Source organism: Myodes glareolus, chromosome 4 (assembly GCF_982192425.1).
Source record: "Myodes glareolus chromosome 4, mMyoGla1.1, whole genome shotgun sequence".
In the NCBI taxonomy this organism is placed as follows: domain Eukaryota; kingdom Metazoa; phylum Chordata; class Mammalia; order Rodentia; family Cricetidae; genus Myodes; species Myodes glareolus.
This window is the reverse complement of record NC_142029.1, coordinates 68,156,017-68,300,195: the sequence shown is the minus strand read 5'-3', so window position 1 is coordinate 68,300,195 and position 144,179 is coordinate 68,156,017. Positions and strand designations below refer to the sequence as shown.

Sequence of the window (144,179 nt, the reverse complement as noted above, 5' to 3'; positions counted from 1 at the left end):
TATGTTGTGTCTTTATTTTCATTAAATTCAAGGAAGACTTTAATTTCTTTCTTTATTTCTTCCTTGACCCAGGGATGATTCAGTAGCTGACTGTTCAACTTCCACGTGTTTGTAGGCTTTCTGGTGTTGGAATTGTTATTGAATTCTAACTTTATTCCATGGTGATCCGACAAGACACAGGTCGTTATTAATATTTTTTTTGTATCTGTGGAAGTTTGCTTTGTTACCGAGTATGTGGTCAATTTTTGAGAAGGTTCCATGAGCTGCCGAGAAGAAGGTATATTCTTTCCTATTTGGGTGGAATGTTCTACAGATGTCTGTTAAGTCCATTTGATTCAACACCTCCAATAATTCTCATATTTCTCTGTTAGGTTTCTGTCTGATTGACCTGTCCATTGGTGAGAGAGGTGTGTTAAAGTCTCCTATCGGCGAATCAATCCCACACCAGTTATGTTTTAAGGGGTTATTTATTTTGGGGGGTAAAACTTACATACACCATAAACCGTCAGGAAGGGAGCCTAGTCGCAGGAGCCAGAAGCAGGAGCCAGGAGCAAGCACCGGAACCAAGAGCCAGAACCCAGAGGGCCTGATCCGGATATGTTTCTCTTTTTAAAAGAGAAATATACCATGCCCCAGTGGGCTGGTATTTCAGCAGCTATTGGCTGACGGAGCGGAAGTCGCTCCCTGCTGTACTGTGGGCTCGTATTTCAGCGACTATTGGTTGAGGCAGCGGAAGTTACTCCCACAACACCTCCCCCTTTTGTTTAAGTAAGAGAGTTCTAAGCCTACTACGAGATTATATACAGTAAGTACAAACCTACACAATTATATCCAATAAATACAAATATCCTATTCTAACTAGCTTAAGTCTTGTATAAGAAATAACTTGGCCACGTCATGAAAAGAAAGTAACTACGTTTATATAATCTTCAATCCCATCAAAGATCTGAGAAGGGAAATAATGTTACCTGAGTAATTAGGAAGTGCAATCAAACTTCCAGAACATGTAACATATCACATAGACAACTGGCTACCTGGGCAAACACCCAAAATCATGTTTGTAGCGTTGAAGCAACCAACTTTGGCTAAGGCCTAACGTAACTGACATACCATTTTCAAAGGCAAGGAACTTTTTAAAACTATCTTATCCTGTCTTGGCAGGATATGACAGTCCTGTTTTATCCATTTACGGATACTCTGTAATTCTGTCAGTAGTTGAGGTATGGGCATTTTTTTACCCAAAGGCCAGTTCTGCCAAGAAGAAAGGCTCCAGGTGGAGTGTCTTTGGTGCTCAACATTCTCTCGGGAATAGATCAGTGTTGCAGGAGCGATTGTGTCTCCCTACCACAGAACTCTGAGTTAGATTAAAGATCATTTTCTACAGCTCTTTGAAGAGGTTGAAGATTATCTGTCTATACTGAATATAATGTCTATGTATCTAAAGAACCTGATTAGTCTAATTATAAATGACAAACTTAGATGACTATTGATCTATATTATTCTCAATATCTATCTAACTTAAAGACTGAAATAGTAAACAACTGTGCAATAAATGGGGACAATATGACCTCCAAGTATAAACAATGTGCAAGTATACATTGTAATATGGTAAATATATATATCAATACATAAACAATATATAAGTATCTTAATCAGAGGTAGAAGTGTACAATGCAATATCGTAAAATATATATATATCAATACAATATATATATATATGTCAATACATAAAAATGTTTTAAACAGAGGTAGAAGCATGCATGCCTAAAATAGTCAACATAATTTAAGTTTGTATCCATATATAAGAATCAATACCAATATATTTGTCTAAAAACAATAACTCACAAGTACAAAGCTATTATCCCATAATCCAGTGTGGTTTGATGACTGCCTTGAATTCTAAGAGTTTTTCTTTTACATAAGTGGGTGCTTTTATATTAGGGGCATAGATATTCAGGATTAAGACTTCCTCCTGATGAATTGTTCCTGTTATGAGTATGAAATGTCCATCTCTATCTCTTCTGATTGATTTTAGTTTGAAGTCAATTTTGTTAGATATTAGAATGGCCACACCTGCTTGTTTCTTAGGTCCATTTTCTTGGAAAACCTTTTCCCAACCCTTTACTCTGAGTAGATGTCTATCTTTGTGGTTGAGGTGTGTTTCTTGTAAACAGCAGAATGTTGGATCCTGTTTTTGTATGCAATCTCTTAGTCTGTGCCTTTTTATAGGTGAGTTGAGTCCATTGATATTAAGTGATACTAATGACCAGTGGTTGTTGATTCCGGTTATTATTATTTTGTGTGTGTGTGTGTGTGTAGTAGAATTTGTGTGTTTCTCTTCTTTGATTTGCAGTTGTGAAGGGTCACTAGATGTCTGGGTTATTGTAGGCAGTGTTGGCAATGTTGGATTCCTTGGATTTCGATTTTCCTTCTATTACTTTCTGTAAGGCTGGATTTGTGGCTACGAATTGTTTAAATTTATTTTTATCCTGGAATATTTTGTTTTCTCCGTTGATAGTGAACGATAGCTTGGCTGGGTATAGTAGTCTGGGTTTGCATCCATGGTCTCTTAGTTTCTGCAGTACCTCTATCCAGGATCTTCTGGCTTTCATGGTTTCCATAGAGAAGTCCGGTATAAGCCTGATAGGTTTACCTTCATAAGTTACTTGCTCTTTTTCCTTTGCAGCTCTTAATATTCTTTCTTTAATCTGTGTTTTGCGTTTTGATTACTATATGGCGGGGGGATATTTTTTTTTTGATCCAGTCTATTTGGTGTTCTGTATGCTTCTTGAACCTTCATAGGAATATCATTCTTTAGGTTGGGAAAGTTTTCTTCTATAATTTTGTTGAATATATTTTCTGGGCCTTTGATCTGCAATTCTTCTCCTTCTTCAATCCCTATTATTCTTAGATTTAGTATTTTTATTGTGTCCCAGATTTCTTGAATGTTTTGTGAAGAGAATTTGTTGGATTTGCCGTTTTCTTTGATTAGAGCATTTATTTTCTCTATGGTATCTTCGGAATCTGAGATTCATTCTTCTATCTCTTGTATTCTATTGGTTATGCTTGATTCTGTAGTATCTGTTCGTTTACCTAGGTTTTTCATAACCAGCCGGTTCTCGATTTGTGTTTTCTTCATTGCCTCCATTTCAGTTTTCAATTCTTGAACTGTTTCCTTTACCTGTTTGATTGTTTTTTTGGTTTCCCAGGGTATCATTCACGGATTTACTCATTTCTTCATACTTTTTGTTATACTTCTCCTCCAATTCTTTTTTTTTCAAAGTTTATTAAATTATAAAAGTTTCCATTTCCGACCCTCCTCCCAACACCCTCCCACTCCCCCCACTCCCTCTCCTACTCCATCTCCATCCCTAAGAGCAGTCAGGGTTTCCTGCCCTGTGGGAAGTTCAAGTTCCTCCCCCCTCCCTCCAGGTCCAGGAAGGTGAGCATCCAAACAGACTGGATCCCAAAAATCCAGTATATGCAGAGGAAACAAGTCCCAGTGTCATTGTCAATGGCTTTTTAGAAAGACTCTGGGCCAGCCACATTCAGAGAATCCGGCCACATTCAGAGAATCTGGTTGGATCATGTGCTCGTTCAATCCCAGTCCAACTGGCCTTGGTGAACTCTCATTAGATCAGTCCCCTTGTATCAGTGGGTGATTGCACCCCTTGCGGTCCTGATTTCCTTTTTCATGTTCTTCCTCCTTCTGCTCCTCATTTGGACCTTAGGGCGCTCAACTCCTCCAATTCTTTAAGGGAGTTATTCATATTCTATTTAAGGGACTCTAATGCTTTCATAATGGCACTTTTTCCCCTTCTTCTGGATTAAGGTGTTCAAGTCCTTCTATTGTAGGGTCGTTGGGATCTGATGTTTTCGTGTTGTTTTTCAGATTGTTGGAGGAGGTCTTGCCTTGGCGTCTGCCCATCTCTTCCTTCAAATGCTCTCTATTCGATCTTCTGGTACCGGGTCAGGTTCCCTTGTTGGGCAGGGACTTCACTGACAGAAGGCCTACCTTTCCTCAGGCAGGCTATTGAACACAGGCACTCCCTCCTTCCGGGTTGTGCCTACAGCCCAGGCCCAGCAAGGTAGCTGAGCTGGGGAAATTTTATGGCCCCAGGGGGAAGGGAGAAATTTAGGAAGGTGTGCCTGGATGGAAGCTGGGATGGCAGGCAGGAGAGCTTAGCAGGGTGGAGCCACCACTGCAGGATGCCCTGAGATTCTAGGGGGTCGGGAAAGCCTGAACTCTTCCTAGCCCGACTCCTGCTGCGGGTCAGAAGCAAACTCACTTCTCCGATGGCTGTCTGCTAGAAGTCGGTGCCCCTTGCTGGTCAGGAATGTCGCTGAGCTGACACCTATGTTAGAAACTTAATCATTAGTATAATAGTGTGTAGGTTGGGGGGGTCTCCTAGTTAGAATGGATTATAAGGGCACTGATTCAGTGCTGCCACATATGAATTCCTAAAACAAGGATGAGGTCAGACATTTGTATACTCTGGTGTTTACTAGGCTTCCTCCACAGCCTGGTACAGGATGAAGGTACATACTAGATGTGGTCCTGACATTGGACATCCCTCCACCTCAACTGATCTAAACAAGTTCCTGACAATTCTATGTTAACTAAAATATGATACTCTGTTCCAGCTGCATAAAAGACATAAAGATACACATTCTCCTGTAGTTTTGAGCATTTTCAAAAGTCAGCTGGCTGGATTTTCTGTCTTTATTGCCTATTACAAGATTTAGGAAACTGACTCCAACATAGAAGTTCCATTCTCTCTTGCAGTCTTTTACCTGTGGTGTTCTGACCTAATTTAGGTAACCAACTTATTCCAAACCACATTCTCTATAAGCAGATGCTTCCTGGTTTCTGCTAACTGCCTATGTGTTTGCATGATTTTGGCATGATAGGGAATTTCAAGAATTGTCTCTTATACATTAATCACTGATACCTCTTAGAGATGGAGTCTCATCAGCAAAATGCCAAATAAAAATGGAATCAACTTTTATTTGTTGACCTCTTAATATGGTTATTAAACTAAAAATGCTATGAAGTGGGTGGTAAATATTTACTATCTACAATATGATCAATTCATATATAATCAAATTATCATGTCATGATAACAATCAAAATAATTAATTTACTCATCATATTCCAAAACTTTTTCATGTCACTGTATGTTTTCTATTTACTTGCCTTAATTTCTGTATTCTGAATGTTTAATATGAGAACTGTCTCTTTAAGTTTTGAGTAAAATTTAACCCATTTTTAACTACAAAAATTGTATTATACAGAGTATCTTTATGAGTTAATCATTCAACACTATGACATAGTTCTGCCCAATGGGACACTGCTTCGTGAGTCTATCCCTCTCTTCATATGGTAAACATTATTTTCTTCTCTTCTTTCATGAATTTGCCTGTTTTAGTTGCTCTATGCAAGTAAGGCTCATTCAATTTCTCCTTTCATTGATTTACATTTCACCTGGCACAGTGACATGCCTTCATGTTAATGCAGGTTGTTTCAAATAAAATTTTCGTTGAAGGAAAAAAACAAAAAAATACTAATGACTCAAAACAATGACAGGATTTGTGTAGCTTATGTAGATTTTTGTTTCATTATGATCTTACTAAGTTCATATAATAAAATATTGGGATAGTTTCGTATTATCTTATAGGACCTTTACCAAATCTCTACAGTTACATAGGTTCTTTGTGCCTTAATGTGTGAAGCAATCTCACATCAGTTTGGATTCAAAGTTTTATTTATTTGAGGGGAAAAACTTACAGAATACTCTCCTACAGGACAGCCAGGAAAGAAGTCTAGTCGCTGGAGCAAGGGAGCAAGCAAAGGGCTTCCACTGCTTTCTAGAGAGCATGACTATGCCCCAGTGGGCTGATATCTCAGCAGCTATTGGCTGAAGGAGTGAAAGGAGCTCCCGCAGCACCTCCCCATTTTGTATAAGTAAGAGAGTTCTAAACCTACTACAAAATTATATACAATAAGAACAAATATCCTATTCTAACTAGCTTAAGTCTTGTATAAAAAATAACTTGGCCAAGTCATGAGAGGAAAGTAGCTACATTTATCTAGTCTTCAATTCCATTGAAGATCTGAGAAGGGAAATAATGTTACCTGAGTAATTAGGAAATGCAATCAAACAACTTACAAAAAATGCAACAAATGAAACAAAACAACTGGCTACCTGGGCAATCACCCAAAGTCATGTTTGCAGCATTGAAGCAACCAACTTTGGCTAAGACCTAGAATAACTGACAGATTATTTTTAAAGGCAAGAATCTTTTCAAAACTGTCTTACCCTGTCTTGGCAAGATTTGACAGTTCTGCTTATCCATTTCCAGATACTAAGTACTTTGTCAGTAGTTGAGGTATGAGCAGTTCTTTGTCCAGAGGCCGGTTTTGCCAAGAAGACAAGCTCCAAGCAGAATGTCTTTGGTGCTTAACAATCTCTCGGGAATAGATCGGTGTTGCCAGGAGTGATTCTGTCTCACCACCACAGAACCCTAAGATTAAATTAAATGCCATTTTCTACAGCTCTTTGAAGAGGTTGAAGATTATTTATACAGAATATAATCTCTATGTATCTAAACAACCTAATTAGTCTAACTATAAATAATTCAAACATAGATGACTATTGATCTACAATTCCTAATACCTATCTAACTTAAAGACAAAGAAAGTAAACAACTGTGCAATAAATGAGGACAATGACCTCCAAATATAAATAATTACAAGTATACATTACAATATGGTAAATATATATCAATACTTAAACAATATATAAGTATCTAAATCAGAGGTAGAAATGTACATAAAAATGTTTTGTTTTTTTTTATTTTTTTATTAAATTATAAAAGTTTCCATTTCAGCCCCTCCTCACGGCACCCCCCCACCCCCCCTACTCCCTCTCTTCCTCCCTCTCCATCCCCCAGAGCAGTCAGGGTTTCCTGCCCTGTGGGAAGCCCAAGCGCCTCCCCCATCCCTCCAGGTCCAGGGAAGGTGAGAGTCCAAACAGACTGGAGCGCCAAAATCCAGTATATGCAGAGGAAGCAAGTCCCAGTGTCATTGTCAACGGCCCTTCAAAAAGGCTCCGGGCCAGCCACATTTAGAGAATCTGACTGGATCACGTCCTCGCTCAGTCCCAGTCCAACAGGCCTTGGTGAACTCCCATTATATCAGTCCCCCTGTATCAGTGGGTGCTCGCATCCCTCGCAGTCCTGATTACTTTTTTTATTTTCTTCATCATTCTGTTCCCCATTTGGACTGTGGAGTGCTCAGTTCAGTGTTCCAATATGGGTCTCCATCCGTATCGCCATCCAACGTCGGATGAAGGTTTCCTGTGCCCTTGCCTTCTTTGCTCACGATCTCCTTCCCTCTGGCTCTCATTTGGACCTAGGGAGCTAGGTCCAGTGTTCCAACGTGGTTCTCCGCCTCCATCTCCATCCATCGCCAGATGAGGGTTCTATGGTGACATGCAAAATATTCATCAGTATGGTTGTGGGCCAAGGCCGGTTCAGGCACCCTCTCCTCTGTCCAGAGAACCATCTGGGGATCTCTTCTCGGACCGGGGATCCCCTTTATAATCAAGTCTCTTGTAAACCCTAAAATGATTCCCTTAGTTGAGGTATATACTTGCCTGATCCCATATCCATCCTTCCTCCCTCCCCCCATCCCAGTCCCCTGATCTTTCCCCAATCCTCCCCTACTCCCTTCTCTCTAACCCTCTCCGACAACCCTCCCAGCCCCCCATGCACCCGAGGTTACCTGGGACTCTTGTCTATTTCCTACCTCCTGGCGGATAGCTAAATAATCTTCATCAGGTTCATCTTCTTATTTAGCTTCTCTAGAATCACGAATAATAGGCTCAAAGACCTTTAATTATGGTTAGAATCCACTTATGAGTGAATACATACCGTGTTCCTCTTTTTGGGTCTGGCTTACCTCACTCAGTAAAGCGTTTTCTATGTCCATCCATTTGCATGCAAAATTCAAGATGTCATTGTTTTTTACCGCTGAGTAAAACTCTAATGTGTATATGTTCCACACCTTTTTTAACCATTCTTCTATTGAGGGGCACCTAGGTTATTTCTAGGTTCTGGCTATTACAAATAGTGCTGCTATGAACATAGTAGAACAAATGCTTTTGTAGTATGTTAGGGAATCTCTAGGGTATATTCTCAAGAGTGGAATTGCTGGGTCCTGAGGTAGGTTGACTCCCAGTTTCCTGAGAAACCGCCACACTGATTTCCACAGTGGCTGCACAAGTTTGCACTCCCACCAACAATGGATGAGTGTTCCCCTCATTCCACATCCTCTCCAGCATAGGCTATCATTGGTGTCTTTGAGTTTGGCTATTCTGACAGGTGTAAGATGATATCTCAAAGTTGTTTTGATTTGCATTTCCCTGATCGCTAAGGAGGTTGAGCATGACCTTAGGTGCTTTTTAGCCATTCGAAGTTCATCTGTTGTGAATTCTCTGTTAAGTTCAGTACCCCATTTTTTAATTGGGTTAATTAGAGTTTTAGTGTCTAGTTTCTTGAGTTCTTTGTATATTTTGGAGATCAGACCTTTATCTGTTGAAGGGTTTGTGAACATCTTTTCCCAGTCAGAAGGTAGCCTTTTTGTCTTACTGACAGTGTCCTTTGCTTTACAGAAGCTTCTCAGTTTCAGTAGGTCCCATTTATTTATTGTTTCTCTTATTGTCTGCGCTCCTGGGGTTCTGCTTAGGAAGTGGTCTCCTGTGCCTATATCTTGTAGACTACTTCCCACTTTCTCTTCTATCAGGTTCAAAGTGGTCGGATTAATGTTGATGTCTTTTATCCATTTGGACCTGAGTTTTGTGCATGGTGATAGATATGGATCTATTTTCATTCTTCTACAGGTTGACATCCAGTTATGCCAGCACCATTTGTTAAAGATGCTATCTTTCTTCCATTGTATAGCTTTAGCTCCCTTGTCAAAAATCAGGTGTTCATAAGTTTGTGGGTTAATACCCGGGTCTTCTATTCGATTCCATAGGTCGACTTCTCTGTTGTTATGCCAATACCAAGCTGTTTTCAATACTGTTGCTCTGTAATAGAGTTTGAAGTCAGGGATGGTAATGCCTCCAGAGGTTCCTTTATTGTATAAGATTGTTTTGGCTATCCTGGGATTTTTGTTTTGCCATATAAACTTGATTATTGTTCTCTCAAGGTCTGTGAAGAAGTTTGATGGGATTTTGATGGGAATTGCATTGAATCTATAGATTGCTTTTGGTAGAATTGCCATTTTTACTATGTTGATTCTCCCAATCCAAGAGCAGGGAAGGTCTTTCCATTTTCTGGTATCCTCCTCAATTTCTTTCTTCAAGGACTTAAAGTTCTTGTCAAATAGGTCTTTCACTTCCTTGGTTAGAGTTACCCCAAGATATTTTATGCTGTTTGTGGCTATCATGAAAGGTGATGTTTCTCTGATTTCCCTCTCTGCTTCTTTATCCTTTGTGTAAAGGAGGGCTACTGATTTTTTGGAGTTGATCTTGTATCCTGCCACATTACTAAAGGTGTTTATCAACTGTAGGAGTTCTTTGGTAGAGTTTTTGGGGTCGCTGATGTACACTATCATATCGTCTGCAAATAACAAAAGTTTAACTTCATCTTTTCCAATTCGAATCCCCTTGATCCCCTTATGTTGTCTTATTGCTATTGCTAGAACTTCAAGCACTATATTGAAGAGGAATGGTAAGAGTGGACAGCCTTGACATGTTTCTGATTTTAGTGGAAAGGCTTTGAGTTTCTCTCCATTCAATTTGATGTTAGCTGATAGCTTGCTGTATATTGCTTTTATTATATTTAGGTATAATCCTTGTATCCCTAGTCTCTCCAACACCTTTATCATAAATGGGTGTTGAATTTTGTCAAATGCTTTTTCAGCATCCAATGAAATGATCATATGGTTTTTATCTTTCAGTTTATTTATATGATGGATTACATTGATAGATTTGCGTATGTTGAACCAACCCTGCATCTCTGGGATGAAGCCCACTTGATCATAATGGATAATTTTTCTAATGTATTCTTGGATTTGGTTTGCCAGTATTTTATTGAGAATTTTTGGGTCAATGTTCATGAGTGATATTGGTCTGTAATTCTCTTTCCTGGTTGTGTCTTTTTGTGGTTTTGGTATCAGGGTAACTGTAGCTTCATAAAAAGAGTTTGGCAGTGATACTTCTGTTTCTATATTGTGAAATACATTAAGGAGTATAGGTATTAGCTCTTCCTTGAAGTTCCGGTAGAATTCTACATTGAAACCATCTGGTCCTGGGCTTTTTTTGGTAGGGAGATTTTTAATAACAGCTTCTAATTCTTCATGACTGACAGGTCTATTTAGATTGCTTACCTGTTCTTGGTTCAACTTTGGTATATGGTACTTATCTAAAAAAATGTCCATTTCTTTTACATTTTCCAACTTTGTGGCATATAAATTTTCGTAGTAAGATCTAATGATTCTCTGGATTTCCTCTGTGTCTGTGGTTATGTTCCCCTTTTCATTTCTGATCTTATTAATTTGCATGTTCTCTCTCTGCCGCTTGATTAATTTGGATAGGGGTTTGTGGATCTTGTTGATTTTCTCCAAGAACCAGCTTTTTGATTCATTGATTCTTTGGATTGTTTTCTCTGTTTCTATTTTGTTGATTTCAGCCCTCAGTTTGATTATTTCCAGGCTTCTACTCCTCCTGGGTGAATCAGCTTCTTTTTTTTCGAGAGCTTTCAAGTGTGCTGTTAAGTCTCCAATGTGTGCTTTCTCCGTTTTCTTTAATTGGGCACTTAGTGCTATGAACTTTCCTCTTAGCACTGCTTTCATAGTGTCCCATAGGTTTGAGTATGTTGTGTCTTTGTTTTCATTAAATTCAAGGAAGACTTTAATTTCTTTCTTTATTTCTTCCTTGACCCAGGGGTGATTCAGTAGTTGACTGTTCAACTTCCATGAATTTGATGGCTTCCTGGGGGTAGCACTGTTCTTGAATTCTAACTTTAATCCATGGTGGTCTGACAAGACACAGCTGGTTACTAATATTTTTTTGTATCTGTGGAAGTTTGCTTTGTTACCCAGTATGTGGTCAATTTTCGAGAAGGTTCCATGAGCTGCAGAGAAGAAGGTATATTCTTTCCTATTTGGGTGGAATGTTCTATAGATGTCTGTTAAGTCCATTTGATTCAATACCTCCAATAATTCTCTTATTTCTCTGTTAGGTTTCTGTCTGATTGACCTGTCCATTGGTGAGAGAGGAGTGTTGAAGTCTCCTACTATTAGTGTGTGTGGTTTGATGACTGCCTTGAGTTCTAGAAGTGTTTCTTTTACATAAGTAGGAGGCTTTATATTAGGGGCGTAGATATTCAGGATTGAGACTTTCTCCTGATGAATTGTTCCTGTTATGAGTATAAAATGTCCATCTCCATCTCTTCTGATTGATTTTAGTTTGAAGTCAATTTCGTTGGAGATTAGAATGGCCACACCTGCTTGTTTCTTAGGTCCGTTTGCTTGAAAAACCTTTTCCCATCCCTTTACTCTGAGTAGGTGTCTGTCTTTGTGGTTGAGGTGTGTTTCTTGTAAACAGCAGAATGTTGGATCCTGTTTTCGTATCCAGTCTCTTAGTCTGTGCCTTTTTATAGGTGAATTGAGTCCATTAATATTAAGTGATATTAATGACCAGTGGTTGTTGACTCCGGTTATTATTACTTTTTGTTTGTTTGATTAATAGAGTTTGTATGTGTCCCTTCTTTGAGTTAAGCTCGTGAAGGGTCGCTAGATGTCTGAGTTATTGTAAGCATTGCTGGCAATGTTGGACTCCTTGGGTTGCGATTTTCCTTCTATTACTTTCTGTAAGGCTGGGTTTGTGGCTGCGAATTGTTTAAATTTGTTCTTATCCTGGAATATTTTGTTTTCTCCATTGATAGTGAATGATAGCTTGGCTGGGTATATTAGTCTGGGCTTGCATCCATGGTCTCTTAGTTTCTGCAGTACCTCTATCCAGGACCTTCTGGCTTTCATGGTTTCCATAGAGAAGTCCGGTGTAAGTCTGATAGGTTTACCTTTATAAGTTACTTGCCCTTTTTCCCATAAAAATGTTTTAAACAGAGGTAGAAGCATGCATGCATACAATATTCAACATAAATTAACTCTGTATCCATATACAAAAATCTATGCCAATGTAATTATCTATAAACAATAACTCACCAATCTATTATCCCATCATCCAATTTCCTCCCTTTTTTTTCAAAAAGAGCCGTGAGCTTATAAAATTCCTGCCCCAACCCTCAACCATATACTAATTATAATCAACCCCTAATTGAGGTCCCTAAACCGAGGACAAACTTTTCTGGGAGAGGAGATGTTGTCCTCTAGAATTACTTCCAATTGTCATGGGGGCAATTTTCTTTCTGGGGGATCCTGTGAAAGTAAAATGATGGTTAAATTTCAAGATCAATGTCTTTTAAAATTGCAAATTGTCTCTGAGTATTTTGTGGAGGTCTGGCCAGAATGTTGTACAAGATGTGTACCATTTCAGCTAACCAAGTTGGAACTGTCTGTGTAGGTTATACCCCAAACAGGACTTGTAGTAGCGCTATCAGTATTATGACATCTTATCAACTGGGTGGAGATGTTGTTATGGGGCCCCGTCTTCTTCCTGGAAACTTCAAATATGACTGCAGGAAAAACTCATTGTTAAATGTGGATAACTTAAACATCAATTATATAGACATATACAGACAGATGTATATATTCAATGAAAGTCATGATAAAGACAAAAATAGATATGAAGAAAAAGATGTTTTCTAAATTCATTTTTTATTCTGTCCCATATCATGGCTCTTGACATGAGACAGAAACTCTGGGTTTTTCACTTAACAACAGGCTTGGAATAAGAGAGGGACTGAGCCAGAGTCCAACTGCAAAACCATCTCTATAAATTTAGATATATGATTTAGTATATTGTAGATTTTTTTATAGTTACAGAACCTATTCAGTTTTCTTGATAGTCCCTATTTGGTAGTTATTTTTCCATCTGTCATTGTTCAAACATCCAGGGTCCCTAGAATTTTTCAAAAATGAGTGCTTTCCCGCAGAGATAAGAGCAGAATCCTGCCCCCAATTCTATATGTTTTTCTTACCACCTGTATGTATGATGATGTATAATTATCATCATTGTGGATATGCTGTCATTTCTCTTTTCCAAGAGGTTTCTCCTCTTCAAATTGAGCCTTTATTAATTCTGATGGTATCCACAATTTTTCTTCTCTTGTGGAAACAAGAGCAAAACCCCTTCCCCAATGTAGCTCATCTCCTGACTTCCAATGAGAGGTCAGCATATCCTAGAAATAAACCGGTTGATTTAGTTCAGCAGACTTTTCCATATCCAATGTATTTCTGCCACTGTTGTTAAGAAAATTCAAGGTTAATAAGGGATTATGTAATATATTTATGGGGGCATTTTCTACCCCTTTCTGTTTATTTAGCACATCCTTTATAGTTCAATTTGATCTTTCTATGACTGCTTGACCTGTAGGATTGTATGGTATACCTGTAACATGCTTCATATTTTAATAAGCAAAAAACCATTTAATTTTCCTAGAAACATAAGCTGGATCGAATTAATATCTGTCTTTATTTGTGCAGGTATACCCATAGTGGTCACTAACTTCTAAGAAATGTGTGATTACTGAGTCAGCTTTTTCTGAGCTTAAGGCAGTTGCTCACTGAAAGTCTGAATGAGTGTCAATGGTGTGATGTATATATTTTAACTTTCCAAATTCTGCAAAGTGAAACACATTCATCTGCCAGATTTCATTCCATTGAGTACCATTCGGGTGAGTCCCTGCAGGTAGCAGTGTTTGGTTATATAAAGAGCAAATAGGGTATCTCTTTACAATCTCATTAGTTTGTTGCCAACCTTTTATTAAACCTTTGCTATGATGTGATGTTTTTTGTGAAATTCTAAGACCTGCAACATGCTTCCAATCAATAATTGATCAATTTCTGCTTTACCTTGTGCTAGAGGACCTAGCAGACCAGTGTGGGACCAGATGTGTATTATCTACATCAGACAAAGCCTATTCCCGATTATGTATTATACCTGGGTAAACAATGAAGTCAACTCTGCATCATCTGCTATAAATTCAGCAGTTTGAATATGCAAGATAACTCTTTCTGCATATTGTGAATTCGTAACTGTATTAAGAGGTTCTTTAAAATCCCTTAGCACCATTAGAATGGTATATAATTCTGCCTTCTGGACAGAATTATAAGGGCTTTGTTCCACCTTACTCAATTCATCCGATTTATAACCTGCCTTCCCTGATTTATTAGCATCAGTATAAAATGTACTGGCTCCAATTATTGGAGCATCATGTACAATTCGAGGAAGAATCCAAGAAGTTCTCTTTATAAGGTTAAATCCTCCACTTTGGGGATAGTTGCTATTAATTTCTCCCCCCAAAATTAGCACAAGCCCTTTGCCATGGTTCATTGTCTTCCCATAACAATTTTATTTCATCAGTAGTGAAAGGCACTATAATTTCTGCTGGGTCTATGCCTGCTAGTTGACGAAGTCTCAGTGTACCTTTTGTAATTAATTCAGAGACCTTTTCTATATAAGTTTTTAATTTTTTACTTGGTTTGTGTGGTAAAAAGATCTATTCTAAAATAGTATCTTCCCTCTGCATTAAAATTCCCATAAGAGAAATTCTGGAAGGCAATATGATTAGAATACAACTAAGATATGGATTCACCCTATCCACATGTGCCTCCTGTAATTTTTCCTCAACCATCATCAGTTCCTTTTCTGCTTTAGCTGTTAAGTCTCTGGGACTATTCAAATCTTTGTCACCATCGAAGGTTTTGTTTAAAAGAATTATTAGATCAGGTGTTATCCAAACAGCTGGTAGTAGACTGGAAATGTCTCCAAGCAGTCTTTGAAAGTCATTAAGAGTCCGTAACTGGTCTCTCCTAATTTGTGCCTTTTGTGTCCTAATTTTCTGTAAACCTTTCTGTAATCTAGGTAATTAACAGAATCTCCTCTTTGAATCTTTTCAGGAGCAATTTTTAATCCCCATTAAGGCAACACTATCTTTATTGTCTCAAACATTCTTTCCAAAGTATATATGTTTGAATCGGATAGCAAAATGTCATCCATGTAATGGCAAATTATAGACCTAGGGAATTGCTTATGTATTATTTCCAATGACTGATTTACAAAGTATTGACACAGGCTGGGGCTATTGAGCATTCCGGGTGGGAGAATAGTCCACTAGTATCTCCTAGTGGGCAAAGAGTTATTATAAGTAGACACCGTGAAGGCAAATTGTTCTCTATCCTTTTCTTGTAAAGGTATAGTGAAGAAGCAATCCTTCAAATTGATAATTATAAGAGGCCATCCTTTGGGTAACAGAGAAGGCAGAGGAATTCCAGTCTGTAAAGGGCCCATAGATTGCATTAACTTGTTGACAGCCCTTAGATCTGTCACCATTCTCCATTTCCCAGATTTATTTTTTACAATAAACACAGGAGAATTCCAAGGGCTAGTTGACTCTTCAATATGTTGAGCTTCTAACTGCTCCTGTACCAATTGTTCTAAAGTCTGCAATTTATCTTCAGCTAGAGACCATTGCTTAACCCATATTACCTTCTTAGTTAGCCATTTTAAAGGTAGGGTTGTTGGTACCTCTAAAGGTTTGTAAGTTGCTTTATGCTCTTGTACAGCCTGAATGACTGGTGACCTTCGTGCATAGTACCTTATTACTTCTTTTCCAGAATTATAAGTTCCTGGGACTGCAGGAATGTAAATCTGTGTATTCCATTGCTGTAGCAGGTCACAGCCCCCAAAATTTATTGCAATATCAGCTCCAAATGGCCTTAGCTCTCCTCTTTGACCCTGGCCCAATACAGTCAACCCATCTCATGCTTTGTTTAAGTCAAGATATGGTTCCTGAAGGGTCTGAAAACAAGAATAAAAATATAGAAATAGAAATATAGACACTAAAGATTAGAAGGTAGAAGTTTAGGATATAGGAAGAAGGACACATAAAGCTGTAAACCTAAGTAAACTACCAACAACTTTCTCAGCAGATTACAGATCAATCTTCACAGGGATTACTTTCTCGGATGCCTGGGAAATCTCCATCATGTTAGCTATTTACAACTGACTGTTTTATTACAAGGCCAGAGCAACTCCCTGTAAACTGAGGGTAGTGTCTTGACTGTCCTTAACAAACAGTAGGTGTGAACTGAGTTTAACCCTTAGGAGACAGAGATATGTGACCTCTGAATCAGACACTGTCTCTGTTATGGGAAACTGGCACCACCAGAGGAGAGGCTAGTGTTTTGACTATCCTTGATAAGCAGTAGATGTGAACTGAGTATAACCTTTAGGAGACAGAGATATGTGACCTCTGGGTCAGACACTGTCTCTGTCATGGGAAACTGGCACTACCAGAGGAGAGGCATGACCTCAGTTTGTACTCGGAGATACCAGGAGACAGTGGATAAATAAAAAAGGTTTAATTAATGAGCTCTGATAATGAAGGTTGTAAAGTATGGCAATCAATATCTGAAAATTTACCTAAAAATAATGTGAAAGGCTTTTCTTCTAAATTCTCAGCCCAAGAATCCTAATTTATTAACCTTCTAGTGTTACAAGCAGCCCCTTTTCTGACAATTGCTAAAGGTATCTGTTTTCTCGAAATTAGTGACTTTCGTTGTAGTCTCTCCTAAACATAGTTCATGATGGCTGCCTAATTACTCATGGACACTAGCACTCACTCCCCTCTTTAGGGTCTCCGCTGACCAACCCAAGGGTCAAGGCAAGGCTGTAAAATTCTTTTGTTCAGGGATAATGTCTGGTGCCCCTGCTATAAAAAGTAGGTTCGAAAACCAGACATTTGTCACAGTGTCAGAAGCCTGAACTCTGCCTGTGGTCTCAGCTAGCTGATAAGTTTCTGCATCCCGCGGTGTTTTACTTTTTGCTTTTTATTTTTTGAGTTGCTTTCGGTTTTCCTGGGAACTGGTTTCTGGAATAAAGTTTGCTTCTGGTTTATTAGACTTGGTGGTGCTCTCATCTTTGCGCGACCCCCCTGGACCCAACAGTTCCAATTTTTAGTAATTGAACATCTGCCTCTTGAAGAGGCCAACTTGGATGTCAAGATTCTGGAGTGATGATAATCACATCCACTCCTGTGTCTATCAAGCCAACAATCACAATTTTATTTATACATACTCTCAGCTTTGATCTCTGATCATTTATAGAGGTTTGCCAAGATAAACGCTTCTTATTTCCTAATTGAATTTCTGACTTATCCTCCAAATTTGAACCATCATTTAGAACCTTATGATCTTGCTCAGAAGGTTCTAGAGTTTTTGATTCTCCTGGTGTGACAAGTCCTCCACGGTTACTGGGAATGACTTGGCCACTTTTGGCTTAGGGGCCTGCAAGAGGCCCCTTAGGGAGTTTTCTGATGGTATCAGGTTGCCTTGTTTGTCTGTTGTTGATCTGCATTCATCAATCCAATGACGTAGTGTTATTACTAGAAATTCCTTGCCTGCAATCCCTATTTAGGTGTCCTAATTTACCACAATTAAGACATTTGGCATGTTGATGTCCCCTCATTGCTTTGGAAATCGCTTTTCCTCCCCCAAGATTTGTCATCATAATTAAAGGTCTGAAAATTCATGGTATGCTGGATCCATTCATTCATAGGTGGTGATCTAGACCCTAAAGGCCCAATTATCTTTTTACAGTCTAAGTTTGCATTTTCAAAAGCCAGCAATTCAAGAATTAGTCATCTAGCTTCTGGGTCTGTTACTCTTGTGTTCAGAGTCTTAATTAATCATTGCAAAAAGTCAGTATAGAGTTCCCCCTGTCCCAGCCTAACCCCGGTATATGATTCTACCTTCATCTGTGGTTCTGGTAATCTATTCCAGGCATTCAAGGCTGCTTTGTGGCATAGGGACAATACTTCTTCATCATAAAGATCTTGGACCTGTGGGTCAGCGTACACTCCTACACCAAGAATTTTATCCTGTGAAACCTCCACACATTTTGCTCTTCCTTACTGTTCCATATGTTTGGATTCTTCTCTGAAATAAACTCCAAACATCAAGGAAAGTCCATCTTCTAACAGCACTGATGCTAACTCAGAGAAATCATGGGGTATTGCCCCGAATGATAAGAAGCCCAACTTCTTATCATTTCCTTAACTAATTTAGAGTGCAAGCCATAATTAACGACAGCTTGCTTAATTTCCTTTAAGTCATTCATTCCTACTGGCATACATCTAGCTTCTTTGGTTCTCTTTGAGACTTTAGAAATTGATGCTTTGTCAGAGTAAATTACAGGGTCTGTCACTTAAACCCTGGGTAAACCAGTTCTGACAGCTGGTGGTGGCATTGTATCTTTCCCTTGTTTCTTCTCATCTGGTTCATCAGCTCCAATAATTTCTTCAGTCATTTCAAATCTCTTAACCATTATCTCAAGTAAGGCCTGAATCTTCTGACTTGCAAAGGTTTCTAGTGATTTCCCTATGGCATTAATTTTCTGGTCCCCATTCTGCACCTGTGATTCTGTTGCAAAAAGAGCGGTGGACTGCATTCCCACTGAAATCCGGGCTTCCCGGCTAGTTTACACCCAAAATAATTACATGGAAACTGTATTCATTTAAACACTGACTGGCCTCTTATTGGCTAATTCTCACATCTGGACTAACCCATATCTAATAATTTGTATGCCACCACGAGGTCGTGGCTTACAGGCATGAGTCTAGCCAGTATTTGTCTCAGGAAGGGGAATCATGGCGTCTGCCTGACTCTGCTTTCTTTCTCCTAGCATTCTTTTCAGTCCACTCCACCTATCTGAATTCTACCCTATCAAAAAGTCAAGGCAGTTTCTTTATTAACCAATGAAAGTAACACATAGACAGATGACCCAGCTACATCATGATTCCTAGGTCTTAATGTTGCCTTTCAAAGATAAAATCTCCTCCTTGAACTGCCCCCGGATATCATGTAAGTTGCCATCCTGGAGGTATGTTCTGTCTGTTACCTTATCAAAACTCTGTGATAACTTCTGAAAGTCAAATTCAACAGCCTGGACACTTTCAGGTAAGTTCCTAGTACCTTTAGATAAGGACTCAATTTTGCCTATCATGATATTAATCCTATCAATTAATGCCATATACTTCCATAATCATATAATATGAAGAAGGAAACTGAAACCTAATAACCATAGGCATATAGGCCTCTTGTGATTTCTTCCAAAGTGGCAGCAAAAGCCACGGCTAGAGTCCCATTAAAAACAAAACCTGCCATTTTAACCTGTTAACCAGCAGGTTAAGTACTGTTTCCGAGTTGCAACCAAAATCAATGGAAAGGTGTCAGGATAGATCCTGCAGTAATCGAGAAGTTAGATGTACAAAAATCCAGTGGCTGATAAACAGCATGGCTCACCCTGGGCTCCCACCCTGCTCTGACCTGATACAGGGGACAGCCTCTGTGAGAATGACTGACTTCCCACCCAGCGTCCCTATACTGTTCTGCTGGGACAAAGGTCACAGTGCAAATGTAAACTCTGTGGCAGGTTTTTCAAATAGCCCTTCCACTGGATGTGGCAACAGCTTGCAGCTCTGTCTTCCGGTGCCCAAGTGTTGTGCTTAAAACCCGCTCAGATTGTCCGAGGCCATGGATCCCAGGAGGTGTAGCGTTTCCACGGCTGAGGGAGGGCTCGTGCCAAGCCAAGCTGGCCATACCAAGCTGGTGGCAGACAGCCAAGCCAGAGGTCCCACACCAGTTTGGGTTCAAAGGGTTATTTATTTGAGGAGAAAAACTTACAGAATACCATCTACATGACAACCTGGAAAGAAGTCTAGTCGCTGGAGCAAGAGAGCAAACAGAGGGCTGTCGCTGATTTTTAAAGAGAGAGAGACCACACCCCAGTGGGTTGGTATCTCAATAGCTATTGGCTGAAGCAGCGGAAGGAGCTCCTGCAGCAGTGCCTAAAACATTGACTAATATTTCTTATCTCTAGGAACCCAAGGAACATCTAAAATTAGTTCTAGAATTATAAATATTGGTGTGAGACTTTTTATTTCATTTTGTCTTGATAAAATTTTATCAATAGCTTGACATATAGAAAATTATTATAAAAATATATAGAAAATAAAAACAAATACTTGCATGATGATAATGCTTTAAGATATTATTTAGATGTGGATGTTAATTGGCACTAAAAATACTTTTTAGTGTTAAGCAGAAATGCATTGTAGGTATTCACAACAGACTGATACATGATGTAGATTCCCTGTTCTTCAAAATGGTAAAATCTAGAAGGAGACAGCAGGATAGACCATAGAATAAATGGCATGACTGGCAGGTCCATAAGAGCACAGTTATTATGGAGCCATCTGAGGACTATCAAGGAAGAGTTCTAAGGGTCTGTTAGGATAAATAGGACAAGTCTTCACAATACTCAAATTTAGAATCTTTTCAACTAAAAATACATTGATTTACAAAAATCACTAAAGCATACAAATGAGTTTAAGTGGTTTATTAAAACAAACAGGGTATCTGAAATGAGAAAGACAATAGGAAAACAAGAAAAATAACACCTGGTAAATGTGTTACTTTGAGGGTGTATTTTATAACAGAGGTTTATAAACAAAATTATTTATAAAAATGAATGTTTACATGAAGGTCATTTATACACAGAATCTACTTGCCTATTAATGTAAATCAAGTATACATTCTTTCTATCCTACAAGAGAGGAGACAGACATAGCTATTAAGATTCATTTTTATGTTAAGATCAAAATAAGAGTATCATTAAGCATGACTAGAAAAAGTACAGCTTGAAATGTGAAAAGGACAATTTTCTGTCTCCTGAATTATCACTGTAGAATATTAGTGATGGTTTTCAGCTACTGTGAGGATCTTCTTACAATTTTTAGAGATTAGAGTTCATAATGGTCTGAAACATACTTAGACGAAATGGAGCTAGGAGTTATGGAATTTGTATACTCATACTTTTGAACTTGAAAATTTATGTCCCTCTTAAGTTCTCTTCAGTTATCAAAATTTTTCACTATATGTATTATTTCGACTGATATGTGGTAAGTAACCCATATGTCATGTAACATAAATAAACAAGTATAATATGAATACAAGTAGAGTTTGGTGGGATAACAGAAAGGACAAGCTGAATAGAAGACAAGGGTTAGAGGAAACCAAGGGCCTTTGTTCTGATTTTCAAAAAGAATGCTCTCTTGTTTCTAGTTTTGGTGTTATGCTATGAGGAAACATGATAGAGTGTGTCTTGTCCTATGTTTGAAGGAAATATGAAGACAAACCCACTAGTGTTCAGTGTCTACTACAAAATTTGACTGAAATAATAGATGCAAGACAACGGGTTTAAAAGTAAATTCTGGTAAAAAGAATAAAAGCTCCAGTGATGTGCTTCTGGACACAGATTAGTACAGTGAGCAGGGTACCATGTGCTATTTGGAGATCTCCATGCTTGTCTTTGTAATACAACGTGTTTAAAGGCTTTGGCACTCCTGGAAATCACAAAGTGTAGAAGTTTCTAAATCAATGAGGAAGTGTCTTATTCTATGGGAATCTATTCTAGGCATACAGAAAAGCCTTGATATTGCTGCTGCTTTCACATCCAGGAGAAGATGTGAAAGATGAACGTAACCAGGAGATACTAAGACTTTCTGATGTGGATATTACAGAAGCAAAGTTTCTTGTTTGTGTCTTAATTGGATAATGGTTGGAAAATAAAACTTCTTGGTTAAAAGTCTCTTTCATGCAGGTCAGGACCTGAGAAGGGATAGTTAGTTGGGGGGGGGGGTATGAGAATACTATATGTTATTAGATAGAAAGGTTTCAAATTTTATTTTTCCTATATGAAAAATAGCACAACAATGCACTTGTTAGAGACTATCACTTCTGAAATGAATATTCTATAATGCAGTCCTAGGAAAATACAGTAGTGATTTCAGTTAGAAAAAAAGTACATTAAAATTTCAGAAAAAAAAAACAATGCTGGCAAAGTCCTCAAACTGGATCAATAACTACTTCAAGAGTATTTGAACAAATGCACAGTTTTATTCAATGTTTTCAGTATTATTTCACAGACGGTTAGAGCAATATTATTTTCAATATGATTTATGGTTCACAATATACTTCTACATGCTTGGAAGATTTAGAAGTGATAGTTTGAGTCATTCTTGCTAAGTTCACTTATTTTAGAAATCATTCAGATATAGTTGGTAATACACTTAATTGAGAAGGGTTTGATATATAAAAACCAAATAATAGAAGCCTTTCTATTATATATTGTATCACTTTAAGCAAGACAAATAAATATCAAGCCAAAAGAGCCATGTTCCACACACATAAAGCATAATGAACAATAAGAAGATTTTGGAAGTGTTTTGAAAAATATTTAGAGGTGTGGCTAGTTAACTACATGTTGATAGGATCCAGGGAATTCCAGAATGCTTCCTTCACTTATCTAAAACATTTGGGTTCAATTCTTCCTGATGTATTTTTTCTCAAAAGTTCAGTTGAAGAGGGAGAGGGGTGAGAATAAAAGCAAAGAGGTCAAGACCGTGATGGAGATACCTGCTGAAATAGCTAACCTGAGCTAATGGAACCCTTCCAATGCCAGGCTGACAGAGAAGAAACCAGCATAGGAGCGAACTAGGCCCTCTGAACGTGGATGACAATTGTATGGCTGGGGACGACTGCGGGACCATTGAGAGTGAGACCAGGATTTGTCCCTGCTGCTTGTTCTGGCTATTTGGAACCCATTCCTTCAGGAGGGCTACCTTGCTCAGTCTAGATATAGTAGGGAGGGCCTTGGTACTTCCTCAAAGAAACATGTTAGACTTTGTTGACTCCCCATGGAAAGTCTTATCCTTTCTGAGGACTGTATGGGGGGGGGAGTAGGAGAAGGCTAGGTGAAGGGAGGGAGTGGAATGTGAATTTGACATTTTGACATGTGAAATCAGGAAAGATATTTTTATAAAATAAATTAAAATAAGAAGAAAGAAAAAATAAAAGAGATGGAATGAAGAAAAAGAAAATAACCAACGTACTAACCAACATTTCAAGATTTGACATGCATTGTTGTCTCAAGGCATTTTTCTTGTCAAAACCATAGATATAAGGACTTTCTGCTAATGCAAATAATATTTTACATCTGAAGTGACTTCTTTCGAAGCAACTTATTTAAAGCAAGTTTGACATCCTTATTCCTCAGGCTATAGATTAGCGGGTTCAGCATGGGCACAACAGTAGTATAAAATACGGATGACACTTTCCCTTGATCTTTGGAGCTGACTGATGATGGCTGAAAATACATGAATCCCAGAGAGCCAAAGAAGACAGCAACAGCAGAGAAGTGGGAGCTGCAGGTGCTGAAGGCTTTGAACCTGCCCTCAGTGGATTTGATGCGGATGATTCGGGCAATGATAAAACTGTAAGAGCTCAAGATGGTCAGAGTTGGAACACAGAAATTGAACGTACTGAGGCACAGGATTACTACCTCGTTGACAAATGTACTGGAGCAGGAAAGTTGCAGCAATGGAAGAAGATCACGGAAGAAGTGGTTTACTACATTAGCCTTGCAGAAAAGCAATCGCAGCGTGCAAACAGTGTGAATTGTGGCTTCAATGACGCCTATACCATACACCCCAACTATTATCCAGGAACAGACTTGGTAAGACATGGTAAGGTTATACATCAAGGGCTTACAGATGGCAACGTAGCGGTCATATGCCATAGCAGACAACATGTAACACTCAGAAATAACAAAGGTTACGAAGAAGGAGACTTGAATCATGCATTCAGGGTAGGAAATGAGATTTCTCACTGTCACAAAGTTCACCAGCATTTTGGGGGTGATGACAGTGGAGTAACAGAGGTCAATGAAGGACAGACTGCTGAGGAAGAAGTACATGGGGGTGTGCAGGTGGGAGCTGAGCAGGATCAGGATGATCATTCCCAGGTTCCCCAGCACTGTAAACAGGTAGATTCCAAGGAAGAGGAGGAACAGGGGCAGCTGCAGCTCTGGTTGATTTGTTAACCCCTCCAGAATGAACTCAGCCACTCTGGAGTGATTGCCTTCAGACATTTCTTCTTGGAACTTCTTTGTAAGAAGTGAGAAAAAGATTGTTTATCACTGTGCACTTGAGTGTGACATTTAATTCAATTCTTTTTGCTGTTGTGTCTCACATTTCTAACAGCTCTTCATGCATGTTTTTATTTAAAGACTTTAATATGAAATGTACAAATAAATTTCTCATGTATTCATATATACCTGTATTCCATGAATACTCCCAAAATAGATATAACAAATTCTATGTAGTTGTCTAACAATTTCTCATATTTATCTTGTAAGTATTATTTATTTATTCTTATTTTATGTGCAATGGTGTTTTGCTATGACTGTCGAGTCCCCTAGAACTGGAGTTACAGACAGTTGTGAGCTACCATGTAGATTCTGGGAATTGAATCTGGGCTCACTGGAAAACTATTCAGTGCTCTTAACCACCGAGTCATTGGTCCAGCCCATAAATACTGTTTTATATTAAACTATCAGCATCATCCTGGAAAACTCTCAAACAATACCTCTGAAAAACTTTTACCATAAGTTAATAAATGAAATGAATCTTAAAATATTTAATATTGTAGCATAGATTCTAGTTATAATAAGTTAAACAAGACACTAAATATAGTGCACCTCTAATTATAAAGAAAGAAATGAGACTATCTCTACTGGTTAATAACATCGCCAGATGAAGGTTCTATGGTGATATGCAAAATATTCATCAGTATGGTTATGGGACGAGACCAGTTCAGGCACCCTCTCCTCTGCTGCCCAGGGAACAATCTGGGGATCTCTCCTTGCACCTGGGAACCCCCTCTAGAATCAAGTCTCTTACAAATCCTAAAATGGCTCCCTTAGTTGAGATATTTACTTCCCTGCTCCCATATCCATCCTTCCTCCATCCCACCCATCCCAATCCCCCAAACTATCCTGAATCCTCCCCTTCTCCCTTCTCTCTACCCAAATCCCCTTATATCCACTCCCCAATCATCCACCCCCCACCCCCTGTGCTCCCAAGTTTGCCTGGCAATATTGTCTACTTCCAGTATCCAGGAGGATAACTATATGATTTTTTTCAGGTTCACTTTCTTATTTAGCTTCTCTAGGATCACGAATTATAGGCTCAAAGACCTTTAATTATGGCTAGAATCCACTTATGAGTGAGTACATACCATATTCCTCTTTTTGGGACTGAGTTACGTCACTCAGTAAAGCGTTTTCTATTTTCATCCATTTGCATGCAAAATTCAAGATGCCATTGTTTTTTTTACCGCTGAGTAAAACTCTAATGTGTATATGTTCCACACCTTTTTTAACCACTCTTCTATTGAGGGGCACCTAGGTTGTTTCCAGGTTCTGGCTATTACAAATAGTGCTGCTATGAACATAGTTGAAAAAATGCTTTTGTAGTATGATAGGGCATCTCTTGGGAATATTCCCAAGAGGGGAATTGCAGGGTCCTGAGGTAGGTTGACTCCCAGTTTCCTGAGAAACCGCCACATTGATTTCCACAGTGGCTGCACAAGTTTGCATTCCCACCAACAATGAATGAGTGTTCCCCTCATTCCACATCCTCTCCAGCATAGGCTATCATTGGTGTTTTTGAGTTTAGCTATTCTGACAGGTGTAAGATGGTATCTCAAAGTTGTTTTGATTTGCATTTTCCTGATTGCTAATGCTCTGTATAGAAATCCTAGTTAATATGTGAAGAAATTTCAAAAAGTATTTAAATGATCAGCAAAAAGCAGAATAGCGGATGTAAAGGAAACAACCACTAAACTCATTAGTAATTTAATAAATATTATGATTTACTAATATATACATTAAATGAAAGAAATATAAAATATTTCACTGAGAATTGTAATGTGTGGAAAGGAATTTACAGACATACAGAAAAAGTATTTATTTTTCATGAGTCAATTCATGAGTCAATGAAAATAGCCTTGTGACAGTAGATACATTTTCCAGAATTAAACTCAATGATGTCCTTATCAACTTCATGATTTTAATTTAATTTACTTGCGGAGGTATCATTATACTTCCATGAAAATTATGTGACTAAAAATAATTACAACAAACATAAAACAAGAGAAAGAAGCCCTAAACCTCCCCCCACTGTCTTGAATCTCACTATAATATTGTTATATTTTGCTTCATGTAGTACTTAGTATAGACAGATGTGGCAATTAATGGAATGAGTTTGACATTCCAGAAACAAGCTTATAGGTATAAGCTGTGGATATAAGTGTTTGTGACCAATCAAATGAAAATACTTTTTAATCATATGGTACTAGGATAGTTAGATAGACACTTGTAATTAATACTGAGATAGATACTTTTACATACTATTCATACAGACTAATTCAAAATGGACTATTGCAACTAAATATAGCAGGTAAAGTTATATCAATATTGATGAAAAACACAACCACATTTTTACAAATTTAGAATTAGTAATGTTTCTTAGGTAAGAACCCAAATCAAGAGATATCATACAAAATTAGTAAACTTAACATTATGAAAAGTCTGAAAAAGAGACACATAGTATGGGAAAAATTCAAATAATGTATTCAAGGAACAGATTTGAGCCAAATAAACTTCTGGGGCCTATGCACTAACTAGTATACGATGTGGTTCTGTCATTGCAGCATGAAGCACATTAAGGCATGCCCTAAAACAAATGACTCTGAGACTGTTTTCATTGGCCATCTGACTAGTCTTCCTCTGTCCCCTGCCTCTGGCAGTGATGTGCCAGAAAGGAAAGGTTGTTATCACACAAGCTCCATTATGCCTTAACTGCGTCATTGTAGACTTGATACTAGTCATCAATGTCTGGTCCATTCCAACTGACTAATTGCCCTGAAGTCTACTATGTTCCCATAAATTCAGCTGCTTCCTGATCCTCTAACACTACCTTTATGTTTTAATAGCTTTGACCTTGGTGGAGGATCATAAACACTGTCCCCTGTATCAGTTGTCTTAGCCTCCCTTTATCTAATACATCTTAGCAATGAGTGAGTCACCAGCTTTGCTTGCATCTTAGTGTTACTAAAACAGAAATGACATGCAGCAAACTTTATGTATTTAATTTGTTCATATTGTACACATTTAAACACTCATGACACTATAATAAACAAGGTAATGAATATATGCAACATTTTCAAATGGTGCCTTGTATGCTTTTGTAGTTTGTGAGTTTAGAAGGCTTAATCTGAGACCTACACACTCAAGTTTTGATTGGGCGCATGCCAATTTATTAAGGGCAGGCATTGCATTAAACAGAATGAATTTATAATTTACCTTCCCAACTTTAGTAAGATTTTTACATTGATTAATTTTCCTGTCTCTCTGCCATCCATCCTATAGTAGATTTTTTGTATGCTTTCCTATGGATTTTACTGTAATCCTTACTGTATTTAAGTAGAATAATTTAATGCTTTTCCTTTTGCACCTGGCTTAGTTCAGTTTGTACAGTATCTTCGTCATTTGTTCATGTTGATTCCAATGTAAGAATTCTTTTGGAGAATAAAACAAAATTTTCTTATTTAAAACTATTTAATAATGCTGTACAACAATAAAATCACTAAATTATACCTGCACTTTAAATTTTTACTATATTTCAACAAGTTCTTCTAGGAAAAAGCTGTTTTCATGGTTCTGTATTAACTTGACAAAATCTGTATAATTTCTGTAGTCATCTTGTCTGCACTAACCAGTTATGTTTTGTGTCTGAAAACAGAGGAGAACACACCAGAGTTGTAGGGACCCAGGGAACTTCTAGAATTTGACCTAGAGTTGGAAGCTTGACTTGAACAAAAGCATTTTATCACAAAGGGAGATGATAACCCATGGGAATTATTATAAAAATTTATAGAAAAGTATGTGAATACAATGAGGATGCTGCTGCTTCAAGAAGGTATTGTTACATTCAAAAGTGACAATCAGAAATGATGTTTCCAGTACTAAGTACAGAGAAAATCATAACACAGAGCCCTGTTCCTCCTCAGACTACTACAGTCTAGAAGAGGAGAGGGAGGTAGTCAGTCTGATTGCTTAATATTCAAGTGTTAAAATTACACTTTTCATGTTCAAAATATGTGGTTCTATTGAGTTGGGCAGGAGTGGCTAATGCCTTTAATCCCAACACTTGGGAAGCAGAGACAGATTGTTCTCTAAGTTTAAGGCCAGCCTGCTCTACAGGAGCTAGTTCCAGGAGAGGCTCCAAAGGTACAGAGAAACCCTGTCTCGAAAAACAAAAAAAAAAAAATGAAAAGGTGTTTCTATAAAAACCATCAAAGTGTAAAAAGAATTTATGTGTTTGATTGATGAAAACAAGGTGTGTTAATGAGGAAAGAGCTAGGGATATAAAATATAGGTCTTCTTGGTGCCTTGTGCTAATTTGCAAGGGTGTTTTAGAGCATTATATGCTAAACCTATCCAGGAAAATAGAATATTTATCTTAAAGTTATTTATACCTAGTATCTACCTGACCATTAGCACAAAGGGGGTTGCATTTATTATGTTCCCTACGAGGATATAGTACAGCCATTTAGATACACTTTGTGTTAACATTAAAACCAATTCAACCATTAATCACAGCTGAAAACATTTTAGGCTTAAATGTCTTGGTTTTGCTGCCTTCTAAAATGTCTCATCAAAATATGGGTGGCCATTTCCCGCTACTTCCTATAGTGTCTAGAGATTGAATTTCAGAAAAATCTGTCTTGTTCCGATGTGAAACAGTGCTAGGAAACTCTAAATTCAAGTACTTACCTTTTTCCTATGTGGAAGCTTCTGTCCCAGTCTGTGTTAGAGCCAGTGACCTTCACATGAAATAGCTCTGTAGTAGGCGACGATAAATCAAAATACCCCCCCCTCCCGTTTTTGCAGGGCATCAGGACATGGCATTCAAGTTCTAAACAATTCACAAATTATAAGCCAAGTGCCATTATTCATGTCCTATCTTCCCAAACCTCTGATTCAAATGAAGTTAAGGTAGGTTTGACATATAATAGGTGACAGATAAGTAAATACAAATATCGTATTTACACACAGAAATACACACACACAAATCCATAAACACAAAGAAACTCTCTCAAGACTTTCTATCATTAGGATGAGCTGCGTAGGTGATGGGGGGGGGGGTAAGAGCAATTAAAATTTCCTATTCTATTCCCCATGTGACACTCTTATTATCTCCCTGGTGTACCATTCTCTCTGCTGTGAAATAGTAGCAATATTTTGGTTATGTTAGTAACTAAGCCCTAGTGGACATGTTTGTTAAAGCACACATATCACTGACTTATCCAAATTTACTGTATGAAATAGTAAAGGGAATACATAAAAAATGCTTTAAAATGTACATTAACCTCTTGAATAATACAGGCTATTGCCATTCCTCTTAGTTGCATACCAATGATTGATAGTAAGACGTTATTTCTGAAGACATCACACACTTTGGTCCAATACCGTGGAGAAATAAAGTCAATACTGAACAGAAAACTTACTTCCTACAGGTTAGTTTTCATACTAATAGAATATACTGTGTTGATTGATTGTGGAGTGTTTCTATTGCTGTGCTAAATGTCATAACTTATAGCTTACTTCATTTTACAGCTTTTAAGTCTACCATCTAGGGAAGTAAGAGAAGGGAATAGATATGACATCTATGAAAAGATGTCATAGAGAAATGCTATTTGCTGGCTTTTCCCATGTAGCCTCTGAGCAGCTTTATATATATATATATATATATTTCCTAGGACCATTGGGCCATAGGTAACATAAACTACAGTGAGCTTTGCCCTCCCATATCTATCATCAGTCTAGAAAATGGATAACAGATTTGCCCCAAAAGTCAATTTGATGAGGAAATTTTCTCAGTTGACTCTAGTTTATGTCAAGTTCACATAAAACTAGCTAGCACAGGTAGAATGGCCATCAGTAGTCTGAACTATAATAATAACTGCCATGGAAAGATGTGTCCATAGGTTTCATAGTTCCATGGGTGCTATGGGAGTAATCAAGTACTTATTTATTGATTTAAACCCTGTTCTCTAGTAGAAAACACATTCCTGGTACTGTGATCTGCCTCAGTAGTAAGCCTCCTACAATCATTTTGCTAAAAAAAATGAAAATATCAAACTGCCACATAATTTCCTAACTCTATACATGTAGATTATATGCAATTCTCAGTTCTCATTAGAGATGTTTCCTTGTGTAGCAGAAGGTGGTTAACACAGAAACTCACAACTGTTTAAATGTAGAGAGAGCAAGTCTGTGGAGTGCTCAGGCACAAATAGAACTTCTATGTCACAAATCCTCTCCCAAAGCTCAGGAACCATCATGGAAGAAGTTGCAAAAAGATTAGAGGAGGCAGTCATCAGTAAAGATTGGGGCAAAATGTTTTTCTAGATATCACAAGACCTCAGTGCTCAGGAACTCAGAGCAATTGTGGTTGCCTGCACAGTGTCTGCAGGAGGTCAAATCAGTGAATATTTCAGAAGGATGTGGGAGTGGATCATGAGACCTGACTCATAACTGAGGAACTATAAACAGTTAAGAGCTTCTAGTAAAGACAGAGTTAGTTTTCTTTAAGGGTATAGACATTGGAAAGTTGATCAAGTTCCAGTGTATTACCACACACCCATGGGTTTATTGTCAACACAAATTAAACTCAGTGGGTCATACAAAACATTATAAAGTGGACACTAAGTTGAAAGGAGTAAAAAAGTAGGTAGGAAGTTGATTTGGACAGAAGTAGAGGGAGTCTTCGGAGCTGAATATAATTAATAAACTGGTTTCATAGATAAAATTCTTAGAAATTATTTTAAATATTACAGTAAAACTATACTTTAAGAGACAACATCCATAAATTGAAAAGACACTTAAGTTAGGTACAGACTTCCTGACTGACATCTGTTTTCTTCTAACTCTCCAGTTGGCAATGACCTACTGAGGACAACTATCCTTAATCCTCGGTCAGTTACAAACCTTTCTAGAAAAGCTTAAAGAATGTCTAGGTATTGATAAGCAGATTGAAGCAGAAGTTTCTGGCCTCAAAACTGACAATTTTACTAATTATTTATATAGAAAACCTTCCTTATTTTCTGAATGTACATCCTTCTTTTACTCCATTTAACAAAACAGATCTTCCATATGGCTGTGGATAAGATACATCCCAAAAATTTCATGTGTTGGAAATCATTAACCCAACATCTTTAACACAAGATGTGATTTAACACAAAGGTATGAACTCTTTGAAGCACAATGATCATGAGACCAGTAGAATGATGTAGTCATGACACTAGTTATTATTTGTGTATTCCAAGACTAAGGATAAATTTTGTTCCCTTCCATCTCCAGTATGTGAACAATTTTCCCATCAAATTCTATTATGGTAAAAGGCTCAGATTATATGTGAACTTTTTTATCTTATATGTTCCTGCCTTCAAAGACTTAGCCAAATAATGTCTGATCCTTATACATTTTTAGTTGTTGATGCTTTTATGGAAATACAATAGCTATAAGGTAAGTTCCACATATTTAATGAAATGCAATATGAGCAGTTTGGAAATATATATACACTCATGACAATACCACCAAGATTAAGGTAGTTAGTACATGTATCACTTCTCAAGTTTTTCTTATGTCCCTTTGTTTTCTTTTTTTATTAATTTATAAAAGTTTCCACTTCTGCCCCTCCTCCCAATACCCTCCCACTCCTCCCACTCCCTCTTCTCTTCCTTCTCCAGCCCTAAGAGCAGTCAGGGTTTCTCCCTCCTTCTGCTTCTCATTTGGACCTAGGGAGTTAAGTCCAGTGTTCCAATGTGGATCTCTGTCTTTATCTCCATCCATCGCCAGATGAAGGTTCTATGGTGATATGCAAAATATTCATCAGTATGGTTATGGGCCAAGGCCAGTTCAGGCACCCTCTCCTCTGCTGTCCAGGGAACAATCTTGGGATCTCTCCTTGGACCTGGATACCCCTCTAGAATCAAGTAAACTTCCGCAGATACAAAAAAAATTAGTAACCACCTGTGTCCCTTTGTTTTCTTAACAGAATGTTTAACATGAGATTTGCCTTCTGAAGCTTTTAGTGAACAGTGTCATATCTTTCCTTATTATATATCCCTTGCTTACCAATCAACATTGCTAAAGATGTGTACCAGTTGAAGAACTCTATTTTGTCCCTGTTAACTTCCCTCTTTGGTAACCATTGCTGTTTTTTCCTTTTTTCTTTGCTTCCATGGATTTAACTCTTTTAAATACCTTCCATAAGTAGACTCATTTAGAATTTGTACATTTGGTACTGCCTTTTTTTAAAGTCAAGATTCACTCAGTTTCATTCACGTTGTTTGAAATTAGAAGATTTTCTTTATATAAAAGAAAATTATGCCAGTTATTAAAGATGTGGTGACAATTTGAAATTGACATGGGAATGATAATCTTAATTAAGAACATTTGCTTCATCACGTTTATACTAGAGTATTAAACAAATGGACAGTCCCACATTATCTTGAAAAAAATTTCCTAAGTCTTTTGCAGATGCATGATACAGTATTTCATTATATTTGAAAATAGAAAATAATGCCTCAGAGATATGTGAACTTTGGAAGAATCTTAACTAGCCAGTCACAGCTTTAGAAATCCATAGTAATTTGTGTTTCTTCTTGCCTTGAATCAAAACATTCTGTGAGTAACCTGGGCTAGACAATTCATGAGGTTATTCTGAAAGATATGAAAAGTAACAATGAATATGCATATGATGGTGAAAAAGAAGGTATTAATTGTCATAAATGTGAACTAATACTAAAATATTTAATGCTGATTTCAGTAAAAATGTTGCTGTGGGAATTAATAATAATATAGAATCATCAGTCTTCAGAAAATTACAAATGTAGGCAACAGTAAGATCAACTAGACAATGAAATATGCACCTTGATTGGGCAGGTCTTCAGGAATACAACTGTAACAATGCTAGTTCTGAGTTGTGTCAATTAAAGCTTTCTAACAGAAACTTAAGACTTGAACAATGAGTAAAAAGCTCTACAACATCATTAACAAGGCTCAGTGTAGCTGTTTTCATGTTCAAAATATATATGTTTATCAAAAACCGATATCTATGAACTAATGATTTTTAAAAACTGAAGATTTATCACCCATAAAATAATTATTCAAAAAGTGAAGATTTATGTAAAATTAATTTGCCCCTAGTACCTACATGACTAATACCATAAATGAGTACTACATATAGCATGTGTTCCCTCTGAGGAGAGAGCTACAGCCAGAGATCCACTGCATTTCCATTGAGAAATTACTCTAACTATGAAGCATGACTAGAAGAAGAAATATTTTTAATGAGAAAAAGATTATCCGACACTGGCTTCATTCCCCTTGTGTTACTAGGTTTCTTGATTACACCAAGAGCTGAAGTAAAGTGGTTGATGTAGTGTATACCATCTGCTTCTGTGCAAATAATTACTGCTTCTTGGAAGAGGTCCATGGTTAAGAAACCAAGAGCATGTTCTTTTCTATTCAGTCTCACTGCCAAATACATTGCCAAAAAATGAGCTACATGTTTCTCCACAAAACCCTTCATTATTTATTGTATCAAGTACTTTATAGGAAAAGAGAAAACTTTGTTTTCACAATAAACACCATAAATAAAATCAACACAAATAACACATGAATAAAATTTGTTTATGCTTTAGTAAATGTAAGTTTTCATAATTTCATATATACTTTTATTTTATGTGATTATCCTTAACTAGAATCCTAGATGTGCTCCCTCATTCACTGCATTCCTAGAAAACCTTCACATCTGCTCTGCAGCCAACTTCAAGTTCTAAACTTTGATTCCACCAAACCAGAGTTTGAGCTCTGCCATCCTTGCTAGCATCTGACTTTAGTACCTAGATACTGCAGACAACAGAGATTAATTAGAGTGAAGAGAGGGAACATCACAGGATAAGACTGCTAAACAGACGCATTCTCATTTACAATCAGACTGACATATGAAAACATTTCCATTGTTTATAATAGAGAATCTATGTTCACATTGAGCTGTACTATATATTTGCACATGTGTGTGTAAGCTTCATATCCATTTTAATCTGTTTTAACTTAAAACAGTCCACGAAGTAATTATAACTTTATCCTAATTTTATAGACATAAGAATGTACATCAAGTATAGCAAAGAGGATGCTACTTCTGAGTAAGCTTGTTACAAACCTGTATAGCATTTTATATCATTTCTAGATAGTACAGTTGTAGTAATCGAACTCAAAGAACAAATTCACGGCCTCTGACTATCTTCAGTTATTTATCTGGGTAGACCTTGCAAAGGGGAGAAAAAGAGAAATTGCTCTAAATTTTAAATAAAACTTTTATCCTTCCATCAACACAGAAGCAGAAATTCATTACCTCATTGAGAATTTGCAGTCCATCCCTTCCTGATACAATAGTAACTTACAACTGGTCCCTAGAAGGGGGCGGGTCTTTCTGGAAGTTTGACTGTAGCTGCCTTTACTTTCTTTTACAGCTGTTGTAAGTGAGAGGACTTGAGGAAGTAGGTGAAGACTCTGTTCTGTTTTCTGTGAAGAACCCCACCCGCTGCATCTAAAGGGTAAGAGCTCCTTATTATAGCAAACTCCACAAGGAATTTAAGTGCATTTTAGCTGGAAGCCATAGGGTCTGGGGGGTGGCAATGGTGGAAACTGATCCTAGTGTGTGATATCTGAAGATTTCTCTGGGTTAAAAGTTCATAAATGATGTCTATTTCAGGCTGAGATTCTCTCTCCTTCTCTCTTCCCCTCCTTCTCACCTTCCTCATAAAAAATAGATTTTTGTTGCTGTTTGTTTTTTGTTTTTCTTCTCAGTTTTAAGTAAGTTTGTCCTAAGGAAACAGACCTTTCCTTCTCCATCCATTGAGGTCAATGAACCCTTCTCTATTCACATCTGATAGATGGAATTTTTGTCTTTTGTAAATATCTAGCACTGAATGTCTTAGATAGAAAGTCTACAATTTTAAAAACTATTTCTTTTAAAGGCCCTACACACCACACTGCAATCGCTGTGCTTGGTTTGAAGCACAGATTATTCCTCTCCCTGAAGCTATAACCTGCAGGATATGGCCTGCTGACTCACCCTGCTTCCTGCATGCCATTGACATCACCGTTACCTAGCTGCAGGCCCACTGCACAGGCAGATTCCTAACCCTTTGTTATCTAGTGGCATCCAGTTTAAGGCTATAATTTTGGTCTCCTTGGGAGCCAGTCTTTACCTCAAGGGTCTTTGAGAGCTTCCAATCTGTGAGACAGAAGGAACACTTGCCACAGATTAGTGAGGAAGGGTCAGGAGAGGATGAATTTGTCATTCAGATAAATTTTTTCTAAGGTTGGAATCAGGAAATCAATGTTTCCTGTAGGGGATCCTGGTCCTCCCCTCTCCTCTGTCAGTCTCCTGCAGTGGTCACTGGCAGCCTGAGGTCTCTGCTGCTGGACTCAGTCCATCCTGAAGCTGAACTGCTTCTTGGTGAGTCTCCTCCTCCAATCTTCCTGCTGCTGTAGGTAAAATTTCTTCTGCCCCTGCTCCAGGCCTCTCTACCTGCACCCAGTGCTTACTGTCCTCCTCTTCCTTGCTTAGCTGCTCCCTCTGTGCTTTTGCCCAGATATGAGCCATTCCAATGCTGTCAGACTCTCCCAATAGCTCAAAATGGCAGGAGTAGAAAACAGCCCATTTTTTGATAGATTTGTGTGTGTGTGTGTGTGTGTGTGTGTGTGTGTGTGTGACTGAAATACATAGGAAATCTCTCGGAAACACCACTGATATCAGAGGGTTGGTTTCCAGAGAGACGAAGGAGGTGTCCCCAGCCTTCAGCCTGACATAAGACTTGGTTATGGAACTCAGGATTTTGTAGAAGCTGACAATTTTTTTGTACTGAGCCATAACCACATACTGAAATTTATAAATGGTCATTAATATCAGTCCAAAGGACCTAGAAAGAGTCATCCAGAGCTTTCAGAATCCTTGTTGATTAGGGAACAAAAGATGTTTTCAAGAGAGGTTTCCAGCCTGCAGATCTGAAAGAGAAGTCTGTAGTTTGAGGGGACTCATCCTTGATATCTGAACAAGCATGATGTGTGCTCCCAGTTGTGCCCTTTATGGTCCTTAGGACAAACTTCCAAGGGAAACCACCGTTGTTAGCGTTGGCCACTGTGGTCACATACAGTGACAACAGCGAGAGGCAAGCTGGCAAGGGGTCAGGTTTACAAAGGCCTAAAACAGCTTCCAGGATTATTGGGGACCATGATTGGGATTATCCCAATCTCCAGACTCTGGAAATAAAATAATCATGTAAATCATATCCTGGGTAAATCAACCTATCTCTTTGTCATCATATTACATGCAAGATTTACACAAAATCATAATTCATAAAATATATTTAGGAAAGTCAGTCTTAAAAGAAATGTTGCAGGCATAATCTTTCTGAAAATGTCTTTTAAAATATACAATATTTTAAATTTATGCATTGAAATTTTTATAGATGTTTGCAATATAATTTGATTACCCCCCATACTTACCTTCCAGCCACCCCCACCTCCACAATAGATCCCTCTCCTAGTAGTATATCCCTTTATTTTTTATCTTTTCCTTAATCTACGGACACCAATTAGTGCTGTTTATACGTGCATAGGTTCAGGGTCATATTTTGGAGCATGGTCAATCTACCAGGGATCATTTCCCTGATGAAAAATGATTCTCCCCTTCCAAGTGACTTTCAATTGCAAAGCTCTTCAGGTATGGGTTGTACTGTAGGTGCCCCTCTCCAGTCTGTGCTTAAATATTGACTGGTTTGATGATGCATGTCTTGTGATGAAAACAGCACCTAATCTGAGTTCATGACTACAATGGCCCTGTCATGGACAGAAGACACCGACTTACAGTAGTCCTCCCTGACCTCTGGCTCTTAGAAAACTTCTAACACTTCTCTCTGTTCTGTGAGCATTGGTTGAAATGTGATAGGTGTTGGGGGGCAGACAGGATGATACTGATGGTCACTTAAATAATCACACCGCCGTCACTTATTTACTCTCTACGCTGCTGTGTGATCTGCAAGAGAGAAACACATAAGCTGCCATGTTTGATGGTGTAACCATATCATGGATTTCTTAATGATGCCATTTCCACAGAAACGTGCAGTCACCATGGAGCAGCACTGTGGTTTAATCACTGGCAACAAGGAGCCAGGTAAGCCCGACTTACAACTCTTAGTGATGAGGTCATTGGACCCAGCAAATTTCTTCATCTATAGTGTCACTCTTCTAAAGTTTGTTAATCTCCTAACCATTTGGATCTTCCCCAGTGCCACTGAAGAGCATCTCAGTAACCCTGTCCATCAATGACTTTGTGGCTAGTGTCTCTGCAACCTTAAATTATGAGAATGAAGAGAAAGTCCCCTTGGAGGCCTTCTTTGTGTTCCCAATGGATGAAGACTCTGCTGTCTACAGCTTTGAAGCCTTGGTCGATGGGAAGAAAATTGTGGCCGAACTGCAGGAGAAAATGCAGGTTGGAAGGATGAGTTTGTTATCTCTTCTCTTCCGTCTTGCAAATTGCATTCTACTATTATTTTTATCAACAATTCATAAGTACTGATGTTGACTGTTCTACCTTTCTTTCATGTCTTTCATATTTTCTTGACAACTTGTGATTTTGTTTCAACTCAGTTTGCCCTTGCTCTAGGCCCATAGCATCTATGAGGATGCCCTCTCCCAGGGCCACCAAGCTTACTTATTGGAAGAGGATGACTACTCCAGGGATGTCTTTTCTTGCAATGTGGGGAACCTCCAGCCTGGGGCTAAGGTGGCAGTGACCCTGAGGTATGTGCAGGAGCTGCCTCTGGAGACAGATGGGGCCCTGCGCTATGTGCTCCCAGCAATCTTGAATCCAAGATACCAGCTGTCTGGTAAGCAATTTCTTCCTTTGAAAACTAGTCATAGAAAGGCTGGGGAAATATACAAAATTAAGTTTGTCTTGGAAATTGTTGTCTTGGGAAACATAATTAATGTACTTTTTTATAGAACCGTCAGCGAAGAGCTGCGTGAATATAAAGACCCCCATAGTCCCATTGGAGGACCTGCCCTACACACTCAGCATGGTTGCCACCATCACTTCCCAGCATGGCATTGAGAGGGTCCAGTCCAACTGCTCCTTGAGTCCTATGCAGTACTTGGCTGATGACAAGACGTCTGCTCAGGTGAACAGAAAGGGAACAATATTGTCAGTCCCCTCTGTCTTCACTGTTGACTTAGTCATCATTCATTCTTCCCACATCTACCTTGCTTCTTCTGGCCATGCTTGGAGAGACACATATCTACCTTCCCTGCTCTGGATAAAGTGTAGACACTTTTCCATACAGTCTTTTCTGTTACTTCTGATTGTGCTCCCGATGGGATAAGCCCAAATTCTAACCTTATCTCAGGAAGTGACCAGTGGAAGTTCTAACATGGCTTCTGAGCTGGTCTTCTTCTCAGATTTCCTTGGCTGAAGGACACAAGTTTGACCGGGATGTGGAACTCCTGATTTACTACAATGAAGTGCACAGCCCCAGTGTAGCTGTGGAGATGGGGATGCAGGACAAGAAGCCAGGTATTTTCTGTCTCTCACTTTGGTCCCTTTCTAATTTGTAACTCCCAGTTAGCCTGGATTTTCTACCTCTACACAGGGTCAGAATATGGCCTTTGAGATAGTGACTTTTCATTCTCACATGGAATAGTGATTGGGCTTCACAGGTAACCAGGTGATTATGTCCCATGGGCTAATTTACATAGATAACTAGATAAGTAGAGGGAACTATGACTAAATAATTCACAAGAAAATACACAAACTATTATTAACACATGACAATGACTGGTCTTACAAAAATGACAAATAAAAAATAATCTTGTTATTATTTCTTATATGAGAGAATCAGTGATGTCCAAATCTAATGAAGTCTCATGCTTTACATTTTGTGGTGAGTTTACAGTATCAATTGGTGTTGAAGCAAATCAGTTTGTTCCAACTGGCTTGAAAGAATTAGTGTGCAAATAATAAAGCAAATATTCATTTCAATAATTCTAATATTTACAATATTTCTTCTTAAAAATGTAAATACCTAGCTGATATGCAGGTGATATTGACTAATATTATAATTGTATTATATCCAACATTAGTAAGTGATGAAAAATGTAATTCAGTCACTACTTATGTCATCCCATCCATTACATAATGAGTTATAATGTCATTATTATGATAATGTACAAAAAATTCAAATAAAAAAATTTACATAGAAGTTCTCCAAAGAATGAGATAGAAAAAGTAGCTTTAATTCCTAATATCACTATAAAATAATAGTTGAATTAGGAAAATAGCAGCATTATAAACCAGACAATATGCAAATAATAGTTCTTCTTAGACAAATAATAATTTCTTTTTAAGTAATTATGTTTTATTGGTTAGTTCAGCACACCTGGATGTAATCTTGTTGCTGGTTCTTTCATATTTGTCTTAGGAATAATAGGAATGGCCAAATTAAACATGAAGTTAATTTTAGGTCTTCTGTGTCCCGTAGAAATTGGACTTTGAAAAATAAAAATCACAAGAATACAGCTCAAACTCTTTCTTTTGGCATACTTGAATTTTTCATAGACATAATTCATCTTGTCAGTGAGTTTTCTTTCTTATGTACATCTAGTGTTCGTCACTTAGAACATTTCCTTATGAATGCACTTAACTTTTATTAAAACTGGCACAGCACACAGAGGTGTTTTGCTCTCTTTGACTTTTCTGACCAATTTTGCACTTGGGTGCAGGGATCATCACACAACCCAACAAAGTTGCTGCAAATCTTTATTTGCAGGTTGGATATATGGAAGTTCCTTGGGGGCCAGTTGTGTTCCCAGTGTGACAGCTGGGCTTAGGCTTTTGCTGCTGTAACTGCCAAAGCCCTGTGAGAACTTTACCAAGAAGCTGACTTTCCATACCCAACTTTCCATACATATAGCATTTTCAATATTTGTAAAGGTGACTTCACACTGCACTCTTCTCTCTGAGGTAACTGAGGGGAATTCCAGCTTCCCTGGGAATCTTGTAACTTCCTCATCTCCCTGTAGCTCTATGTGCTATCTATTACTGTTGATTTTCTTGGTCTCCGTTTTGGATTCTCATAAAGTATTCAAATTCAGACTTGGTCTTCAGTCAGGAATATTTTAATCCTTAATATAGAACCTCATGATGCTGTGAGTTACTGTGTAATAACTGCCATCTCCTTGGTCTCATGAAGATTTTTCATCTCTTTTCTGTGATAAGGTGTACAGGCAGGCTATCAGGGGACATAGTTGGTCATATCTTAGTCTTCATAATATTTTCCATCTGTGATTTCTAATCCTTGTTTACCAGGACATGTATTTTGCCAGGGAAATTCCTGTTCCCATGCCCTTTAGAAACACAGGAGAAGCTTAAGAGACGGCTTAAGTAAAACCCTTAATATGATATCAACATGAGACATAGCACTATAAACTAATAATATAACAAACTTAAAGTGTTAAATTGCACAAATTTAAAAGAAGAAAAATGTATACAATTACAGTTAACAACTCAGTGTCAGTTAAGCCCTACCCTGAATTCTGTAAGCATATTGTTATCACCTGACCTTACAATAACCCTATAGTACGAATTACTACTCCATTGTTTCAGAAGAAGAAACAGGGGTTAAGAAGTAGAGGTGCTCAATTATAAACAAGCCAATAATTTAGCTCAGTAAAACCCTTACTCTCACACCAACATGAGACATAACACTATAAACTAAATGATATAATAAACTTAAAGTGTTAAACTGCATAAATTTAAAAGCAGAAAAATGTATAAAATTTTAATTAACAGCTCAGTATCAGTTAAGCCCTACCCCGAAATCTGTAAGTATATTGTATCACCTGATCTTACAAAAACCCTGTAATAGGAATTAGTACCTTGATACTTTAGGTGAGGAAACTGCGGCTAAGAAGTAGAAGTGCTCTTTTTTAAACAAGGAAGCTCTGATTAACCAAGTGAAATCACTTGAATTGGTTTGAAAGAACTAGCAGACATCATACGTGCAGAGCTGACTACTGTCTACATGACCTTGTTCTAAACAGTGTGGACATCCACTCCCATCGTTCTCATGGATGTCAGGCTTCTCAGAAGAGTGTTCGTGTCATGAAAACAATCTCTCAGGGTGGGGAGATATCTATTTTAGACATTCAAAATAATGCTGCTCTTACCTGAGCTGTGTATCTAAAGGTCTGTATCTGGATCATATTTACAGTGTTTTCACCCAGTTTTCTAGGATAACTTTTTTGACAAGCCTGCTTTTGTAATTTGTCATTTTCATGAGCACCTTTCCCCGCCCCCAAGGTTCCAGTTGATGGAATCAGTGACCTGTTTGATCACTTTCTCATTAGTAAGATTTGAAGAGATTTACCTCTGTTAGAACTCTCCAATGTGTCTTTATCTCGTGGTGAAACCTGCTTAAGCTAATGTATCCTATTCAATGGTTAATATGACTAGAATTTTCACAACAGATTCTGCTGTGCTATATATACTATTATCCTGTTTCCCTTCCTCTCCACTCTGTTCTGCTTCTTTCTCTTTTATATTGACAATTCACATTTACTCCTGTGCACACAGAACAAAAAGAACAAACCGGGGACTTTATATTTGAGTTTTCTCAGTTCTCTATTGTATTGACGATTGGTTCTTGGGAACTCTAGGACATCTGAGTTTCCTTGTAACTTACAGGGTTCTTCTCCTTTTTTTTACAGATAGTTTGATGGGAGCTCCTTCGGCAATGGTGAGTTTTTATCCAGATGTCCCAGAAGTGGAGACCTCAAAGGCCTGTGGAGAATTTGTGTTCCTCATGGATCGCTCCGGAAGTATGGGATTCCCGATGAACAACCAGAATGATTCTCAGTTACGTATAGAAGCTGCCAAGGTAAAGCCAGATTCTTCATTGTTCAGCAGTGCCATGGGAGGATGGTAGGGAAGAGCAGGTAGGACCCATTTATAGCTGTAGGTTTGTTCTCCATCTGAGCAATGACAAGCATGGCCACTCTAATCTCAGTTTTGAAATAAAAGGTGACATCAGATGGTGACTTTTTGTGCTATTAGGAACTAGATTGAGGTCTGGATGTTTGGAAGAGCTCTAATTCACTCCATCTCCTTGTCTTCTGTGACCTTCAGGAAACTCTGCTGCTGTTGCTGAAGAGTTTGCCTATGGGTTGTTATTTCAACATTTATGGATTTGGATCTTCCTATGAAAAATTCTTTCCGTAAGTTTCTGGGAAGACCATGAACTATGAAAGAATGTATTTTAAAGGAGAACCTTATTGGTAAAATGACTATTGCAGAGTTTACCTGAACATTTGGGTTGTTAGGAAAATTTTTTGTGATAGGATTATCACAGTGTCAGTGTGTGCTACTGCTACATAACTAGATGTGATTGTTTCTCTAAGGGAGAGTGTGAGGTACACTCAGGAAACAATGGAGAAGGCAGTGGAAAGAATTAATTACCTAAAAGCAGACTTAGGGGGAACTGAAATCTTGAAACCACTTCGCAAGATTTACAAGGCACGCTCTATTCCTGGCCATCCCTTACAGGTAAGCTTTGGAATCTAGCTAAAAAAATAGTGAAATTTTCCACTAACCTGGTTGCCAGTTCTCCCATATATAACTGAGTTAACAATGTGTAGAGCTGAGTTATCTACCTTACAGTGAAGAGAAATAAGACCAGAGGCAGTGGTCTTCCTCTTTTCTGTGGGGTAGGCAGTCAGTCCTCTTTTGGGGTACCACAAAAATTTCAGATGAAAGCAGCATGGGTAGGGTGTGAAAATTCCCAGGTATCTGAAGAGTCTCTGTGCCAGCATGGAGGAAGTGACAGTGGAGCACTAGGCTCCCTCTCCTGGATACAAAAGCTTTAAGGACTGGAAACAGTTGTTATCTCTGAGGACCAATGCTGTTGTCTTCAAATGAGTGCAACAGTAGCTCAATGAAGGCATTCTTTCTTTTACAGCTCTTTGTCTTCACTGATGGAGAAGTTAGTGACACATTTACTGTCATTAATGAAGTTCTGTTTAACAGCAAAAAGCACAGGTATGAGGCGAGTATGGTTTCTCTTGTGTTGACTAGACATCAAGGGCCACCACATATGACTTTTCCCACATGATACTAGTGGTTTCCATGCATCTGAAGGCACAGAGTCACTCAAAGATTTTTTTTCAGTTAATCGACTGATCACTTATTTTCTAAAAAAATTTAAAAGTCGTTTTCTACATAACTTTGATACCACAAAGTCATTGTTCCTTATTTTACTGAAGCTCTGAAAGATCTTGATTCATTTTTTCATTATAAAGGTATGGACAATTAAAGATAGAAATTTACTCAAGTCATCTTATCTGGGCAGATGAGCTGTCACAGCATGCACCCTGTGTATCCATAACAGGTCAAGAGTTAGATAGTTACCAGTCTTTTCCTGCTCTCTTTCCACAACTCACCACTCATTTTCAAGATTTATTTTCTTTCTTTGTCCCTCCCTCCCTCCCTCCCTCCTCCTGTCCCTCCGTCCCTCCGTCCCTCCGTCCCTCCGTCCCTCCGTCCCTCCCTCCCTTCTTCCCTTAATTTCTAGTTATGCTTTCACTAGGCAGCCCATGACTGGCCTGGAACTCATGCATACCAAGCTGTCCTCAAATTCATATTGCTCTGCCTGCCTCTGCCTCCTGAGTGCTGGGATTAGAGGTGTGAATCACCATACCTCTCTTTCAAGATTGTTTTAATTATACTTTTTTTCTAGTTTTCTTTTAGAGATAGATTGTCAATTCTCAATTATATTAATTGTGTATAATCTAAGTAAAATATCTTGTGTTGGAATGAATAAAAACAAGATAAGGAATTATGCACTCATCTTCAGAAGACAAAGACATTCTGTTAAATAACCACATTAAAACAACCTCACTCATTGCATTACAATTAATGTTCAGATAAAATCATATCAATTGGAATCTATATGTAAATTTTATCCATAAAATATTTTATAGCTCGTTGTTTATTTTGTTTGTGTTCCATGAAATAATTTCTTAAATATTTTTTAATATTTTTTAAAATTTTATTAAATTATAAAAGTTTCCATTTCCGCCCCTCCTCCCATCCATGAAATAATTTTGAGAGTATTTCATTCCTGTTTTACTGTTAATCTTTTTGCAGGAATAGTTCCATCGCATTTTGAAGGAGATGTTGAATTATTTTTATAGAATCCCAATTTACTTTATATTTAGATAATACTGGATATTTTCAACACAAATATTTCTAAATCACCAATGTGCCAGGTGATGTTACTTGGATCACTTATGTAAAGGTCAGCATCTGACAACCTGATTTTCATTGTGTGCATGAAACTAATATTTACTTGGTATCCTTAAAATTTCACACACAATTACCCCAAATCAGTAATTTACTTATATAGAAACAAAATGATGACTGACTCCTCATCATCATCCTTGTCCTCCACCTCTTCTTGTCCTTCTTCTGCTGTGGTGTTAGGGATTTGATGTAGAGTCCTGCACAGCAGTACTCAGAGCTGCATCTCCAGTCCACATAGCGGTCTGTAAACTCATTGTTTACAGCTCACTGACAGGAGAACATTTCAAGTTCTTTTTTCCCTCCTCTCCCTCTCTGTTTATCCATGTTCTGTTTATCCAAGACCCCCCCAGGTTCTTGCATTACTTTCTGATATATCTAGCTACATAATTTGTTTCAATGTTTAGGGCACTCATTTTTTATGTTCTTTTATACTTTGTAATAAATTTATCTTTATGTTTTATGGAATATTCTATACTTACTCATAGATTTTGACCTTGAAGTAAGTCATTTCCAAAAGCAGCCTTTCTCCTTAGATTAAACAAATCCCAGCAAGTAAATTATACCTGGCTCCTGACTAAGGCATGTGATTGATTATAATCTATTTGAGAGAAAGAATGACAAAGTTAAAACAAAATAATTCAGTAATTCCTTCATTTCCTTATCATAGCTTCTGTATACTGTAGTGGGGAAAGTACTTACAGCAGATTTTGCAGATTCTGGGCTGTAGATCTTCATCTGCAAGGTGAAACAGAGTCTTTTTTTCATAGAAGACTCATGGCATTAAATTTTAATACTTAAAGCATTTATTACATCCAAAAGAGATAAAATAAGATTTGTAAATGATATTGCACTGACTTCAATGTAAGTACCTTATCTCTTTATGATTTTTTGACCAGTGCATGTTAACTGATAATTCTGGTATGTAGAACCCATCTCTAATCATCATTTCACTGTTGCAGATGTTTCTCATTTGGTATTGGAGAAGGAGCCTCCACCAGTTTAATCAAAGGCATTGCCCGGGCAACAGGGGGCACTGCAGAGTTTATCACAGACAAGGACAGGATGCAGACCAAGGTGAGAGCTGAAGGACCATCCAGAGTAACAAGTAAAGAGTGAGTAGAGGTAATGAAGGGACCCTGCTGCAAAGGCAGGTGATCCACTCTCTTGGGGACACACTTTCACGAATCTCAGGCCATACACTCAGTAACTCTACTTAATGTTTTGTTAAAAATGGTTCCATTCTAATATATAAAGACCTGCATCTGACTGTGGCAACTGGAAATCCAGAGAGGAGATAAAGAGATTGTGACTTTTGATTTCAAGACCAGAGAGAAAGAGGGTGAAAGCTTTGACTACTCTGTTTGAGATTACAGTCTGTCATTTCAGTAGAATGGGTAGAAATCACACATGCAAAATACACAAAACAAAAGATGTAGGTTGTGTGTGTTATTATCATTTCTTTTCTGCAGAGGTCACTTTGCTGAAATATTTACCTCATTCAAATCTACACTTTTACATCTCTCAAATGTAACTTTAGTATACATACAAGTAGAGAAAGAATTGCATTTCTCACTTAGCAATAGTAAATAGACCAGGCAGGCATTCCATCCTTGGTCCTGATAAATACTCAATTGATGACTATCATATTATTTTTCTTATAAATAATCCTGGCTCTTCTCTCCTCCACCAGGCTCTTGGGTCTCTGAAATTTGCTCTAAATAGTTCAGTGGATGACATTTCTCTGAGCTGGGATTTGCCTCCTGGTCTGTCAGCTTGCATGCTTTCTCCAGAGCAGACTGCCATTTTTAGGGGTCAGAGGTTAATCATCTATGCCCAACTAACTGGGACTATGCCTGTGAGTACCTTTTATTGTTTATTCCTTTCCTGAGTGAGACACTGTGTCACCAGATTTATTAACAGTGAGGATTCCTTTGGAAGACAGCAACAACATGTTCACTTGCCAGGCACTCAGCCTCCCATCCTCTCCTTCATACCATGCCTATATTATCCTGTACTACCTGATCCTTAGTGTGATGTTGCAATGAGCAGAGAAACTTTCCTAGTGCTCGCCACATTCCTGGTTGTGTGTCCATTTTGTCATTCCTGTTCGTCTCTTATTTGTAGCAAGAAGAGAACTCAGGAGAAGTGTGCCTCAAGTACACCTTCAAGGGTAGGAGTCTTGAAAACAGGGTGACATTTTCCTTACAACCCAAGACAAATGCCAGGTAAGAATTCAGGTTTGCTTCTCCATCTCCTCCCGTCCCCACCTTTCCCTTCCCTTTCCTTCTCCTTCTTGCCTCTTTCTTTTTGTCTGCATTATGGATGGTGCAGTCATTCCTGTCAATGACCTCCTATTTCCTCTAAGCTCTTCTCATCCTCATTTGTTCATCTGAAGTCTTCTCTTCATTTCCTTCTGTCTACAATCACTAGCTTTTAAGAGTCTTGGCTACTTGATTTGCAGTTAGTTTTCTTTAATTTTTGCCAGTGTCTTCTTTCAGCTTCACTATTCATCGGTTGGCTGCAAAGTCATTGATCCAGACCAAGGACTTGGGCTTCCATGAGACTTCAGAAAGAGTGAAAGAGGATGTGGTGGGCATCAGCATTCAGTCTGGAGTCCTCAGCTCCTTCACAGCGTTCCTCGCCATAAACAAGGAGCTCAACCAGCCAGTACAGGGGCCGATCGCTCAAAGGGAGATTCCAAGGCCCATCATATCTACATCATGTCGTGCACATAAAGTTAAGCATCGTAAGTTTTATCCCAATTCAAACTTAAGCATAATGTGGACATCATTTAAACAATGATAAGTTTCAGAATTTTTTAAATTTAAATTAATTTCTTAGTTTTCCTGTGTTTTCTTCATCTTTCAACACCGAGGCCTATTAGCTCAGGTCTCTTGCTAGGTAGCTCTACATATAAATTAACCCATTTCTAATAGTCAGTGTATCACTGTGTGCCCCAGGGCTTTTCAGTAATGCTCTGGCATCTTACTTCTCTGGCAGCTGCTGGTATCTCTCTCACTCTGCCCTTTTTCTCCCAGTATCTCTGTTTAGATTTCCTGCCTAGCGCTATTTTGTCTGGCTATTGGTTAAATCAGCTTCTTTATTAACCAATGGTAATAAAACATATTCACAGCATATAGAGAGACATCCCACATCACAGAAGCATCTATAAACATTGAATCTAACTGTTGTTGTTGATAATTAGTCAATGGTCACACAGAGAGCAGATGACTAGACTGCATCTGATAATGTTAGTTGTTAAAAAGAGCATTTATGAAAATGGTGGAGATACGAAAGAGCTGTAGAAAATTATTAGGAAATGAAAACAAAAACAGCATCATTTTTGTGGGATGGCTGAAGGTCCAGATGGATTTGGTGCATCTTTTCCAGTCCTGGATTAGAGTCCTGGATTTTGTGAATCATTTGTTCCAGGGGTCAGGAACTTTAACTTAAGAATGAAAAGGGTAGAGGGCTGGATTGATTCTTGGTCTAAAATTTTGTCTGCTTAATGATTAGAAATTATGGCTATGGGATTGAAGGTACTGATAAGGATGTTAATTTGTTTGATCAAAACTTAGGAAGGATGAAAAATAAATGAAAGATTAAAGAAAGGTAACATAGAAGAAAAATAAAAGATTTGGGAACTTAGATGATTTGGGACTTAGAAGGTACAACTCAAATCAAAGACCATTTTAGAAAACATGAAACCCTAAGATAAAATACTAGGAATATAAACATTGCATTCTATAATAAGATATTTGTGACAAATCAAACAATTTTTATGATACCAAAGAGTTGAGGGCATGGGAGAGGTGTGTTAGAGTCGCAGTCACTGGATTTGAGGAAGGTAAGATGTTTGCATTAAGATATAGCATGGGCTACTTACATGAATGATAAAAATTCTTATATTTATGGAAGAGTTTGAAGTGCATTGTAAACCTGTGGTGTGACTTTTGGGTTCTGGCAGGAGGGGAATTTAGTAGTAGAGCTTTGATAGTAGTGAAAACATATGGAAGACATCCCAGGTGAGAGAGAAAGTATTGAAGATAAGAGGCAGCTGTGACGTTTCAGCTTGTGTCAGGGGTTTTAAAGGACTCAGTAGGAATTAGAAGGCTCAGAGGTTGTGTGTCTATATTGGCGGCCACTCAGGAGAATGGCACATTGTGGTTAGTGAGTAGAGCTGATATGGATAGGAAGAGGGATATCTCCAGTCCTCACACTTTTTAATCTTTGTTTGCTGCAGTGTGTGATGGATTCGGCAGTCTCACTGTACATTTATGTTTTGCAGGTTGCAAGAAAGGCTCGACCAGTAGAATGAAATCAAGCCGATATAAATCAGCTGGTGAGCATCCCTAGAGGTCACGAAGATAAACTTCTACAGTCTGAGAGGGTTTCATTCTAAGGAAAGTTTTCTCAGAAATGTTTGTTTGTCACAGATCTTGCATTTGATGAACTCGAATTTTCAAGTCCTGGGAAGAGAAATGCAGAATCCTTGAGCATGACAAAAATGTCATATTCTTCCATCAAGAAAAATGATGATAAAGGTGAAATGTTCCTCACATTGTGTTTTTGATATATGGCGCTCACAAACTAACCTTACATGTGCTTCATCTTGGCACTTTCTCTACCTGTGGGGTGACTTACTTGAGGCAGCAGACAGGAAGTGAGATATGACATTGCCATATACTTGCCAGAAATAGTCTAACTTCATTAATCTACAATAGAGCACTTAATGCCTTCTAATCTATTGGAGCTGAGTGGCCTCTAGTTCTTTGAGTCCTTTTGGCAATTTCTGCCTACACAGTTCACCTGACATCAGGACCAGACCTCAGGTGCCTCTGCTGCCATTGTGTTCAGAACCCAGAGCAACTGGTCACCCATCACAGATTAGAAATAGTCAGTAGACTTGTTGCAGAAATCTCCCTACAGATTCCTAGTTCAGGAGACTTCCTCAGGTAGGTGATGATACCAGTGACTCCATAGCTTTCCATGACTTATTTCTTTCATTTCTCACAAAGGTTTTAGAAAGAATGTTTTTATGCAACTGATTTCACGCCAAAAGGCAAATGGCTCCTGGGAGCTGGATGAGGATCTGGCCAAGATCCTGCGCACTAACTTGGAAGACATCATGACTGCAAACCCTGTCAAGGTGAGGCACAAAGTGGAACAAAAGAAAGAGTATATTTCATCACGGTCAGAACATAAGCAGAATTGAAATAAGAATGCAGATAATGCAGAAGTGAAATTAATGTGTAATTAATTCAGATAGACCCTAAAAAACATGGAATTAATGGCCCAGATATAGAAGGGAATAGTCAAATGGAAAATAAAATCTTGCCTGGGTTGATAATATACCCATAGGCACAGTTACAAATAAAATTTTTATTTCACACTGTATCAGACAGATTTTTAAACACTTAATATAAATATACTTATTTGTCCTCATTTCAGTTAATTAAGGCAGGTCCTCTTCATGTAGGTATGAGTAGATGAAGAAATTGAACATTAAGAAACTGAACTCTGCATCAATGAGTGCATAACTTAATTCAATACTATGATGCCCTGTTTTCAGAGACTCCAGTAACAGACCAAATATTGCTGTATTTATGTTCTCAAATAGACTGGATAAAGTATACCTTCTTTAGAATTTTATGATTACCTTCTGGGTCTTCTAATATTTTTTGAAAAAAATTCTTCAATAAAAGACATATATCAAACAATGAAGAACAAATAGAGTTCTGAGTTATTAAAATGAATTAAAATAAATTGAAACACAATGAAATAATCTTCTCATCTTCCATAGTTATGTTACCTGTGCTCTATCTTCCATTCATTCCTGGCTATTGAATCTAAGAAATGTAGTTAATACAAATGAGATGTAAATTTTTTAATCAATAGAGGCATCTATGTTATAAAATAGAAACTGACTAATATTTGGGGTAAAATGTTCCTGTGTCAAAATTATTTTATACTGGCTGCTTGTCAGAATGGTAAGTCTGTTTTAACATTAAAAAAATAAAGAACTGCTACTAGTTAGAGAAGTAGACCACCATGAAAATTCAACTCTAGCATGCAGGAGGTCAGAAATTCAATTCAGTAAAAACATATATTAAAGTCGACTAAACAACACATGTTGTGATTTGAAGTTCAATTGAAAAATTTGAAAAAAAAATAAATTACTATTATTACTATTTTAAATCCTGACCACAGTTTCTTCTCTCTCCTCCCATCCCAACTCTTCTCTTCTCTTCTCTTCTCTTCTCTTCTCTTCTCTTCTCTTCTCCTCTCCTCTCCTCTCCTCTCCTCTCCTCTCCTCTCCTCTCCTCTCCTCTCCTCTCCTCTCCTCTTCTCTTCTCCTCCCCTTGAGCCCTCATTCACTCCTCCTCAGTTTATATTCATAGAAGGGCAGGCCTCCCAAGGATATCAACAAAGCATGGAGTAGCTTTGATTTGCATTTCACTGGTGGCTAAGGATGTTGAATATTTCTTTAAGTGTTTCTCAGCTAACTGAGATTCTTCTGTTGAGAACTCTTTAATCAGATATATATTCATTTTTAAATAAATGATTTGGTTTATTGATTTCTGGTTTGTTGACTTCTTTATATATTTTGGATATCTATGGTCTGTGCTGCCACCCGAAGCCATGTTGAAGTCAAAAGGGAAGGGTTGCCTTCAGAGACCATATTGGTGTCTGTGGCTCAGAGGCAACGTTGTTGTCTGTAGTCTGTAACGAAGTCTGTGACAGCTGCTAAAGTCAGAGGCCATGTGAATGTCAGTGATCCATGATATCACCAGAAACCATGTGAAAATCCATAAACGGCAAGGGAACTCTTTTTGTAGTGGCATTGATGACTGCAGACACACCACAGTTGAGAATGAGAAACAAAGATGGCTTCTGTGACAAAGTCTCTTACCCAACCCCACCCAAACAAAAAGAAACAGCCTTGATAGGAGGCCGTTGACAAGAACTCTTAAAATTGTGGTAAGGAAGCTGATGTGAAACTCTCCATAATTGATGACTCCTGGCAGGGGTGGGAGCAGGAAAGGACTCAGTTTTCTTTAAGATGTTGGCCACTGGAAGTGGAATCATACTCCAGTAAATAAGTAGGCAACACAATTGAACTTGCTCATTTTCTTTTTGTGGGGATGTCTCAAGGGTTGGGAGAGCAGAAGTAGTAGGATTTTCAAGTTAGTGTAATCAGGGTGCATTATGAGAAATTCCAAATAATAAATGAAAATTTTATGTTGGGAAAAAAGGAAGTGCATTTTAAAAATCAGGATGATTTTTGCATCTAGTCCTGAGTATCATTCTTTTGAAGTCTTACACTCTTGGCTTAAGTGGTCCTCTTATGAAACAGATTAAAGCAAGTGGGAAAACTGGCATGTAATGAGACTGTGCAGAGTAACATAATAAGTGACTGCAACTCTAAAATATCATCAATAGCAAGGTTGTAATACTTGTCTATAATGCTTTCCCTGGGTTTTATAGCTTCCTACCAACACACACACACACACACACACACACAGAGAGAGAGAGAGAGAGAGAGAGAGAGAGAGAGAGAGAGAGAGAAGTAGAGAAGTCATGTTGTTAAAGAGGAATTTTCCATTTTCCCTCCAAAAGACAGTCACTAGAAACACATAGATGACAATTTTCTTCTCTGTGACTTAGGTCTTAGAAATATTAGTGTCTAATAGCTGGCCTAATTCCAGCATCCATCATTACTAGACAACCAACGTAGGACAAATTTTTCACTTTTGTATTACACACACATATATGTGTGTATACTATATATGTATATATATGTATGTATGTATGTATGTATGTATATATATATATATATATGTCATATAAAAAAAACAGGGTTTCTCTGTCACTTTTGGGCCAGTCCTGGAGCTAGTTCTTATAGACCAGGCTGATCTCAGACTCAGAGATCCACCTGCCTTTGCCTCCTGAGTGCTGGGATTAAAGGCGTGTGCTACCCCTGACCTGCTGGTGTTTATATTTTGAAATATGTTATTGATTCTTTCTATGACAGATTTTTGTTTATTTCTTTTATGGCAAGTCTGGATACAAAGAAAAACTCATGAACACAATACCTTAAAAGAAGTCAAATATACAATTTCTCCTCTGAGTACAGTCTAATTATCCATGCACTGGGGTGTTTAGGGTGTCTTATAGAATGTGGTGATGGGTGCACTGGATTTACAACTTCAGCCCTTTTCTAAGTGGTAATGGAATGTTGTCTTGAGGCTCTGTCGGTGTGTATGATAAGGATGGCCAGGAAGTTCCATGTAGCAGTAGGTTAGGGAGTGATCAGGAAGGAGATAGTAAATCTGCTTTCTCTAGAGTTGCTTCCTGCCCTGCATGTAGCATGACAGAAGCCTTTGTTTCTTTCGCAGGATGGAGACCCCTCAACCTGGGCCACGGTACTGGCTGTACTCTGGCTGCATGCCAACAGCGAGGATTTGAAGTGTGAGTGGGAACTTCTGGAAAGGAAGGCTGTGGCCTGGCTTCATGACCATGCAGGTAGGAGCACAGCCCCCTCTCTCCCTTCCCTTTTTCCATCACTGTCTCAAGAGCTTTGCCTGTATGTGTAGCAGAGGGTGAGTACTAGAGAGACAGCATTGTTGCCCCTACTATCCTGTCTCAGAGCATTGTGTGTTCCCTGTGCTAATCTTTCCTTTTCAGGATAAGATAAAATAAGAACTTGGTGATCAGAACAAGCTGAGCAGAAGTAAGGAACACAGATGTGGATGTTTACCTGAGTAAGACTAACCCTAGACATGTAGCCAGTATTCCTGGGTGTTAATTATATCCTTGTTCCTTGTTACCCTGTTCCTGTGGATAGGATAGGCTAAAGGAGAATCAGAACAAGAAAGGGGTAGTGCAGGAAACTAAATCAGGGCTGAAGAGAATGAATGGAATAATTTAAAAAACCAGGAGAAAATCCTCTCTCTCTTCCCCTGTCCTGCAATTCTGACTCTTGTTTCCACTCCTCACAGGTTCCTCCATCCCCATGCTTGTGCGAGCTGGCAGTAATCTCCTGAAGTTACCTGTGACCCCTGCTGTCTTTGGCTTCTGAGGATGACACCCATGATCAAGAGTGTTTCCTGGCTACCACCGATTCCCTCACTTTCTCTTTGGCTGAGATAACTTTTATGTTCTATATTTACCTCCTCCTCCTCCTTCTTCTTCTTATTAAAGGGCTTCCCCACAACTTTGCTTATCTCTTCCAAGTCCCTTTGTATCTGATCTTCTGCCCCCATTACTTCCTCTGTGAGAAGTTATCATGGTCCCTTACATGTTCTCTTTAGTGCAACTTTTATTTTATGCATATACATATGACACCTAAAAGTTTTCCAGAGAAATTACAATAAAATAGGTGGATAGAATCTTGAGTTAAAATTGTAGGATAGATTCTGGACAATGCCTGAATTAATAATCTGCATTATTGTCATCTACTCAGTTTTGTTCTTGCATGATTGAAGATCATACTAGTAAGGTTTATGTTCATAAGAACAGGAATTGGATGAAAGTTGAAAATCAACATCAATGCAACAAATACAGCAATATAACAAAGAGGTAAACCAATATCATACATTGCCCATTTCAGAACTGCTATGGAGATTTTGAATTGGTTCCATTTATATTTCCGACTATATTACATGTCTTTATTTCCATTTCCTAACTTCCTTGCATTAAATAATACTAGGAGATTAGTGTTTCTACTTAATCTCTAACCACTTTGTGAGATGGCTGCAAGGCCTCTGACCTAGCCTATGCTATATGTGGTTTTTAGCCAGGCTCAACACAAGTGTTAAAGAACAGCTTTGATTAACAAAAATAAAGAATAGCTAGGATTTGAAATGATCGTGTCAATCAGTGCTTTTGTTCTTTTCTTTTCTCTCACTATAATAAAATACTTGAGAAAATTAACAACAGGAAGAAAAGATTTTGGATGGGGGTTGACCAGTGGGTAAACTGCAAACACACAAGCCTGAGGGTCCCCGTTGGCATCCTCAGAGTTTGTATAATTAAGATGGATATGGTAGAGCTGCCTCTAAATCCTAGCATTTACAGACACAGACAGAAGATTCCAGGAGTTCATTGAGAAGCCTCTAGACAATGGTGAGCTCCAACCTCAGCTAGAAATTGTCTCTCGAGCAAGGTGGAAGTGATAGAGAGAACCCTCATTCTTCCCTCAGCATTCTCTCTGATATCTGTACTGTAGATTGCAAATGAATGAGTTTAATAAGTTTGCAAGAGGTGAAAATAAAGCAACAATTAGTAAACAGCATGTGGACAACTAAATGTCATCTAATCTGGAACTTATAACATCCTTGCGAAGTGACTAGGTAAGCCTAGTTGAGAAGACCTACTGGAGAGTTCCTGACATACAGTCTTAGAGATTTTGTGTAAGGCTGCTAAGTAAAAGGTCAAATTCAAAATATCAGATAGACAGAAAAACATCATTAACTTGGGTGTTTGCAACATCTAATAGAAATGACTGGAGAGGCCTTGCTGAAAGTCATGCTGGAGTTCCTGATCCAGATGTCCCTAGGAGATCATGTATATGTAAGAATTTCCAGTGTCTGCTTCTCACTGTGGACATTTCTATTGCATGGAATAAGGAATAGTAACCCTGGTAGGAACTGGTTTTTCCCATAGCTGTTCTCAGAAGTCCATTGTTTTTAGTACCCTTATCTGTTTGCTGTTTTTTCTTTTTCTCTGTCTCAGTCCCAACAAACTAGCCTACTCTTGGACAAAAGGTCTTGGCAGACTGGGAATAAACAGTGTCATCTGTGGGACAAACTCAATCCATTTTGTTGACAGAGCCTGCTCTCAGCAAGCACAAGAAGTACATGACAATTTACCAATGAAATTTATACTATAATACCCAATGTCTACTCTCAACTTGTAAACATGCACCACCTACACACAGACACACAGACACAGATCCATAGAACCCCTGCCCCTGACAGAGAGCTGTGTGTAGCCACAAAGAAAAAGAAAAGACTGATGTGGGTAAGTTGATTTATAAGTTTCAAGGCTGTTAGAGGCACAGATCAGAATATTGGGGTACCAGTTGAGATTTCTAGGTTCCTCTGCTAGGGAAGGAATTGGATCAGGGATAGATGAAACGTGATAGAAATAAAGGCAGTTTGTTTACATGAATGAATGAATGAATGAATGAATGTATAGGTAAGGGGTACTCCAGAAGTAGAAGTAAGCTAGTGAGCTGAAAAAGACAGCTGCTCAGTACAAGCCACCGTGGGTAGTTCTGAGTCTGTATAAAGCATTTACGTAGCACCAGGAATTTTTATGTATATTGTGTCCCTTATATATAGCTTTGGTAGAAAATGATATCCAGTCTTTCTGCTATGTGACAAATTTAATATGTGAGTACTTCTGCCAATCTCCTCAACTCCACTCCCCTGCCTCAACTTCCCATCAAGGACTGTGGTACAAGAAATCTTTTGAGAGAGTTGAAAGGTGATGATCAGTTTTATGTTACTTACATATTGATGAAGGGTGCTTTCTCTGTCTGAGATGTGCCACAATAGTCTCTATCTACTTCATCTATTGGGGAGAGAAGAGTCTTTGGATTTTCTGTAGGAACTTGCCTAAGATCTTTGTATCACAAAGAGCTTAATTTGAAACTGCCATGTGACCTATAAAATCAAGTTTAACAGGTTAAAGATAGCGGTTCTAAACCAAAGAAACGTAGTTACACAAATTAATGACTCCATGAAAACCAAAGCATAAGAACCAGTGAATTAAAGATCATGTTTGTCCCAACAGATCCCATTCTAGATAGCTGGAGTGCAAAGCACACCCTCCACATCTGCTGATGTAAACATCCCTAGGTAAACATTAGGCAGAGCTCAGGAATCCTGCAGAAGAGGGGAAAGAAAGATTATGTGAGCCAGAGGGCTCAACCACACCACAAGAAAACTCATAGAATCAGTTAACCTGAGCTGATAGGTGTTCACACAGACTGAATTTACAACCAGAAAGCCTGCATGGGACTGACTTAGGCCCTGTGCATATATGTGACAGCTGTGTAGCACAGACGACCTTTTCTTTCTGTCTGCAGCCCAGTCAGCCATCAAATGAAGACTGGAAACTTATTATTATTTATGAATGTCTGACCTCAGATCAGCTTGTTTCTTGCCTGCTTTTCTATTTTAAGTAATCCTGTTTCTCTCTAATCTACATTTTGCCTCAGAGCTTTTTACCTTCCTTTCCTTTTGTATGTATTACTTTCCTGCTATTTCCATGTCTGTCTATCTGTCTACCTGACCCCTAGAGTCTCTGTCTCCTAGTCCTAGTTCCTTCTCCTTTTATTCTCCAGCCTAGATTCCTTTTTCTATTTACTCTCTCTGCATGCTAGTCCTGCCTGTCCTTTCACTGCCTGGCTATTGGTTGGTTGTCTCTTTATTAGGGTACTCAGGTGCCTTAAGCAGACAACGTTAACAGGTTTTCATAACTAAACAAATGTAACTCATCTGTACACAGTTAAAGTAATATTTGGGGGCATAAACATGTTAATACAACACAGTTTAAATTATCCTCCACAACAGTGTAGCTTGGTTCTCTTAAGGAACTTCCAATAGTGGAAACAGCGTCTGCCTCTGACTTTTACTGGCTTTTGGGACCCTACGCCTCATATTATCTCATTATCTACATGAGATAATCATCATATGGGTGTAAGGATTATCCATTATCCTCATATCCATATGAGATAATACTCATTCAGGGCTATTTTCCCCACCCTTAATACATAGGAGGTGCTTCATCTTATTGAAACTTGATATGCCATGTTGTGTTGATAGCCATGGGAGACCTGTCTTTTCCTAATTAGAAACAGAGGAGAAATGGATTGAGGGGTGGAAGCACAGGGGCGGGGGTAAGTAGAGGATCTGGGAGGAGTGGAGTGAGGGAAAGCTGTGGTGGGGATTTAAAATAGATAGATAGATAGATAGATAGATAGATAGATAGATAGATAGATAGATAGACAGACAGGCAGATAGATGTAACTATTTATTAAAAAGAAACCCAGGACACTATAACATTCCATTCAAACAGTTTCACTGTCAGATATGTTGCCAAAGAATGAATTACAAGTTTCTCCATAAAATTCTTCATTATTTAGTTACTGAATATTTTATTAGAAAGGAATCAACTGTCCTTCTATTCAAACATAACATAAACATTTGGATAAAATTCATTGATGTCTTAATAATTGTAAAAGTCTGTATACTTTTATTTATTTCTTTTTTAAAAAAATATCTAATTATCTTACAGATTATCAGAATCCTAGATGTGCTCCCTGATTCACTAGCTCCCAGGCAAACCTTCACATCTGCTCTGCAGTCAACTTCAAGTCCTAGACTTTGATTCCACCAAACCTGAGTATGACCTCTGCCAGCCTTGCTGGCATTTGATTTTGCTACCCAGATGCTGCAGACAACAGTATGTAACAGTTAGAGTGAAGAGAGAGAACAGCACAGGATAAGACTGCTGCACAGACTCATTCTCTTTTACAATCAGACTGACATATAAAAAATTTTCCATTACTCATAAAGGATAATCTGTGAGGACACTGGGATTTACCATACATTTGCATATACGTGTGTGAGCCTTGTATGCATTTTATCATTACTTAAAACAGTCTGGGAGATAATTATTGTAATGCTTGTTCTGCCTCTTTAAGAGACAAGCCACACCCACTCCCTCCCCCATCTGCTGAGGCAGGCTGGTCTTCAGCTTCCTGCCTGAGCTCACTCTCTTTTCCTTCTTCCTCTTAAAGAGGGAGCTTCTCTTCTGCCTCTCTCCCCACTTCTCCACTTCCCCCCTTCTCTCTCTCTCTCTCTCTCTCTCTCTCTCTCTCTCCTCTCTCTCTCTCTCTCCTCTCTCTCTCTCTCTCTCTCTCTCTTTCTCTCTCTCTCTCTCCCCTCTCCCTACCCCCCCATAACCCCCTGAATAAATATTCAATCTCACTCTGCATGTCTATCCATGTGTCTGTCTTCTGCCCGCCCACCCCGCGTGTCTTCTGTCTGGGAACAGCCACTGCTCGGGACTGGCAGCCATCTCTGCCTGAGACTGGCAGCTCCCAGAGGACGCTGCCTGCTGCCACATGTCTCTGCCTGGGACTGGCTGCTCCCAGGGCCCACTGTCTGCCGCCACATGGCCCACTATGATCATTTGGCACCTACAGCATTTTTGCTGCCTACTGCCGCTGGGGATCTTGCAGCATTTTTAAAAAAATAATAAAAATTATAAATTTATATTAATTTTATAGATACGAGAACTCACAATTTAGGAGAAAAAAAATATTTGTTAGCAGATATGTTTGTCCTGTCCTCAGGTATCGCCTATAGACCAAAGCCAATGATATAATAGAGTACTCATAATTTTCCTGGTGGGCAGAAGTAGGATAGAGGATGCTTTTGGTGAGCAAGCTTGTTAAGAAGCTGTACAGCATTTTATATAATTTTAGATATTAAGACAGTAGTATTCAACCTTGAGAAACAAAACCCCACCCTCTGACTATCTTCAAATGTTTCTCTTGGTAGACCATGCAGGGAGTATAAAAAAAATCAATTTCTCTAAATTTTCAGCAAACACTTTCATTATCACAGAAGCAGAAATCTAATACTAGGCTGAGAATTTTCAGTCCATCCCTTTATCATGCAATTGAAACTTTATAGCTGGTCCCTAGAAGGGGGCAGGTCTTCCTGGAAGTTTGACAGTAGCTGCTTTCACTTTCATTTACAGCTGCTATAAGCCAAGGGGATTTGAGAAAGTGGGTTAAGACTCTGCTCTGCTCTCTGGAGAGATCCCTGCCTCCTGCATCTAAAGGGTAAGAGCCTCTTATTCTAGGCAACCCCACGAAGAACTATAAGTGCCTTTTAGAAACTCATCCTGGTTTGTGATACCAGAAGATTTTTCTAAGTCATAAATGATCTTAATTTCAGGTTCATTACCCTACCCCGCATCTCTTTCTTTCTCTTCTCCCTTAATCCCTCTTCTTTTCACCTTTCCTGTATCTCACAAAATAGGTCTTTGTTGTCTGTTTGTTTGTTTTTGTTTTTCGTCTCAGATTTAGGTATGTTTGTCCTAAGGATGTGGAGCTTCCATTCTCCACCCACCCCATCCATTGCAGACCATGAACCTTCTCTATTCACACCTGAGAGATGGAACTTGTGCCTTTTGTGAATATCTGTCAGGAAGGCCTGGATAGAGAGGCTATGAATTACATTTATTCAAGGCCCTTCACTCCACACTGTAATCAGTTTTTTTTGTTTTTTTTTTTTGTATTTAAAGCCCAGATTTCCTCATTCCCAGAAGCAGTAAACAGCCAGGATATAAGGGGATGACTCACCCTTGCAAACTGCACTTGAGCTGGCACTGACTGAAAGTTGTTAGTGGCACCTAGTTTAGGACTGTAACTTTAGTCACCTTTGGAGCCTGTCTTTCTTTTTCTCAAGGCCTTTGAACACTTGCCACAATTTGCAGACTAAGGAAATGGTTGGGAGAGGGTGAAAGACTCAGAGAGGGAAATTTGTTCTGAGGTTGGATTAGGAAATCAGTGTTTCATTGTAGAGGACCCTGGTCCTCCTCTCTCCCCCCTAGGTCTCCTGCAGAGGTCACTGCCAGCTTGAGATCTCTGCTGCCAGACACAGTCCATCCTGAAGCTGAGCTGCTTCTCAGTGAGTGTTCTGTTGTAGGCTTCCTGCTGCTGTCAGTAGAAATTCTTCTCCCCCTGCTCCAGGCCCACCTACTGGTTCCCAGGGAAAGTACTTCTCAGGGCTTGCTGTCCTCCTCTCTCTTGCTTAGCTGCTGCCTCTGTACTAATGACCAGATCTTAGCTGCTGCCTCTGTACTAATGACCAAATCAGTCAGACTCTTTCTGAACGACTCCCGTGGGGCGTCTTCCCTCGGGAGAGGCCCCTGCGCCCCAAAGATCAGTCGAAAACACGCAGCCGGATGCAAGTAGCAAGAGGTTTATTGAGGATACACGGATACCCGGGGCGACCAAGTCTCTCGGGGACTTGCGCGCCCCCCCCCCCCCCCCCGTTGGGGGTGAGAGGTTTTTATAGGAGAGCAGAAGCGCGGGTACAGAAGCAAAAAAGCGTGGTTACGGGGATTCATTTCATTGGTCAGTTCAAATAAGGCTAAGCTGAGTGGCACATTCTTGACCTTTTACCTAAATACCAAGAAGGGGGTTGTCCAGACCCACCTGGATTCCAAGGAGGGGGCTGTGCTACCTGTTTTTCTTATCTCTTCCTGCCTTCCTAGCTGATCCTGACTCACATCCTGTCACAGGACAAAAGGCTCCCTTCCCCTCCCTTACAGCAAGGGGCCTGAATTGTCTATTTCTAAGGCCCTGCATTTCAGCATAAAGGGTGGTATATATAATTTTTTCCTTTACATTTCAATAGCTCAAAATAGCAGATGTAGAAAACAGCCAATTCTTTGACTGATATATAGGAAATTTCTAGGAAACACCACTGATATCAGAGGGTTGGTTTACAGAGAGACTAAGGAGGTGTCCCCAGCCTTCAGCCTGGCCTAAGACTTAGCTATGGAACTCAGGATGTTGTACAAGCTGACAATTTTTTTTTTTTTGCACTAAGCCATAATCACAGACTGAGAGATTTAAATAGTCATTAGGCTCAGCCTGAAGGACCTAGCAACAGCCCTGCACAACCTTCAGAATTGCTGATTGGGATTACCAGGGATGGAAAACTAATCCTTCTAGAAAGTTTTCCTGACTGTAGAACTGAAAGAGAAGCCTGGAGTTCCAGGGGACTCATCCTTGGCATCTGAACAAGCATGATGTGCATTTAGGGTCTTTAGGACAAATTTCCAAGGGAAACCACCCTTCTTACTGTTGCCCGCTGTGCTTACATACAGTGACAAAAGGGAGAATCAAACTAGCAAGGGGTCAGATTTAGAAAGGCCCATAACAGCTTTCAGGTTTATTTTGGACCATAATTCAGATTAGCCCAATCTCTAGACTCTGTGGATAAAATAATCATGTAAATCATAACCTGGTAAAATTAATCCATCTCTTTTTCTTCAGATTGCATTCAAGATTTGTACAAAATCATAATTCATGAAATATATTTAGGAAAGTCTGTTTTAAAAGAGAGAAAAATATTGTACACATATTTCTTTTATATCTTAGAATATCTTTTAAAATGAATATTTTCAATTTATCTTTTGAAAATTTTATAGGTGTGTACAATATATTTTATTATATCCGCGTGAGTCTCACCTTCCAGCTTTTTCTGACCAGTAAAAAGTTCCTCTACCAAAAGCCTATTCTATTATTTTTCTCAACCTATTGAATCCAATAGTGTTCCCAATATATACATAAGTGCAGGGTCATCAACTAGAGTATGGACTATCTACCATGGACCAAGTCCCTGGAAAAAATTACTGCCCCATTCCAAGTAGGTATCAAACACAAACCTCTTCAGGTAAGGACTGGACTGTATGTGCCCCTTCAAGATCAGTGCTGTGCTAAAATATTAACTGGATTGATGGTGCATGTCTTGTGCAGGTAACAAAACCTGCTTTAAGTTCATGATTACAGTGGCCCTGTCATGGACAGAACACACTGACTTTCAGTAGTCCTCCCTGACCTCACCCTCTTAGAAACTTACTGACACTTCTCCCTGTTCTCTGAGCATTGGTTGTAATGTGAAAGGTGTTGGGGGTCAGACAGGATGATACAGATGGGACACCACAATCACTTATTCACTGTCTGCGTTGAACCAGTAGTGAGTCACATGGCAATATCTTGAAGATAAATATAAAAAACAAAACAGTGGTTAGTTTCTCTACTAAGAATTAAAGTAAAGTGACTAAGTAAGAGAAGCATAATATAGAGTGCCGTTTGGATCACACAATTATTTATGGGAAGAACAGGAAATGGGTACCGAAGAGATTACTCAGTCTTTAAGAGCTCTGCTTTCTCTTTTGTAGGACCAAACTGTAGCATCTAGGTTCTACATGCCAGCTCATAACCATCTGTAAATCCAGTCCTTGAGAATTCAATATCCTCTTCTGACCTCTATTTTGGGTAATATGTTATGTATAAGAGTATCTTCCTGCACATGATGCACAGAAGTGCAGGCAAACACTCTTGCATATAACATAAAAGTAAATAAAATATTAGACATAGGTCTTATACTGGATTAAGAGTGCTGAGGTTAAATTATGGGACCTGTTCAAGTTTCTGTGGACAGTTCACTTAAAACTGTTTGTAAATATAGAATGGTGTTTGTAGCACTTTAAGGTGTTTGGTGATTTCCTGTTAGTGGACACTTACAGCCTCCCCACCTGATAAGCATTAATCAGGAGTGTGACCACCAGCATCTCCCCTCCATGGATCCTTATTCCCACACTAAGAATTTGAAGCTGCTCCTGCAAGAGAGAACAGAAGCTGTATTGTTGATGCCGTAACTCTATTAAAATTCTCTTAATGATGTGTCATTTCCACAGACACAGGCAGTCACAATGGAGCAGCACTGTGGTCTAATCACTGGAAACAAGAAACCAGGTAAGCCTAACTTAAAACTGTTAGTGATGAGGTCATTGTACTCAGCACAACTCATCTATGGTGCCGATCTAGTAAAGTTTGCTGATCTCTTATATATTTGTATCTTCCCCAGTGCCACTGAAGAGCATCTCGGTAACCCTCTCCATCAATAACTTTGTGGCTAGTGTCTCTGCAACCTTAAATTATGAGAATGAGGAGAAAGTCCCCTTGGAGGCAATCTTTGTGTTCCCCATGGATGAAGATTCTGCTGTCTACAGCTTTGAAGCCTTGGTGGATGGGAAGAAAATTGTGGCAGAATTGCAGGAAAAGATGCAGGTCTGAAAGATGAGTTTGTTATCTCTTCTCTTTCATCTTTCAATTGCATTCTACTATTATCTTTATAAACAATTCATAAGTACTGATGTTGACTGTTATCTCTTTGTTCATGTATAATTACTGTTTGTCTAAAATTGATAAGGAAGAGGGCATCAGGAAGGAACTATCAGAAGTGAAGTCCAAAGAATCCATGACATTCTTCATGAACAATCTGTATTTTCTTGACAACTTGTGATTTTGTTTCAACTCAGTTTGCCCTTGCTTTAGGCCCATAGCGTCTATGAGGATGCCCTCTCCCAGGGCCACCAAGCTTACTTATTGGAAGAGGATGACTACTCCAGGGATGTCTTTTCTTGCAATGTGGGGAACCTCCAGCCTGGGGCTAAGGTGGCAGTGACCCTGAGGTATGTGCAGGAGCTGCCTCTGGAGACAGATGGGGCCCTGCGCTATGTGCTCCCAGCAATCTTGAATCCAAGATACCAGCTGTCTGGTAAGCAATTTCTTCCTTTGAAAACTAATCATAGAAACGCTGGGGAAATATACAAAATTAGGTTTGTCTTGGAAATTGTTGTCTAGGGAAACATAATTAATGTACTTTTTTTATAGAACAGTCAGCGAACAGTTGCTTGAATATAAAGACCCCCATAGTCCCTTTGGAGGACCTGCCCTACACACTCAGCATGGTTGCCACCATCACTTCCCAGCATGGCATTGAGAGGGTCCAGTCCAACTGCTCCTTGAGTCCTATGCAGTACTTGGCTGATGATAAGACGTCTGCTCAGGTGAACAGAAAGGGAACAATATTGTCAGTCCCCTCTGTCTTCATTGTTGACTTGGTCATCATTCATTCTCCCCACATCTACCTTGCTTCTTCTGGCCATGCTTGGAGAGACACATATCTACCTTCCCCGCTCTGGATAAAGTGTAGACACTTTTCCATACAGTCTTTCCTGTTACTTCTGATTGTGCTCCCAATGGAAGAAGCCCAAATTCTAACCTTATCTCAGGAAGTGACCAGTGGAAGTTCTAACATGGCTTCTGTGCTGGTCTTCTTCTCAGGTTTCCTTGGCTGAAGGACACAAGTTTGACCGGGATGTGGAACTCCTGATTTATTACAATGAAGTGCACAGCCCCAGTGTAGCTGTGGAGATGGGGATGCAGGACACGAAGCCAGGTATTTTCTGTCTCTCACTTTGATTCCTTTCTATGATGTAACTTCAAGTTAGTCTGGGTTTTTCTACTTATATGCAAGATCAGAATACAGTCATTAAGATAATTGACTTTTCATTCTCACATGAAATAATGATTGGGCTTCACAGGTAATCAGGTGATTATGTAGCATAGGCTAATTTGCATAGATTACTAGAAAAGTAGAGGGAACTATGACCAGATAATTCACAAGAAAATACACAAAACCCGTTATTAACATGTGACAATGACTGGTCTTACAAAAACAACAAATAAATATAATCTTGTAACTACTTCTCATATGAGAGAATCAGTGATGTCCAAATCTGATGTAGTCTCATGCTTTACATAGTGTGGGGAGTTTACAGTGTCAAATGGTGTTGAAGCAAGTCAGTTTTTTTCCAACTGGTTTGAAAGAGTTAGTGTGCAAATAATAAAGCAAATATTCATTTCAATAATTCTAATATTTATAATATTTCTTCTCAAAAATGTAGATGTATATCTGATATGCAGGTGATAGTGACTGATATAATTATATTGTATCCAACATTAGTAAGTGATGAAAAATGTAATTCAGTCATGACTTGTGTCATCCCACCCATTATATAATGCGCTATAATGTCAATATTATGATAACATACAACAAAAACTTTAGATAGAAGAATTTATATAGAAGGTCTCCAAATAATGAGATAGAAAAAGTAGCTTTAATTCCTAATATCACTATAAAATAATAGTTGAATTAGGAAAATAGCAGCATTATAAACCAGACAATATTCAAATAGTAGTTCTTCTTAGACCAATAATAATTTCACTTTAAGTAATTATGTTTTATTGGTTAGTTCACCATACCTGGATGTAATCTTGTTACTGGTTCTTTCATTTTTGTCTTAGTAATAATAGGAATGACCAAATTAAACACAGAGTTAATTTTAGGTCCTCTGTGTCCCATAGAAATTCCAACTTTGAAAACCAAAAATTACAGGAATCCACCTCAAACTTTCTTTTGGCATACTTGAATTTTTCACAGACCTAATTTAGCTCGTCAGTGAGTTTTGTTTCTTATGTACATCTAGTGTTCGTCACTTAGACCATTTCCTTATGAGTGCACTTAACTTTTAATAAAGCTGGCACAGCATACATGGGTGTTTTGCTCTCTTTGACTTTTCTGACCCATTCTGCACTAGGGTGAAGGGATCATCACACAACCCAGCAAAGTTGCTGCAAATCTTTATTTGCAGGTTGGATATATGGAAGTTCTTTGGGGGCCAGTTGTGTTCCCAGTGTGACAGCTGGGCTTGGGCTCATGCTGCTGTAACTGTCAAATTCCTGTGAGGACTTTACCAAGAAGATGAGTTTCCATACCCAACCACCGCAGTTGTACCATTTTCAATATTTGTAAAGGTTACTTCACACTGAACCACATATAGGGACTTTTTCTTCTTTCCACACTATTCGGCCAAATCTCTCTGAGGTCACTGAGGGGAATTCCAGCTTCCCTGGGATTCTTGTAACTTCCTCATACCTCTGTAGCTCTTCTCTATCTGTTGCTGTTGATTTTCTTGGTCTCTGTTTTAGATTCTCATGAAGTATTTAAATTCAGACTTGGTCTTCAGTCAGGAATGGTTTTTTTTTCCTTTTTCTTTTCTTTTCATTAATATTTTTTTATTTATTTATTAAAAATTTCTACCTCCTCCCCGCCTCCCTTTTCCCTCCCCCTCCCCATCTTCCCCTCCCTCTCTAGTCCTAAGAACAGTCAGGGTTCCCTGCCCCGTGGGAAGTCCAAGGTCCTCCTCCCTCCATCCAGGTCTATAAAGGTGAGCATCCAAACAAACCAGGCTCCCACAAAGCTAGTCCATGCAGTAGAATAAAAACCCAGTGCCATTGTCCTTGGCTTCTCAGTCAGCCTTCATTGCCAGGCACATTCAGAGTGTCCAGTTTGATCACATGCTCCATCACTCCCAGTCCAGCTGGTATTGGTGAGCTCCCATTAGATCAGTCCCACGTCTCCGTGGGTGGACGCACCCCTCATGGTCCTGACTTCCTTGCTCTTGTTCTCCCTCCTTCTGCTCCTCATCTGGACCTTGGGAGCTCAATCCAGTGCTCCAATGTCGGTCTCTGTCTCTATCTCCGTCCATCGCCAGATGAAGGTTCTATGGTGATATGCAAGATATTCATCAATGTGGCTATGGGACAAGACCAGTTCAGGCACTCTCTCCTCTGTTCAGTCAGGAATGTTTTAATCATGATGCTATGACTTACTGTGTAATAGCTGCCATCTCCTTAGTCTCATGAAGATTTTTCATCTCTTTTCTGTGATCAGGTGTCCAGGCTATCAGGGGACATAGTTGGTCATATCTTAGTCTTGATAATATCTTCCATCTGTGATTTCTAATCCTTGTTTCCCAGGGCATGTATTTTTTTCAGGTATATTCCTGTTCTCATACCTTTTAGAAACACAAGAAAAACTTAAGAGGCAGCGTGGCTCAGTAAAATAGTTAATATGATACCAACATGAGACATATAGCACTTTAAACTAAATAATATGATAAACTTAAAGTGTTAAATTGCACAAATTTAAAAGAAGAAAAATGTATAAAATTATAATTAACAGCTCAGTGTCAGTTAAGCCCTACCCTCAATTCTGTAAGCATATTGTATCACCTAACCTTACAATAACCCTATAGTACGAATTACTATCCTGTTGTTTCAGAAAATGAAACTGGGGTAAGAAGTAGAGGTGCTCAGTTATAAACAAGGAAGCTCACACTTATGAAGTGTAGTTATTTGAATTGTTTTGAAAGAACTAGCCTACATCATACATGGAGAGCTGACTACTGACTGCATGGCCCTGTTCTAAACAGTGTGGACATCCTTTCCCATTATTCCCATGAGCATCTTGCTTCTCAGAAGAATGCTAGTGTCATGATAACCACCTGTCTCTCAGGGTGGGGAGAAATCTACTTTACACATTCAAAATAATGCTCCTCTTTCACACAGCACAAAAAGAACAAAATTTGTATTTGAGTTTTCTCAGTTCTGTATTGAATTGATGATTGGTTCTTGGGAACTTTAGAGCACCTAAATTTCATTTTACCCTATAGGGTTTTCTCCTTTCTATACAGATAGTTTGATGGGAGCTCCTTCTGCAATGGTGAGCTTCTTTCCAGATATCCCAGAAGTGGAGCCCTCAAAGGCCTGTGGAGAATTTGTGTTCCTCATGGACCGCTCAGGAAGTATGGGATTGCCCACGAACAGCCAGATGGGTTCTCAGTTACGCATAGAGGCTGCCAAGGTAAAGCCAGATTCTTCATTGTTCATTGTTCAGCAGTGCCATGTGAGGGCGGTTGGAAAGGGCACGAGTATGGTCAACTCATAGTTGTAGGTCCATTCTTCATCTGAGCAGTAACAAGCATGGCCACTCTGATCTCACCCTTGAAATGAAAGATGACAAAAGATGATGTCTTTTTATGCCATTAGGAACCAGACTGGGGTCTGGATGTTTGGTTGAACTTTCTCTCACTCCATCTTCTTGTCTTCTCTGACCTTCAGGAAACTCTATTGCTGTTGCTGAAGAGTTTGCCTATGGGTTGTTATTTCAACATCTATGGATTTGGATCTTCCTATGAAAAATTCTTTCCGTAAGTTTGTGGGAAGACCATGGATTGTGAAAGAATGTACTTTAAAGGAGGGTCTGTAATTTTAATCTGACTAATGCAGAGTAGTCCTAAACATTGGGGGTTTCAGGAGCAATTTTTGTGATAGTAATTTTGCAATAGGAATAGCAATGTGCACTACTGCTATGTGACTAGACATGCTTGTTTCTCTAAGGAAAAGTGTGAAGTACACTCAGGAAACAATGGAGGAGGCAGTGAAAAGAGTGAAGCATTTAAAAGCAGACCTAGGAGGCACTGAAATCTTGAGACCACTCTGCAACATTTACAAAGCTCCCTCCGTTCCTGGACATCCCTTACAGGTGATTTTAGAACCAAGCTGAGAGAAAAAAATTATGAAATTTTCCACTAACCAGTTCTCCCAATATAATTGTGTAAATAGTGTGTCAATTTAAACCATCTGTCTAAAAATGAATAGAAAACAAATCAGAGGCAGTGTTCTTCCTCTCTTTTTTGAGGGCATGGAGTCTACAGTCTTTTGTGGTACCTCGAAAGTTTAACATGCAAGGTCCATGGGGAGGGTGTGAAACTTTCCATGGCATGAAACTCTTCCCAGTAAAGAGTCTCTGTGGCCACATGTGAATGACAGTGGAACACTAGAGTCCCTAGCCCTGTGTAAAGAAGGTGCAAAGACTGGAAATAGTTGTGGACTATGAGGACCAATGCTGTTGTCTTCTGATGAATTCAACAGAAGCTTGATGAATGCATCTTTTTCTTTGTTTTTCAGCTCTTTGTCTTCACAGATGGAGAAGTTAGTGACACATTTAGTGTCATTAAAGAAGTTAAGTTAAACAGCAAGAGGCACAGGTATGGGGGAGTATGGTTTCTAAGTTTCTGACTGGACTGTAAGCAGCACCATATATGACATGTTCCACGTGATATCATGGGATCTCATGCTTCTAAAGGGATGGAGTGACTCAAGGGTTTTCCAGTTACCTAGCTGACCCCTTAATTTCTATAAAATTTTAAAAAGTAGTTTTCCACTTAACACTGATACCACAATGTCAGTGTTCCTTATTTTTGTAAATCTCTAAAGGATATATTGATTGCATTTTCATTATAAAGATACTGGTAATTTAACATAGAAAGTTACTCAAATCATTGTTATCTGGGCAGATGAGTTATCGCAGTATGCTCCCTGTGCATCCATCACAGATCCGGAGCTAGGCAGATATCCATCTTCTCTTGCTCTTCCCACACTCACTTGTTTAAACCTAGCTCAAAGAAAATTTTTATGGATTATGTGAAATTTCCTTGATTTGGTATCCTACTGAGTTCCGTGGTATGTGTGTCTTTCCATATACCTCATCTTGTTTATTCTTTATCTCACCAATTTGTTTAGATGTACGCACAATTTGCATGTAATCATATTCAAGTTACGTGTTTTTCCATGAAGTAGCTCAGAATATTTTATATTGATTCTCATAATGACGGACTTTCTTTGGTCTCTGTAGTGATTGTATTACCTCTAACGAGCCATCTACTGGAGATTTAATTTCTATAGGAGCATATGAGTAAGCTAAAGACACATGATACTATGTATTTAGAAGGGATCTTGGACCCCAACTCTACAGAAAGCAAAGCAGAGTCACGTGAACTGTACTATTCTTTAAGTAGACAGAGTTGTCCAATTTCTGTGGAAAGGCAATTTCACACACTGTAGTAATTTAAGTCAAATCAATTTTACAAATGGATTCCAGTTGCTTCATTACCTAAAAATTTGAGTATTTATGTTCTTAAAATTTACCCAGTTTTGTGCTTGGGAACCAAAGTTGCTTGGAGTTTAAAGTTTTATTTTGTTAATAGCTCTACTTCATACAACTTTTAATATTTCATATTTAGAGTGGCATTTTTGTTATTATTTCAAATCTCTAAACTACTGCTATTATTTTATCTAATAGATTTTCTTTTTTTACTGAAATGTATTTGATTTTATAGTTCAATATATTAATGACTATTTTCTTACTCTGTAGCTTACATTTTCACTATCAAGACTATTCCTCTACTTTGTTTTCTAAGAGGTTTCCCTATGCAGTCCTGACTGGTCTTTAGTAAGATCAGTCTGGCCTCAGTGGCAGTGGATGTCTTTTTACCTGTCTCTACTTCTAGAGTGCTTGGGTTGCAACCTTACTCAAGTAATTTTCTGGTACCATACCTTACTCAAGTAATTGCCATTTTAATTTGTATTCTCTTAAGTTTCTCTTTGGAGTTATGACTTTTGCATGTGCTCTGTAAAGTTATTTTTTTCTATTCAGGCTATGTAGATCGTTTATTTTTCCTTTCCAATGATTTTGCTCTCTATTTTGGTTCTTTGTTAGTCCACATATGTAACATACATTCTAGTTATTATCTCCTCTGACCCTTTCCCATCCTCCCCACATCTCCATCAATCTTCCCTTTTCTACCTGCTCTTTTCTTAGTTTATGTCTTTTTGTTTTATGGTGTGACCAAATTTGTTTAATCATTGCCATGTCCTAGACCACAGGATTGGGACTGTCCATTGAATCCTTGCAGGTTTACCCTTGGGTATATAACTGAAGGCTATGAATACCCCTCTCACTCATACTTAGGATGTTATTCCCATAATGGTCATACAACTATTGCATCAGTGAGTGTATTGTCTTGACAGATAATATTATAGTTCATAGGGCTCACAGATGCTTAAGGTCATAGATGTCTTTTTCCCTCAGCAACTTTTATAGTACCTCTTGATTTCTCTATATCATACAACCATGGTGTGTGGTGGCTTCAACATTAGGGTCTTAGCATCTCTCTTCGGTAGACAACTGTGAGCAATGGCAAGACTCTTGTTTTCTGGGCCTCCTTGAATAACAACTCATAAGTAGTTATACATTTCTCAGCATTGGGTTTTTTTTAGTAACCCAAAGTTTCAAGGAGAAGCTTTTTCTGGAAACATAGACTATTTCCCTTCCAGTTTTAAATTAAGAAACTCAGCACAACCAAATTCACCGGCAGTACTGAGCTCTGTCCCTGTCTCAACTCTGTTTGTATTTTATTTTGAGATAGAGTCTTACCTTGAACTCTTTATTGCCAAACAAAATTTGAACTTTCACTTTTCCTGGTTTAAATCCCAGTAATCTAGGATTACCTACCGGCATCTATAATTTCTTTCATTTAGAGTGTCTAAAATATACTTCCAGTTCATTTTGCCACAGATATTTGGCAATCTTATATTGATTATTTTGTCACTAAATTTCAGTGCTTTGACTGTCATGATCAGCATTGATGTAAGTGCAGATTGTTTCTGATTCTTCTGTTCCAATCCAGTGGCCCATTATTACAAATGTATTCGAGGACTACACCATGTAAATTAATCATCTCTCTGGTAATTCTTAATTTCCAGTGCACTAGAACATCTATTCTGCTCATTATCAAGATTTCCTTCCTTCCTTCTATCCACCCACCCTCCCTTTCTCCTTTTCTCCCTTTCTTCCTTCCATTCTTTTTTTCTTAGTCATGATTTCACTATGCACAGGTATGTACTAATGAAATATGTGTATTTGAGTAATAAATGATGATTGAATTCAACAAATGAGCTTTATCCACATGTTGAGGTAGATGGTGGTTTTATCCTTTATTATTTTATATGGAAGCGGTGAATATGGTTACATCTCATTACTACCTTGCTATTATGGGCAAACCCATCTCACTATTAATGAACAATCTTTGCCACACCTGTGTAGCTTAGGACATTGAATATTTATCAATGAGAAGCAGTCCCCTGAATTTTAAATTATATTGTGAGATTTTTCTATCCATGTACTTCTAGTATCAAAAAATGAGATAGAAACCCTCCACTTTTCCTATTTTATTTCCTATTTTTCTGTCTTAATTTTTATTAGAAATGACCAATGTGCTATTCAGACATAGTGGACTTAGTTGATGTTTTATGACTCTTGGTATTTAAATGATTTTTCCCCTGATAGGTCTTACTCTTTGATTTCAATGAGTGCTTAGACAAAGAACCAACAAACTTAATCCTGATAGAGTATGATGAATTTCATACCTGAGCCATTTCTTACTTATCTCTACCTCTTAAGTCTAAATATTTCTGCATTGTTCTATGAAAAGTTCTCAGGTGTTTTCAAGAATACCTTCCACTGGCAAAGTTCAAAACTCTACAATTTTGGGACCTTCTCTGAAACTGCTTAGGTGTTCAGCCATCCACACATGCCACATGCTTCAGTTAGTAAGTGGACAGCATGTACTGGCTCATTTCCCTTATCTTTTCTCCATTTCAAAGTCTTGGCTCATAAGTTCATATTCTCTTAGCAGCAATTGGAGATATTGTCTTGGTAGTTGTCTGCTTCTATACGAATTTTTAAAATTACCATTTAGAGATCTCTAGTTCTCTCTGGCTTGAATAACCTAGTCTAGTATTTCTGTAAGTATGATTCACAGTCTTTTGTCTTGATTCTTGTATCTGAGTTCTTTAATATCAGAACCTCTTAAGAAGCCATGTGTTTCACCTCTTGATCTTCCACATGACAAATGTTTGGAAATTCCACTAATTTTGTCTGTTTTATCAATCAAATTAAGAAAGTTAAAACGAATAGTGACAACTTTATAAGTCATTGAGAGGAAATAAAACTACAATATAAACTTTGTCCCTCATGCTTACATATTGAAAACACTAATTCTAAGGTCCCATGTCATGAAATTTAGGGCTGATGGCTAACATTAAAGAAAATCACACAGATACTGAATGTATCAGTCAAGATGTCTATGCATTACTTGACTATTTATATTTTCTTAAATGTTTACATTTTTGTTTATTTATTTGACTACTATATATTTTACTAGAGGAAATTCATAGATTAAAAAGATAAATAAATAGAACTTAAGACAGATTTTGCAAATTTTTTGAGTTCTAGATCTTCATTAACAAATGAAACTGAACCTTTATTCATCGTAGACTTGTGGCATCAAATTATGTAATTTATTTAAGCATTTATTAAAACCCATAGAAATAGGATCTGATTTTTAAATATGCCTTTGCAATGACTTTGAGGTATTTATCTTTAGTCTTCATGAGTTTTTGTCCATGTTAACTGTTAATTCTACCATGGAAAAACTGTCTCTAACCATCATTTCAATGTTACAGATGTTTCTCTTTTGGTATTGGAGAAGGAGCCTCCACCAGTTTAATCAAAAGCATCGCCCGGGTATCAGGGGGCACTGCACAGTTTATCACAGGCAAGGACAGGATGCAGACCAAGGTGAGAGTTGGTCAAGTGTCCAGAGTTGCAAGTCCAGAGTGAGTATGAGGCGCAACAGGAACCCTGCTGCAAAGGCAGATGATCTACTCTCCCAGAGGACACACTTTCAAAAGTACCGGGCTATTCACTTAGTGAATCTACTTGGTACTTTCTTAGAAATGGTTCATTACAACATCTAAAGACTGGCATCTAACAGTGGTAGCTGGAAATCCAGAGAGAAGATAAAAAAAGAGTTTGTGGTTTTTGTTTTCAAGACTAGAAAGAGAAGGTGAAAGCTTTGGTTGCTCTGTCTGAGTCTGTAGTCTATACTCTCAGGAGATCAGGTAGAAATTTATTCTCCATGCAAAAGACAGAAAGGGAAAGATTGGCAAGTGTAAGAGTGATAGACTCAAAGGAATAAGTTCACATTCCTTCATTAGTATTTGAAAAGCCCTGTATTTCTGATATTTCTAAGCTTCTCTTTCCATGTTGTTCCTATCCCTCCTCTAACGGACTTTTGCAGAAGTCTTCTTTCTTAAGTGTTGCCCTCATTTCTACTTACACTTTTACATCTCTCAAATGTTACTTTACCATACATATAATTAGAGAAAGAATTGCATTTGTCTTCACCGTTTATGACTAGATAAGATATATATTGCATCCTTGGTCCTGCTAAATACTCAATGGATGACTACCATTATTATCTTTCTTATGTATAATTCTGGATCTTCTTTCTTCCAACAGGCTCTTGGGTCTCTGAAGTTTGCTCTAAACTCTTCAGTGAATGACATCTCTCTGGAATGGGATTTGCCAGCTGGCCTGTCAGCTAACATGCTTTCCCCAAAGCAGACTGTCATCTTTAGGGGTCAGAGGTTAATCATCTATGCCCAATTGACTGGGACTATGCCTGTGAGTAACTATTCTTGTTCATTCTTTTACTGAGTGAAACACCATGTCAGCAGTTTTATTAACACCAACAAGGTTGAGGTTTTAGCAAGATATTTCACTTTGCAGGCAGCCAGTGTCTCATCCTCTCCTTCATGCCAAGTCTATATTATCCGCTGTACTGCTTGATCCTCAGTGTGGGATCGCCTTGAGCTGAAGAGCTTTCCTAGTGCTCACCATTTTCCTGATTATATGTCTGTTTTGTCACTCCTGCTTGTCTCTTATTTGTAGAAAGTGGAGAGCTCAGGAGAAGTGTGCCTCAAGTACACCCTTCAAGGCAAGGGTCTTAAAAACAGGGTGACATTTTCCCTTCAGCCCAAGGCAAATGCTAGGTAAGAAGTAAGCTTTGCATCTCAATCTCCACACGTCCCCACCTCTCCCTTCTCTTCTCTTCTTCTCCTTTCATGTACTGAGTTGGTTAGGTTTTCTATTGTTGTGAAGGGACCTTGATCATGACATGGTGTCCTAGCTTTTCTTATAAAGGAAAACATTTAATAGTTCTGTCTTACAGTTCAGAGGTTTAGTCTGTTATTGTCATAAGAGGAAGTATTGTGGCATGCAGGCAGACATGGTGTTAGTGGAACGGAGAATTTTACGTCTTGATCTGAGGCAGCAGGAAATGAATGCCACACTGGATTAAATAAGATGTTGCATAGGTTGCTTACATGGTTTTTAGTATCTGAGATCTCAAAGCCCATAAACATAGTGACACACTTCCACCGGCAAGGCCACACCAACAAGAAGGCCACACCTCCCTATTGGCCAAGCATTCAAACTCCTGAGTCTATGGGGCTATTCTTATTCAAACTACCACACTTACTTTATTTTTTTCTCTGCCATTCATGATGTTTCTGTCACTCCTATCACTGGTGTCTGCTTTTCCTCTAAGCTCTTATCTCCCTCATTCCGTCATCTGAAATCTTTTTCTAGCCATCCCTGCTGTCTGCATTCACTAGCTATTAAGAGTCCTTAGTACTTGATTTGCAGTTGCTTTTCTTTAATTTTCTCCAGTGTCTTCTTTCAGTTTCACCATTCATCGGTTGGCTGCAAAATCATTGATTCAGACCAAGGACTTGGGCTCCCATGAGACTTCAGAAGGAGAAAAGAAGGATGTGGTGAACATCAGCATTCAGTCTGGGGTCCTCAGCTCCTTCACAGCTTTCATTGCCATAAATAAGGAGCTCAATCAGCCAGTGCAGGGGCCTCTGGTTCCCAGAGTGATTCCAACACCAAATTTGTATGATTCTTTGCCTTCAGTGGCATGTGCAGTTAGGTCTGGTAAGTTTTACCCCAATTTAAACTCATTTATAATGATTATCAGATATATAAGTATATTATATAAACAATTATAAGTTTTAGAAACTCATACATTTAAGTTTAATAACATTTCTTAAATTTATAGTTTTCTTCTTCCTTCTACACCTAGGATTTATACTGTCTTAAATTTTCTAGAGAAGTAGATTGTGTCCAACTGGAACAGAGATTTACTATAGACATACAGAAGAATATCAGAACATGTTACAATGTAGAAGCATCATAAATATTGAATAATTAAATCTTTTAATTTGAATCTGACTTCTGTTTTGATGGTTAGTGAGTAGCCACACAGATAGTGACTATATTGCATCTGATGATATAGTGGTAGAAGAGGGGATTTAAGAAAGGAGTAGATCTGAAGGAGATAAAGGGTATTTTTAAGAAATGAAAAACAACAAAGCAAAACACACAAAATTATAGCATCATTTTTTCTGGGATTGCAGAAGGTCCAGTTGCATTTGGTGCCTTTTTTTCAGTAGCCAGAAGCTCTGAATTAGAATATTGGGTTTTCCAAATAATTTGCAGCAAGTTCATCAACATTGGCTTAAGAATGAAGTAGGTAGAGGGTTGAAGTGATTTCTAATGTGGGATTTTAATATATTTCTCATGATTAGAAATTATGGGTGTAATTGCAGATATTTATGATGAAGGAATTTGCTTGATTGAAGTTTAAGTTAATGAAATTTAAAATTTGAAGGACGCTGATGTATTTGAACAAAATGAAGAATTGGGGATTTAGAAAGTGCAGGTCATGCCAAAAAGAATGGTTTTAAAACAAGAAACCCTAAGTTAAAGCACTATAAACATGGGTGTTATATTTTAAAAGTAAGATTAAAGTATTTCTGATAGAAAACAATTCTGAATGATGCCAATGACTTGAGGGCGAGAGAGAGAGGGGGAGGGTCTATTAGAGCCATAATCACTGAATATGAGGAAGGCAAGATCTATGCATTAAGATGTTGCATAGGCTACTACTTAAGAGATTAAAGTTTTCAAATTTATGGAAGACCTTGGAGTGCACTGTCAGCACCTAGTGTGTCTTTGGGTACTTTGGGTGACTTAGTAGTCGAGATAGTAGTGAGGCCATGTAGAAGATAACCAAGGCAAGAGAGAAGACAATATTCTTGGGCTGAGAAGATTTGCAACGTAATGGTCTGAACCTGGATGCTTAGGGTACAGTTGAGCTTATTTTGAAAGGGACAGATGTAAAATAACTTTGTGAGACAGAAAAAGATCTTTTCAAACTGAGGAATATCTGGAAGAATCCTTCAGCACTGAAGGTATGACACACAAGTAAGGGATTTCAGAAACTCAACAGGAAGTAGAAAAAGGGCTCAGAGGGTGAGTGTCTGTCTGTATTGGAGGAGACCACACAGGAGAATTGCTCATTGAGGTTAGTGAGTGAGACTGATACGGAGAGAAGGGTACATGTCTGAAATACATTTTTCTTTTTTCAAAATTTGCTTGCTGGAAAACACAGCAGATGTTTCAGTTTCCATTTTGCATTGTTTATTTTAGGTTTCCATCCACCTGTCCTGGGTGCACCAAAAGCCTCACATCAACAATTTGGACTGAATGGTTAGCATTCCTAGAGTTCTATGAAGATATACTTCTATAGTTTGATGGAATTTCTTTCTTGAAAAAAAATTCTCTGTAATATTTGTTTGTCACAGCTCCTGCATTTTTTAGACCATTGAGTCTTAAAGGTTCTGCCAGAAAGGTGAGAAGGTCATATGCTTCTCTCAAGAAAACTACCGTTCAAATGACCTCAGATTGTGTCCCTGAAGGTACTCTTCATTCTGGAACTTTCTTTACCTAGGGGGTGATTTATTAGATAGTAGTAAGGACAAGTAGAAGATACTTCTACAGTTTGATGGAGTTTCTTTCTTGAAAAAAATTTCTCTGTAATATGTGTTTGTCACAGCTCTTTTGTGTCGTGCATCATTGGTGAAGCGTGAAGATTCTGCAGGAATGATGAGATGGTCATATTCTTCTACCAAGAAAACTACCGTTCAAACCCCCTCAGATTGTGTCCCTGAAGGTGCTCTTCATTCTGGAACTTTCTTTACCTAGGGGGTGACTTATTAGAGGCAGCATACAGGACATGAGATATGATATTGCCATATTTTTGCCAGAATGGAACTAGCTTCATTAATTTACAATAGCATTTCATATCTTTAAAAGTTCTGTAGTTCAAGCAACCTCTTTGTGTCCCCTTGGCAATCTCTGCCTACACAGCCCAACAGTCATCAGGGCCAGACCCCAGCAGATTCTGCTACCATTGTGTTCAGAACCCTGATCAACTGGCCACCCATCACAGATTAGAAATACTTGGTGGACTTCTTGCAGAAATCTCTCTACAGCCTCCTATTTCAGGAGACTTCCTCGGGTGGGCTGTGATCCATAAGTCCCCATGCCATCTCTCTTTCATTTATTTCACAAAGGTTTTGAAGAAAATGTTGTTCTGCAGCTGATTTCACTCCAAAAGGCAAATGGCTCCTGGGAGCTGGGTGAGAATCTGACTAAGATCCTGGGCACTAATTTGGGAGACATCAAGGCTGCAAACCCTGCCAAGGTGAGATGCAAAGTGGAAGAAAGGAATTCGTGTGTGCTTCGTGATGGTAGGATCATGACAGGAATCAGAGTGAATGAGGGCTAGGCTGAGAAATAAGAGTTAAATAATATAGATAATGAAAAGGTGAAATGAATGTGTGATATATAGAAGATGCAATTATTTCCACTTAAGCCAGAGCATAAGAAACATAGAATTAATGACCTAGCTACAGGAAGACATGGTCAGACTCATGGATGTCAAAGGGAAAGTCTTCTGTTTTTATCATATTCACCGAGACATTGTTGAAAAATAAACATTTTTATCTTCATACTATACCAGACAATTTTTTAAACACTTAATATTATTATACTTATTTTTCCTTATTTCAGTTAATTAAGGCAGGTACTATTTTTGGAGCTATGTATAGATGAAGAAATCGAACATTAAGAAGCTGAACTCTCTCTGCATTAGTGAGTGCAAGACTAGAGTCAATACTAGGATGCCCTCGCTTCAGAGATTCCAATAACAGCCCTAATATTGCTGTATTTGTGCTCAAATAAGCTGGATAGAGTACACCTTCTTTAGAATTTGAAGATTACCATCTGTATCTTCTAATACTATTTAAAAAATATTCTCAAGAAAAGGCAGTTTCCAAGCAATGAAAAATAAATATACTTCTGAATTATTAAAGTATGAAACACTATTAAATAAACTTCACACACTTTATGGACATACTACTTGTACACTATTTTTTAGTCATAGATAGTTCTTGAGCCTATGAAATGTAGATAATACAAATGAGATATGAATTTGTTGTTCAATAGAGGCATCTATGCTGTAAAATACAAACTGACTTAAATATTCAGTGTAAAAATGTAGGAATATTTCTTCAAAATTATTTCATGCTAGCTTCCTGTCAAAATGATGTCTCTTTTAACATTAAAAAATTTTTCTAATACTTAGATAAATAGATCACCAAGAAAAACTCAATTCTAGCATACAGGAGGCCATGAATTCAATTCAATAAAATCATATAGTAAAATAGAAAAATATCACGTTATCCAAAGTTCAATTGAAAATTTAAAAATCTGAAAATGATTTTTATTTTTTATTATTCTTACTATTTTACATTCTGGCCACAGAATTTCCTCCCTCCTTGATGCCAGTTCTTCTCCTTCCTCCCCTCTGACCCTCCCTATCCACTCCTCCTCAGTTTCTATTCAGAGACAAACATGGGATATCAAATTGTAACAAGACTTAGGCACCTCCAATCCTATTAAGACTTCACATGGCAAATTAGTATGAGAAATAGGGCCCTAAGAGCTGGCAAAAGAACCAGAGATAGTTCCTGCTCCCACTGAAGATCAAGCTATATAACTGTCATATATATGTAGCTTGTAGTCCTATGTTAATCAATCCCATGCTGGCTCCCTAGATGTCTGTTCAGTTTCTGTGAGCTCCTATGATTCCAGGTTAGTTGGTTCCGTGGGTTTGACCCCTTTGGCTCAAAAAATCCTTTTTTACACTCTTTGGAATGATTCTCCAAGCTCTGTTTAGGCACCAATCTGTGAGCATAGCAGAATATCATTAGGCATCATTACATTCTCTTTTCCCAGTCCTGTTTGGTTCTATCCTAGGTTTTGGGCTATCCTGACTCTGCGTCCAGGCATTCCAGGCAGTGTCAGGGGTGGGATCACACTCATGACATTGGTCTCAGGCTGTATCAGTCATTTGTTGGCCACTCCGACAATTCCAGTGCCACCTTTACTCCAGCATATCTTGTAGGCAGGACAAATTGTAGGTTGAAGGTTATGTGGTGTCACAATCCATCCACTGGAAGTTTTGACTGGTTATAAGAAATGGCCAGTTCAGACTACATATCCCTTATTGCTAGAAGTCTTAGCTAGGGTCACCCTTGTAGATTCCTGGGAATTTCCCTTGTACCAAATTTTGACCTGACCCCAAAATGCTCCCCCTTTCCAGTAATTCCTTTTACCACTTTTCCCCTCTACCCATACCATATTCCTCCCATCCCTTCTAGTTCTCACTCCCACCTGTCCCCAGTACACCTATGAAATAATCTATTCTATTTCCACCTTCCAGGGAGACCAAAGTGTCCCCAGACACTTGAGTTCCCCTTGTTAGTTAGCTTCTATGAGTCTGTGAGTTACAGAATGATTTTCCTTTTCATTATAGCTAATATCCACTTATGAGTGAGTACATAGTACATATCATTTTTGTCTTTCTGGGTCTGGGTTACCTCACTCCAGATGATTTTTTTTTTCCTAGTTCAATCCATTTGCCAGCAAGTTTCTTGATGTGATTGTTTTAAACAGCTAAATACTACTCCATAGTGTAAATATACATTTTCTTTATCCATTCTTTGCTTGAGGGGCATCTAGGTCATTTCCAATTTCTAGTTATTATGAATAAAGCTGCTATGATCATAGTTGAGCAAGTATCATTGTGGTATGCAACATCTTCTGCATATATGCCAAAGAGTGGTATAGCTGTACTTGAGGTAGATTGATTCCCATTTTTTTTCTAAGAAAATGCCATATTGACTTCCAAAGTGGCTGTACAATTTTGCACTTTTACCAACAATGGTGGAGTATTTCCCTTGGTCCACATCCTCTTTAGCATAAACTGTCACTTGTGTTTTTGTTCTTAGTCATTCTAATGTGTATAAATTGGAATCTCAGAGCAGTTTTGATTTGTTTTACAATGATGGCTAAGGATGTTGAACATTTTTAAGTGTTTCTCAGCCATTTGAAATTCCTGTGTTGAGAATTCTCTATTCAGATCTGTACCTATTTTTTAAATCGATTATTTTGTTTGTTGATTTCTCATTTCTTTAGTTCTTTATATATTTTGGAAATCTACCCTCTGTCAGATATAGGGCTGGGAAAGATCTTTTCCTATTCCGTAGGCTGCTATTTTGTCTTATTTACAGTGTCCGTTGCCTTATAGAAGCTTTTCAGCTTCATGAGGTTCCATTTATTAATTGCCAGTTTTAGTGCCCACATGGCTGGTGTTCTCTTCAGGAAGTTGTTTCTGGTGCCAGTGTGTTTAAGGTCATGTTGGGTTTCATGGTCTTACAGGGGGCCCTGTTGAAATCTGTGACCCATGTTACAACTGAAGGCCATGTGGATATCCATGGTCTGTGCTGCCACCTAAATCAATGCTGATGTCCATGGGTATGGTTGCCTGAAGGATCCATATTAGTGTCTGTGGCCCATCTCACCCCGAGGCCATATTGATATCCACACTGAAGTCTGTGGCACCTTCTAAAGTGTGAGGCCATGTAAATGTCAATGGTTGGTGCTGTCACCAGAAATCATGTGGAAATCCATGACTTATGCTCCAGCTGACTGTAAAGGGCAAAGAAGCTCCTTTTACAATGGTATTGATGTCTTCAGACTCACAGTTGAGAATGAGAAACACAGAAAACTTCTGTGACAAAGTGTCTTCCTCCCCCAACCCAAACAAAAAGAAACAGCTTTGACAGATACCATTGAGAAGAACTCTTTGTGGGAATACTCGCAGTGGAACCAGTACTTATCCCCACTGCATCAACTGGCTCCTTGGAGCCCATTCCCTAAGAAGGGATACTTTGCTCAACTTAGATACCTTGGTTCTTCCTCTAGTGATGTGACAGACTTTGTTGACTCTCCAAATGAGGAATTGCTGTCTCCAAGTAGTAGATGGGAGAGTAGTGGGGAGAAGGTGAGAGGGGTAGGAGGACTGGAGGCAGAGGGAACTGGTATTGGCTTGTAAAATAAGATTGTTTTAAAACTAAAAATAAAAAAAGAATAAGAAAAAATTGTAATAAGGAGGCTGATGTGTAGCTCTCCATAATTGATGGCTTCAGGCAGTGGGAGTGGGAAAGGACTCAGTTTTCTTTAAAGGACTAGCCACTGGAAGTGGAACCATGCTCCAGTGAGTATATAGGCAACACTAATTGGACTTGTCTATTTTCTTTTGGTGGTGATATCACAAGGGTGGAAGAGCAGACATGGTAGGAGTTTGAAGTTAGTATGATGGAGATGTGTTGTAGAAGGCTGCTTGTTTATTTCCAGCTGCTCAGCCCTGAACTAACCATACAGGAACTGTATTAATTAAATAACTGCTTGGCCTACTAGCTCTAACTTCTTATTGGTTGGTGCTTACTTCTTAATTTAACCTATTTCTATTAATCTGTGTATCGTCACATGGCTATGGCTTACCAGCAAGTTTCTGCCTAGTCTGTTCTTGGCTACAGCTACATGGTGTCCCTTTGTCTCGGCCTTCCATTTCCAGTATTCAGTCTAGTTTTTCCTGCCTACCTCTATTCTTCCCTGCCCAGGCCCAAGGCAGTCCTTTATTAACCAATGATATTCACAGCATACAGAGGGTAATCCCACATAAGAGGTGTATATGTAAAAACCCCCAAATAATAAATATAAATATTATGTTGGGGGGGAAAAAGAAAATACATTTTAAAAATCAGTGTGATTTTTGCATCTAGTCCTTAGCAACATTTTTTTGAAGTTTTATGCCTCTGGCTTAAGTGTTCCTCTTATGAAACAGATTAAAGCAACTGGGAAAATTGGCATGTAATGAGACTGTGCAGAATAAAATAATAAGGGTTTAAAATGTATCCAGGAGTAGTCTAGAATGCGTTACCATGGTTTGGATATCATCCTACCAACACACACACACACACACACACACACACACACACACACACGAAGAGAGAGAGGCAGGGGGACTAAGATAGATACAGGAACACCACACACCTAGTACTTTTCTAAGTGGTATGGAATGTTATCCCGAGGCTCTATTAATCTTTCTGGTAAGGAGGGGGTAGGGAATTATATATATCATATTAAACTGATGAGGAAGTTGATAGTAAATTTGCTTCCTTTTGAGTGGATTTCTATAATATCTGGAGCATCACATAAGTTTCTGTCTCTTTTGCAGGATGGGAACCCATCAGTATGGGCCACAGTACTGGCTGTCCTCTGGCTGCATGGCAATGGCAAAGACTTGAAGTGTGAGTGGGAACTTCTGGAAAGGAAGGCTGTGGCCTGGCTTCATGACAATGCAGGTAGGAGCACAGTCCCCTCCCTCCCTTCCCCTCTTTCCCAGCTATGCCTGTATGTGTAGCAGAGGGTGAGTACTAGAGGGATCTTATTGTTGCCACTACCATCCTATCTTAGAACATTGTCTATTCCCTGTGCTAATCCTTCCTTTTCAAGATTAGGATGAAATATGTACTTAGTGGTTGGGACAAGCTGAGCAGAGGGAAGGAACATAGGTGTGGATACTTAGCCAAGCAAGATTAACCCTAGAGATGTAACCAGTATTCCTGGATGTTTATTGTATCCTTGTTGCCCTTTTCCTGTGGACAGAATAGACTAAAGGAGAATCAGAACAAGAAAGGGTAAATACAAGGGGTAGTTCAGGAAGCTAAATCAGGGCTGAAGGGGATTAAAGGAATAATTAAGGAAAGCTGAAGAAAACCCCACCTTTCTTTCCTGTCCCGCAGGTCTGACTCTTGTTTCCCTCCTCACAGGTTCCTCCATCCCAATGCTTGTGCAGGCTGGCAATAGTCTCCTGAAGTTAGCTGTGACCCCTGCTGTCTTTGGCTTCTGAGGATGCCACCCATGATCAAGAGTGTTTCCTGGCTACTACCAATTCCATCACTTTCTCTTTGGCTGAGATAGCTTTTGGCTTCTATCTTTACCTTTTTTTTCTTGTCATAACATTAAAGGACTTCCCCCACAACCTTGATTATCTATTTCAAGTACCTTGGGATCTGATCTTCTGCCCTCTTCCCTTCCTCTGTGAGAAGTTATTATGGTCCCCTAACATGTTTTCTTCAATGCAACTTTTATTTTATTTATATGCAGAATGACATTTGAAGTTTTCCAGAGAAATTACAATTAAATAAGTAGCATAGAATCTTGAGTAGCACTGTAGCATTGATCCTGGGCAATGCTTGAGTTAATAATCTGTATTATTGTTTTCCACTCAATTTTGTTCTTGTATTATTAAGGATCATAGTAGTAACGTTTATGTTCACATGTTGGGTCCCTAGAGGACAGGCCTTCACACCCACACTTGATCTGTTTTGCACTCTTGCAGTTGGTTGAAAACAGGAACAAAAACAGGAACAATCTGTTGTTTCCAGCAATGTTTCTAAGGATGTTTACCCCTAAGCCATTGAGTTAAGGTGATGAGCTTCCTGCTTTTGCTGTCTTGGCCTCCCCTGCTGAAGGCTATATATACTGTGTGAGAAAGTGGAATAAAAGCTTGTCTGCAGAACCTGAAGTTGTGTTGCGTGTTAATCCTGACGTCCCTCGCTCAGAAGAACGACAGTTGTCTTGCTGGCATGGCATTCAGAAGAGCAGGAATTGGATGAAAGTTGAAAATCAACATCAATACAACAAATACAGTGATATAACAAAGAGATAGACCAAAGTCATATATTGCCCATTTCAGAGCTGCTATGAAGATATTGAATTAATTCCGTTTTTTACTACATTACATGTTTTTATTTCTGTTCCCTAAGTACTTTGGTTTAACTAATACTAGGACATTAGTGTTCTCACATAAGCTCTAAACACCTTGTAAGATGGCTGTGAGTCCTCTGACTTAGACTGTGCTTTAAGATTCCTAGCCAGGCTCAAGACAAGTGTTAGAAAAGAACATCTAGCTATGGTTGAAAATAAAGAGGAATAGCAAGGATTTAAAATTATCATGTCAATAAGGCTTCTTTCTTTCTTCTTTTCTGTCACTGTGACAAAATATTTGAGAAAATTAACTCAAGGTAGAAAAGATTTTGGATTGGGGAAAACCTGCTGGGTAAACTACAAACATGAAAACCTGAGGACCTGAATTTGGATTCTTGGAGTCTGTATAATAAATGGATATGGTAAATCTGCCTCTAATCTCTGCATTTACAGACACAGAGAGAATATTCCTGAAGCTCACTGGCAAGCCCATCTTGATAATGGGTGATCTCCAAGCTCAGTGAGAACCTTATAGTGGTATATTATTTGTGTTTATTAAATTAAATTTTGCATAAAGATCAGAGTGCAAAGCAAGCCACACTAGTCAGCCATATAGGCCAGGAGGTGGTGGTGCACACCTTTAATCCCTGCACTAGAAAGGAATAGAAGATAGGAGGAGACAGAATCTCAGGGGCTCAGTTTCAATTGGGTTTGGAGAGCAGTGCATTCTGAGGTTTGGTGGATTGTTCCTTTGGTCTGAATATTTGTAGAGGTGAGACCTCTCTAGTGGCTTGACTGCTTTGCTTTTCTGATTTTCAGCTTGAACATCAATAACTTTCTCTGGGTTTTATTTTTTGCATTACAGAAACTGTCTCCCAAATAAGGTGGAAGTAATAAACGGAGATTCCCATTTTTTCCTTAGCAGTTATTTATGATAACTCTGCTGTAGATTGTAAGTGAATGAGTTTTGTATTTCTTCAAGAGGTGAAAGTAAAGGAACAGTTAGCGATAGCAGGTAGACAGCAAAATATCACCAAATCTGGAACTTACAATGTCCCTCAGAAGTGACTAGGTGAACCTAGTTGATGAGGCCTACTAGAGTTCCTTACCTAGATTCTTAGGCACAACACAGCCTCTCCTTGGGTGAGACTGAGAAGTAAAAGTTCAGATTCAAAGTATCAGATAGAAAACCATCATCACCTTAGGTGTTTACAAAATCTGATAGAAATGACTAGAGAGGGCCATTATGAATGTTAGGGTGTAGTTTCTGATCCGGATGTCCCCAAAAGACCATAATGTCAAAGAGCTTCCAATGTCTCCTTCCCACTTCTGGCATTTTTATATCAAGGGATAAAGAATAGTAACCCTGATAGAAAATGATTTATAATATAACTATTCTCTCATGTGCATTGTTCTTAGTATCCTTAGCTATTTTCTTTTCTTCCTTTTTCTGTGTGAGTCTCAGCCTCAGGGGCCTAGACTGCTCTTGGACAAGGCGTTTTGGAGGACAGGAGATCAACAGTATTAACTGTGAGACAAGGGCTGACCATCTTGTTTTTTTTTTAAATGTTTATATTATATATTTTTTGAAAAATCTATCTTCTCTCCTTTTACATACCCATGCCAGTTCCCACTCCCTCCCCTCCTCTTATATCTTCCACCTTTCTCCCCACATCCCTCATCTACTTCTCGGAGAGAGTAAGGCTTCCCATGGGAAGTCAACAAAGTCTAGCACATTGCTCTGAGGAAGAACCAAGGCCCTGCCTACTATATCTCCAAAGAGAATGGGTTCCAAAATGTCAGTAAAGGCAACAGGAATAAATCCTGGTCCCATTGCCAGTGGCCCCACAGTCTGCCCCAGCCATACAACTATCACCCATATTCAGCGGGCCTAGTTTGGTCCTATGCTGGTTCCTTCACTGTCAGGTTGGAGGTGGTGGGCTCCCATTAGCTCAGGTAAGCTGTTTCAGTGAGCATCCGCTAAATGGTCTTGACTCTTTGCTCATAATCTTACTTCTCCCACTCTTCGACTGGAGTTTGGGAGCTCAGTCCAGTGCTCTGCTGTGGATCTCTGTCTCTGCTTCCATCAGTTGCTGAATAAAAGTTCTATGATGACATTTAATATACTTGTCTATCTGACTGCAGGGCAAGACCAGTGTGGGTACACACTCCACGATTGTTTAGGGTCTTATCTGGAGTCATTCTTGTGGATTCCTGTGAATTTCTCTAGTGCTTAGTTTCTTGCTAACCTCATATGGCTCCGTCACAAAGATATCTCTTTCTTTGCTCTCCATCTTCATTCTTCCCTCATCACCACTATCCCATTTCTTCAAGTTCTGCTCCCCATCCCCTTCTCCCCTCTTCTGTCCCTTCTGCACTCCCTTCTCCCCTCACCCATATGCTCTCAATTTTCTCAAAAGGACTTGTTTATTTCCCCTTCCCAGGGGAATCTATATATGTTTCTCTAAGGGTTCTCCTTGTTACTTAGCTTCTCTGGGGTTGTGGTCTCTATGCTCATTATTTTTTGCTTTACAGCTTGAACCCACTTATGAGTGAGTACACACCATGCTCATCATTCTGGGTCTGGGTTGCCTCACTCAAAAATTTTTTTTTCTAGTTCCATCCATTTACATGCAAATTTCAAGATGTCATTGTTTTTTAACACTAAGTAGTACTCCATTGTGTAAATGTATGACATTTTTTTATCCATTCTTCAGTTGAGGGGCATCTAGGTTGTTTCCATGTACTGGCTATTATAAAAAAAAAGTACTCCTATGAATATAGCTGAACAGATGTCCTTGTAGAGTGATTGAACATCCTTTGGGTATATGCTGGGTCTTGAGGTTCTTTAATTCCCAATTTTCTGAGAAACCACCATACTCAATTGCCAGAAGGGGTATTTCCCCTTACTTTTTATCCTTTCCAACATAAGCTATCACTGATGTTTTTGATTTTAGACGTTCTGACAGATATAAGATGAAATCTCAGAGTCATTTTGATTTGCATTTCCCTGATGGCTAAAGATATTGAACATTTCCTGAAGTGTCTTTCAGCCATTTGAGATTCTTCTGTTGAAAATTCTCTGTTTAGATCTGTACCTTATTTTTTAAATTGGACTATTTGATATTTTAATGTCTAATTTCTTGAGTTCTTTATACTTTTGGAGTTCAGTCATCTGTCTGATGTGGGGTTGGTGAAAATCTTTTCCCATTCAGTAGGCTGCCTTTTTGTCTTACTGACTCTGTATTTGCTTTACAGAAGGTTCTCAGTTTCAAGAGGTCCCATTTATTTATTGTTGCTCTCAGTGTCTGTGCTACTAGGGTTATATTTAGAAAGTGGTCTCTTGTGTCCATGCATTGATAGCTACTTCCTTCTTTCTCTTCTATCAGGTTCAGTGTGGTTGGATTTATATTGAGGTCTTTAATGCATTTTGATTTGATTTTGTACATGAAGAGAGATATGGATCTATTTTCATTATTCTACATGTTGACATCCAGCTTTTCCAGCACTATTTGTTGAAGAGGATTTCATTCTTCCATTGTATAATTTTAGATTCTTTGCCAAAAATCAGGTGTTCTTTTGGCTGTGAATGGTAGGTAATGCAAAGATTTAATGTAGCTAAAGATCTGAGGATAAAAATGAGTGTTGGGCCATATACAGACCCTCTGGATCATTCTCAATAAAGCTCAGTGAACACTTCAGAAGAAGAAACAGAAAAGATATAACACTCAGAAGATGGGAAGGAGTACTCTAAAACATGTCTTCTCGATATAACCTGACATTCATGAACTCATTAGAACTGGATATTTATACAAGATTGTACTTTTTAACGTTAAATCATGAATATGGAGAATCTCATGAGATCTCACACTTACCTAAGGGACTATGAGTAGTTAATGGGTAATAGAAAAGATGGCATGGTTTTCTTCTGTTCTGCAATCATTGTTGTCTAATGCTGCATGAACACAAAGAATCACCTTCCACATATGCTTATGGAAGCAGCCCTAGTTAAATTCAGTGGGTCTATATTCACCCCCTAGACCTTGGAGAATTTTCCCAGAGTAAAGTCCTTTTTCTGGGGTCTATATGGCCTCTCTGATCAAGAGACTTCTTTGAGAAGATGACTTCTCACAGTTTCAGGCTCCTTTTGAAGATGTCTCATCTTTCCCTGAAATCTAGCTGGTGTAGGGGCAACTCCTAAAACATTGACTGTCACAGTAGATTCTCACTGATTTTGGCTTTTCGGCAATCAAATGTGGTTGTCAAATACCCAGAACTGAATAATAAAGTGTGGTTTAAAATTTAGCTGATGTGTAACATTTAGCTGAAGCCCAACAAGGACAAATTGGTAAATGATCCTTGACTCTGTCAAGACTAAGTTTCCTAACTAGAAACCCAGGAGAGACTATAAGCAATTATTCTGATAAAAGAGAAAAATCTTTTCTGTTTGAGCAGATTTTTACAAATATACTTTTTAAAAGTTTTAGCCTCTACAAACTTTTTTTTTGTGCCATACTTTAACATTTTGATTGTATCCTAGTCTCTATTTCCATTTTGGAACAAACTTTTGCCATAGAAGACAATTTCAATGTAAAATCCTTTCTAAAATCTAAAGCTATTGCCTTTACTCTTGAACTTTTGGACTGTTATGGATAACTGTTTAAGATGATAATATAAATGATGCAGTTGAGTATTAACAAAAGGCAGCCATGTAAAAGGACAGCATTTCAGATGAAGTAATAGTATAAGAATTGACATGTTTTCTACTGTGCAAATAATATTGGAAGACCATGTTTCCCATTTTGGAACATCTGTTTACAATGATATCATCACCATAATTTTATGTACGGATGATGAATAGAGTTGACAAACTAATTGCTCCCTCAGAGCTATCCCTGAACTCCACATAAGACTTAAGAGGTTTATTTTTTTGAAAGAAAAAAGAACACTTTGAGCTAGCAATCTAGGGAGAGTGTATTCTGATATTGATTGCATAAGCCTCAGGAGACATGATTCATAAGTGGGCACGGAAGCTCCTTGACTGGAGTTCACTGTTCTGATCATAAATAGGAAATGTAAGTTCTAGTTATTGCACTTAGTAAAATGGAGTCATGTTTCCAGGTCTACAGAACAAGTACTTGAACTTTTGCCAAGGTCTCAATATCAGCCTTTGCTTTTCACACTAACAGGTAACACACAAGACTTCCTGATCCTTAGAGAACGCATTTCCCTTAAATCAATAGGAAAATCCAATGAGCCTATGGAGTCACAGAGCATAAACAAAGACCAGAAACTTTGAAGGTCTTTCCTTAGCCAAGGAAGGATTTGGAGGGGTCACTAGAATTGGAACTTTTTAGATATGAATAGCATTTGTGAAAAGTAAGTGCCCTCAGCCTCTTTTACTGTATCTCTCCTTACAGTCTATATTTTACTCAGTGGAATGTGTTGATCCTTGTTAACCTGGCTCCTATCTTTAGTGATATTCTCTTAGCAGCTATGATCTCAGCCTGTCTAAAATTTTTATGAACTTTAGATCAAAAGTTCCTGTGTTGGAGCTTATATCAAGATATAATGTTTGAAGGGAATAAAATGTATATTATGTGATTTCTAAGATGAAATAATATTTCAGTTAAAATCTATAATTAAGATAGAAAATGAGGACCATGGAAATGGATCAGCCAATAAAGATGCCTATTTGAGCACCTGAATTCAATCCCTGAAAACAATAGAGTGGAGAGATAGAAAAATAACTCCAGTAAATTGTCCTTTGATCAACACATGGCACCATGGTAGGTGCATGTGTATGTGCATGTGTGTGTATATGCAAACACACACAACACATACACACATCCATGCACATACACACACAGGCACACAATTTTAAAATAAAAAAGGCTGAAAATGACTGGGGAAGAATGAGACATAATGTCTTCCTTTTGTATAAGGTGACCGTAAGAGCCCTGTAGGAAGCGCTTCACTTCCAAGTGATAGAAAAGGCTTTCTCAGGAAGCAGAGACAAAAAGAGAACAGATCTTACTAAAGATTATAAGGACAGATATGGAATTAAAAAAAATAAAAGAGCTATTTTTGATGTATTTGAAAGTCAACTTTCTATCTGCAGATCTGGTTTATAATAGAAATATTTATGGATAAATATATTTTTAAAATAATCAAGTTTTATGAATGACTCACCAGTCCTTGGAAAACAGTAAGTATCTACTACGTGGTATGTGCCTGCATATGCAATGACCAGTGTTATGACTTTCATTACTAATGGAGCAGTGAGTGGAAAGGTTCTCAGTCTCCTAAGTTGTCTACTCTGATTTTGACTTACATAACCCTCTCCTGCCAGTCAGTCCCGTGTCTTTACTTAACACAGAGCATTGTATTTTCCATTTCAACACAATACCTTACCTTTTATATGCATCTTGCTTTTATTCTTTCTTCGGTTAATACTTGAGTTGCCTTGATTCCATTTAGAACAGATAAAAGCCAAGAGTAAACAACACAGGAGTTCTGTTAGGTCTGGGGACAGTCTCTCAATACTCTAGTTCTCAAATATGCAGCGATGTAATATCAGGAGGAGGTGATGTAAGTACACATACTCATTTTATATAGTAAAATTAAAGAATGATTAGAGAGAGGCAGAAATAGACTTCTTTAGGGAAGAACACATCATTAGGCTATCTAATATCAGTCAGCTCGAAAACACATACATGTAACATGATATAGAATGAATACTTTGTATATTGTATGTGTATACATATATGCATGAAACAACAATGTAAAAAGATGCTATGAATTTGAATTAGAGCAAAGAGGGGTTAATGGAATGGTTTTGGAGGGGAAAGGGGGAAAGGGAAATAATGCTATTATATTATGATTTAAAAATAAGAGACGTAATAAAAAAGTGTATTGCCAACAGTGACAACACTGGCTACCAAGTTTGATCTTTCAGTGGAATAAATACAAATTAGAGAGAAACATATCCCATGCACTATATTAAATTATCCTTTATTCCATAGCAATTCAATAATTTTCATTTTAAAATGGATAAGGGTTTGGGCATGACAATGTTTTCCTTTAATCTTAGCATTCAAGAGACAAAAGCAGAAGGATCTCTGTGAGTCTGAGACAAAACTTAACTACATAAGAGTCAAGTCAACAAGGGCTACATAGTGAGATCCTGTTTTGAGAATACATACAAAAACTAAATTCTTTTTCATATCTAACATGAAACAATTAGAAAAGCTAATTGTGAATATTCTGTCCTTTATATCTACCATTTTTCTCTAAAGGTAGTAAATAGCATTGTATGTACATCTGTATCAAGAATCCAGTGCGTTATAGTGCAAAAACAGAATTCAAAAAATTATTTTAAAAGATGATTTGAGTTTTGAAACCATATGAATTGCCAGTGATTTGATAGGTATTGTGTCTTATTCATCATAGCTGTACAAAGCAACTGGTTTAATCCATTAGTAATATGGGTGCCTTGGGGTTCTCTTTCTATTTATAGCTTATGCATATTAAATAGAGCTACTAGGTTTTTATATTTGAATTTGTCAATACCATCATTATTTATCTAGGATCTTGTTTAGCATTGCTTTGTTTTTTCTGGGAAAAAATACCTAAGATAGTAAAAAAAAAGTTTGCAAATAAGTATAGAAAACCAGTACTAATGGAAGACACTTAAAAACTAAATTGTATCCCATCCAGAACATACAGTCACTCTGACAAGTTCTTGCTGTCATTGACAAAAGAAAATAGGAATGGACACTGAGGAGAACTTTAAGATTTATTGAGGGAGAGAGAGAGAGAGAGAGAGAGAGAGAGAGAGAGAGAGAGAGAGAGAGAGAATATCAAAGAAGGGTTAATGAAAAGTTTCACTTTCATTAAAAGAGAATTGAAGTAAGAAGAAACATAACAAAAAGACAAGGTGAGTAGATCAGGAGAGTAAGAACTGGGTCTCAGGACCTTTTTTATTTACGGTTTTTATTGTAGGAGATACAAAATAGCCTTCTTCCCACAGTGGTTTGGTCTTTGATCAGGAAAGCAGTACTCATCCTTCTGTGTTACCTGAGAGAAATATTTAACATTAATATTCTCTTGTTGAGTTTGTAGTCAACTTTGAGTTATTCTGTGTGGTCCAGAGCTCAGGAAGTATATGTGATTGGAAAGAATAACTATATTTATTGCTGTTAGCTTTCCCTCTATCTCTTATCTTTGGGTCTGGAAGGAATAGCTATTTACATGTTTGCTATCAGTTTTATAATTTAGATCTACCACTAGTGTACAGACGCTGTCGTAAGCTCATCTTAACTTTGTTCTTAGTTGTAAGCCAAGTTTGGATATTTAATTCTTATTTAGTGACCAATGTTAGAAGATGAATTACAAGAAGCTTGGGGATTTTTAAATGTTGTGTTTAAAATCCCCTTACTTTTGAATTTTGTACCTTTCATCTCTTTGGAGGAGATCAACAATGAATATTTGAAAGCAAGTACTCTAGTGGTGGGATTTTGGGAGTATCTACAGTCCATATCTCATTCTCAGGCATGTCACATTTCTTGTTATTACTGGGGCTCATGCTGACCTTCTTTAACACATGAGAGATACTGCCGTACAGACAGTCCCTCTGTTATGTACATGGGAGGTAGCCACAATCAATATTTGTAAAGTGGGTTTCTAACCATTCAGCATGTCACTTGTGAAGTGTGTTACTAAACAGTGATAATACCAATTGTCTTAGAGGCAGTTGATGTACTGATGATCATATGCCTGAAAAGATGCTTGGAAAGCATTGTCACAGAGGGTCCTTTCATCCCCTTCCTTCTTTCTTAATGTTCCCAGAAGGTGGAACATTATGAAGGTGTAGCTTCATAAAGTTAAGGACAACCTTATCTTAGAGTTTGATCATATTTTGCTGGGAACTTTCAGACAATTTAGAAACTTTATCGTCATATAAGAACACATTTATGTTGACATACTTCTGTTAGACTATGTATGTCTTACATTTTGTAAATGACTATGAAACACATTATGTAAATTGTCTCAATTACTACAGCTAAGAAGAATGAAAGTCAGGATTTCTATTAAGTGTCATGATTTCTCAAACAATATTTTCTCATTGCTTTGCAGAGGATACTGAATAGTGACAGCAGGTTACTTACAGATACCATCAAGATTCAACAGACATGTTCTCAAAATATAGACTTAAGTAAAGCATTGTCTAATTTGAGAATATTTGACCAGGTCTTGTAACTTCTGCTCTTGAAATAGAAGACAATCATTTATGTTCATGAAGCATCTCTTCTAAAGGCTTGGTAGAACAACATTCAAATATGAATTTATAGTAACTGGTACTTTTATATAAATCTTGTTTTTACACATCAGTAGAAAGTGATTTGCTCCTTCTTAAAGCATACACAAAGCTCTCGTGAGAAACATTTTCTTAATAGATATCGATGACCAAACTGCTGACTTTTTATCTTTGCAAGGTCAAACATTCTCAAAGCCATGAAGAACCTTTCAGTAGTGTCTCAGTTTATCCTTCTTGGCATCCCGCACACAGAGGGTCTGGAGACCACACTCTTTGTCCTGTTTTTGTCTTTCTACATCTTCACCCTGATGGGGAATCTACTCATACTCCTCGCAATTGTCTTTTCCACTCAACTTCACACTCCCATGTACTTCTTCCTGTGCCAGCTCTCTGTGTGTGACATATTTTTCCCTTCTGTGAGTTCTCCCAAGATGCTGTTCGACCTTTTAGGACATAGCCGAGCCATCTCTTATGCAGGCTGTGTGTCCCAGCTCTTCTTCTACCATTTCCTGGGTGGCACTGAATGTTTCTTATACACTGTGATGGCCTATGACCGCTTTGTTGCCATATGCTACCCTCTACGCTACTCAATCATTATGAGCAATAGAGTATGTGCCTTTTTGGCTATGGGAACATCAATTTTTGGCTGCATTCATTCAACATTTCTAACTAGTCTCACCTTTCAGCTACCATATTGTGGCCCCAAAGAGGTAGACTATTATTTCTGTGATATCCCTGTGGTGATGAAATTGGCTTGCGCAGATACATCAGCCCTGGAGATGGTGGGATTCATCAGTGTGGGTCTCATGCCCCTTATTTGCTTCTTCTTTATCCTCACTTCCTACAGCTGTATAGTCCGCTCCATCCTACAGATCCGCTCCACCGAGGGCCGACACAGAGCCTTCTCCACCTGTAGTGCCCACCTCACTGCCATCTTGCTCTTTTACATGCCGGTGATTTTCATATATCTAAGGCCAACACCAAGCTCTTGGCTGGATGCAGCCGTTCAGATCCTGAACAACCTGGTCACCCCTATGCTAAATCCATTGATCTACAGCCTCCGGAATAAGGAGGTAAAATCATCACTGCGGACTGTCCTATGCCCACGGTGCTTCAAACCTGAACAGTTGTAAAGAAACATCAGTAGTGAGTACTGAGGTATCCTTCAGCTTTAATGGAATGGATTTAGCGAATACTTCAAACTATTTTGTGTTTAAGAACGTGGATATTGCTACCTTAAATTTACACTATTACAGACTAAGATGCAAAGAATTGGCATCACAGAGAGAAAGTGGTGAATAACCCTCCAGGACCCGGTGCCTGACTCAGATGTACCTGTATTCTCAAGTGAACATTGCAGGTGAGAGTGGAGCACTCCTTCTGTAGACAGACAATGTGAGCCTGCTGCTTGTCCACCTTTCTTTCCATCCTGCTTTTGAATAGCATTAGCTATTCAATCAATTCATTCACTTAAGGGTTACTAAAGGTTGAGAAAAATGATTTTATTTTTCAGTGATCATGTTGCATTGAACCAAACGACATTGCATAAAAACAGGGCTTAGAGGAATGGTGAAGCAGACCTTATGGTTAAACTCAAGGAACCACTGGAAAGTATCACTTATATTTTACCCCTTTTCAGTTTGTATCTACTTGGACTTAGGGGTTGACTTTTGTTTACCTTCTAGCATTTCATTATTTTGTTTTCAGATAAAATGAACTGCTAATGAGACATATGCTATTCAGTCTAACAAGCTACTAGTTTTATGACTGAATTCATTAGCAACTTGTTTGTATGCAGTGGGAATAAAGCAGCTGTGTTGCTCATTCTAACAATGGCAAAGAAAAGAGAAAAACACAGGTAAGAAGGTGACAGAAGACAAAGGAGCACAGAGAGACAGTTATCTTCTGCATGCTTCTGTCAGAGTCAGAGAATAGTCACAGAACCTACCAGACTAACCCAGCAACCCTATCTTTGCTTGAAGACCTTGAGCTACTTTGACAACAGTTGCTGGAAAGCAGACCAGCTTTTACAGGATCACTAATCTTAAGCTCCTTAACATTCTCTTTTAATGCTGTTTTTAAATAAGTAAGAGACAGAAGAGGTTTCATATTATTTGTTTAGTCCATGTCAAGCCGTCCTCATTGGATTTGCTCCTCCATTTCTCCAGTGTCTAGTCTTAGCTTCTCAGACAGTCATAAGAATCTATGGTGCAAGGGGAGGAGCTTTGTCCTGCCACAATTTGATGTGTCATGGTTTGTTCAAGCACATGGGAGACCTGCCCCTTTCTGAATAGAGATGAAGAAGATATAGATAGGAAGGGGGCAAATAGGAAGTGAGGGGAGGGGATGGGAGGAGAGAAGGGAAGGGAAACTGCCATCAGTATGTAAATGAATGAAAAACATTAAATTAAATAAAATAAAAAGAAAGAATAAAAGATGGGTGTCTTGCTTCTTTAAAAGTAACTTCATGCTTAACTAGAAAAAGAAAGGTTGAAGAAATCCTAGTGTTTGGTAATTGTGAGGTGAATTGGGAAAAACAAGCAGCTAAGCAATCATTAGAATAGGCCTGCAGTAATGCTGTCGCCAACAATGAAAGAAGCATAAAATATAGAGTAGATTTTTCTGAGCCCATGAGTGGATCTCACACACAAAAGAAGTTGAATAATAAAGGTGCTGTTTTTATTTGTTGGTTTGCTGTAGGTAAAAAATAGTTGAAGTGTATGTTTCAGTGAGATGCAACACATATAAATATCTTTGACGGGTCTGGATCATAATAGGTAACACACCGGGCTGTGTCATTTAAGTGTTCATCGTTTAGGGAGAAATGTCTTTGCATCAAGATAAAATTCGTTACACCTTTGCTTTTCAGGGTTCATATTCATTACTGTTCATTGTTCTTGGATGAACTGGAAGATGGCTTGCAGCAAGTGAGTCATGTCTATCTACATAAGCAAATTAACCTCTCAGCTCTTCTTGGCTGGTCTGAGGGAAGCTGAAAGCTTTTGTTTCTTCAGACCGACTCTGAGCTCTCACTTTATTAAAGCAGGAACCCCGATGTCCAGGTTGACCTGAGAGATATGGAAGCCTAAGTTTAGTATGGTAGTGAGATACTTCCTTATGGTTTCTATGACTTTTGGGAAAGAAAAGTAGGCATTGAATCTAAAGTTTTTTTTAGTCCTAGAAGGCAACACATTCAGGAGAGTGCTTCTTCCAGGTGCTAATATAAAAAGAACTTACATCCAAAGGCAAGATAACACCACAGCATTGAATGTTCATGCAGAGGATTAGAGGTCATTTTTGATCAGGGTGGGCTACAGGGATGCCTCAGCATCCTCCAGTCATACTTCTATGCCCTTCCCTAAATGTGATAGAAAACTATACTTGTTTGAAATTGATCCATGTGCTTTGCTTTAGTTAGACTCTACAGAAAGCAAAACTGGCATGTGAACAAACTTGGAACCAATAGTGTCAGGGACCAGCCTTGACAAAAACACCTCTTGCCAGGGTAGGGGCATGGAGATTTAGAAATATAAGGATTTATATTTAGAAATATAAGGAGATTTAGAAATATAAGTAAAAAATATTAAGATGTGTAAAAAATAATAAAACAGAAAACATAGGAAAATACCAGGAGGGCATTGTAGTGAATACTGAAATGGCCTGTGTTTAATTTTTCATATGCCTTTATACCCCAATATAAAAGGGGGGAGGCAACAAGAATTCTTTAACATGATACAAAGGACAACTTGAAGATTTAATTGCTGTAACACTTTGAGACATCAAGTCATTAGTATTCTGTTGTTTAGGCAGTGAAGCCACTCTAGATTAAGTATCCTAAAGGCAACCATTCCCCAGATAACCTCATGTTACAAAAGAAAAAGCAGAAGTACAAATGCATATCCTGTCTGTCTATCAGGATGGAATGGATTTACTTGTATGAGCCATTTTAATGTTAAAAGAACCCAGTAATCACATCTTGAGTCAGGATAGCTATACTTGTAAACAATTTTGAACAACCTCCAAACTCTCTGATCATCAGACAAGGTAAGAATAGACACACATTTTTGGGTCTTCACATTATAGCATGATCATTAGGTGTAAATCCCTGAAAAGACAATACCTCCTCAGTAAGAAAGAATAAAGATACTCTAGCCTGAGTAATTACCTTCCACTCACTCTAGCCCAATCAAAATGATGAAAAACATACTGCTTAACTCTGAAAAATATTTCTCAGACCTTTTACATCTATAGCAAGAAGACAAATCAATAATATAGGAATTATATCACATGTTGTAAATTTCATTTTTTTCTGTTCCAAGCAGTCAAAACAACCTTGGTTGAGAAGGGGTAAAACTATCATCTCTTTTTCTTCTTCATATATGGTCAAGCTTTCTTATTTATACAAATGCACATACACTCATATTAGTTTATAGTGTACTATACCTAATTTTTTATTTCAATGATAATATAAGTTTATAATTTGAATATTTTTAATGGTTTTCATTGTGGAATGAAAACTCCTTGCTTTAAGTTGTAGTTGCCCCACAAGTTTCCTCTGAGAGCTCTCAAAACTTTAGAGCCAACAGAGATCAGCAATAGAAATGAGAATAGCAGACACTCACCTATGGGGTCAGTCTCTGTTCAGACGGTATCATGAAAAGACATGAAACCTCAGAAGCATCAACACCTGATGCAGCTGTTGAGCAAACCTGAGTCTCTGGAACACTAGATGACTCATAATGGAGTCACAACTAACTGGAGATTTTCTAATTTGGTGATGCCTGCTTCCTGTCCTTTGAACTCAGACACACTACCTGGACATGCTTCCCCTTGTACATAATGCGGATTATATGCCATTAGGACTCACTGGACAGTAACTTGATATGACCTGAGCTGACTGGATACTGCATGCATATATGCCAGTGAGCATATATACTAAACCACATCTGCACCTGATTCTGCCTCCTGGGGAACCCTTTGTTACTCAATCTCCCTCTCCCCTCCCCTAACCACTGGATTGCCTGGTTTTGAACAGTTCAAATTGTTCCTGTTAAGTTATTTCCCAGAATTGTTTTCCCTTACATCATTCTGATCCTGGTAAATATGGTCTCAGTTGGCTCCACACTGAGGCATGAATTTTATTCTCTTGAAAATATATTTTATTTTAATTAATTTTTAAAATAACCATGCATAGTAATGGCTTATACGATTAGAGGTTAGTAATTTTTAACTAAAATATAATTGTGATCAATTTCTGGAAGGTACACTAGAGCATTAATGTTTGGAAAACTATAAAATTTCACTGCCCATCAACTTCAAAGGAGGTAACCCATTTTTGATACTGGCATTTTTATCTTATAGCCCATGAACCTAGTGGGATAACTCTACTTAGTTCTGAAGAACTTTTTCATAGGACTTTTTCAGAAATATTTAGAGTTAGTTAACCCTCCTTGCATTCTCTCTTCTACTCTGTAAATTCCACCCCTACTGCATTTAACTTTTCTGGTTTCATTATTTCCCCTTTTCCCTTTATACCACTGCATTCTTTTTTCTCTCCCTTGAAAGTCCCCACTCATGACCCCTTATGAATTTCCTAGCATACATCCTACATACCTATGTAAAGACTCAAGGCTAACATTCACAGATGAGAGAAAACATGACAATCTTCCTTCTGTGTTTGAATTACCTCACACTGAATAATTGTTATCAGATATTTCTATTTAACTGCTAATTTCATAACTTTTAAATATGTGAATAATTCTTCATTGTTTTAAATGTACCACATCTTATTTTCCATTATTCATTCAATGACGGATATCTAGGCTGACCCTCTTTCTTGCTATTGTGAAAAAAGCTATAATAAACATGGATGAGCAAATGTCTCTGTTGTAGGACATAGAGTCCTTTGGGTATCTGCCCAAGAATGCTATAGGTTGCTCCTGTGTTAGATATATTTCTAGCTTGTGAGAAACCTCCACACTGGCTGCCACAGTGACTGCACCAAGAGCAATGTCCTCTTCCCTCACAACTGCATTAGCATTTGAAATCATTTTGTTCTTGTTGTTTTAGGATTTTTGGTATTGTTTCATTTGATTTCATGAATATCTTACATCATTCTTACCGAGTTAAGATAAAATCATTGTAAAATAGTTAAAATTTATATTTCCCTGATGACTGAGTATTTTAAAAAATACTTTTCAGTCATTTGTATTTCATGCTTTAGGGTCTCTCTCTATAGTTCTATGCCTCTTTATTTAGTTAGGTTCTTTTGTTTTTCGTTTGTTTTATTGATATTTTGATCCTCCTTTCCTATACTGGGTGTCCGTAGGACCTAACATCAATGTCCCTAGGTTCATACTTTCTGAGTCTCAATATGGGGCTCACCTTGAGTCATGTAAGGGTAAAAGGTCAAGGGCGGGCGGCAAATAGCGGAAAGTAGCAGTCACAGCAGAAGCTCAAGCAGTCACATAGAGGACAAGAAACCGTGCAGAGGAGACTTTATTTCGAAAGGATTTTGCAATAAAAAGAATGAAAAGCGGCTCCAAGTGGCTGTCTATTCTTCTCCCTCATCCTCATCCTCATAGGAGTCGATGCCTACTTCCTCATAATCCTTTTCCAGGGCAGCCATATCCTCTCGAGCCTCAGAGAACTCACCCTCCTTCATGCCCTCACCCACGTACCAGTGTACAAAAGCCCTCTTGGTATACATCAAGTCAAACTTGTGGTCCATGCGGGCCCAGGCCTCAGCAATGGCAGTTGTGTTGCTCAATATGCACACTGCACGCTGCACCTTGGCCAGGTCACTCCCAGGCACCAGAATAGGTGGCTGGTAGTTGATACCAACCTTGAAACCTGTGGGGCACCAGTCCACAAACTGGATGCTGTGCTTGGTCTTGATGGCAGTGATAGCAGCGTTCACATCCTTGGGTACCACATCTCCACGGTACAGCAGGCAGCAGGCCATGTCGAGGGTCACACTTCACCATCTGGTTGGCAGGCTCGAAGCAGGCATTGGTGATCTCTGCCACTGACAGCTGCTCAAGGTAGGCCTTCTCTGCAGAAATGACGGGTGCATAGGTGGCCAGGGGGAAGTGGATTCGAGGGTAGGGTACCAGGTTGGTCTGGAACTCTGTCAGGTTAACATTGAGGGCCCCATCAAAGCGCAAGGAAGCTGTGATGGAGGAGACAATTTGGCTGATGGGACAGTTGAGGTTGGTATAGCTTGGACGCTCGATATCCAGGTTATGGCGGCAGATGTCATAGATAGCCTCATTGTCCACCATGAAGGCACAGTCTGAGTGCTCCAAGGTGGTATGGGTGGTCAGGATGGAGTTATAGGGCTCTACCACAGCTGTGGACACTTGTGGAGCTGGGTAGATGGAGAACTCCAGCTTGGATTTCTTGCCATAGTCAACAGAAAGTCGCTCCACCAACAGGGAGGTGAAGCCAGAGCCGGTGCCCCCTTCAAAACTGTGAAATACTAGGAAGCCCTGAAGTCCTGTGCACTGATCAGACAGTTTGCGGATCCGGTCCAGCACTGGGTCGATAATTTCCTTGCCAATGGTGTAGTGACCACGGGCATAGTTGTTGGCCGCATCTTATTTCCCAGTGATAAGCAGCTCTGGATGGAAGAGCTGGCGGTATGGGCTATTTCGAATCTCATTAATTACAGTCGGTTCCAGATTCACAAAGACTGCCCGAGGCACATGCTTTCTGGCTCCAGTTTCACAGAAGAAGGTGGTGAAGGAATCGTCCCCTCCACCAATGGTCTTATCGCTGGGCATCTGCCCATCAGGCTAAATCCCATACTCCAGACAGTAGAGCTCCCAGCAGGCATTGTCCATCTGGACACCTGCCTGCCCCATATGGACTGAAATGCACTCACACATGATGAGTCTGGGTTGTGCGTCTCACGTAAAGTCGGGGTCCCGGGACTCGGTGAGACCTCTCGGCAATAATTTTAATTCTAAGTATATTCTTGATACTAATCCTCTCTCATAGGTAGAATTGCTCAAGTGTTTTCATTTTTCTTATGCTGCCTGTGTTGACGAGTTTTTATGTTAACTTCAACACAAGCTAGAGACATCTGAAGGGAGAGAACCTCATTTGAGAAAATGCCTTCATAAGCTTAGGCAAGTCTTCAGGTTTGTTGTTAATTAGTGATTGATGTATGAGGGCCCAGACAGTCCTGGGTGCTGTCAACCCTCGAGTGCTGACTTCTGTTGCCACGAAATAGCAGTTTCAGCAAGCTATGGGCAAAAGCCAGAAAGCAGCTGTCCTCCCTGACCTCTGCATCAACCCCTATCTCCAGGTTCCAGCCCTGCTGGAGTTCCTGTCTGTTTTTGATTTTTAACCGTGGGATGGGAGTGTAAGTGCAATAAACCCTTTCCTCCTCAAGTTTCTTTTGGTCATTTTGTTTCATCTCAGCAGTGGAAACACCAACTGAGACACTTCCTCTTAACTTGAATGATGGTGTCCTTTGCTTTACCAAAGCTTTTTAGTTTCTTGTGGTCCAATTTGACACATGTTAATTTCTTGGGCCCTGTTCAGAAAGTCCTTTACTGTGCCTGCAAATTCAACAATATTCTCTATCTTTTCCTCTATCAGTTCAGGGTATCATTTTAACATAGTCATGAAGCATTTGTACATATGTGTTTCCCAGGTATTGTTTCTAATCATTGTTTCTTATCCACTACATATCAAAGTCTCCTTTCCTGGCAGTGTCTAGAGAAAAAAAGTATATTAAAAACCCTTTTCAAATTGAAAATAGATTCTTCTTTCTTAAAATACATTCCAATCAGAGTTTTCCTTCCCTCCACGCCTTCTCCACCCTCCCAGATCAACTCCTCTTCTGTTTCCCTCTTCTGAAAGGGGCAGAACTCCAAGAGATAGCAGCCCAAAAGAACAAATCGAGATACAATATAAGGCAAAAACTCTCTTATCAAGGCTGGAGAAGTCAATCCAATAGGAGGAAAACAATCTGAAGAACAGACAGAAGAGTCAGAGACACACCCTTTCCCACTGATATGAGTCCCACAAAAACACCAAGCTATCAGCCATAACATATACCTAGATGACCTATGGCAGAACATTGCAGGCCCTGGGCTTGCAGGTTCAGCCTTTGTGAGCCCATGTGAGCATTGCTTAGTTGATTCAGTGGGCCATGTTTCTGTGGTGCCCTCTATCCCCTTTGAATCTTGCTGTCATTCCTCCCCGTCTTCAATGAGATGCCCCAATTTCCCTTGCTCTACATTCTCTTCAACACATGCTGTCTCTTGTGTTATTGATCTTAGCCATTCTGATAGGTGTAAGGCAGAATCTTAAAGATAGTTCTAATTTTCATTTTCCTGATGGCTAAGAATGTTGAACATTTCTCTAAGTGTTTCTCAGTGATTTGATATTCCTCTGTTTAATTATTCCTCTCATTCCCTGTTTAGATCTGTATTCCGTTTTTAATTAGATTAATTGTTTTTAATATCTAGTTTCTTGAATTCTTTATATATTTTGGGTATTAGACCTCCATCAGATATGGAGTTGGTCAAAATCTTTTCCCATTCCAAAGGTTGCCTCTTTTTCCAATTGACACTGTCCTTTGCTTTATAGATGATTTTCAGTTTTATGTGGTTCCATTTATTAATTGTCTCATGAGTTTCATTTATTAATTTTTGATCTTAGTGCCTGTAGGATTGTTCTTCTCTTTCCTTTTTGTCCAGTGTATGTTACTAGCCTTTTTATCAAAAAGTCAGGTCTCTATAGATGTGTGGATTTATGTCTGACCCATCAATTAGATTCCATTTACCAACATGTTCTTATTTATTTATTTATTTATTTATTTATTTTTCTTAAAAATTTCCACCTCCTCCCCTCTTCCATTTCCCTCCCACTCCTCCCAACCCCCTATCCCTCCCTCTCCAGTCCTAAGAACAGTTAGGGTGCCCTGCCCTGTGGGAAGACCAAGGTCCTCCCCCCATCCAGGTCTAGGAAGGTGAGCATTCAAACAGACTAGGCTCCCACAAAGTCAGTCCATGCAGGAGAATCAAATCCCAGTGCCATTGTCCTTGGCTTCTCAGTCAGCCCTCATTGTCAGCCACATTCAGAAAGTCCAGTCTATTCACATGCTCGTTCAGTCCAGCTGGCCTTGATGAGCTCCCAATAGATCAGCCCCATTGTCTCAGTGGGTGGACATACCCCTCGCAGTTCTGACTTACTTGCTCATGTTCTCCCTCCTTCTGCTCTTCATTTGGACCTTGGGAGCTCAGTCCAATGCTCCAATGTGGGTCTCTGTCTCTATCTCCATCCATCGCCAGATGAAGGTTCTATGGTGATATGCAAGATATTCATCAGTGTGGCTATGGGATAGGGCCAATTCAGGCACCCTCTCCTCTGCTGCCCAAGGAACAAGATGGGGACATCTCCTTGGACACCTGGAAACCCCTCTAGAGTCAAGTCTCTTACCAACCCTAAAATGGCTCCCTTAATTAAGATATATACTTCCCTGCTCCCATATCCACCCTTCCTTCATCTCAACCATCCCATTCCCCCAAGCTCTCCCCAATCTTCCCCTTCTCCCTTCTCTCTTCCTATCTCCCCTTGCCCCCACCCCACCCCCACCCCCGTGCTTCCAACTTTTGCCTTTGCCAACATGTTCTTTTTCATTCCAATACTCCATAAGTTTTATTTCTATAGCTCTGCAGTACAACCACAAATCAGGGATCATGATACCTCCAGCAGTTCTTTTATTGTTCAGGATTGTTTTAGATACATTGGGTTCCTTGTTTTTCCATATGAAGTTAAGAATTGTCCTTTCAAGGACTGTAAAAAAGATGTGTTGGAATTTTGATGGGGATTTCCTTGAATCTGGAGATTGCTTTGGTATGCATGAATGACACCAAAAATTCCAGTGGGGAACTCATATAGCTGATAAACACTTTCATCAAAGTGGTTAGATACAAGTTTAACTAATAAACTTATTAAATAAGTTTAAATAATAATTAAACTTATTATTTAATTAATTTAAATAATAATAATTTATTTAAATTAATAAATAAAATAAAATCAGGAGTCCTCCTATATACAAATGACAAATGGATTAAATCAGGGAAACAAAACCCCTTACAATAGCCTCAAATAATACAAAATACCTTGTGGTAACTCTAAGCAAGTGAAAAACTTATATGATAAATCTTCAAGTCTTTGAACACCAAAATTGGAGAAGATATCAGAAGATGAGAAGATCTCTTATACCCATGGATTAATGGAATCAATAAATTAAAAATATAACAGTCAGAAACTATAAACAACATATATGTGGATCAAAAGTTGAATCAGTAATAAAATGTACTGCATTTACACAATGGAATATTATTCATCTGTTTAAGAAAAAACAAACAAACTGAAATCATAAAATTCCCACATAAATGGTTGGTTCTAGGAAAAAAAATCATATGGAATGAGGTAATCACGATGCCAAAATGTAAATATGGTATGAATTACATTTTATATAATAACTTTTATATATAATAACTTTTAAGGCTTTGGTAGGCATGCTATAATCCACATGCCCACAGAGGTGAGGTACAAAGTAAGGGACGATGGGGAAGGGAAGTATCTCTCAAAGAAGGAGAAATAGAATATATAGTTATGAAGAGACAGGAGGGGCACCAAAATAAAAGGATGAAACAAACAAGGGGTCAGAAGCAGAATGAAGAAGGGAATAAAGAGAGGAAAAACTAAAACTAAGCACCATCTGAGAGGTTATATGGAAACCTGCTACAATGAAAGCTCCTTGAAATATATACATCTGTGGAATAAAAACTACATGAAATCATCAAATATTGAGGGTAACAAAGCTCCAACAATACATATCTCACCACCAAGTAAACCTCTAGTGCCAGGAATGGGTTCTATCTAATTTTGTTGTTCGCCAAAGAGGTCCCATGGAAACCCCCAAACAACTTGGGTTATTATGAATGTTATTTATTGACTTTGTATTTGTTAATAGTAAGTCCCTGTTGCTGAAGACAACATCTACATATCTAGCTGAACTTGGAGAAGTCCTGCAAGTGCCTAACTTCATAAGTACAGACTAACGTTCATGGTATTGTAAGAAACTCTGCTTTCTATCAGAGGAGAACGGTAAATACCAATTAAGCTGCAGACCTATTGATATTCAGTGGTTCCTGTAATAGTGACACAAATGCTATGAGAGTAACCAACTATTATCTAAACAGATTTAAGGCTCTCTTCATGAGATGAAACCCACTCCTGAGACTGCTCTTGTGGCCAAATACCTGAAACTAGATGGAACATGGCCCTGAATGAAAATCAAATTGCTAAAGAAAGGAAGCAATGAAATGGCTACTAATATTCTTTTATATAAATCAATGTCTTGAGGGCTGGAGAAATGGTTCAGTGGTTAAGAGCATTGCCTGCTCTTCCAAAGGTCCTGAGTTCAATTGCTGGCAACCATATGGTGGTTCATAACCATCTGTAATGAGGTCTGGTGCCCTCTTCTGGCCTGCAGACATACACACAGGCAGAATATTGTATAATAAATAAATAAATAAATAAATAAATAAATAAATAAATAAATAAACCAGTGCCTTGTTCAGCCGACATCAGAGAAGATTCTTCCTGCAGGAGATGGAAATTAATGCAGGGACCCAGGATTGTATAATGTGCAGAAAGTAAGAGACCTTAGAACATTCAATCCTAAATTATATGCCTCCACAAAGTTCCTTCCGTGGTGTTTCAGGGAGTTATGTGAAAGAGGAGACAAAAAGTTTGTAAGAGCTGGTGGGATCAGTTGGTACCAAGAAAACATTGCCTTCAGACACAATAGGACTGATGGACATATAAACTTTCAGAAATGATGACAGTATTCACAGGGTCTTCACAGACCTAAGCCAGATGGATTCCCAGTACTGAGAGAAGAAATGGACTTGAGCATCCATCTATGACACAGAAACTTTCTCCAATTTTCAATTGCTCACAAAAAACAAAAGCAGAAAACAGTTTTCTCTAGTGAAGTTACACTGAGTATACAAACCACAGTTAGGGGAAGACCACAAGTCCAGCAGTAGTTGGCCAACACAAAACAAACACAATAGTAGTTTTGGAGAATTTTATTTTCATCTCACAATGCTCTAGTTGGACATTTTTCATTTTTACTGATCTTTTCATATATATACTGTATTTTTTAATTTGGAATTTTTAATGATTTTGTGTATGTATGAATGCATATGTCTCTTTGTGTGTATGTTTCTTAGGTTTTCCATGCTTCTTTTCATTCTGTTTGTTTTGTTTTATTCTGGTTTATATTTTATTTGCCTTTTTTTATTCCTAAAGAGAGATAAACAGAAAACACAAGTAGGATGTTTGAGGAGGAGATGATAAAAGGGATATTGTGATCTAAATATATTCTATGAAAAACCTATTTTCAATAAAAAAGTCTTCAGTTCAATTTATCACTTTTCACATTTGAACAATTCAACATTTGTTCTTCATTATTTGGTACCTGTCTTGTACTGAACAATTTTTTCCCACAAATATTAAAAGAATCAATGAATGCCCTTAATATTTGGAATTTGATTTGAAGATACTTGAAATAAACGCATGTTTCTCATTCCTGGTTTTCCATTCCTGACTTCAACAACTTTCTTAAGTCTATATCTTCTACTTTAAAAAGAAAGAATAGAGTTGTTTTTGGAGGCTCTTGGACAGGTTATACTAGCATTGAATCTAACTCAGTGCTGACTGATGCAGACACAATGCTAATCATTTGAAATCTTCAGAATTTCCATGTATAGACTGCTGTGGTAGTTTTAATGTCCCCTATAAATCTCAGCAATTTTATTACTTGGTTCTCATTTGGTGACTGTTGGAGAGGATTGGAACAAACAACCATGCTGAGGGAAGTGCATCACTAACAACAAACTTCAAAATTTTATAAGACTAGAATGAGTTTGAGCCCACTCTTTGCTTCTTGTTTGTGGTTTGAGATCTGAGCTCTCAGCTACTGCTCCAGCCAACTGCTACCTTTGCTCTGCCATCTTGGGTTCTTACTCTCTGGAACTGTGAGCTCCAAACAAACTCTTTGTTTTCTATTATTGCCTTGGGCATGGTATTATTTCAACAATGAAAAAGTTACTAATACAAAAGTTGGTTCCATGAAGTGGGCTAGTGCTGTGACAGATCTAACTCTTTTTTTAAAAAAAATGTAGAAGATTTTGTGACTTTGGGGTTAAAATATGGTTGAATGCTGTAAGAATTAAGTTATAAATATTTAAGTCAACATATACCAGGATCATGGAAGACAGTAGTGCTGAGAGCTATGTGGAATATGGAGGCCCAGAACAAGCAGTATCAGAGGAGAACAATATTAACATTTGAATGGAGACCATCCCATTGTAACATTTCATCAAAGATTGTAGCTGCTTTCTAATCTCCTAAGAACTTGCTTGGGATTACATTTACTAGAAATGGAATTTGCCCTGCTGGTTTCAGTCTTGCTTTGGTCCTATATTCCTCACTATATCCCCATTCCTTTCTTTTGGAATAGTAACGCACATTCTATACCATCCTATATTGGAATATGTGATCCACAATAATTCTTGGGTATTTGAATACTTGGTACCCAGTTGGTGGCTCTTTAAAAATAATTAGAAGACAAGGACTTGCTGAAGGAAACAAGTCACTGAGCTGGGATTTGAAGTCTAAAGTACTGATACCTATTTTGAATCTTATCTCTGCATCCTGTTTGAGATGTGAGTCCTCAGCTGCTTCTGCATCCATCTGCTGCTCACTACCTCTGTTTCAATCTCCTGTACTCTCACCCTCGTAAACCATACACCCTAAATAAACTCTTTCTTCCACAAATTGCTTCAGTCGTGGTGTTTTATCACTGCAGTAGGAAAGTCACTAATACACTGAATAGTATTATTAATAATGCACTAATAGCAACATGGATAGGACCTACCTTAGATAATAGAAGTTTGAAACAAATAAGCTAAAGCCTAGTATTAAGTTCCCAGAACAGCATCTGATAAAGTTAAGGTCAATATTACTTTGTGAGGGAGTGGGGTTGATTTTTCTAGAGAGTTTCTCTGTGCTTTGGAGTCTGTCTTGGTTCTTGCTCTGTAGATTAGGCTGGTCGTGAACTCACAAAGATCCTCTTGTCTCTGCCTCCTGAGTTCTGGGATTATAGGTGTGTCACCACTACCTGGCTAAGCACAGTAATTCTTAATTTTTTTTTTTACTAAATCAGTCAGGTTAAAAAAATAAAAGCAGAAGAAGATATCAGTTTCCCCACTGATGGATATAAGCCTGACCACATCTCCCAGTAGCTAGCCCATTAATTCTGTGTTCTTTGTTGTTTAGAGACGATCACATTTTTTATTTAATACAAGTTAATTTCATCTATATGTCATCAATAACAATGATAATGGGCTTCTAACACGGGAAACAAGTCCCAATTAAATGCTTTCCTATATAGGAGTTGTTGTTGCCATGGTGTTTTCTTTTTCTCAATGATAGGACACTGAATAACACAAGGGTAGTGCAGTAGGTTTCCGTGGTGTACGGCAGGCAGATCTATAAGGTCCAGGCACTGCATGCAGGCAGCTGGTGTAAGCCAAGATGGCCAACGCAGCTTTGCTTAACCCCAGTCTGTTTCAGTGGGGTATAAGGTTACAAGTCTTATATTGTAAACAATGAATCTGGGATGCTACCGAAAAATAGAGGACTCGAACAAATTTCTTGTGCTGTCTGCTGCCCCAAATGTATTATATCTTAGGAAGAGAAAACAGCAAGGCAGCTGAGTTTTGAAGAGTCTCCTTCAAGAGGTTCTAGTTCAGTATCTGTGACAGTAACAACTGAGCAGACATTCCTGGGAAGTTGCTCATTCAGAGTGTAGAAACTTTGTTACCCTTAAACCCATGGGCATCCTGACCATTCTTTTCATTTGTATGTTCTCATTTAATTTTTCTCTTTTAAATTGTTTGTCCAATTTCAGATAGCATGCATAGATAGTAAGAGGACATGAAGTGTGAGGATCTAGAATGGTTTGAAAAAACAAATGTAAATGTTTATACTAAGGCACTCCTTCTCTGTGCATCAGGAAAAAAATGAAAACAGCAGAAAATAGAGACACCAACACTTCTATTCATCTTTAGTCACCACTTACAATATGTCATTATCCTGTGAGCCACCCTCTTTCAAATTTATGGCCTCTTTTTTATTGTTAGTATATGCACATATATATGCTTATATGTATATTCATATATATCCCTAAATAAATAAATATAGCCTGCTCAATCTGTGTAAAGCTTCATATATATATACTCTGTGTAAAGCTTTACTGTGTAAAGCTTCATATATATATATATACTCGATGCTTTCAGGATTGAGTGTTATACTGAAAGAAAACCTAAGTGGAGCCAAGTCCACAGCTATCGATTTTAACATTACTAGCCTGTCCTAGAACTGCTATGATCTCAATAACAAGTTAAAATCAAAAGGAAATAAGAGGCCACAGGAGATCAGGGAATGATGCAAATTTGAAAAACAATAGATTTGGCATAGCAACTTGCAGAGGTTCCCAGGGAACAGGTGGTCCAATGAGGCATTTACACAGAAGAGAAAGTGAGGTGGTCACAAGGGGTTCACACATTCTTTGTCAATTTCTTTAGGGATTATCTTCCTTAGTGAACTGTTGTGTAATAAGTGTTTAATCACTCCTTGAGCTCAGAAGACTTCTACTCTTGAGTCTTATAACATAAATGAGGTTCTGGAGGGACCATGACATCATTTAAAATCCTATAAACACAGAGGATCTTTTCCCTTCCACTAACAACATACCATCCTGTCACTAACGATGTAGTATACTCTTCTATGCATGGTCCTGAATAAAAAAAGAGGCTACTTGTGATTTTTAAGTTAAAAAAAAAAAGAAATCTCAAACCCAATGCTGTCATCATGGGAGGGGAACACTTGGTGAGGTGGGAGTCCCTTCACTTTTGGAAGAAAGGAAAGATTAATTCCCTCATTGAGCTGTTATGATCTGTAACCAAGTAAGTGTTTAAATCTTCTTCCCTTCCTTCTTTAAGTTTTTTTTTCACACTATGGAAGTTCTGGAATGCAAGGATTTATAGGTAAGTCCTGATTTCAGGCTTCCTCATCCATCAAGGTAATGATCAGTGTTCTGGTGCCACTCAGCGTCTTACAACATGCAGGAATGAGGACTTTTTTTGGATCATTATTCATTGTTAATTAATAACCTTTTATGTTCCACAGTACTACAAAAGATTGCCATTATAGAATTTAGTTAAATATTTCCCTTCAAAGAGAGAAAATAATGACCTTTACCAAAGATACATAAGATAAATGCTCAGGCATGTCTTCCTAATTTTCTGAAAGATGGATGCATTCATTCATAAAAGTCTGCCTTTTTTCTTATTACCTGAAATACAATATTTTCAAAAGCTTGTTTTCTAGTTACATATCTTCAGGCATTATTCTTTCTTCCTGGGTAATCTCATTCAGGATTAACATACTCACTTTTGTTTCAGTCAGTCACCTTCACAAATGCTTTAGTAAGGGACTCCCACCATGTCATGAAACCATGGGACTCACTATGTAGTGTGATCCTGTGTGTAATAACATTTCAAGATCATCATCACATTAAATCTTTTCCAGAGACTCTGTAAAGGGAGTTTTGTTCCACTTTAATGAAGCTTGTTAAGTGGATGGTTAGTGTAAATCAGGTGTGACTTACAACAGCACTTCATATGTTTACTGCAACACCCATGTAGTCACAAAGCACATTATAGTAGCTTACACACAAAAAAAAAACCAGTATAGGTGACATAGAACAGGAGCAAGTGAGGAAAAAGTAATGGCCACTCAATGGTCAGATATGGATTTCCCTTTTTACTCTCATGGTGTTTCTTTGAACAGTCACAACATTCCATTTTACTCTCAAAAATCTGCTTGAAATGACGAATTTAATTGTGGAATTTGGCTTGAGTTTCTGATGTACAATTTTGTCCTTGCTTAAGATGAGAACCTCAGTACAAAAGTTATAAATCATGGACCTATAGTTATATCATCAAGAATCAGAATTGTACCAGTTCCTATTCTCTGCAGCCATCTAAAAACTGGGTGTGATGATGCACACCTGAAACCCCAGCATCAGTAGGTGGAGCATGGTGACGGGGTGTTCTGAGGGCTTGATGGCCATTGAATCATAACACCAAGCTCTAGTCAGTGAAAGACCCTGTCTCAAAAAACCAATGAAATTGATCCTTGGTCTTCATATGTACACACACAGGCCACGTACAAACACACCACATCCCCTCCTATCCTCCGCTCCCCAACACACACACACACACACACACACACACACACACACGAATTTTAAAATCAGGCTTTTACAATTCTGGTTCAGTTACTTTGAATAGACCTTTTTAAAATCTTTCTGAAAAAGTGCTTTAATTTTGAGTTCTGTCTTTTAGGAAATTACATCCACTTATCCACTTTAATGCTGAGTTTTCCTAAGTTGTTACTTGACTTACCATTTTTTATATATGTTTGTAATTCTTATGAGCTGGTCCAGTGGTGAGTATAGAATCGGTGAGAAGCTTTAGGGTTTTATGTGTTTATTTTTAAATTACACTTGGATTTGTAAAGGAAAATGTTACAAAATGATGACAATCAGCATCTCTGTTTGCAAATAGTGCTATTTTCCTAAGGCATTTATCATGGGCTTTCTTCTGTTTGAGTTGTAATCTTAGCACGAATCTTGTATATGCTGCTTTAGAATTTGCTGCATGGTGGCTTATGCTTTTTCTTGCACATCAGTAATATTAGTCATTAGTGTTATTTATATTGCACAGTGTCGGAATGTGAGCTGTATGTGATACTATATGCACTTAAGCCCGTGTCCCCAGTCTTATTATTGCTTGCTATATTTCTCAACAAAATTCAGTTATTTCTATAGGGAATAAAGGGTTTCCTAAAGACCTTGCCTTGGGTGGAGATGTAAATAACATTTCTAGACCCTTCCACACTACAAAGGGCTAGGATAATTAACATTTAAAGTAAACCTGCTCTCCTTAAATTCTTATTTTTTCTCATTACTTCACTTTTTCTTTCTGGCAGCATCAGCATTCCATCATATCCAAAGCAAATCATATCTTTATTTTTAACAGGGATTTTGGAAGAGAGAGATATCTGAGATCACCAATAATATGTATAATTCAATAACCATTACACATTAAGTACTCTATAGAGAATCACTCTAAAAGTTTTCAATAGTATTTTTCCATTTTATCATGGTTTTCAATGATTCTCTGATCCCCATTGCATCCTACATTTTCATGGTTCATATTATTCATTTCATTTCAACTTTTTCTATATGTATTTGCTGATATTATTTCCCTAAAATACATCTATACACATACATGGCAGTTTTGCTGTTTGCCCTTTTTGCTTACTGAGACTAAATCAAGTTGTCCTGAAAACTCCAATGATGCTTATGAATGAAGATGGCTTTTCCAAAACTCTGGAACAACCAGTGACCATGACCTCTTCTCTACAATGCTGCATATACCCATACTGAATTCAATCCCAGATGATGTTCCATGAGAAACAGTAAATTTTTTTAAGAATAAACAGGAAGAAGATTAACTTTCTTCTAACAAGAACCCTAAAATATTCGTGATTCAGTTACTTCAATGCAATAAAAATTTATTATAGACTTCACACAATAGCAAAAATAAATTACATTAATATTTTAATAATTTATTAAGTAAAATGAACACTCTAAATGTATCTTAAGTGCTCTGTGTATGGATGTAGGGATTTCAGATATGTATGTGTTTCAGATACTTTTACACTAATTTCTATTCATACTTTTTTCCTTTTTTCATGTTGCTATGTAAACTTTCAAGAATAGTGATGTTCTCATGTGGCTGTCCTCAGGAAATTCCATTTTCTTCCATTCACTTTTCACTCAACTTACTATTATCAAATTTTTCCCCTTACCAATGGACAATGATTGCTTGCCAGCACTATGTAGATGTTTAGGCATTCAGACTGCCTCTCTCCTTGCTCAAGAATCAAATGCCTCACAAAGTGAAGAGTATCTTAATATTTTCTAGTAGGTGTGGAATCTGGGGACAGAAGATGAACGCTGTGGCTCTGGAGTTCATTGTTCCAAAGTCCTGGATAAGATTCCAGGATGAAAGTAATCACTTCTGAGGCTTCAGAAATTTGGTATCAAAACCAGTAGGTAACACCACAATTATGTTACAGAGCTGCAGTAGTAACTATGATAGACAAGATGTCTTCCTGGAACACATAGTCCAGCTCTGTCCACATTGAAATTTCCAACCTGTCATTCAGAGATGCATCCACTGAGCAAAGACGTAAGTTCCAGTTCTTCCATAAACACTTTACTAGACTAGACTTAGATTAAAAATTGCAGTCTTTATTTTTGGGATCTCAAAGTTTTTAGATGCTGGACTGAGTCTCACCATAGCACCATATATGGATGGTGAGGGTATTAACTTATCATTTCCAAGATTTTAAAGGAGAAATTTTTTATACAGAAATCATTTATTGTAAGAAATGAACAGACAAAATGAACACAAGAGTTAGACACTATAGCAATGATCACTGGATAAATTCTACATAATTTTCATCACATGAAGATGGGTAAGAAAAATGCAACGTGAAACATGGTCTGCTCCTGTCTGAGTTTCAAGAACATTGAATGAAAGCATTTCAACAGCCTTCTTATCACACTTACCAAGAGGTATGTTTGAGCTCTCAGCATATTCAGTTGCCTATTTTTGTTCAAATTAAACAAAGCAGATTATGACATGGAGACTGATTGACAGTACAAGGGGATGTATGTAACAAAAGAGTGCATTCTACATGTTCTCTGTAGAACATGCTTTCCTTATTTAGCATTATCCAACTATGTACTAATATCTACTGGGAACATTGAGCCATGCTAAACATGCTTACCCTGATTTCTTTGGTAAATAAAACATTTGCAAACATTAAGTTTCCAAGAAGTCCAGACTTTTTGTTTTAATGCAATAACCTTTCAGAATTTAATATACAATGATTATTAACATTGTAAAATATTTTATATTTATTTATATAGCATGTAATTCCACTAAAACCTAAAACCCACAAAATGCACCACAGCTGCTAAATACTAGGGAATTTAACAATCTAATAATAGTGAAAAGTTTCACTATAAGTTCATTTTTATGCAAATGAACCTTCTCATATGAGTAAATGTCCCAAACACTATACACACAAAACATGTATACATCTATCTATGTTTATATACAAATATATGTATGTGTGTATGAAATTAGAATAAGGTAAATACTACACAAGTTTACTATGAATTATGAAATAATTTATAGTTCAAGTTAGAGGGGAGAGACCTGAAGTTCAACTTTGATGAATATTTAGTATGGTCAGAGTCCAGCCATCTCTTTCAAAGGCTGTCATTGAGTGTCACTGAGGAATTAAAGCACTCTTAAAGGAAAGAAAAGAAACAATTTTCCAGGTTAGATTTTCATTCTGTATTAATTCTGAACAAAGAATTATGGGAATTAGATAAACCATGTCACTCTTTTATTTGGAACTCTGTCTTCTTACCTCATCCATTACTTCTGCATGTTAAGGTTTTACTTTTTTCTTATTCATTCTTGAGAGGAAATAAATCTTTTGTATGAAGTCTGTGTTAGTATTATGATGTTTTATAGCACACAAATGACCTTGAAATAACTCCCATTGTTATTTCTAAAAAAATTATCAAAAACTATGACAGTATTTCAACCTCTACATTCATATTTTCATGTTTAGGAAAATCCAAAACAAGCTTCCTGGACCATGGGAAATCAAACATTGCTGGATGAATTTGTTCTATTGGGAATACCTCAGACACAAGGACTGGAGACTCTACTCTTTGTTGTGTTCTTATTCATCTATTTCTTCACCTTGCTTGGAAATTTACTCATTTTTACAGCAATTGTTTCTTCATCTACCCTTCACACTCCCATGTATTTCTTCTTGGGACTTCTATCCATTTTTGACATGCTATTCCCATCAGTAACCTGTCCCAAGATGCTACTTTATCTCTCTGGTCAGAGTCCAGTCATCTCTTACAAAGGCTGTGTTGCCCAGCTCTTCTTCTATCACTTTCTGGGTTGTACTGAAGGTTGCCTCTATTCTGTGATGGCTTATGATCGCTATGTTGCCATCTGTCACCCACTGAGATACATGCTCATCATGAAACCTGCAGTGTGCCTGAGTTTGGTCACAGTATCCTGGTTGGTTGGTGGTCTTCAGTCCAGCATTCTGACATCCTTTACTTTTCAATTAACTTACTGTGGGCCCAATCATGTCCATCATTACTTCTGTGACATTCCTGCAGTTTTGCCTTTGGCTTGCACAGATAACAGACTGGCTCAGAAGGTGGGTTCCATTAATGTTGGCTTTCTGGCTCTGATTCTTCTCTTCAGTGTGTGTGTCTCTTATGCACACATTGGGATTGCTATTCTGAGAATCCGTTCAGCAGAGGGCAGGCAGAAAGCATTCTCCACATGCAGTGCCCACCTCACTGCCATCCTCTGTGCCTATGGACCTGTCATCATCATCTACCTGCAGCGCACACCAAACCCCTTGCTTGGTGCTGTGGTTCAAATATTAAATAATATCGTCTCACCCATGCTGAACTCTTTAATCTATTCACTGAGGAACAAGGAAGTGAAGAGGTCTTTAAGAAGGGTGTTTCACAGTTTAGCTTAGGTGTTTAGGAATTAAATATGGAGTTCATAATTAATTTTTTAAAATTATTTTGTTACCATCAATCTCCTGTTTCATTCTTTTAAACAAACAAACCCATAAGAGAAATCACTTATTTATAGCATTTTCTATTTTTTTGTCTCTATCATCCCAAATGTTTAAAATTAATTCTATAGCTATTCTTATTTGTCATTCTTTTCTGGGCAAGTAATCTGTAGCCTCATAAAATGGCAAAAGATATTTCTCTTTTCTTCATAAAGAACTTTCAAGCTTTGTAATTAAAGAAAGAAAAGAACTTTGACCCTTCTTTTATCTCTCTATGTGTCAAGTCTGGCCCCACTTCAACTTCTGTTGTGCTTGGCATGCACTTCTGCTTCATACTTTTTAGCCTTTTCCAGTCACATTTTATAGATTCTTAAATCATACTTTTAGAGCACTAATTGTTCTTCAGACACTGAGGTGATATTTTCATATATAACACCTTACTTGATTTTCATTTGATGATCATAAAGTAAAGTTTCCACATCCCTAAAAGTACATTAAGGATAAGGTCCTACAGATACCAAAGCCGCTTACTTTATCACTCACAATTACAGCTTTAGTTAAAAGAAAGTTGACAGCACAATGCTTGATGTTTGATGACAAGTACTTAACCTATCGAGTCTTTTCTTTGACCTTCACACTTTCACCCACTCAAGTAAATTTAAAAATAAGTAAATAAAGTTAGGATTTAAACACACACACACACACACCCCTTTTAAGTCCTTAGAAATAAAGTTTTCTTAAATAACTTGCCTGCCAATGTGTCACTCATTGGTAGCTCTAAAGACCTTTATGACAGAAAAGAGTAGGCCAAAAAATTACTGGGAATGACCATAGACACAGGTCTTTTTAATGCATTGACTCTATCATCACCAGTCATTCTGCTCTACTTTTGACTCCATTTGTAGGTGGGGTAAAATCTTTTTCTCTGTGCCATATTCAGATAAAATCATGACTGGCCCAAGTCCTTTTGTAGACTTCTTAGCCATGATTTTATCCCTGCACTATGCTGCCAGTGCATTAAATTACTATCAGCCTAAACCATTGGACAGGTTTATCACCCAGTGATATGGAATAGATCCTACTTGTTGAGTTATTATGCTTATTAATTAATTTTCTCTCCAAACAACATTTTACTAACTAGGCCTCTATGTACTCTCAAGATGAGGAATATTTCTCATTTTGAAAAAGTAGAGTCTGAGGGGAAAACAAGGATACTTGTGGTATTTCGAATGAGAGTGAGCTCGATATTAGCTCATCTATTTAAGCTTTGTCCTTGCTTGGGAGTACTGTTTTTGAAGGATTAGGAAGTATGGTCCTGCTGCAGGAAGTCTCTCACTAGGTCCTGGGTTTTGAGGTGTAGTTCCTAGTGCTCACTCCTGACTCATGGGTTAGGTCAAGGTGGGAGCTCACAGCTGTTCCTTACCTTATCCATCATGGACTCTAATCTTCTGAAACCATAAGCCAAATAAAACATTTTCTTTGACAAGTTCCTTTGATCATTGCTTTTTATACCAGCAATAGAAAAAAAAACTATGAAATTTCTATTTACTGAGGATTTCAATCCAATCCATGCCAGATTTTAACGTTCATGACATCACTTATGGGATTTGTTTCCATTTTTATTTTCCCAAATCTCCAAACTTTTTCAACCATAATATAAAACAAGACAAATCAAAAAAATAGACTCAGTATCAAATGTGAGAAAAATTTTCCCTTAAATGAAGAGGACAATGAAACCCATCCAGATGCAACCTAATGATTATACATCTCTCCTAGAATGCATACTACTAGAATGTTACTCACAATCATCTAAACCACAAAAAATCTTAGTTCTGCATTTTTATTTATATATCATACACTACATTTGTTGTTTTTGTGGTTGGATTCTGGTGGGAAAACCCACCGTACCATCTCATCTGGAAAAGTTGAGACGTTCAAACATACTTTTATAGACAGTGGGATGCCCAAAGGACATGTCCAATTAAGAGTTCATTGAGTTACTTGATACCATTTAACAACCCAAACTGTGATAAAAGAGCATTATTATCATCACAGAAGAGAAGCATTCTGAAATATTAAATTCCAGATAGAAAACACCAATATGCATATATATATATATATATATATATATATATATATATATATATATATATATGAATACATGTCTTCTATTTCCCCTTCTACTTTCCAGGGAGATCTAAGTGGTACCCCTTGAGTCCTAACTATTACTTAACCTCACCAGGTCTGTAAATTATAGAATAGTTATCCTTTATTTGATAGCTCATATCCACTTATGCATTAGTACATACCTTGTTTGTCTTTCTGGATCTGGGTTACCTCACTTCAGAAGTTTTTTTCTAGTTCTCTCACTGTGCTTTCAAATTTCATGAAGTCATTGTTTTTAACAGCAGTACCACACTTTGTATACCCATTCTTTGGCTGAGAGACATCTGGGTTGTTTCAAGTTTCTGGCTATTATGTATAAAGCTCAACTATTGTGAACAGAACTGAGCAAGTGTCGTTGTGATGTGATTGAACATCCTTTGGGTATATATCCAAGAGTAGGATCGCTGAGTCTTGACGTATATTGGTTCCTAATTTTCTAGAAACTGCCATAGTGATTTCCAAAGTGATTGTACAAGCTTATTCTCCTACCTGCAATGGAGGAGTGTTCCCCTTGCCCCACATCCTCTCCAGCATAAGCTGTCACTTGTGTTTTTGATTTTAGCCATTCTGACAGGTGTCAGATGGAATCTGAGAGTTATTGTGAATCTCTGATGGCTAAGGATGTTGAACATTTCTTTAAGTGTTTCACAACCATTTGAGATTCTTCTGTTGAGAATTAGCTATTTAGATCTATACCCCATTTTTAGATTAGATTATTTGGTTTGTTGATTTCTAGGTTTTTTTTTGAGTTCTTCACATATTTTAGAGATTAGCCCTGTGCCTGATGTGGAGTTTGTTAAAATCATTTCCCATTCTGTATGTAGCCATTTTGTCCTATTGACTGTGACTGTCCTTTGCCTTACTGAAGCTTTTCAGCTTCATGAGGTTCCAATTATGATTTGTCTTCTTGTTTTGTTTTGTTTTTAGAGACAAGATTTCTTTGTAGCTTTGGATCCTATCCTGGAACTAGCTTGTGTAGACCAGGCTGGCCTTAAACTCACAGAAATCCACATTCCTTTGTCTCCCAAGTGCTGGGATTAAGGTGTGCACCACCACTGCCCGGATCCCAATTATTATTTGTTAATCTTAGTGTCTGCACTATAAGTATTCTAGTCAGGAAGCTGTCTCCTTTGTCGATGAGTTCAAGGCTATTTCTAACACTCTCTTCTATCAAGTTTATCATATCTGGATTTATGTTGAGGTCATTGATTCAACTGGACTTGAGTTTTCTGTAGGGTGATATATATGGATCTGTTTGCATTCATTTACATCCAGTTAGACCAGCATATGCTGAGGATGCTTTCTTTTTTCCCTTGTATACTTTGGCTTCTTTGTTGAAAATCAGGTGTCTATAGGTATGTGGATTTATACCTAGGTCTTTATTTGATTACATTAATCCACCTATCTGTTTTTATACCGATACCATGGAGTTTTTATAACTATAACTCTGTAGTAGATCTTGAAATCATGAATGGTGATACCTTCAGAAGTCTTTTTATTATACAGTATTGTTTTAACTATCCTGGGCATTTTGCTTTTCTGTGTGAAGTTGAGTATTGTTCTTTCAAGGTCTATAAAGAATTGTGTTAGAATTTTAATGGGGATTGCATTGAATGTATAGATTGATTTTGGTAAGATGGTCATTTTACTATGTTAATCCTACCTATTCATGAACATGGGAGATTTTTCCATTTTCTAATAGGTCCTCCAATTTCTTTCTTTAAAGACTTGAAATTCTTGTTATACAGGATTTTCTGAGTGGGCTAGAGGGAGGTGGGAGTCAGAACATGTGGGATCAGGTGGGAATGTGTAGGGGGGAAACCCAGAAGGAGACAACAGAAAAAGAGTGATTTTCAGGGTCAGGTAGAACCCTGGTGCAAGGCAAACTCCCAGAAATTTGCAAGGATTACCACAGATAAGACTCCCTGCAATAGGGAAGAAGTAGCTTCAACTGACCATCTTCTGTGACCAGGCAAAACTTCCAGTAAAAGGCTTAGGGAACCAACCCAGCCACATAACCGCTGACCTATAGTCTGTCCTGCCTATGGGATGTGCTGAGATCAGTGTCTAGCCCAACTGTCAACAGAGAGTCTTCATAAAATGACCAATGGAAACAGATGCAGATATCTATAGCCAATCATTCAGCCAAACTTGGTAATCCTGCTAGAAAGAGGATGAAAGGATTCCAGGAGTCAGCTATGTCAAGGAAATCACAAGACTATCCAGAGAATCAACTAACCTGGGCTCCCAGGACCCCACAGAGACTGAACTTACAACCAAGGAGCTTGCAAAGGGCTGACCTAGGCTTCCTTCAAAAACGGTACAGCTGTGTAGCTTTGTATTCTTGTGGTACTCCTAATAGTGGGAGCAGGAGCTATCTCTGACTCTTTTGTTGGCTTTTGGGACCCTACTTCTCATAGTGAGTTGCATTGCCAGTCTTAACGCTTGGGGAGGTGTATGCTGCACTTTAGTCTTACTGCAAATCAACATGTCACGTTTTGTTGATGTCCATGGGAGGAGGAGTGGGTGGGGGGTGCAGAGTACAGGAGGAGGGGCAGGTCTTGGAAGGACAGGAGGGAGGGGAAAATGTGTTTGGGATGGAAAATATATAATAAATAAATAAATATAGAAAATAATTGGATGTATGAAATCTGAAATATTTATCATTATTTTGTTAACCCCTTCTAAATATGTATTGATTTGAATCTGAGAAAATAAAACTTAGAACACATTAAAAATTTCTTATGCATAAAAACGTGTTAGTTAGAAACATACATATTCATAAATTAGTATTTAAGTTTTTCCTTTTCAGAAATAAAAGAAAAAAATAAGAAAAAGTAAATAATTTGACAAAAATTCAACCTGAGTCATAAATGTCATTTTTTATAGCAGGTAGAAAGAGTAAAACATAAAGACAATCTACATTTCACTTTTATATCCATATAAATGATTTCTTATACAGAGGTATGTTTGAAATAGTGTTCTCATAAATGATCAGTTGTGTAACTGATACAGGGAACTTCCACTACTATCCCTAACTGTTCTCCTTTAATTGCTTTATACCTTGTAATATTTTATAAGCTTTTTTCAAGTAGAAAAAATAGATACATAAGAATGGGACCTGGTAAGGCTGATTCCTAAAGCTAAATATTTGAGAAAAAAATGAGAGCAATTTCCTAGAGAGAGAAATTTGCCCATGCCATACAGATCTATGTTGTGGCATTATAATCCTGTTTTATGATACATTTCTCCAAACTCATTTGTGATGAAATGTCCTGATCCCACTGAAAGGTGATGAGTTATTCTCATTTCATGACTGACCTATTCTACTGACTCACACTCCCTGAGTACACACACGGAATGTTTGTTGAGGATCTGGGGGAAATGGTCACTACTAATGAGAACTGAAATATGATTTTCAGAGTGCATTCAATCACAGGATGCTAAAAAACATTATAATCAGATTTCTCTGACCTCTCCTTTTTATTTCTTTTTTCCTGACCAAGTCTCTTTAAATTTCCTAGTTTGATATGATTATTTGCCCACGAATATCATTCTGCTCATCATAACTGCTGTTTCCACAGTAACTACAGCTCTAGTCTAATACTAAAACTCAATGGTGATCGAACTATGGTAAATACGGTTAACTTCATAATAGACCACTGGTATTTTGTGTAATCAGATTCTCTGGTGACTCCTAAACTTTGTTGCACACAGATGTCACAGTCACTTACCTCTTCATACATGCATCCAGGTGCCACATGTACATCTATATGCATTTACATACATAATAAATAAGTAAAATTTCAGATATTATTGAGAACATAGAATATTGTTCCAGGCAAACATGAGATACCCAGGAAGTGTCATGTTAGGGGTCCCAAAACATTACCCGAACCCCACTCAAACAACTATTTTCAGTTTGCATAAAACTCCAGGTTCTGCCTGCTTTGACTGTAGTCTTCCCATCTGCCAGGGTATTCGGCTGCTGTATTCCTCCCAGGAATTTTTTCTTACCTGTAATTTTTAACTACAGGTGTGATGGAGAGGTTGTTTTATTAGTTCTTCTTACAGTATTTGTTAATAGTAAAAATACTAAATCATTGACAAAGCCTAAGAGTGACCCACAGACAAAATTATGCTCTGAGCAATTTGTTTCCTGAGCTGTTTAATTAGTCTATGTTTATTTCTTTTGGGATAAATTTAGGGTGTATACATCTTTGAAAAAAAAGAGTAATTCCTGGAACATCATTGTTAATTAATATTTTGAATTAGCACTGTTGTCATTTAATGACAAAATTCAATAATATATGGAATATTTCTTCAATATCCACCAGGTGAAGACATTTGCTAAGTGCTTAATATTTTCAGATCATCACTGATTTAATAACATAACTGGGAATGATTGGGATTACATAAAAATCTCCCAAATGGCATTTTTGATTCTGTGAGACATCATCATTACAAATACTGCTCAATAACTTAATGGGTACCACCAAATTTTTATGGTATCCACATAAAAACGATATTGTTTCTCAGAACAGATAGGGAAATTTAAGCCCAAGAAGGTGAAGGAACAGACCAAAGACACCAATATTGAATAAGACTGTGGAACTCCAAACACCAGTTTTCCATTTTACTATCTCTAAGTCTCATGGAGGAGAGCTCAACACCCCAGAGAAATGCACACTCCCTGGGAGAATACATGGGAGAGTTAAATGGAGCCTTCTCAAACATTATTTGAAGGTAACAAAGTGTGACTAAGAAACCATAAGTTGGTTGGTTTCACTCCTATGCCAGTGAATAAGAATACATTCAGAACTTCAGAACTGTGTGTTTACATACCATGGGAGGACAAAATATGGTTCACTTCACAGAGGACACTTAAATGTTGTACAGCATCTTAACTCAGTGAAGAACTATTAGTGAGAAATGTAACTCAATGTAGTCCAAAAAGATAACTAAAGGCCAATGTGCCTATCCAATGAGTTGATGGAGATGACTAAGAGTAGGATACACGAACAGTCACTTACATGAGAGTGGACGATTTAGAAGCAACTGCATCATAGGAAAACCAATCCCAGCATGAATAAAGAGACATGAAAGCTGCATCCTGGAGCTCCTAGGGGGACTCAGAAGCATCTAGCTCTGCTGGTCTGAGAGTCTCTTCTCACCACTGGTTGTTTATTTATTTATTTATTTATTTATTTATTTTGTAATTTTATTAAATTATAAAAAGTTTCCATTTACGCCCCTCCTCCCAACGCCCTCCCACTCCCCCCCTCCCTCTCCTCCTCCCTCTTTGTCCCCTAGGGAAATCAGGGTCTCCTGCCCTGTGGGAAGTCCAAGTTCCTCCCCCCTCACTCCAGGTCCAGGAAGGTGAGCATCCAAACAGACTGGATCCCAAAAATCCAGTATATGCAGAGGAAACCAGTCCCAGTGTCATTGTCAATGGCTTCTCAGTAAGACTGCAGGCCAGCCACATTCAGAAAATCCGGCCACATTCAGAGAATCTGGTTGGATATTAATGTAAACTCAGGTAAGGGTAGCATAATTCCTATGCATTTCAACTTTCATGAAAAAAATGAATTTGAAGTTTTATTTGCTTTCACTTGAAGTAACATTATAAAACTGAGAAGACAACATAGAAATCATGTATGCTGAGGCTTTAGCTAGGCATCTTTCTACTGGCTTCCTCATCTCTGACAGCTAAAATTAAATAAACTTCATTATTTACTGGGGGACTTGAAAGAATAAGAGGTTAGCCTTATAGAAAATAAAGATTGATGATAAATGAAATAAAAATTTTACCCTGCTTCCTCTCAGCAGCGTCTCAGCTAATGCTCCTATTCTATTGGCATAACATCACACAGCAGTTTGTTGTCAGGCAACCACAGGGAAGATTCTTGAAGCAGTCAGCAAGCCTTAACAAGGTTCTACAAATGAAACTTTTCTATTTATTTCTTGGTATTTTGAAGCATAGTGATTAGATAAAGGTAAATGCCTTTTAGATGTTATGATAAAAAGAGAAGAAACACATTATCCCTTGGAAAGTTTACAAAGACTATTTGAATTAGACACATAAAATGCATAAATATAGTTCAATTTAATTGCTCTTTTTTGTCTGATTTAAGCAAAGCTTAAAACAACAAAGGAGATTTATTGACCACCCATTGAGAAATAATTCACATCTGTGCCTTTTGAGGGGTAAAATTACAGAACAAATAAGAAAATATGCACAAGAAGCAAGTATGAAATCATGCAAGATTATATGCTTGGAAAAGTTCACCATAAATATAACTTAAATTAGTTTGAATTTATGAATTTCTGATAGAAAATTGAACATATGAAATTCTGTTTAGTCTATTTGAGAGAGTAAGTGTCTCTCTTAATCCTTTGAAGGATTAGATGAGTAACAAATACTGGGAGAGGAGGAGTACTTGGAGAAATCCACAGAACATAAAAATCAACACAGGATTTTCTAAGACACTTTATCACTTATATTTCATTATAAAACATAAGGAAATAGAAAATAAATATGTGTCTTCAAACAACGGAGAACGTGGTAAATTGAGTAAATTGATGTAATGTACATCTCATTATAAAATGCCTTGGAAGCTATAGATGTTAATTTATCTTGAGAAATAAGTTGTTGAGGCAAATCTGGCCTATCAAATTGTGATTCAAACTTTGTTAAGCAAAGATTTAGTCATTTTCATTTATTTTCCAGACTGAGATTTCTCTTAAGAAATATGTTCCTCAGGGCTGATTTCACATCCTTATTCCTCAGGCTGTAGATTAGTGGGTTGAGTGTGGGTGTCACAAGATTGTTCAAAATTTGGATTATTGCACCAAGCAATGGACTGGGATTGGGCTGCAGGTAGATGATGATGACAGGTCCATAAGCACAGATGATAGCAGTGAGGTGGGCACTGCAGGTTGAAAATGCTCTCTGCCTTCCTTCTGTTGAGCGAATTTTTGAGATAGAGATCCCAATTCGAGTGTAGGACACAAGTATTAGGAAGAAGCAAATAAGAGATAAAAGACCAACATTTGTAAAGCCTACCCGCTGTGCTAGAGAGGAGTCCTCACAGGCCAGTAGTAACACAGCAGGCATGTCACAGAAGTAATAATTCACCTCACTGGGTCCACAGTAGGGCAACTGGAAAGTGAGGGAAGTTAAAATAATGGCGTGCACACATCCACTCATCCAGATCCCTGTGGCCAAGACACAGCACACTCTGTGGTTCATGATGACTGTGTATCTCAGAGGGTAGCATATGGCAACAAAGCGGTCATAGGCCATCACTGTGTACAGGAAACACTCTGTGCAACCCAGACAATGATAGAAAAAGTGTTGTACAACACAGCCGTGGAAAGAGATTCCTCGACCCTGTCCTGACAGATATGACAACATCTTTGGAGCTGTAGTGGAACAGAAACCCAAGTCAAAGATGGAGAGGTTTCCCAAAAAAAAGTACATGGGAGTGTGGAGTCGCTGGGAGGATATGATTGCAGTAAGGATGAGGAAGTTTCCCAGTAGGGCACAGGCGTACAGTGCTGAGAACAGGAAGAGCAGGACCTTCTCCAGGCCTGCTGTCTCAGGGATGCCCAGCAAGGTGAATTCTGTCACCATAGTGTAGTTTGTCATGTTTATAGAAGATTCAAATCCTGGGAAATTCTGGTAAGAAATTCTTGATAAAAATTTTTTATGTATATGGGTTAGATGATTTTAAATCACCAGGATGGAAGTTAAAAAAACAGTGGTATTTACAGAGATCTGTTCTAGATAGAATTGCCTTTCCCAATGATGGGGTATATTTTGTCAGCTAGGCACCAAATTGCAGATTGTGTTTCTTACAATGTCACTCAAAAGGTAACTCTTAGAGCAATTGTAGATGTTGTCTTAACAATCTCACCCAGAAAGTAGCTTCCAATGCTGGTCCTTTCTCTTCTTGTATTCATATAAATGATCCAATTCCTCCATTCCAGATACTCATGATAATTCCAAAATGACCAAAAGCAGTCTAGAATTGCTCTTGTAAGGATGATAGTGGAAAGGCAGTAGTGGAAGGGGGACAAAAAAAGAAGGGAGTGAGCAAAATCAGGATGCATTATGCATAGTTTTGAAATTTTCCAAGAACATTTTAGTTAATGAAAAGTTATGCTTTCAATCACATTGCACACAGATCTAGGACCAAGAATAATGTGAACCAGAGCCTACAGTATTTATGAAAAATTACAACAAAAAGAATATACTTCATGATTTTAAACTTGAAGTCTGAATATTACTAAATCTGGAAGCTGAATGAATGCACTACATTTTTCTTACACAAAAGTATGAATATTCGCTTATTCTTCTTGTGAAAACTGAGGAATTGTGATTTTATGTGGTATAATTTTAAGGATCATATGAAGAAAAGATTAGAATAGTATAGTGACTGAAGTCTCCATAGGTCTAGCTACTTGTATCATAGCAGAACCTTACCTCATTCTCTTTCTTAGACATATACTATACATCTTACAAGTACACACATGAACACAGACATACACACAGTCAGACAGACACGTGCACAGAGACACTTGCACATACACACACTTTAGTCCAAACCTCACTATTCATGTTGTGTTCAATTGTTAAAAGATATTTGTTAATATATATCACAAGAGGTAAACTAAGTAGGTGAAGTTCAAAATTATCACCTAATAAGTGTGTTATTGTCCTACTGTTTGGAAGGAAATATCATAGTGCAGACAGTGAAGTCACAGATATTTTAAACGGTATAAAGTTTTACTGCTTTTCACCAAGAAGGGTGCATCCAGTATCATAGGTTCATCTCTGACCGTAAGAGTGTATCATTGTCTGTCAACTCCTTTTAACTCTCTGTTCATAATTGTTGAATCATAAGGAGCAACTAAGAAAATCTACCTACAGAAAGGCCTTGTCATTCCATGTGGAACAAAGAAGCTACAGTTGCCACTACCTCAGGCTGCAAAGTCTAACTCTGGAACCATATTTGAGTTAAAGAAAAAGGGTGAGCACAGAAAACACTCTTTTCCAGTTGTCATATTTTGAAATTTTCTGACATATTTTCACATATTTTTTCAGTTTTCCAGTACAGTATAATCCTTAAATTACAGATAAGCTCATACTATCTATTTCTATATATCTGCTGTCTTCCTGTCATATTATATCTCTAGTGACTGAGAGACTGAGCACTCTGCTAATGGCAAAGGAGACATTGAACACTTACTGAGCCAATGGAAAGCCTAATATGATGGATGGTGTTATTGAGTGTCGTTTTCCTCTATACCTGCAGGAGAAGAAAAAAGTCTCACCTGCCTTCAGTCTTTAAATTGGAATTGATAATTATTCCTCCTCATTTTTTCAGTTTCTAGTAGAATGCTGCACATCAAAGTGTGCTTCAGCTCCCTGACAGCAATTTCCTGTTTGGTTCCAGGAACTTCAATAATTCACAACACAAGAGATTTTAAATAATTGTGTTATTCCTTTGGATATTAATCCCAAGAGGAAGGAGTCGTGTTGGGAAAACATCTTATAAATGCCTTGGTTTAATTGTGTTGTGATTGGGAGAGTATTTCAATATCTTTTGTGAACACTATCATGAACTTATTATATTCAAGAATGTTCAGATGAAACCTCAATATTTTTCTCACATACCTAATCTGTGACCAGAGAGTTTACAAAATAGTAATTCTTAAATCTTGTTACATTCTGAGCTATATGGTAAGGTACTGTTCTTGGATGGTGTGAGAAGACCTGTCAGAAAATGTTCTCTTAGCTGAGACCTGCAGTGTGAATCAGCAGATAGTGTAGGGAAGGAATAAACAATTACCCAGCAGAGGTATTTGCACGTACACTGTGCATGGTGGAAAGGAACTCAACATTTTTAAAGAATTTAGAGCTGGGCCTGAATGCAGAGTCTCTTAGGTAGAAGATTTTGTCCTGAGAGCTGCTCCCAAGTAGCCACACAGAGACTTAATCTTAATTATAAAAACTTGGTCAATAGCTCAGGCTTTTTACTAGTTCAATCTTACATTTTCAATGAACTCAAATATTTTATCTACCCTTTGGTGCATTACTTGATATCTTTTCACTCTATAGCATGGGTTTCTTTTTTCTCTCTGTGCCAGTTTGCTACATTTCTCTCTCCATCTTTTCCTCAGCATTCTGTTTATTTCTCCCTCAATTTTATCATGTCAAGATGTTGGTCAGTCAGCTTCTTTATTAAGCCAATCACAGTGACATACATTCACATAGTGTAAGGGAATATTCTATAAGTATTGTCAGTTGCTTAGGAGTCTAAGAGAGTAGAATCACAAATGTAGACTCTCCCGAATGACAGAGTATATTCAAGGTTGACTGTGAAATAGTCCTTCTGTACATTGAGAATATGTATTAATCTCATTGGTTCATAAAAAGTGTGACAGGATGGTAGCCAGACAGGTGTATAGGCAGGACAACAAGACACAGAATACTCTGGGAGAAAGAAAGACAAAATCAGGAGATGCCAGTAAGTCACTGAGTGAGCAGGACATGTAGAATATGAGGTAACAAGCCATAAGCCACATGGCAGAGCATAAATAAGAAATATGAATTAATTTAAGTGTAACAGTTAGCAAGTAAAAAGCCTGAGCTATCAACCAAGAATTTGTAAGCAATATTAAATCTTTGAGTGGTTATTTGGGAACTGCAGGCAGCTACAAAGGTTAGTATAGGAAACCTGTTTAGATCATGTATCAAAATAAAACATTAAAATGCATAGGGAATACTCTGGTTTCTCTTCAGATCATATAAATCTTTCAACTTTTAAAATGCAAAGCTCATTGTATGTGTACTTATTTGTAGTGTGATTGCTTATCATGTGGAAGCCCACAGGTTTGATTCCTATAGACAGATGGGTCAGTGGTTAAGAGCACTGCCTGTTCTTCTAAAGGTCCTGAGTTTAATTCCCCGCAACCACATGGTCGTTCACAACTATCTGTAATGAGATCTGATGCCCTCCTGAGGAAGAGACCTTGTCAGTCATCCTTACCAACTTATACCATGAAACCCAATACGGACAAGTTCAACAGAACTGCCATAAATGGGCTGCCCATGCATGCTTCAACATTGCCAGGGCACAAAGTTCGTTTCCATCTCAAAGAAGGGGATTTTAGGAGTTATAGGAAGAGAAGTCTGAGTAAGATAATGCTTGAGAGAGAGAGAGGACAGCCAATGATTACTGAAGGTCCCATTGTTCATGTTAAACAAGTTGTCTATGAATTTAGGAGTAGGTGAAAGGCTACTATTTTAGGTAGGTGTGTCCCAGTACAGAGTGGATGAGAAAGTATATGAAAAAATGATTACTTCTACAGTACAATATATAGTTCTTGGGAAAAGATGTCTATTGAAATAGTCAAGTAAAATCCTTGAATTCCAGACTTTTCAGACACGTGGTCAGGAATAAACAATAGCTATTAGTACAGAGAAGAGTCATCTTCAGTGTATATGGGTAAAGAGTCAAGTAGCCTAACATGATGTTACCAGAGAAGACTTATATTTCCAGATAAGAAGAATAAAAGAGTCTGTTCAGGTTGTAAATAAAATAACAAAAAATTAAAAAGAGAAAGAGTGATTTGTACAAAATGAAATGAAAAGTTATAGGAATAAAGCCCAATGAGGAGAAGCCTAAAGCAACTGTAGGTAAGAAGAAGGACCATGAAGGAGGTGAAGATAAGACTACAAAATCCAGTGAACTAAGGAGGATAAACATAAGGGTTAGATATTTTAGGAGATAAAGATAGCCGCCTATTCTAGTTGGTAAATTTTGTTCTATTGTGCAAAGACAGATGAACATCTGAAATAGGATCCTGTTTATTTCCACAAAGTGTAAATTTTAATCATTCTAACACCCCTAGTTCCCATTTGATCTACAAAACGATCACACAGCAGTCTAACTCAGACAAACTCAGAATGCTTCCACAGAGCAATTGCAAGTGCCTGGCAAGGAGTACAGTGTGCTAACTGGAAACTCATTGCTTTTCTTAGAAGTAGTGTTTCTCAGTCGCCCTGCTTCCTATTGCTCAGATTCTTCCTGAACACACTCCACTGAGGTTGGGAAATAATTCAGAAAGAGTGGACTGACAATATCTAAGAGGAATGTTGTTGTATTAAAAGGAGCTATCTCACTACCTTGAAAAAAAATCACGTGGCCTGAAAACAGGAAACAGCTGAAAAGATGGAGCTATAAATCTCTTCTAGTGTGTTTCAAAAGTACAAATGTACTCAAGTCTCAAGTCTCCAGGAAAAAAAACAATTGGTTTTCCAATTGCAAATGGTAATCCCTGATGAATATGCATACTAAGGAACACTATATAGACTGTACAGGTTATATTTAGGAATATACATGTATGTAATTTGCATACATGCATGTAACAATTATCTGTGAAAAGAGACATCAGAAAAGTGAATGAGAAAGGAGGGGTATATACAAGAGTCTGAAGGGAGGAATGGGAAGGGAGAATTTTATTATATATCTCAAAAATAAAAGAAAATACAGTCATTAAAACAATGCTCCCTCTTCTTCTTCTTCTACAGTCTCCCAAAATTTCCACCCCTTACTAATCATCATTCTATTTCATTTTTAATAAAAACAACTGATTCTAGAACATAAAATGACTATATTCATTTTACTATGATTGGCTACTCACTCTCTTCAAGTATCATCCAAGTAGGTGTCGAATCATAAATGTGTCAGAACCTCCTTGATGTTCAAATCTGAAAAATATTCCATTGTGTATCCATTGTATAATACATTAAGATGATCCATTCATAAACTCAGATGTTTTCCATTCCCAGGCTTTGTCATTGTACTGTTACGAACACAGAAACATAAATAGCTTTTCAGGATTTTACTTTTGATCATTTTGTATATACAATGAGAATCAGAATTGGTCGATTTTATTATAAACTTCTATCACTTCATATTTAAGAAACTATAATGCTATTTTCATACTGTCTGTTCTATTTTATATTTTCAGCAATACAATAGCATAGAATAGTACAATTTTCCAAGCACAAAAATCATTATAATTACTTTGTATTTTAATAGTTTCTAATAGTATGTAATACATATATATATATGCAAATGTTTGCTTAAATAGTCCAACGTTGGGAGTTACAATTGAAATCATTTAAAATGTTTATAGCTTTTGATACAGTAATTAAGAAATTTATTTAGAGAGGGTCAATGAATGAGTTTAAATACTAAAGTTTAGAATTTCAAGCATCTGTAAATTTCTAGCATAACTATTCATTCAACTTACAACCTTCTCTGTATAATAAATGTGTTACTAATGTTCTTTCTTCTTTTGCCAATAAATATACAATCCATCATATTATGAATGGAGTCTCTATCCATTTTCCATTGCTATAAAAAGTTTCCAGGCACTGGCTAGGGTTTAAAGGGAAGACATTTACTTAGCTCGCAGATCTGGAGGTCAGAATAACGTCTAATTAAAAAAATACAGACGAAAATAATATCAGGAAAATGTATGTGTGACCCCAATATAAAAACCTCTTTCTTGCTCTTCTTATTCTGAAAAAAAAAAAAATAGAAGAAGACAAAGGAAAGCGAATCCGGAGCTGCAGGTGCCTTTTTGGCCCATAGTGTCTCAGATTCATTCTTAAAGAACTGAGAACTTAATCTTCCAAAATGTCAAAAAAATCATCTTACGCCCCACCTTCCATCCCAGCTCCTGCAGCACAAATGCGCTGCACACCAGAGTTTGTGGAATACAATCCATACAATCATCTCGCCTACAACAACTACAGGCTGGGAGGGAACCCGGGCACCAAAAGCCGGGTCACGGCATCATCTGGGGTCACGATTCCAAAGCCTCCAAAGACACCAGATAAGCCACTGATGCCCTATGTAGGTACAGCAGAAAAGTCTGGGGCCGACTAAAGGCTTCCAATCCTGACCTAAAGTTGTGTGAAATTGGCAAGATTATTGGTGGCGCGTGGCGAGATCTCACTGATGAAGAGAAACAAGAATATTTAAATGAATACGAAGCCGAAAATATAGAGTACAATGAATCTATGAAGGCGCATCATAATTCCCCTGCATACCTTGCATATATTAATGCAAAAAGTCGTGCCGAAGCTGCATTAGAGGAAGAAAGTCAGCAGAGACAGTCTCGCATGGAGAAAGGAGAACCTATGAGCATTCAGCTTGCTGAGGATTCAGATGATTATGATGACGGCTTTTCAATGAAGCATACAGCTTCCGCCCGTTTCCAGAGAAACCACCGCCTCATAGTGAGCTCCTCAGTGAGAGAGTGGTCCCTGATGTGCTGTCAGTTGTCACATCCGCTAGAATGCAGGTCCTCAAGCGACAGGTCCAGTCTTTAATGGTTCATCAGTGAAAACTAGAAGTTGAACTTATTCAGATAGAGGAGCGATACCAGAAAAAGAAGAGGAAATTCCTGGAAAGTACAGATTCCTTTAACAATGAACTTAAAAGGTTATGCAGTCTGAAGGTGGAAGTAGACATGGAATCGCAACCGAAATTGCACAGGCAGAGAAGCAGGCCCTCAAAAGGCAGGAGGAATGGGAGAAGGAAGCAGCAGAGCAATCCGAGCACAGTCAGGGCAGCATTGCCCCTGAGGAAGAGCAAGCAACAAACAAAGCCGAGGGGAAGAAGGATGAAGAGAACATCCCTATGGAGACAGAGGAGACACACCTGGAAGAAACGACAGAGAGTCAGCAGAATGGTGAAGAAGGCATATCTCTTCCTGAGGACAAGGAGAGTGGGCAGGAGGGGGTTGACAGCATGGAGGTCGAAAGGGACCAGTGATAGTAATACTGGCTCAGAGAGCAACAGTGCAACAGTAGAGGAGCCATCCACAGACCCCATGCCAGAAGACAAGAAGAAGGAATAAATGTTGCCTTGTTTTATACGTCCTAAAACTTTTTTAAATGGAAAAAAATGAAAAATTATTATCAGTTGCAGCTTTGTTATACATGAAGTAAGAAAACAAGGCTTGGAGAAAGAACCAGTTGGATAAGAACAACTGATATTTAGGACATTTCCACAGTGGATGGGAAGGTATTCTCTTAAAGAATAAGATGGGCAACTGCTGGGCTAAGGAATGTGTTCATGAGGGCAAAATCAGGGATAATGCAGACAGTGAGATGCAGGAGTGGGAGCTGCTACAACTTCTTTGAACTGCATCTGTAATCTAGGGTCAGTGATTGCCAGTATTCCATGACTGTAGAGATCTGCCAGAAGTACCTGGGTGATATGGTTATGACTAAGTATATACCAACAATACCAAAGGAGTGTGGGAAGGATCTTGTCTACTTTCAGAGCATAATGTGGTATTTAGTTTTAACCAGATGATTGTGGAGAGGCAATATGCTTGGAAACACTCCCAGAAGAAGTGCCCCTTGACAAATCAATTTGAAATGATGTATGTGGCACTCTGCCAGGAACTGCAGTGCACACCACCACAGCTTGAGAATGCTGCCCTTTTGAAATATTAGGAGCTCTTACCTGACAGCTCTGCTGTAGAAATATCTGGACACCAAAGTCATTGTCACCTGAAAATGTTTTAGTCACAACCTGGAACTACAGTGATGCATTTGCCTGAATGACGATGGAGAATTCACTTAGTGAGTTGTATCTGGGGACTTCATGAAGAAACCACTGGAGTACCCAGAAGAGCAGCTGCTAGCCCTGAGAGATGGCCAGCAAAGAGATCCTGAGTACATCTGTTATGGCCAACTGAAAGTTCCTAAAAGTCACCATTGCAACACTTGTGCCATTTGTGGGGAACGCAAAGGCTATTGTCTCCCAAATAGTTTTAAGCTAGATACTTAGTTTCAGAGTTGAAATGACATCATCATGGAACAATTGATTTTTTTTAAAATGGAAAAACTAGGTTAAAATCTTAAGTAGCCATGCTCTGAAAACACTAGTTGTGGTATAGGTAGTAACAACATCTGCCATGTTTTGAAAAAAAGAAAGAGAGAAAGAAAAAAAACAGCTGTGGTCCCTTGTTACAGCAGCATCAAGCAGATAACACGGGATGAAGAAAAGAGGCATCAGACTTGGATCCAGACCAGGTTCAACCACTAGTAGATTTTTGTAAGAGACCAGATGCTAACTGCTCTTATTACAGTGCAAGAAATGGCGAGATTAAAGAGTTAAAAGGAAGGAAGGCGCAGAGAAACACCATGGAGCCGCTGGAGACAGACACTTGGAACTTTACTTGGTAAGCCACAGCTTCGTGGCTATACACAGATTAATAGAAATGGGTTAAATTAAAATGTAAGAGTTAACCATTAAGAATCTAGAGCTAATTGACCAAGCCGTGATTTAATGAATACAGTTTCTGTGTGGTTATTTCAGGGCTAAGTTAGCCAGGTAGCCGGGAAGAACAAACTGCTTCCCCAACAGTGGGGTTTTATTGATCCTATCAGGTTAGTCTAAAAAGAAGAAGAAGAAGAAGAAGAAGAAGAAGAAGAAGAAGAAGAAGAAGAAGAAGAAGAAGAAGAAGAAGAAGAAGAAGAAGAAGCAACAGCTCTACTACTCTACTACCGACAATGTTAGCAGTTTTCTGAGACCTGTCATTTTCATTCCTTCATTCTTGACCAACTATTTTTAAATTTTCAAGACTGAGACGTTTATTTGCCAATAAATACCATTCTGTTCATCATAACTACTGTTTCCACCATAGCTACAGATAGATCCCCATATTTTCTCTCTATTATGATGCACTAAATCTCAGTGTTGATTGAATTATGGTAAAATATCCTTTACCTCATAGCAGTTGATGTTAGTGAAGTGATCAGAGGGACTTTGTGTAATCCGATGCTATGGTCACTCCTAAGCTTTGTCATTCACAGGCTTCATGGGCTCCTTCCTTTGAAGTTCTTTTCACATGTGCCCTTATGGTACATGTGTCCATAAATGTATAAACATAGGTTGAAAAATACGTAATAAAACTTTTAGGTATGATTTAGAACACAGAATATTGTTTCAGGCAAACATATGGTATCCAGAAAATGATTTATTAAGATAACCAAAGCAGAAATGTTTCTTCAAAACCAACACATTGTAATTTCGATAAAACTCTTGTTTCTCTTTCCATTTGCTTTAGGTGAAGCATGTCTTTCCAAATATCTGGATTTTTAGTGAAAAAATGCCTCTCGGTAATTTTTCCATATTTACAGGTACAATAAGGAGGCTGATTTTTTATTTCTCTTTACAATATTTGTTAATAGTAAAACAATGAAATCTTTGACAAAACCCAATGATTCCCAAAGAAAACTACTTTCAGTTGAATACTCTGAGAATTCTTGTTCTTGAGCTGTTTTGTTAGTTGTTTTGAGGGTAGCCAAGTGTGGCTAAGAAACCACAAGACGGTTGGTTTTACTCCTATGCAGGTCAATAGGAATACTGTACAGCTTTGTGCTTGCACACCACGGGAGCACAAAACAAATGCTGTTTACTCCACAGAGGACACTGAAGAGGGAGCTGTGCAGCATATGAAGTTTATGGAGAACTGTAGTGAGAAACACAACCTGAGACTAGTCCGCAAAGATAACTGAAGGCCAACTTGCCTATCCAATGAGTTGGTGGAGATGACTGAGAGTAGGATGCATGAGCAGTCACTTACAGAAGCGTGAATGACTTAAGGGCAACTGCATCATAGAAAAGCCCATCTCAGCCCAGATAGTGAAACATGAAAGCTGCATTCTGGGGCTCCTAGGGAGACTTGTATGCAACTAGCTCTGCTGGTCTGAGAGTCTCTTTTCCCCACTGCTTGTTTATTTATTAGTGTAACCTTGGGAATGAGGTAGCATAAATAATACACATTTCATAATCCTTGAAAAAATGAACTTGAAGGTTTTATTTACTTTTACTTTTGGAATTTTTATGAAACTAATGAAAAAACATGGAAATTATGTGTACCAAGAGACTTAAACAACCACCTCTCTACTGGCTTCCTAACCCTGGCTGTTAAAGTTAAATATATTTCAGTCTCTTTCTCAGAGCTTGAAAGAATTAAGTTGCAATCATGTTTCTGTATAATTTTTATATTTTTATTTAATTTCTATATTTCTACTTAAATATGCATATTCTATACATATTTATATATAATCCTGTACATATTTAAATGTGTATTTCTATAAAGGTTGATGTTAATTGAAAGAGAATGTTTTATCCTACTTATTTTCACTAGCATCTTGACTTATGTGCCTATTCTATTGGCCAAAAAAAAAAAAATCACATAGCAACTTGTTGCCAGGCAACCACAGGTCATTTTCCTGAAACAGCTAGCAAGCTATCCCACAGCAAGCCTCCCTATTGGCATCCATTCTATAAAATAACATAAATACATTATCAAATAAGTACTTCTCACACAGCCAAACATGCATTATCTCATCTACCTTCTCCATTAAATTATGTTTGGGCAGGATATTTGCTCTATCATGGTACAATGAATTACAAAATAATTACAAGACTGTAAAATATGCCAGATAATATCATGCCAATTTCATTAAACTATAAATGTATTCATTATAATTATGAATATTCTTATTTTTAGAAAAGATATTAAGAGGTAAAAATGAATTATGTTCTAGTTATTTCCTAAAGAAGTGTAAGTTCCAAATATTTTCCTCTACAGTTTCACATTGACCTTAATATGATGTTTACAAGTCTTAGCTGGGTCATGGTTCACTGTTCCAGTTGTCTTAAAAATTAGGTCTGATAAAAACTAAGTCTCCAAAGTCTATTTTAACCCCACCCATTTTCAAGCAAATTTTGCAGGTCACTCCTACTCTCTGGGCCAAGACCAATTTACAAAGGGACCTCCAGACAACACCGACACACCCAGTTCCTGGGACTTCATCATTGGTACCAATGCTCCTGGCTCAAAAGGACACCTACCAACTAAAATCTGGTTTTAAAAGTGCATATCTTTTCTCCTGTCTCACTTATACTCCAGTGCCTCTTTTGTACAACCAAGGCATTTCTCTGTCACTTTCTTTCTGGCAGTTAATGACTCCTCCTATGGATAATCCCATACAAAGGGTCAATGATATCAATATATTTTTCTCCTAGTCACATGCCTTTTCATCTCCCCCAAGGAACAGATGCCTGAGGTCTCCAGAATGGTAGTAAACCAGATGCCTCTCCAGCTGCACCTCTTGCTGAATGTGAGCTGATCAACTCACAACTCTCTCCTCTCCCATGTTGCCCCATGCCTGCAGGAAGTGGCCAGACTTGAGCTGGTAACCCCTTTATTCAAGGAGTCTGGATTGTTTTATTGGAAATGTCACCCCAGACCCTGAAATTCATTTTGAAATGTTTGAGTGGAAAGCTCCATTTCAAGCCCTTTCCCCTGGGAATTGCCTCACTCCAAACTCTACCTTCCAGAAAGCCTGTCAAATGGTGGTGACCCCTCCCCAGAGAGGGTCAAGACTATTCTCACGGGCTATTTAAACTGCCTCCAGAGAACAAACAAAGGTCTCTCCAGTTTTTCTTCCCACTCTCTGTAGTTTCCTGGTCTTCCTCCCTGGAGAGCCAGAAGGGGTTCCTGGGAGAACTGGCATCCGTTAAACCTGGCCTTTTCTAATTCAGTTTGATTTGGTCTGATTTGGATTTTTATGTCAGAGGAGAGGTTGTTGGGCTGGAAAACCTTTTCAATCCCCTGTTCTGTAAGATAGTCAGGATCTAGGAAACACAAGTACAAAAAATGAATATGATTTAAAAAAATGAATGTGAGTAGTTGTCAAGCATAAAGTGAACTCTAAACAGTTTTGTTCTGGTTTCATGGTGTGTGTGTGCTCATGCATGTGTGTGTGTGCGCTCATGCATGTGTGTGTGTGCATGTATGCATTTACTTGATTACAATTTGATGGGGTTTTTGGACTATATGCAAGCAATAAATATATCAATTATGTCTACTCCGTTTGCATTTGACAAATTCAGAGAAAATATTTCATACCTATCTTATCTTGATGAGTCCAAAGATTTATACCTAATTTACTTTCTATTGTTACTTGCTTTCGGTATCTGGTAAACTATAACTATAGCTATCTAATCTTCAACTCCCTCAGAGACATAAAAAGAAAATAATATTAAGTGAGTAAGCAGGGATGTAAGTAATGACAGAAACAGCTGACTGCCTTGACAGTCACCCAAAGTTTCTCTGTAATGTTGGGGCATCCTTCTTTGGCCTACAGGCCTAGTATATTAGACAGACATTTCTGGGAAGCAGGATATAAAATGTCTACTTGGGACAGCATAATGTAAATAGTCGACGCAGGGGCACTTTCTTGCCCAGTGGCTTACTTTTGTGAAAAAAAATGTAAACTCCCTGTGGAGTTTCATTTTTTTTTTATTGAAGTATCCAAAAACACTTCTTTCCACTTCCTCCCCTCTTCCCAATACCCTCCCGCTCCCCCCACTCCCACTCCTCCTCCCTCACCATTCCCAAGAGCAGTCAGGGTTTCCTGTCCTATGGGAAATCCAAGTTCCTCCCCCCTCCCTCCAGGTCCAGGAAGGTGAGCTTCCAAACAGGCCAGGATCCCAAAAAGCCAGTCCATGCAGACGAAACAAGACGCAGTGCCATTGTCAATGGCTTCTCAGTCTTCATTTGGATCTCGGGGGCTCAGTCAGCCCCCATGTCAGCCACATTCAGAGAATCCGGTTTGATCAAATGGTCGTTCACTCCCAGTCCAGCTGGCCTTGGTGAGCTGTCATTAGATCAGTCCCCTTGTATCAGTGGGTGAACGCACCCTTTGCAGTCCTGACTTCCAGTGCTCCAATGTGGGTCTCCGTCTCTATCTCCATCCATCGTCGGATGAAGGCCCCCTCTGATTTTGCTTTCCTTGCTCATGATCTCCCTACCTCTCCTTCTCATTTGGACCTAGGGGGTTAAGTTCAGTGTTGCAATATGTGTCTCTGTCTCTATATCCATCCATCGTCATATGAAGGTTCGGTGGGGACATGCAAAATATTCGTCAGTATGGTTATGGGCCAAGGCCAGTTCAAGCACCCTCTCCTCTGCTGCCCAGAGTACAATCTGGGGACCTCTCCTTGGGCCGGGGAACCCCTCCAGAATCAAGTCTCTTGCAAACCCTAAAATGGCTCCCTTAGTTGAGATACAAACTTCCCTGCTCCCAGAACCATCCATCCTCCCTCCCCCCTCCCATTCCCCCAAGCCATCCCCAATCCTCCCCCTCTCCCCTCACCCTAACCATCTTCCCCTACTTCCACCCCCCACCCCCCATGCACCCGAGTTAGCCTGGCAATCTTGCCTAGTTCTAATACCCAGGAGGATAACTATATGATTTTCTTCAGGTACACCTTCTTATTTAGCTTCTCTAGGATCACAAATTATAGACTCAAAGACCTTTAACTATGGCTAGAATCCACTTATGAGTGAGTACATACCATATTCCTATTTTGGGTCTGGGCTACCTCACTCAGTAAAGCATTTTCTATTTCCATCCATTTGCATGCAAAATTCAAGATGTCATTGTTTTTTTACCGCTGAGTAGAGCTCTAATGTGTATATGTTCCACACCTTTTTTAACCATTCATCTATTGAGGGGCACCTAGGTTGTTTCCATGTTCTAGCTATTACAAATAGTGCAGCTATGAACATAGTTGAACAAATACTTTTGTAGTATGATAGGGCATCTCTTGGGTGTATTCCCAAGAGTGGAATTGCTGGGTCCTGAGGGAGGTTGACTCCCAGTTTCCTGAGAAACAGCCACGCTGATTTCCACAGCGGCTCTACAAGATTGCATTCCCACCAACAATGGATAAGTGTTTCCCACACTCCACATCCTCTCCAGCATAGGCTATCATTGGTGTTTTTGAGTTTAGTTATTCTGACAGGTCTACGATGGTATCTCAAAGTGGTTTTGATTTGCAATTTCCTGATCGCTAAGGAGGTAGAGCATGTCCTTAAGTGTCTTCTGGCCATTCGAAGTTCATCTGTTGTGAATTCTCTGTTCAGTTCAGTACCCCATTTTTTAATTGGGTTAATTAGAGATTTAGTGTCTTGTTTCTTGAGTTCTTTGTATATTTTGGAGATCAGACCTTTGTCTGATGAGGGCTTTGTGAAGATCTTCTCCCAGTCCGAAGGTAGCCTTTTTGTCTTACTGACAGTGTCCTTTGCTTTACAGAAGCTTCTCAGTTTCAGCAGGTCCCATTTATTCATTGTTTCTTTTATTGTCTGTGCTACTGGGGTTCTACTTAGGAAGTGGCTTCCTGTGACTATATCTAGTGGACTACTTCCCACTTTCTCTTCTATCAGGTTCAAAGTGGACAGATTAATGTTGATGTCTTTAATCCATTTGGACTTGAGTTTTGTGCATGGTGATAGATATGGATCTACTTTCATTCCTTTACAGGTTGACATCCAGTTATGCCAGCACCATTTGTTAAAGATGTTTTTCTTCTTTCATTGTATACCTTTAGCTCCCTTGTCGAATATTAGGTGTTCATAGGTTTGTGGGTTTATATCCGTCTTCTATTCGATTCCATAGGTCGAGTTCTCTGTTGTTATGCCAATACCAAGCTGTTTTCAATACTGTCGCTCTGTAATAAAGTTTGAAGTCAGGGATGGTAATGCCTCCAGAAGTTCCTTTATTGTGTAAGATTGTTTTGGCTATCCTGGGTTTTTTGTTTTGCCATATAAACTTCATTATTGTTCTCTCAAGGTCTGTGAAGAAGTTTGATGGGATTTTGATGGGGATTGCATTGAATCTATAGATTGCTTTTGGTAAAATTGCCATTTTTACTATGTTGATTCTCCCAATCCAAGAGCAGGGGAGGTCTTTCCATTCTCTGGTATCCTCCTCAATTTCTTTCTTCAAAGACTTAAAGTTCTTGTCAAATAGGTCTTTCACTTACTTGGTTAGAGTAACCCCAAGATATTTTATGCTATTTGTGGCTATCGTGATAGGTGATGTTTCTCTGATTTCCCTCTCTGCTTCTTTATCCTTTGTGTATAGGAGGGCAACTGAATTTTTGGAGTTGATCTTGTATCCTGCCACATTGCTAAAGGTGTTTATCAGCTGTAGGAGTTCTTTGGTAGAGTTTTTAGGGTCGCTTATGTGCACTATCATATCGTCAGCAAATAACGAAAGTTTAACTTCATCCTTTCCAATTCGAATCCCCTTGATCTCCTTATGTTGTCTTATTGCTATTGCTAGAACTTCAAGCACTATATTGAAGAGGTACGGAGAGAGTGGACAGCCTTGTCGCGTTCCTGATTTTAGTGGAATGGCTTTGAGTTTCTCTCCATTCAATTTGATGTTAGCTGTCGGCTTGCTGTATATTGCTTTTATTATATTTAGGTATGATCCTTGTATCCCCAGTCTCTCCAACACCTTTATCATAAATGGGTGTTGAATCTTGTCAAATGCTTTTTCAGCATCCAATGAAATGATCATATGGTTTTTTTTTCAGTTTATTTATATGATGGATTACATTGATAGATTTGTGTATGTTGAACCAGACCTGCATCTCTGGGATGAAGCCTACTTGATCATAATGGATAATTTTTCTAATGTGTTCTTGGCGGTTTGCCAGTATTTTATTGAGATTTTTCGCGTCGATATTCATGAGTGAGATTGGCCTGTAATTCTCTTTCTTGGTTGTGTCTTTGTGTGGTTTTGGTATCAGGGTAACTGTAGCTTCATAAAAGGAGTTTGGCAATGACTCTTCTGCTTCTATATTGTGAAATACATTAAGGAATATAGGTATTAGCTCTTCCTGGAAGTTCTGGTAGAATTGTGGATTGAAACCATCTGGTCCTGGACTTTTTTGGGTAGGGAGATTTTTGATAACAGCTTCTAATTCTTCATGACTAACAGGACTATTTAGATTGTTCACCTGTTCTTGGTTCAACTTTGGTATATGGTACTTATCTAAAACGATGTCCATTTCTTTTACATTTTCCAACTTTGTGGCATATAAACGTTCGTAGTAAGATGTAATGATTCTCTGAATTTCCTCTATGTCTGTGGTTATGTCCCCCTTTTCATTTCTGATCTTATTAATTTGCATGTTCTCTCTCTGCTGTTTGATTAGTTTGGATAGGGGTTTGTCGATCTTGTTGTTTTTCTCCAAAAACCAGCTTTTTACTTCATGATTCTTTGGATTGTTTTCTGTGTTTCTATTTTGTTGATTTCAGCCCTCAGTTTGATTATTTCCAGTCTTCTAGACCTCCTGGGTGAATCAGCTTCTTTTTTTCTAGAGCTTTCAAGCGTGCTGTTAAGTCTCCAATGTGTGTTTTCTCCGTTTTCTTTAATTGGGCACTTAGTGCTATGAACTTTCCTCTTAGCACTGCTTTCATAGTGTCCCATAGGTTTGAGTATGTTGTGTCTTTATTTTCATTAAATTCAAAGAAGACTTTAATTTCTTTCTTTATCTCTTTCTTGACCCAGGGGTGATTTAATAATTGACAGTCCAACTTCCAGGAGTTTGATGGCTTCCTGAAGGTAGCATTGTTGTTGAATGCTAACTTTAATTCATGGTGATCTGACAAGATACAGGTAGTTACTAATATTTTTTTGTATCTGTGGAAGTTTGCTTTGTTACCCAGTATGTGGTCAATTTTTGAGAAGGTTCCATGGGCTTCAGAGAAGAAGGTATATTCTTTCCTATTTGGGTGGAATGTTCTGTAGATATCTGTTAAGTCCATTTGATTCAATACCTCCAATAATTTTCTTATTTCTCTGTTGGGTTTCTGTCTGATTGATCAGTCCAATGATGAGAGAGGTGTGTTGAAGTCTCCAAATATTAGTGTGTGTGGTTTGATGACTACCTTGAGTTCTAGAAGTGTTTCTTTTACATAAGTGGGTGCCTTTATATTAGGGGCATAGATATTCAGGATTGAGACTTCCTCCT

The 144,179-nt window shown here is 38.2% G+C and overlaps 6 protein-coding genes and 2 pseudogenes across 12 annotated transcripts; 5 read left to right on the top strand and 3 right to left on the bottom strand.

Moving 5' to 3' along the window:
- Positions 1–18,053: 18,053 nt before the first annotated feature.
- On the bottom strand, positions 18,054–24,182 carry LOC125388827 (olfactory receptor 8G50-like). 2 transcript variants are annotated; one of them, XM_085688518.2, is made up of 2 exons: positions 23,272–24,182; positions 18,054–18,081 (listed from the first exon to the last, which is right to left on the bottom strand). In XM_085688518.2, the coding sequence occupies exons 1-2, from the start codon at positions 24,180–24,182 to the stop codon at positions 18,054–18,056; spliced, it is 939 nt and encodes a 312-aa protein (XP_085544644.2). The 2 variants fall into 2 exon arrangements, with proteins under 2 accessions (XP_085544644.2, XP_048273114.3); XM_048417157.3 differs by lacking the exon at positions 18,054–18,081 and having other exon boundaries at positions 23,244–24,182.
- A 10,510-nt stretch (positions 24,183–34,692) lies between these two features.
- LOC146894452 (von Willebrand factor A domain-containing protein 5A-like) lies at positions 34,693–54,453 on the top strand. Of its 3 annotated transcripts, none has more exons than XM_087905531.1 (20): positions 34,693–34,783; positions 35,585–35,691; positions 37,350–37,407; positions 37,523–37,725; positions 37,900–38,122; positions 38,238–38,413; positions 38,691–38,805; positions 41,997–42,166; positions 42,415–42,503; positions 42,687–42,831; positions 43,244–43,323; positions 45,546–45,660; positions 46,277–46,441; positions 46,711–46,811; positions 47,085–47,332; positions 48,875–48,928; positions 49,023–49,130; positions 49,605–49,735; positions 52,986–53,112; positions 53,589–54,453. In XM_087905531.1, exons 3-20 carry the CDS (start codon positions 37,365–37,367, stop codon positions 53,666–53,668), a joined length of 2,373 nt encoding a protein of 790 aa, XP_087761657.1. In that variant the 5' UTR covers positions 34,693–34,783; positions 35,585–35,691; positions 37,350–37,364; the 3' UTR covers positions 53,669–54,453. The 3 variants fall into 3 exon arrangements, with proteins under 3 accessions (XP_087761657.1, XP_087761656.1, XP_087761658.1); XM_087905530.1 differs by having other exon boundaries at positions 35,554–35,691; XM_087905532.1 differs by lacking the exon at positions 35,585–35,691.
- Positions 54,454–59,318: 4,865 nt separating this feature from the next.
- On the top strand, positions 59,319–84,690 carry LOC125388684 (von Willebrand factor A domain-containing protein 5A-like). Of its 4 annotated transcripts, XM_087905528.1 has the most exons (21): positions 59,361–59,452; positions 60,226–60,302; positions 63,106–63,163; positions 63,276–63,478; positions 63,746–63,968; positions 64,085–64,260; positions 64,538–64,652; positions 67,771–67,961; positions 68,219–68,307; positions 68,498–68,642; positions 69,068–69,147; positions 73,466–73,580; positions 74,304–74,468; positions 74,736–74,836; positions 75,529–75,782; positions 77,340–77,399; positions 77,495–77,608; positions 77,746–77,862; positions 78,266–78,396; positions 83,338–83,464; positions 83,933–84,690. In XM_087905528.1, exons 3-21 carry the CDS (start codon positions 63,121–63,123, stop codon positions 84,010–84,012), a joined length of 2,529 nt encoding a protein of 842 aa, XP_087761654.1. In that variant the 5' UTR covers positions 59,361–59,452; positions 60,226–60,302; positions 63,106–63,120; the 3' UTR covers positions 84,013–84,690. The 4 variants fall into 4 exon arrangements, with proteins under 4 accessions (XP_048272898.3, XP_048272894.3, XP_048272892.3 ...); XM_048416937.3 differs by lacking the exon at positions 60,226–60,302 and having other exon boundaries at positions 59,320–59,452; positions 67,792–67,961; XM_048416935.3 differs by lacking the exon at positions 60,226–60,302 and having other exon boundaries at positions 59,320–59,452.
- A 9,674-nt stretch (positions 84,691–94,364) lies between these two features.
- Positions 94,365–95,324, top strand: LOC125388885 (olfactory receptor 10D1B). Its single transcript, XM_048417232.3, has one exon. It carries the CDS (start codon positions 94,389–94,391, stop codon positions 95,322–95,324), a length of 936 nt encoding a protein of 311 aa, XP_048273189.3. The 5' UTR covers positions 94,365–94,388.
- A 5,380-nt stretch (positions 95,325–100,704) lies between these two features.
- Positions 100,705–102,080, bottom strand: LOC148122320 (tubulin alpha-4A chain pseudogene; annotated as a pseudogene).
- A 14,026-nt stretch (positions 102,081–116,106) lies between these two features.
- LOC125388982 (olfactory receptor 10N1) lies at positions 116,107–117,024 on the top strand. Its single transcript, XM_048417380.3, has one exon. The coding sequence runs from the start codon at positions 116,107–116,109 to the stop codon at positions 117,022–117,024; it is 918 nt and encodes a 305-aa protein (XP_048273337.3).
- An 8,923-nt stretch (positions 117,025–125,947) lies between these two features.
- LOC125388947 (putative olfactory receptor 10D4) lies at positions 125,948–126,901 on the bottom strand. The gene has a single exon (XM_048417329.3). It carries the CDS (start codon positions 126,881–126,883, stop codon positions 125,948–125,950), a length of 936 nt encoding a protein of 311 aa, XP_048273286.3. The 5' UTR covers positions 126,884–126,901.
- A 6,049-nt stretch (positions 126,902–132,950) lies between these two features.
- Positions 132,951–134,178, top strand: LOC125389041 (SWI/SNF-related matrix-associated actin-dependent regulator of chromatin subfamily E member 1 pseudogene; annotated as a pseudogene).
- The last annotated feature ends 10,001 nt before the right edge of the window (positions 134,179–144,179 follow it).

Coding starts and splice junctions, on each gene's coding strand:
- LOC125388827 (XM_085688518.2), bottom strand. CDS start 24,182: ATGTCTGAAGGCAATCACTCCAGAGTGGCTGAGTTCATTCTGGAGGGG. Junction 18,082..23,271: donor AAACTTGCTTTAAATAAGTT/GCTTCGAAAGAA, acceptor AAATGTGTGGAG/GTTTCACAGGATAAAATTCT.
- LOC146894452 (XM_087905532.1), top strand. CDS start 37,365: ATGGAGCAGCACTGTGGTTTAATCACTGGCAACAAGGAGCCAG. Junction 46,442..46,710: donor AACTAACTGGGACTATGCCT/GTGAGTACCTTT, acceptor TCTTATTTGTAG/CAAGAAGAGAACTCAGGAGA. Junction 48,929..49,022: donor AAGCCGATATAAATCAGCTG/GTGAGCATCCCT, acceptor TGTTTGTCACAG/ATCTTGCATTTGATGAACTC.
- LOC125388684 (XM_048416935.3), top strand. CDS start 63,121: ATGGAGCAGCACTGTGGTCTAATCACTGGAAACAAGAAACCAG. Junction 73,581..74,303: donor AGGACAGGATGCAGACCAAG/GTGAGAGTTGGT, acceptor TTCTTCCAACAG/GCTCTTGGGTCTCTGAAGTT. Junction 77,400..77,494: donor TCAACAATTTGGACTGAATG/GTTAGCATTCCT, acceptor TGTTTGTCACAG/CTCCTGCATTTTTTAGACCA.
- LOC125388885 (XM_048417232.3), top strand. CDS start 94,389: ATGAAGAACCTTTCAGTAGTGTCTCAGTTTATCCTTCTTGGCATCCCG.
- LOC125388982 (XM_048417380.3), top strand. CDS start 116,107: ATGGGAAATCAAACATTGCTGGATGAATTTGTTCTATTGGGAATACCT.
- LOC125388947 (XM_048417329.3), bottom strand. CDS start 126,883: ATGACAAACTACACTATGGTGACAGAATTCACCTTGCTGGGCATCCCT.